Genomic DNA, 144,179 nt, shown 5'->3' on the forward strand with positions numbered 1-144,179 from the left:
GAGATGGAAATCTTTAATAAAAAGAAATGAGGAAAAAAAAGAGTCAACCAATAATGTGGTGCTAGATTCTCAATAGTTAAATTGTTTAGTTTTATTTCTTTTCAGATTTAATATTAGTTTCACTTAGTTTTCTCTTAAGATTTAGTTCGCAAAGCATATTCAGGCCCGAGCCTGACCTAGTGATCTAGTGGCCCTAGAAGTGTGGAGCGTGTGGTTTTGACAGCTGAGATTGTGCTCTCATATGCTGTATTCAGAGAAGGAATATTTTTCCAACAAAGTCACCCATATAGCTAACACCTACTGCTGAGTCATTTGCTTTGGAGACGGGGTATGCAGCTGTATGTGAAAGACTTTCACTCATTTATTCTGATGGACTAGGAGGCTAACTGAAGAGCCAAACTGGGGAAGGTGGCAGATAATTAAATAATGATATAAAGTAGGATATGCAAATAAGAATAAGCACATCATACAGGTATAGGATTTTCTATGGGCCGATCAGAAGAGTCCTCGGTGAAAAGCAACGTTAGAGTGAAAATATGAGGGGAAGAAGGAGAGACCTGAGGAGATACTTAAAGCAAGAGAGCTTTAAGCGCAAAGAATACCCAGTGTAAACTCTGTGTCTGGAGCAGATGTTTGAGTGGAAGGAAGGAAATCATTGATCACTGCTGATAGAGTGAGACCAAGAAAACAAATACAAGATCTTAGGTTAGACAAGTAGCAGGCCACGATCCATAAGATTTCGGAGGCTATCATTTTCCAGGAAAGTGTTAGCACACTGTTTGGTTTAATCAGTTAGCATTTTAAATGACACTTAAGAGGATGATTTAAGTGGATAAAGTGTAACAGAAGCATGAATACCTCAGTTTGAATTCCCAGCATCCACTTAAAAAGTCAGGCATCATGGTGTTATTGTATAATACTAAGGCTGCCCCATTAGAACAGGAGACTCCTAGTGACTCAAGTAGAGAACTAGACAAGTCTATTAGGAAGCCCCAGGTTTAGTTGGTGATGCCATCTTATAAAATTTGGTGAGGAACAATACAATAAGACTTCCATCTGTCTCTGGTATCCACCTGCATGGCAACATGCATACACATGTTGCCACAGATACATGTAACACACACACACACACATATACACATGTGCATGTACACTCACATTCATGTGGCCACAGATGCAGGTAACATAAACACACACAGACGCACACACATGCATGCATGCACACACACATATTAATCCTTAAAAGTGATTGCTTAAAGTGCCGTGCCTTGGCTTAGATTCACCCACATTTGGTTAACTGGTGATCAGCAGATTTAAGATTTAAGTGAGGTTCAGAAGAGCTCTGTTCCGAGATAACGATCAGATTCATTTCTGTTCTGCTTGTCCATTTTTCTGCTTTTCTCCAAAGCTACCAGGCTAAGCTTTTCACAGAGCAGTGCTATATATACAAGACAAGCAGGTCATGTCCACAAAGAAAGATGAGTTTTAAGGTAGTGTTTCACTAACATACTACTGTACAAAACCAAAGAGTAGGGCCTTGCCTTCTACTTCTGGTTAGGTGTTAGTCATATTTCAAAAAACCTGGTTCCAAGTACTAACTTGACTATGGTAGGCCATAACTAAATCCACCACAGAGAATTGAGCAGAGGAATTCGATGATTAGTCTTCTTTGTAATGGAATTAGTTTAGCAATTTTTAAAATAGACTACAGAGAAGAAGCAATATTTAAAGGCATGTAAAGAAGAAAAGAGGACAGCGGCTTTGGTCATAGTGAGAGCAGTGCTGGTGAACAGGGGTGGTGGCATTTGAGTTACATTTGGAAACTAAAGCATATTGATTGTCAGAGAAAACCTGCAAAGAATAGTTTATTCGGTACTATTGCAATATGAGAGACTGGATTGAATTGGTTTCTAACAAAAAGGGAATGGATTGCTTAATCTCAAGGTAAATTCTTTTTTTTTTTATTTTTATTAAAAATTTCTGCCTCCTCCCCGCCTCCCATTTACCCCCCTCCCCTCTCCACTCCCGCTCTCTCTCCTGTCCAAAGAGCAGTCAGGGTTCCCTGCCCTGTGGGAAGTCCAAGTTCCTCCCCCCTCCATCCAGGTCCAAGAAGGTGAGCATACAAACAGGCCACCCCCCGCCCCCAAAGCCAGTATGTGTAGTAGAATCCAAATCCAGTGCCATTGTCCTTGGCTTCTCAGCAGCCCTCATTTTCCACCATGTTCAGGGAGTACGGTTTTATCCCATGCTTTTTCAGTGCCAGTCCAGCTGGGCTTGGTAAGCTTCGAATAGATCAGCCCCACCATCTCAGTAGGTGGGAGCACTCCTCGCAGTCCAGACTTTTTTGCTCATGTTTTCCCTCCTTCTGCTTCTCATTTGGACCTTGGGAGCTCAGTCCGGTGCACCAATGTGTGGCTCTATCTCTATCTCCATCCATAGCCAGATGAAGGTGCCCTCACGGTCCTGACTTTCTTTCTCATGTTCTCCCTCCTTCTGCTCCTCGTCAGGATCTCAAGATAAATTCTATAAAAGTTCAGAAGACATGGGAGAAGGATGACAGCAGTGTATATTTGGTGTTTGATAGCTGGTTCTCATCCAAGTTCATCTCCTACCCTACTTTAAAAAAAATGATGGTGACAGAGTGCTGAACTCATGTGGACTCATTACTGCTCACAGGTAGTAAGTCCACGTGTGCTGCAGTCACACAGTAGGCAATCACAATATTTATTCTTAAAAAAATTGTGTGTGTGCGCGTGCGCATGTGCATGCACATGCATACTACAGCATATGTGTCAAGGTCAGAGGGTAAATTTGTAAAGTCCAGTCTCCTTCCATCTTTTTTATATATTATTTTATTTTTTATTTTTCCATTCAAAAATTTGCACTTCCTCCTTTTCTCCCATTTCCCTCCCGCTTTCCCACTCACTCTCCTCTCTCCCCCTCCCTGCTTGAGAGAGGGCAGGGAACTCTGCCCAGTGGGAAGTCCAAGGCCCTCCCCCTCTACAACCAGGCTTAGGAAGCTTTGCATCCATATAGACTAGGATTCCCTGAAAACCAGAACATGCTGTAAAAAACAAGTCCCAGTGCCTTTATCAGTGGATTCTCAGTCAGCCCCCCTGTGTCAGCCACATTCAGAGATTCCGGTTTGATCACATGCTTGTTTAGACCAGGTCCAGTTGAATTTGGTGAGCTCCCATTAGAACAGGCACACTGTCGCAGTGGGTGGGTCAACCCCTCGTGGTCCTGACTTCTTTATTCTTCTGCTCCACCCTTCTGCCCTTCAACTGGACCTTGGGAGCTCAGTCCATTGCTGTGATGAGGATCTCTTTCTCTATCTCCATCCCGCGCTGGAAGAAGATTCTATGGTGATATTCGAGATAATCATCAGTATGATAGTGGGGCAAGGACAGTTCAGGCACCCTCTACTCTGCTGCCCAGGGACCTAGCTGGGCACCTTGGATCCCCTCTAGAGCCAAGTCTCTTGCCAACCGTAAAATGGCTCCCTTAATGTAGATATCTTCTTCCTGCCCCTATATTTGCCCTTCCTCCATCTCCACCTTCCCATTCCCTCAAGCTCTCCCCAATCTTTCCCTTCTCCCTTCCCTCTCCCTCTCTCCCCTTTCCCCAAACCTCACCCCCACCCCTGCTCCCAACTTTTGCCCGGCAATCTTGTTTGCTTCCAATTTCCAGAAGGATCTACATATGTTTTTCTTTTTTCTTCCCATCTTTACACGAGTTCTGAGAACCAAACTCAGGGTGCCAGTCTGTGTGTCATCTTCACCACCTGTTCTGTCTCTCAAGCCTTTATTGCTATTATTTGTAAGGTCAACAGATCTCCTAAAGAGTCTGGGACCAACTCTAAGAAAAGGAGAGAAGTCAAGAATATCTTCCAAGATTTTAGTTTAAGCAACTGAAAGGAAGACCTGCTATTTACTGATTTGGGAATCCTGGGAAGTACTGTGATACAGGAACTGGTAAACCCAACAAAATCTTTAAAAGTTGTGAGAGTTCAGAAAAAGAATTAAATTAGGTAGTGCAATTTCCCTTCTTTTCTTACCAAAATACATATTGTATACCATAGTTTTAAAGCTTGTGGTAGTATATTATCAGACTTTAATTTTAATTCCTTCTGCTCAGTCCCAAATTAGATTGCAGCAGTTATAGGAACGGGTTCTGACGATATGTCAGGAAAACATATTAGTTGTTATAAAATTTAATCTGAGAGAACAAAATGCTATGAAGGAAAGCTCGGTTCTTATCTCTAATATGAATTCATTTATGTGCCACTAAGTGACCAATTCAGACGGCAAGATTTTGCCTGAAAAATATAGCTACAAAAGCTTGGATTGGTTTCCTAGAATATTCCTTGCTCTCAAAGTAAACCCCGACACATGGTAATATTAAGTATATGTGAATTATTTGACTTGTTACATGTGAATTCTGCTAACCTGTAGTTTGCCATCTGACAGATCAATGTATTAAAATTCTCACCCTGATGATTGCATTAGCACTTTCAGATGAAAACGTAGACATGAGGGCAAATTTCCCCTGCCCTTTGGTAATATTGTAACACAGTTACCATACTATTAATAATAGCATAAAATATTAGAAAATAACAATTGAGATTTTAACCTAATTAGTATCAAACTATTTATATCTGAACTATGGCAGATGGCTTTTTTGTTTGGTTGGTTTATTTTGGCCTAAGTCTTATATATAATATGCTTGAGAAAATATTGATTTTATTTAATGCCATGTCTAACAGTTAGTTAACTCTTCTTGCCCTTCCCTTTTCCCCCCCTTCCCTTCCTCCTTATCTCTTTTTCTCAAAGGTGAAATTTGGATCTATGAACTGAGAACCAGATACAGTAAAAAAAAAAGATTTAATGAAAGGTTTATAAAGTTAAAATTTTATTGGAAACAACAACTTATTTCCCAATCACCATAATTCACAATTTCTTAGAAGATACATGACTAAATATACTTGTTTTCAAAAATGAATAAGAATATCTGTGAGTCTGTTGCAAAGCTATATTTGGGAGTCATTGTGTTGTGCCAGAATCCTCAACTGCATGAGACTTTGTTAGACTAATTTCACTCATGAGAAGAAATAAATATAGAAAGAGAAATATAGGAAGTGCAAGTATATGCAATATAGGGTTGTTAGTCTCCAGTGTTGTTGAAATCTCCCCCAAATGCATACACTGTACTCCTCTTTCCTGCAGTGCTGGCTCTAGGAGCTGGGCTATTTGGCAAGAGTATTAGTTTGGACAGAGATCATCTCATAGAAAAAAAAAAAAGAGGTCAGAGATGGAAATTCTTCACCTTCCTTCTCCCTTAACATCACAATGCTGGTTCTTCAGGGCTGTGTTCTAAGTACCTCTATAAGCTGCTATCTCCCCAGTCCCCCACCTTTTGGTTTTTGAGAAAAGACTATATTAAAAATACATAGCCTAACTAAATATCCTAAATCACAATCTACTTATCTACTTATCTCCAGGTATTGGCCAACGTGGCTGGGAGAGAAATGGTTTAGAAAGTCAGGTATGAACTTCTGTTGTGCTACTTGTATAATTTGCAGCATATTTTCTTCTCAATGAATTGTTCGTGAAACATGTTCATACTCTACATTTTATTTTAATGACTACTTGGAGTCATTTTCTATTAATTTCTGACTTTTCTTTCTTTCACTCATGAGTCTTCCAATCCTTCAGCCTATTTGTTAAGTGGTTAATGATTTGTAAACAAACATTTAAAAGTTCATTAAAGAATCCAAAGTCCTTGTAATAAGTTATTCCCTAGGTTGCTCCAATTTTTGCAAATTAAATGTGCATAGGCTCCAGAATTATCATTCCATACCTTCAGCATTTGAACAATCCTCTTCCTAGTTCCTAATACAGACAGTTCTGAAATACAATCTACTTTAACTCTGTGGGCTTAAGTAGTTCATTACAGATCAAAGTCTGATTTGTGAACTGGGAAGGCTATGGAAAGTCTGTTTATTTAAAATTGTAAATTTAACTGAAGCCTAAAATTAATTGCCTGCAGAAATATTAGAATCTTATATAGTCCTTTTTATGACATATTTTAATATTATAGAACTTTCCTATATTTAAGAGTTTTGATAATGAAATACTATTGTGATAAGAAAGCAAATTCTTTTTGTAATTAAGACTATGTAGTAACTGAGACTAAGGATATAAAAATAATGTACATCAAATTTGCACCATAATTTAATTCTGTTGTTATGTTAATTGTTGGCCCACCCAGTTAGTGTGTGCTGATGGTTGCTCCATTGGGCAATATGTGCAGTGGGAAGTTCACTCTCTCCTCACAGGAAGCAGACACCGCTTCCATTGATGTTCATTTTGCTTATGGTCCCTCAACCTTCCAAAAAATAACTGCCATTTAGGAGCTAAGTATTCAAACATATAAACCTATGGAGGATATTTCACACATTGATCACAGAATTTGCTTTAAATATGTTTCTTCAATCAAATTAGGTCCTTTATGGAAAAAATGTATGTTAATATATAGTTCACGAATGCATCAAGACAATTTTTTAATTTCAGAGTTTGCTAGATGCTACCGATTTGTTTTAGTCAACAAAGAAAGACTAAAATGTCTTTCCAAGCAAATTTATTCACACCCCAAATAATATGCCACGATAGAAATAAGCATTGGCTTTCATGCTTCTTTTAGCACCAGAGAAAGCTTTAGCAGGGATGTTTTAGCTTTCATTAAATAACAAATTGGCCTTACCCCCAAAAGATGTTCCCTCTAAAAAGAAGAAAAGGGAGGTAAAATATAGCTCAGTTGGTCCAGTGATTGTCTTGCTTGAGTATTTGGTTCGGTTGCATGCCTGCCATTCCAACATTTGTGAAATGAAGGTAGGAGGATCAGAAGTTGGGTTCACTCTAAGCTTACCTACATAGTAAGTATGACACTAGACTAGTTTACATACTAACATCTCTCTCTCTCACTTTTTCTCTCTCTCATAGCATAAAAACACAAAAGAATAAGAGTTTAATGAGTGTAGACATGGTGGGAGTACACATATATGATCAAATTACATTAATATATAAGTTTTCTTCACATATTTCAGTAGCATTAGTTTTAAATTACATTGAAACTATACAAATTTATTGTGTACTTATGTGTTTATTTTTATGTTTTAAACATTTTACTTATTAATTAAATGGGAGGCCCAGTTTATATTAATTATGATATATTATATGAAATGTTAAAGTTTTATAATATATGTATTCTATTCTCAATATTATCTGACTGACATATAATCAATATACAAATGAGCACATCAAGTCAAGCTTTTCAGAATAGAAAAACCAATGAAAAACTCATCCAATAACCCTAAACTGATTTTACAACCTCTTTTTTTGTTTGTTTTTGAGACATGATTTCTTTGTGTACACCTGGCAGTCTTGGAACTCACTTTGTTGACCAGGTTGACCTTGAACTTACAGATCTTCCTATCTCTGCCTCCTTAGTTCTGGGATTAAAGGTAAGTGCCACCACCAACTGACTCTGTTTTTACAACTTTTAAACATACTTAAAAATTAAAATTGCATTGTGTATGTGATGTGATGTGTTTGTGTGTGTGTGAGAGAGAGACAGATAGACAGAGAGAGAGAGAGAGAGAGAGAGAGAGAGAGAGAGAGAGAGAGAGAGAGAGAGAGAGAGAGAGAGAGAGAGATCTGTTGGCACAGCTTAAGTGTCATGATCAGAAGAAAACTTTTGGCAATTTATTCTTTCCACTGTTTTGATCCTAGATATTGACTTCAGGTTATCAGGCTTGGTAACAAACACAGCTATCTGCCAAGTCTTCAGTCTGTCTCTAAAATGTTTTTTATTAGCTTTTTATATAGAGATAGTTAGAAACTGCCTGAAAAGAAATCATTTAAGTTTATACTTTATCAATAAAATTAAAAGACATGGTCAACAAGACAAAATGACAGCCTACAAAATGGGAAAAGATCTTCACTAACCCCACATCAGACAAGGTCTGATCTCTAAAATATACAAAGAACTCAAGAAATTGGTCATCAAAAGAACAAATAATCCAATTAAAAATGGAGTACAGACCTAAACAGAGAATTCTCAACAGAGGAGTCTAAAATGACTGAAAGACTCTTAAGAAAATGTTCAACATCCTTAGTTATCAGAGAAATACAAATCAAAACAACTCTGAGATTCCATCTTACACTTATAAGAATGGCCAAGATCAAAAACACTGTTAACAACTTATGCTGGAGAGGTTGTGGGGTAAAGGGAACACTCCTGCATTGCTAGTGGAAATGCAAGCTGGGACAATCCCTTTGGATGTCAGTGTGGCGATTTCTCAGAAAACTAAGAAACAACCTTGCTCAAGATCCAGTAATACCACTTTTGGGTATATATCCAAAGGATGCTCAATCATGCCACAAGGACATGTGCTCAACTACATTCATAGCAGCTTTGTTTGTCATAGCCAGAACCTGAAAACAATCTAAATGTCCTTTGACTGAAGAATGGATAAGGAAAATGTGGTACATATATACAGTGGAGTACTACACAGCAGAAAAAAATGACATCTTGAATTTTGTAGGAAAATGGATGGAGATACAAAGCATTATTTTGAGTGAGGTAACCCAAACCCAGAAAGACAATTATCATATGTACTCACTCATAAGTGGTTTTTAACATAAAGCAAAGAAGACCAGCTTACAAATCATAATCCCAGAGAACCTAGATAACAATGAGGACACTAAGAGAGACTTACATAGATCTAATCTACATGGGTAGTAGGAAAAGACAAGATCTCCTGAGTCAGTTGGGAGCCTGGGGACCTTGAGAGAGGGTTGAAGGGGAGGGGAGAGGCAGGGAGAGGAGCAGAGAAAAAATGTAGAGCTCAATAAAAACCAATAAAAAAAATCTATTTTTGCTTTTATATTCAGCACTGATGCAAAAAAAGTGATCAGGCAATTACTGAAACGTGACATGCACACATGAAAGCCTACAATATGTTACAGATGGAATTAGTTCATGTTTTGGGTCATTAAAGACTTTTCTATTGCTGTGTAGTTTGATGAATATTTAATATTTTTATACTATTTCCTAGGAACACTCCTTTTCAAACTCTTCTGTTTTGAAATTATATTATTTGTTTGCTAACTTCATTCACAATGTAATTTTTGCTATACTGAGTATATCATAAATTGCATAAGGGTTAAATAAATCAATTCTACTTATACAAATGTAGCTATGGGTGTATACCAATGCAATTTAGGAAATGTATTTCAAAGAAGGATAAACAAATATCATGTTGCTAACCAAGTGGAAATTGATATAAAGACACATAATAATTTTCTGTAGAGATCTCTTGTAAAGGGGTTCCAATTTGAGGGAACTATAACAATAGACAATAACGAATGTGACTAACTAGGGACATCAATAGATATTATCATTAATTAGGTGTCTTCTAATTTTGCTTTTAATTATTTTTATTGATTTTTGTTGAGATATACATTTTTCTCTGCTCCCCTCCCTGCCCATTCCTCACTGTCAACCCTCCACCAAAGTCCCCATGCTCTCAATTTACTCAGGAGATCTTGTCTTTTTCTACTTCCCATGTAGATTAGATCTATGTAAGTCTTTCTTAGTGTCCTCATTGTTGTCTAAATTCTCTGGGATTGGGATTTGTAGGCTGGTTTTCTTTGTGTTATGTTTAAAAACCACTTATGAGTGAGTATATGTGATAATTGTCTTTCTGTGTCTGTGTTACCTCACACAAAATAATGTTTTCTAGCTCCATCCATTTTCCTGCAAAATTTTAGATGTCATTTTTTTCTGCTGTGGTTTTAATTTTTATTGTTGACTTTTAATTTGATCGTGGAGGGCACCATCACACTGTTTATAATTAGAACTGACTGATAACTTTTAAGATGACCAAGAGTCGAGATCCAAGTAACTTTATTATTATGCAGTTTAGATGAGAATCAAACAGAAACTGAATGCAAATTCTATGACAAATAAATGCCTAGATGTCCTAACCTTCTATTTCAAAGAAATATCATTTCATCTCCATTTATAGGTTAGGAATCTTTTTCTATGGTAAAAATGTTAACAAATTTCAATGGCCTTAACTATTTAAATTTAAGGCCTGAAAAAATTAAGTTCTGTAATATAATCTATTTATGTAGAATAGCTAAATATTCGTCATTTATACTTATTCCTTTAGAAGTGACATTTGATTTTCTTCCATTGCTTTCCAGGAGAAGGACTCCTTCCACATTAGTGCAGTAAGACCACGTTTTAAAGGCCAACATGAGAGTCACATTGCTATCTTGGTAGCAATGTTGTTAGTGATTAGGTGTTTAGGGACCAATGTTGATCCATGAAGAGTTGTACATGGCCAAATCTTCACACTTTCTCTGAGAAACAGGAAAAGTTTTAATTTTTCTTAATTTCCAAATGCTAATTTTTCTCAGTTAAAAACATATAAAGTTGATTTCATTTTGCCAGAAAGTTTTTCTTTTAATTTTTATTTGTTAAATAGCAGAACTTTTCACAATAATATTAATAATAATGTGTGATTAGGATTGAACCTGCAGCCTGATACATGTTAGACAAGCACTTTCCAGTGAGCTACCTTACCAGCCCAAATACAAGCAATTTAAATACAATATTAACCTTTATTTTTCCCAGTAACTAGGAACTACAGCAGTAGATTTGAAGTTTAAATTAGAGTGGATTGAGACATTATGACTATTCTCTGGATTATAGGGTAGACCAATTGGGCCACTGACGAAAAAAGGGCTGAATCCCCTCTTTCCACTGAATGATTACAAACATAGAATAAATATAAGAAGCATTCTTTCTGATTCACCAAGGGCTCCTGGATCCGGAAATGGTCAGTGGCCCCAAACCACTGTTTGAGTTTACTGAGCCATGCATGCCATTTGCTATTGGCTTAAGAGCACTCTTGCCCAGAAAGAGCCTCATCCAAGTTTCCAAGTGTTTCTTTATTTAAAAAAAATTGACACTCTCGACATGAGGGTCTTTTGTTGAATTTTTGCCATCACTCAAGTATATTAGTTTTATAATTTTGTTTTCTTTCTTAAGAGAGGGTTATACTAAAATGGATAAAATAAATGGCAATTGTTATTGTCTTAGATTCTATGTTCAATAATTTCCATTTTTCCCCTAGAAAATACTGTTTTTATTTATTCAGAAATAAAGTGATTGTGCTGACTGGAAATTTTATTTTTGGTAATACTAGATATGTTTAACTTTTAAATAAATAAAAATAAAATTTTCTATTCATTAACAACAAATTTAGATGAGTGTTCCCTACACCATCTAAGCCAATGACTGTCTAGATATGAAAATTAAGATTTATTTTAAAGCTTGTGTAATGTAAATACCTGCCTCTTAACCCTTTCTCTCCTCTTAGCACTTCTGGTTAAAATGTTAAGCCTGATTTGCTATTATCAAGTTCTATGTTTGATTAACCTTTTACTAAAGAAAAAGGAAATTCATAATGTAACACGTTTCTTAATTTAAGAGAAGCCTACCAGATACCTCAATGAAGAAGCTGTGGGTCAGGAGACAGACTGGACTCTTTTGTGTGCCACCTCAAGTGTGGCCTCAAGTGTGGCCTCAAGCATGGTGATGTCACAGTGCTAAATGTCCAATCAGACCAATCAGATACCAGGGAATCAGGCTAACATGTTACACACACACACACACACACACACACACACACACACAAACAAAAAATCACCTCTGTCTCTCTCTCTCTCTGTGAGTGTGTGTGTGTGTGTGCGTGTGTGTGTATGTGTGTCTGTGTGTGTCTGTGAGTAGTGTGTTTTGGGAAAGGCTTCAGAAAAAAGTAAGCTAATAGTTTAATCTGAAAATGCATGCTGTTTTCATTCAGTGTACATTTTTGCTCACACTAGAAACATGGTTTTTATTTTTACAATATTCCTCACCTCATTCAACACTGTATGATGTTAACATCTTTGTTGTGTGTGTTCATAATATACTAATTACAGATGGTGGGAATTCAATACATTGAACAGTCTTGTCAACACAATGCTTAGTTTGAGTAAGGAATTATAGACTTTCCCCCACAACTTCATGTGAGAGTGTGAATGTAATGTGCATATGTGTATATGTGTAGTTCATATAATTTCTTTTTTATAGAGATTTCACCATATTGATTTTGACATTTCCTAAATAGAAAATTATATATGAAATTTGGACTTGCATTCATTCGTACCACAGGCATAATTATGAATAGACAAATATTTGAACTCTATTGAGCTATAAAAAGAGATACTGGAGAACTATTTCACTGGTAGAGCACTCGACTCATATTCATGAAGCTTTGAGATCAAATCATAGTACCAAGAAACAAAAAATAAGAAAAAAGGCATTTCCTTTGCATAATTAAATCAGAACTAAGAAAAGGCCATTTTTAAAATAATACATTTTCAGGTATAAAAAATTAGGAGAGTCCTAAGCCAAAAATCTACATTTATTTTGGAATAAAAGGTTATGCCTGTGTGTTTGAAGTAATATTTTTCAACAATTTCAGATGGTAGAACTGTTTCATAACCACTAGGAAAATCTAAAAGTTTAGTGAGTGTGCTGCTAATTTTAAAGTAATTTTTTAAAATTAAAAATGGTGAAGTAATACTAAGAAAACATTATTTTTATTATTATTATTTATTAACATTATTATTTAGAAGAATGTGTTTGTGTCCCAAAAGGTTTAAGTGTTGGCTTTATTTCAAAATGTTGTGTACTTTATATGCTGCAGGTGAGTAGATACAGCTCAATTGTGCAAAATGTATTCTTGTAAGAGTAAGAAAGTGAGTCCAAGCTAAGAGTGATAGCAGAAAAGCATTGATTAAAATATAGTTTTCATTAATTTTCTGTTGTTGCGGAAACATGTTACCTATTTGTCCAAACTCCAATACTACCAGTGTGTTATTTTAGACATGTAGTTTGGAAATTTTGTATAGGTCTTCAGAATTTGAACTTAAGATATGATTAGGACTTGGAAAAAAATCTGTTCCCTTGCCATGATGGTTTTTGAAGCCTTGTCCATGGCTGAGCCCATGACTCCTTCCTTTCATCTTGAAATTGGGAGAACAACGTCCATCTACCTCTACTTGAATCTTCAGATCTTTCTCTCTGACCAAGATGTGAAAGCTCCTCTGCTCGTGTGATTGGATTGAATTTATCTAGATATATCTTCATATCAAGGTCCATATTCTTCTTTGAATCAGCCAGGAACCTTCTGAAATGTCACAATTCTGAACATCAGAGGTTTTGTTATTTTTCCTACCGTATTCTACTTCAAAGGTGTTCATATGCTTTTTCCAGTTAATGTGAATTTCTTCTGCAGAATCAAAGAGACTAAAGTTGCTGTATGCCACACAGATTCATATATACATATTTTTATCACATATAAAGTGAACATAATAGCATAGGTTATCTTATGCTACAGATTGTGTTTTTGTTGTTATTGCTGCTGTTTTATTTTTTAAGACATTGCTTCTTTGTGTAACCCTGACCATCCTGGAACTTGTTATGGCCTCAGACTCACAGAGATCTGCCTGCCTCTTCCTCTAGAGTGCTGGAATTGAAGACATATGCCACCATTGCCCTGCAGATTGTGATATTTAACAGGAAGCATATATATATATGTATATATGTAATAAATATACATATATATCATATGTTTGTCTCTTATAAATATTTTGTCTCTGGCAGAGAAACTGGTGAGTGTGTGTGTGTGTGTGTGTGTGTGTGTGTGTGTGTATGTGTTCATGGGTATGAGTGTGGTGCTGTGGGTGTGTGGGTGTTGGTGATCAAAGGATCCAGAAGAGTATACCAGAAATTAGAACTAGAGATAGAGACTGTTGCAAGCCAAAAAATAAGAGTGCTGTGAACTGATCCCAAGCCACCTCAATGAATATCAATGACTCTTAACTACTAAACTATCTCTTCCACTCTGGGAAAAATAATACAACAGTATCTCAGACAATTATGGGCCTTGGCTATAGTATATACTTAAGAGGCAATTCAAAGACATATAAAAACTCAGTAGGCTATAGCCTGAAATATACCATTAGGATATGTGATCAGAATTAGAATAGTAGTATTCAGGCAAGGCCACGAAGTGGGAGGATGCACCTTTCCAGTACATATCTCTACTCATTACATCCTCAGCCTACTAAGCTCCAGAGTATATTAAACCACAATAATAAAATTCTAGAATGAAACAATTTCATTAACTGTATTTAAAGCAATAGAATGTGTATTTAGGCTATTAATAGCAATCACAAGATTATGTTTCTATCCAAATCTTGGTTAGGATATTGACACTCTGCTTATGAGAAAGTTACTAAAATGTTGATGTTCAATCCATTATTATCACTTAAAGAAGAATTAAATACATTTGAATCTATATTACAAATAAGCTCAGGAAAATGGTTATGAAATTCTTGTGAATAACACGTATCTTTCGCCCCTGAAAACAGATTCTTGACTCAAGCATATTGTTTCATTTTTGGTGAGGAAATGTTACTGAAGAGTACAGAAAAGGTCAGTTTTCTGCAAAATTACTTTCATTATGTTGTCCCTGAAGGTAAAAGACAAGTTAATTTAAAATCGCAATTATGTCTTCATACCAATTATATCTGGATTAAAATAACAAGGAGATTTTTTGTTAAATTTTAAGCATGTGAAATTAACTTAAATGTCATTAAGACTGTCTTTTATTTTAAGTAAATATTCAACAGGAGCTTGGTTATCCAAAATTAAAATGTTATAGTTTTGAAATAGCTCTAATCCTACATAACTGATTTTAATGGCAAATTAGAATCTTGCAGACTGTTTTCTTTTCTATTTTTAACTTGTAGATTAATTTCAGTGAATATATTATCTATTTATTTTTCATTAAGCAGACAATTATTTTTACTGTGGAAACAAAATTCTTGTTGATTGCTTAGGATAACCCCATGTTTCAATAAATACATAACTCACACAAAATCAAGTTCTCTGTGATATTACACAAATGCAGAAAGAGAAAAACACTTTGTAGTCTTTATTATGTAATCCTTTTCTTATCTGCCTTATTTCAGTTTGCAGAATAGAAACTAAGGCTCTTAGCCATGTTGAAAGTTGCAGGTGAATTGCAGATATATTTGTGCCTGAAAAAGATGTAGATCTAATGTATTATATGCTCTTAGTCTTATACCGTCTGGGAGCTTTTTGTCCCAAGTGATAAATGTTGATATTGGTCTCCAGGGCTGGTCTATATTGATAACACATTAAGGAATGAAAGGAAACCATCTTCCTCCTGGATAAATTTGGCTAAGAACAGACCTAAACTTGAATTCTCTACTTTTTCTGTGTCTTCTATTTCTTCCCAACAAAGACCTTTGCTCTATATTTTTGTTTTTTTAATTTTTAAAGAAATGTATTTTAACCATGATATTTACCCTACCCCAAATCCTCTAGTTATCTCTCATGCACCACTCAAAGCAACTAAATTTGTGTTCTTTATTTAAGACACAAAACTGAAAGAGAATAGAAGTTGTACACACGCACACGCATACACACACACACACACACACACACACACACACACACACACACAAAGATGGAGTCTGTTTTATGTTGGGCAGCTATTGCTGAGCATTGTGCCTGCCCTGGAATGTTATTTATGTGCTCAAAGACATGCCACTGAATAAAACTGATTTTCCTTTTTTCAGTAGTCATCAACTGCAAAACCTAGTTTCTTGGTTAGTAGTGTGAATTTTCTGCTTTTTCTTTTCCATGCTGGAATTTATCTGACTCAACTTTTGCAGGTCATGCATATCCTGTGACAGTCTCGGTGATTTCATATGTGTATTTTATATCTCATTTTTGCATGAGATATATGCTGCCACATAGACCAAAACTGTATAAAATCAGAGAATAAATGACTGGGGTTGTCCAGGCCTATTTAGTGTAACCACTTTGCCACCACTACATCAATTGCTCGGGAACCTTTGTGAACAAGGACAAATAAAGCTTTATGAGCCAGAGATCCAGAACAACAACTACATATAGTGTCTTTTGTATATGATAGGCAAACACTGTCTGTTTTAGGATGGCTGTTAATTAGTTCATTCATGGCTGCTGAGTCTCAAAATAATCACACAGAAACTGTATTATTTAAAACACTTCTTGGCCAATCACTTAAGTGTATTACTAGCTAGCTTGTGCATCTAGAATTAACCCATTTCCATTATTTTATATTTTATCATGAGGCTCGTGGCCTACTGACAAGTTTCAAGCTGGCAGCTCTGTATCTTTCCCCTCTGGTGGCTACGTGGCATCTCTGACTCTGCTTTCTTTCTCCCAGAATTTAGTTTAGTTTTCCCTGCCTACCTCTATTTTGCCCTGCCAGGCCAAAGCAGTTTCTTTATTGACCAATGGTATTCACAGAATATAGAGGGGAATCCTACATCACCTCCCCTTTTCTGTTTAAATAAAAAGGAAGGTTTTAACTTTAACGACATAGACCCACTGCATACTTAGAACTGGGGTGGTGTGCTCAGCTTGCAGAGGCAGAAAATATGCCTCTGCCATGCTGGACTAGGCAGGGCAGTGTTGGCCTTAGTAATGCTTGGCTAGCTCTGATGTACAATTCCCTTCTGTATGCTGTGAATACCATTGGTTAATAAGGTAACTGTCTTGGGCCTACACAGGGAATAGAGATAGGTGGGGAAACTAAACTGAATGATGGAAGAAAGAAGGGTGGAGTTAGAGAGAAGCCATGTAGCCCTACCAGCACCAGACAAAACTTTAGCTGGTATGCAACAGCCACGTGACAATACACAGATTAATAGAAATGGGTTAAAATTAATATGTAAGAGTTAGTCAATAAGAAGCTAGAGCTAACGGACCAAGCTGTGATTTAATTAATACAGTTTCTTGTAATTATTTTGGTTTGGAGCAACCAGGACAAGCAAGCAGCCCCCTTATAACATAGCTCAGTCAGTAGAGCATGAGTCTCTTAATCCCAGCATCATAGGTTTGTACCCCATATTGGGTGCCAGTTTGTTGTAGGAGGGCCACTTTTTTGTTCCCGGCTACCCAGAACCAAAATAATCTCTCAGAAACCATATTATTTGCAATATTGTTTGGCCAATATCTTAAGCATATTTTGGGCTAAATCATATCTTAAATGAACCCATCTCTATTAATCTGTGTATTTCCACAAGGTTGTTGCTTACTGGCAAGTTTCTGGCATCTGTCTCTGGTGGGGCTACATGGCTTCCCATGACTCTGACTTCTTTCTCCCAGCATTCAGTTTAGTTTTCCCCGCCTAGCTCTGTTCTGCCCTGCTATAGGTCCAAAGCAGTTTCTTTATTAACCAATAGTATTCACAGCATTCAGAGGGGAATCCCATGTTACCTGTCTATGAAACATCAACAAGATGGTAGATTAAACAAGACTTATACCATGGAACCGTGAATCAACATGCCAAAATAAATAGCTGAAAAATTAGAAGACCCCATTCCTAGATGAAGATTTGCAGGTAATCAATGACTGATAAGAAAGAGAAAAATCAGCCTTTCCCAGGGCAAAGATTAAAGAAAAAATAAGTGCTAGCCACCATCCTTGACCAGAACAATGTAAAAGGAAAGCATCCCTTTTCCACACCCTTCTCTAGGACAGCACTACTACTATTTGAGCTGTTATTATCAACATGCTATGATTTACGGCCCTCTTGATCAGACAATCAGTTTGCTCATTACAGGGAACCTCTCCAAAGACCCATCTATTCCACACTGAGCTTAGGAGCAGGTGTCAAAACACAGAAGGTTAATGTGAAGAAAAAGTCAAGTTCATTTAAAATTCTAATGTGATTTTGATGAGTAAAGTTCTTTGAATGTGTCCACAAGTTCTAAATGGTTCTGTCTTGATATGGAACTCAGGGCTAACAAAACATTCTTTCAAAAGGCTTGGCTTAAGTCTAATTTCAGATCAGTACTTCCTGTCCTATCCTGACATACTGCCCATGCTGTGCTCTCTGAACTCTGCAGGAATCAACAAAGTAAGCAATGTTTTCTCAACAGATTGTAGGGACTTTAAGATTCAATTTAGACAATTTCAAAGTCAGTCTTTTTTTTTTTAAAGATGCTTATATTATCAACTGAGGATAGTTTTTTTTTATTATGGCATAAATTTGTTTGTGTCAAATGTAAGATCAACCTCTCGGTAGTGTGTATCCACTAACTGTAAAAAGCAAAAGGTTTTTTTTTTTTTTAATTTTCTTTTTTTTTGAGAAAGAGTTTCTCTGTAGTTTTGAACCCTGTCCTGGCACTACCTCTTGTAGACCAGGCTGGTCTTGACTTCACAGAGATCCACCTGCCTCTGCCTCTTGAGTGCTGGAATTAAAGGTGTGCATCACCACTGCCCTGTTAAAGCAGTGCCTTGGTGGTTGTATGGGTACCTATATTATATTTCTTAAAGACTGACATTTTAAGCAAAATTCTTTGTGAGGAAAGTACCACGGGGCAAAAGAAAACTCTTTATTAGACAGTGCAACTTCTTGGTGCTAGAATTTTAGGTTTACCTTATTATAGTTTTGTGTTAGGCAAATATTTAGCTAATCTAATGACTACAACATAAGGTTTACTTTGAAATATACCCAATGATACATCTAGGTTTCCCAATTTGTTCTCTACCATGTAATTGAAAGACATAGATTGTAAAACAACAGCCAGGTCTTCCATATTATGATATGGAAGACAAAAGCATTATTTCTTTAACTATAGTCTATAGAATGGTCACGTTTGTTTAATATTATTAAACATTCAGATAAATAATGCAACATTATGTGTGTACTTGTGAAACTCACTTTGCTGATTTTAATATCAAAGAATCTGAGTCAGCCTGAATTATAAAATCAAAGAAAGCAAACAAAACAAATACTCATGAATTTTGTTTAATCTATTACTTCTTCATAATGTTTGAAATCATTGATTATGGACTTTTTTACTACTGCCATTTTAATGGTATGTATTGAAGTGTGTATCACGATAAGCATCTTGGGAACTGATTCTCTAATATGTAAATACAGCACTAACTGCACATACCACATATTTTTCTGAAGGTTATAATCTGATCATACTTCCCTAGATTAAAATACTTCTTGAAATATTTATTTTATCTAAGAAAAACACTCCCCTAATCAAACCGTAGTTACAATGTTTACTTCCCAACATTTAAGGATGAGTGTTTTGCAGTACCTTATTCTCTGCTCCTTATTCTCCTCCAGAGCTCAACAACAAGACTCTATTGTTGAAGACACCACATAAATGAATTACAGAATAAGATGACAATAAGATGATATTTCTTAAATTTCATCTCCACTAGATAGGTTTCTTAGTGCTGGAAAATGATTTGCACACTATAGAGAGTGAAATTAGTCATTTGTATTGCTTATCTATGAACCCTGAGAGGCAAAGTGATGCCTGAAGTGGCAAGCCATGGTTAGCTGTGGAATACTGGCATGAATAACACGGGAACAGTCAAGCACGTTCTGATATAAGTCCTGCTCTTCAAAGTGATGCCCAAACACTCTTTTTAACTCTAATCTCTTTCCTCATCTTAGCTTCTAAATGGATTTAACAAGTACAAGGAAGCTCTTTGTGTTTGTAGCTTGTAGAGTTCCTATAAAGACGAAAGATATGTTTACGTTTTGGTAATGATTGTGTTTATAGAGATAATCACTATTTTTCTGTTTGTTTCTTCCTTTGAGAAAAGCTCTTCCAACATAGTCCAGACTGTACCAAGGTTTATATCCTGCCATCCCCTGACCCCCAATACAGTCAATGATTAGAGTCTTGAATACCTGGCTGAACTTTTTTCTTTATTTATATAATAGATGATACTGATTTACTTTTATATGTTTGACTTAAACTACGTCTCCAAGAGAATAACCACTTGATCATTTTATGTAATCTTGTAAGTATGTGGTATTTCTCATTTTAGTTTGTTAATATTTTGCTAAGGTTTCTACTTGTATGTTCATAAGGTATTTCAGACTGTGCCATTTCTTTTTTTATGAAGTACTGATGGGCACCAATATTAGGGCATTAGTAGTCCCATAACTGTGAAGTAATTCCTCAATTCTTTATTTTCTTAAAGTTCTTGAGTAGTTATGGTAATACTTTTTCTTAAATGTTTGCGAATATTTACCATTGAAAACATCTAGGTTTGGAAATTCATTTGTGGATATATTTAATTATTAGTTTAGTTTCTTCAGACAGAATAAGTTTATTTTCTTTAGTACCTTTACACTTCTTGAAATTTATTCACTTTATATAGTCAGTTAGTTAGCACAGTACTCTCAGAACATTTGCCTTATGATATGTTTAAACGTCTATTATTATTGCTGAGAACACTTCTCTTATATCTTGATTTTAGTCATTTGTATTGTTTGTTTTCATAAACCTTACTTCATTTTTTTCTTATGAGGTTCATTGCTGTGGATGCGAATCAAACAATCTTATGCAGCATTTTTCACTCACATTTGTTTATTGTTCAAATAATTCATATGTATGTACATATGTTCATAAAGATGAATATATAAGTATATGTAGGTGCATGTGGAGGTCAGAGGACAACTGTCTTCCTATTTTCTAAGAAATAGTTTCTCAATTATCCACAGCTCTCCAATGTGGCCTGGATGTCCACTCAGGCCCAGCCCTAGTAATCCACCAGTCTCTGCCTCCCCAGTATTGACTACAAGCTTTAATCACCATGATATTTTCTTTTTATTAAATGTGTGTTCTGCGAATTGGATTTAGGTCTTTGAGCTTGTAAACCAAACACTTTACAAAATGATTCTTTAAAATAACAAAAACAACAAAAGGATTTTGCTATTTATTTGCTTATTTTTTCCAAGCATACATGCCTGTGTGTGCTATATATAGCAAGCACGTGGAGGTCAGAAGACAATTTGAAGGAGTTGTTTCTCTCTTTCTACCATGTATTATCAGATAACACAGATAACACACTTGAGTAGTTAGGCTTGGTGAGTCTTTTTACAGGTTGAACCATCTTGTTGGCCCCCAAATATGACTTTTTCTTGTTGGAAATACTCCTCTGAAAGGTCAGTTTCCAACCATTTCTGTATATATCCTCCCTTCTATTGATTGCTATTATGGATTCCCTGTTAATATTTCTACTTTGACTGATTTGTCCTCAGGTTTTAATTAATTGAACAGCATTTGAAGTTTTCTTCCATCCAGATATTCAATATCTGTATGCCCTTCTATTATAACTGTATCACTTTGAAGTCCATTCCACAATTGTTTTATTATGTTACAGTTCTTGAGGCCAAGCTAAAGACAATTTGTTTCCTATTGGATATATAGAAAAATATTGGAAGTTGCTTATCCAATATTATCCCCTGAGGCTTGAAACTAACGATTTGTAGTTGTATATATTAAATTCCTCTAGTTTACCCAGAACACAATTGTCTTGTGTTATAAAATAGCAAGTTGTATTCCTCCCCAAAGCAATAAGATCTAAACTCATCCAAACTCATTTATTATGACGCACTAACCTGCCTCATGAAGATCTGCGTTAGTGTTAATGTAAGGCTCGAGATGTGTTCAGCTTAGAAGGCTTCGGTTCTTAAGAAACTAACACTGTCTTTGAGAACCACAGATATTCTCTCAAATACAGGCCAGTGAGACATGGCCTCATACCTTTGAAATAAAGTGATCTCTTATGTGGCTTATAATCCAAGACTTATAATTTAACAATCACAAGAATGCAGCCATGATGCAGTACTGCAAGCCCCACCCATTCAAACTGGCCACATGCCCTTCCTTAATAGAGTTAAAGCTCTTCATCAAGGCTCTGCCACATACATTATTCTCAATATTTTTGTTTGATGTGTTTGTTTTATTTTTTTATTTTTTTTTTCCTCATGGTTTATTTTTTTTATATTTAAAAATTTCCATCTCCTTCCCTCCTCCTCCCCCCTCCCTCCCCTCCTTCTCCCCCTTCTCTCCCCTCCTTCTCCCCCTTCCCTCCCCTCCCCTCCACCCATACCTCCCCTCCCTCCCTCTCAAGGCCAAGGAGCCATCAGGGTTCCCCACTCTATGCTAAGACCAAGGTCCTCCCAACTCCCCCCAGGTCCAGGAAGGTGATCGACCAAGCTGAGGAGGCTCCCACAGAGCCCGTCCATGAAGAACAATCAGAGCCCAGAGCCATTGTCCTTTGCTTCTCAGTCAGCCCCCGCTGTTGGCCACACTCAGAGAGACGGGTTTGGTCGCATGATCCATCAGTCCCATTCCAACTGGAGTTGGTGATCTCCCATTAGTTCTGTCCCACCGTTTCCATGAGTGAACGCACCCCTCTCGTTCCTGACTTTCTCCCTCATGTTCTCGCTCCTTCTGCTCCTTGAACAGAGAATTCTCAACAGAAGAAGTTCGAATGGCCAAAAGACACTTAAGGTCATGCTCAACCTCCCTAGCTATCAGGGAAATGCAAATCAAAACAACTTTGAGATATCATCTTACACCTGTCAGATTGGCTAAAATCCAAAACACCAATAATAACCTTTGCTGGAGAGGTTGTGGGGTAAGGGGCACACTCATCCATTGCTGGTGGGAATGCAAACTTGTGCGGCCACTTTGGAAAGCAGTGTGGCGGTTTCTCAGGAAATTCGGGATCAACCTACCCCAGGACCCAGCAATTCCACTATTGGGAATCTACCCAAGAGATGCCCAATCATACAACAAAAGCATATGCTCATCTATGTTCATAGCAGCATTATTTGTAATAGCCAGATCCTGGAAACAGCCTAGATGCCCTTCAGTGGAAGAATGGATGAAGAAACTGTGGAATGTATACATGCTAGAATACTACTCAGCGGTAAAAAACAATGACATCTTGAATTTTGCAGGCAAGTGGATGGAAATAGAAAACACTATTCTGAGTGAGGTAACCCAGACCCATAAAGATGAACATGGGATGTACTCACTCATATTCGGTTTCTAGCCATGATTAAAGGACATCGAGCCTATAAGTTTGGGATCCTTGAGAAGATAATAAGAAGGTGAACTCCCAAAAAAGAGATAGTAATCCTCCTGGATATTGGAAGTAGACACGATCGCCAGGCAAAATTGGGAACTTGAGGGTTGGGCAAGACTGGGCCAAGGGAAGATGGGGAGAGAAAAGTGTGAAGGGGAGAGCGGGGGGAGCTCGGAGGAATGGGGTGCTTGGGATATAGGAAGGGTGGATATGAGAGCAGGGAAGCATATATCTTAATTTAAGGAGCTACCTGAGGGTTGTCAAGAGACTTGACCCTAGAGGGGTTCCCAGGTTTCCAGGGAGACGCCCCCAGTTAGTTCCTTGGGCAGCTGAGAAGAGGGAGCCTGAAAAGGCCAGTTCCTATAGCCATACTGATGAATTTCTTGTATATCACCATAGAACCTCCACCTGACGATAGATGAAGAAAATGACAGAGCCCCACACTGGAGCACCGGACTGAGCTCCCAAGGTCCTGATGAGGAGCAGAAGGAGGGAGAACATGAGAAAGAAAGTCAGGACCGTGAGGGAACCTCCAGCTGGCGACAGATGGGGAAGGTGACTGAGCCCCACATTGGAGCACTGGACTGAGCTCCCAAGGTCCCGATGTGTTTGTTTTAAAGCTTCAATTCTCAGTGCACCCAATCTTAGCATTTCCTTGATTTTAAACTACCACTCTCACAAACTTTAAACCAGTTTTCTAAAATGGAAAAAATATGCTCTTATAAGCTTTATGCCATAAAAAAGAAAAGAAGAATACAAGGTATCCCTTTAGGCAGGTAGCTACAGAGCTGCTCTCATAAATATAAATATATAAAAGACAAGGGGTTGAACAGAATTATTAATTTATCCCTTCCTCTTTGAAGAGGAGCAATTGAGCAAAAGGATGTAAGGAATGTTTTTTCTAGTGCAGCTTTCTCTATGTGGAAGGAGACACTAAGATAGGAAATAAGAAATCCATTCTGACACAACTCATGAGCCCGTAAGTTCTTGCACATTATTCTCTTGAAATGCTTTCATCTCCAGGTCTGGATAAATCCCTCTGTAAATATTCTCTACTTTGGTTTCAGCTTGAAAAGCTTTGCTAGAAGAAAAGTTCACATGGATTTACTAATTATTTTTACAATGTCTATTGTGTATGTGTATAATGTTATCTCAGATAATAACATTATCTGAGAGATGTCTAAATTGTGATTATCAGTAATTGGTAACTGCACTACATGTATGGTCAGCCTAGTCCTATTTTTGCCTGATGTCTTCTGTAGTACCCAGTGATCACAAGGGTCATTTTCCAATGTGATTTGTTGACAACAATTACTTGAAATATGCTTCATATATATCAGGTATGCACATACTGAAGTTTAAACCTCAGATGACTTTTTGCTATTTCCTTAGAAGTCCTTATGTTTGCAATTCTCAGAGAAGAGAGTAATTATGTTCTTTCAAGAATGAATCCTATGCATAATTATATGTATTAATTTTAAGTTATTTCAGTTGGGGTACTTCCCTTTATAGTAGTTTAGTTGTATTAATTTAAAAAAATACAGCCATTCAAAGTGCAGAATCATAGTTGTGTTTTGAATTTTTGGTATAATATATTCCAATGCACAGTCACTCTTTTCTTTGTTCTTTGCCTTTTAACACAGCTTGCTGTTGCTCATGATTTCTCCTGTTTCCTGAAAAGGAAGAAAAGCATGTTCAGAAGTGCCCTGCAGGTTTTCCTTTTGTTTTTTTTTTTTAATAACGCTATGTTAGAGTAAATTTTAATATGCCTGAAATCTTGTCATAAAGTAAGAATAATCTGAGACTTAGTTAGGATTCATAAAAGCAGAGCTTGTTAATGACTTAAGATGTAATAAAAACCCACAGGTTATTTATCTTTTCTTCTTTTCTGTTTCACTGTTGCATTGTTCGTGAGCCTGTAAATAAGCTCAGTGTTTTTGATAATCAGTTTCCACCATCATCTCCCTGCTGCAACGGTTTGTTAGAAAACATGCTTCTGGCAATCCGTAAACCTGAATATAATGCATTTCTTCTGCAAAAGAGAATGTTTGGAAATGATGCCAATACAGATGAGAAAAGAGCTAAGTTGTAGGGAGCGGATGAAAGGCAAAACAAGAGCTTGGCCAGGGGGAGACAAGGAGTTTCTGGCCAATGGGATTTGTTGGGCCTGAAGTCAGATTTCTTCAATTATCTTTCCGTTCCGTGAAGTTAATACATCGACTCATGACTAAAACTATTTCATGTTTCTCACACTTAAGTAGAATGTGATTTAAAAACAGGGAATATGGTGAAAAGAGGGAGTATTTGCAATAAAATGAGCCAACACATATTGAGTCAAAGAGAGAAGGACAAGAGGATGGGCTCCTATTTCTCCAACAATTTTGATTTCTCTGTTAATGAGAAGTAGCCTCAAATGTCAGTACTTTTGCCATTGCTGAAAACAGACTCATGGGTTAAGTAATATTAAGAATAAGAATGTATTCTCTAATACTTGAATCTATAATAAATTATCAGAGGTAAGTCATCACTTTGATCTCAAGTGGCCCAACTGAAAGAAAGAAGAGAATGGTATAGTTGTGGCAACTGATTTTTGGTGACTCTGAGTCCATGCTTGATGAATACATCTTTACCTCTGACAGGGAAGAGTGTGAGGAACCAATCTCTGGAGTGCCATTGGGAAATGGAGGGACTTGATCCCAGTTTCATGGGTAAATTTTCTTAACTGAGTTAATCGCCACTTTCTCTATGCCCATTGTGATGGTTAAAGTTAGGTGTGTGGTTGGCAGCATCTTCATTTACCAGGAAATAAACTTCTGGGCCAAGTCCATAAGGAAATTTCTAGGTTGGATTACTTGATATAGAAAAACTCACCCTGAATTTAGATGACACCATTCCATGGGCTAAGGTTCAAGATGGAATAAAAAGAAGAAATAAAGCTAAGAACAAGTATGCATTTCTCTATACTTACTGCATGCAGAACATATAAAACCAATCGTCTTGTGGTCTCACACCTATGCCATACCTACTACGATATACCCTCAAGCTATGAGCCCAAACCCTGTTCTATCCTTAATTTGCTTTTATCACGTGTTTGGTCACCTTATTATCAATAAGATAAAATGGTAATACAGAAAATTGATACCAGAAGTGGGTCTGCTATGATAAATATGATCATGTTCATGAGAAGAATTTGAAACTGGTTTGCAAGAGTAATGTGGCAGAGTTTAGAGATATGGGTTACAGAAGCTAGCATTGGAGCAAAGTTTAGTGATATATTCTGGTGCTGTTTAGGAGACTAAAATTTTAGGAGAAATATGGACAGAATATGTAAAATTCACGAGGCTTCAGAGAATAAAGACTCTATCAGGAACTGTTCTAAACATCATTCATAGTATGTTTCTGTGAAATAATTTGGCTCAATTCTGTTCCGAGGACTTGAGGGAAACTGAATCCAAAACTAATGGATTAATTTGCTTAGCAGAAGAAGTTTCATGGCAGTGTAACATTTAGGCTATGTCATGATTACTGGTAACTATGAATATCCAGCTCTTTATGGAAAATGAATGGAGAAAAGTACTACAAAGAAGTATCATTTTGTGGGGGAATGTGGGCATCTGAAGTTGGAGACAAGCAGGCAATGAGAAAGCATGAAAAATCAGTTGCGGTTGTTAGGGAGATTAACACTGTTAAAGAGTTTATTAAAGAAAATCTGTTCTGCAATGGAATAAGAAAATGGCCCTGAGGGCAAGACTTTACTCACCGGAAACCTCCATCTTGTGATAGTGCAGATTCCCTGGGAAGCAAAACACCTGAACAGAGACTCCTGCAGAACGGGTTCCTCACTTGAAAACAACTGTTTAGGAAAAAGTTTTCTTTTTTATTGAGATTTTATTAATTACAGTGTTTTTGTCTCAGTTTACATAGCTATCCCCATCCCTACTTTCTCTCCTCCTCCTACTGCACCCCTCCCTGTACTCTATTCCCCAATCCATTCTTCAGAAGGGCAAGGATTCCCATGTGAAGCCAACAAAGACTGACACTTCACTTCGAGGCAAAACTATGGCCCTCCTTCCTGTTTCTAGGCTGCTCAAGGTATCCCTCTAAAGACAATGTGATCCTAGATGCCAGTTTAAGACTAGGGTTAAATCTTGGTCCCCCTACCAGTGGTCCTACAGACTTCCCAAACTTCACAACTGTACTCCACATTCAGTGGGCCAAGTTTGGTCTTATGCAGGTTTCCCCACTATCAGTCCAGAGTCAGTGAGTTCTCACTAGCTCAGGTCAGCTGTTTCTGTGAGTAACACCATATTGGTCTTCACCTTTTTGCTTATATCATCGCTCTCCCTCTTTTGGACTGGTCTCTGGTAGCCTGGCCCAGTGCTTCTTAGTAGATCTCTGTATCAGTTACTGGTTGAAGTTTTACGATGACAATTAAGGTAATTATCAATTTAATTACAGGGGAAGGCCAGTTTAGGCATCCTCTCCACTGTTTCTTTGAGTCTTATCTGGGACCATTCTTGTGAATTCCTGGGAATTTCCCTAGTACCACATTTTTAGCTAGCCCTTTAATGGCTCTCTCAATCAAGATATCTCTTTCCTTTCTTTCCTCCACTGTCCCTTCTTCTTCCCTCCCTCTCCACTTCCACAATTCTTTCTCCTCACTCCTCCTAATTTTTCTCAGGCGGCCTTGTCTGTTTTCCCTTCCTAGGGGTATCCATGTATGTCTCTCTTAGGACCCTTTTTGTTACCCAGCTTCTCTGAGATCATGAACTATAGGCTGGTTATCCTTTGTTTTACATCTAATATCCACTTATGAGTGATTAATACCATTTTTGTTTATCTAAGATGGGTTACTTCATTCAGGAGGGTATCTTTTCTAGTTTTGTATGTAAATTTTCATTTGCATGTAAATTTCAAAATGTCATTTTTTTTACCACTGAGTAGTACTCCATTGTGTAAATGTATCATATTTTCCTTATTCAGTCTTCAGTTAAGAGACATCTAGGTTGTTTCTAGGTTCTGGCTATTATGAATAATGTGCCATGAACACAGTTGAGCAAATGTCCTTGTGGTATGGGTATGCATCCTTTAGGTATACACCCAAAAGTGGTACTTCTGGGTCCTGAGGTAGATTGACTCCCAATTTTCTGGGAAACTGCCACACTGATTTCCAAAGTGGCTGTATAAGTTTGCACTCCCACCAGCAATGTAGGAGTATTCCTCTTAGTCCATATCCTCTACAGCATAAGCTATCATTGGTGTTTTGGATCTAAGTCATTTTTTTTTGTTTGTTTGTTTTGTTTTTTTCGAGACAGGGTTTCTCTGCAGCTTTAGAGCCTGTCCTGGAACTAGCTCTTGTAGACCAGGCTGGTCTCGAACTCACAGAGATCCACCTGCCTCTGCCTCCCGAGAGCTGGGATTAAAGGCGTGCGCCACCACCGCCCGGCTAGGATCTTAGTCATTTTGATGGGTGTAAGATAGTACCTCAGAGTAGTTTTGATTTGCATTTCCCTTTTGGCTAAGGATGTTGAGGAATTCCATAAATGTCTTTCCTTTCGGCCATTTGAGATTCTTCTTTTGAGAATTCTCTGTTTAGATCTATACCACAATTTTTATTGTATTATTTGGTAATTTGATATCTAGTTTCTTGATTTCTTTATATATTTTGGAGATCAGTCCTCTTTCCAATGTGAGATTAGTAAAGATCTTTTCAAATGGGATTCAGTAGGCTGCCTTTTTTTTTTTCTCAGTGACTGTGTCCCCTGCCTTACAGAAAATTCTCAGTTTCAGGAAGTCCCATTTATTAAATGTTGCTGTTAGTGTCTATATTACTGATATTATATTTAGGAAGTAGTGTCCTATGCCCATACATTCAAGGCTACTTCCCACTTTCTCTTCAATGAGGTTTAGTGTGGCTGGATTTAGGTTGAGGTCTTTGATCCATTTGCACTTAAATTTTGTTCATGGGGACAGCTCTGGATCTATTTGCATTCTTTGACATGCTGACTTCAGTTATGTCAGCACCATTTGATATGACTCTCCTGCCATCAAAGTCTTCACTCTCAACCTGGGAACTATAATAAATCATTTTAATGTTTTTATCTTCATGTATTTGGTCTTAGTATTCTAATACTAATACCTTCACACATGATAACTTTGAATCTTTGTAGCTGTTAGTCACTCATGGGTGGTGCCACCCTCAAATTAGTGTCTTGAGTGCTAGTAAATATACCAAGCCTTCTTTACTTCACAGCTACCAGGAGATGACTGTGAAATACTGTATCTTTTCTTCTTTGACTCCTTGTCTGTGGAATACTTTGGGGCATATACTTAATAAATGAATTTAGGATCACTTCAGAACCCAAAACTTCTCTCACATTAAAGCATGTCTTCTTTTAAATAATGAATGCTTGTCTTCCTTTTGAAGGGAAAAATATTTACATACCAGAAAAACAAATTGGTGTGCTTTAAACCTATCAGCAAACCTACATAATTGGGCAGCCCCACTTTCTTTTTTTTTTTTATCAATACTTACTTTAAATATAACATTTGACCAAAATGACATTCACTCATAGTAACTGACAATCATTAATTACTTAATGTTGTCATGCTTTTTATGGATATGTTAAATATAGTTCAGTATACTTATGAATTCACTCATACATACACAAAAATTTAGGATCAATAGAGGCTCCAAAGAAACATATCTTAAACAATATGTTTAAAATTCCTAAAGAAAGGTAATAATGTTCTTTCCAAAAATAAAAACGCTTTTAATCATTTTTGCATTTTATCTCTGTATTTGTTATTTGTACATACTTTTAGAAACATTTTGGTATACACTTTAGTCATAAAATATTTTTAGTTAACCTTTTATGATTATATTAATCCATTTCTTCTGGTTCTTTACATTTTTAAGATGCTTTAAGGTCTCCCTTTTTCCTTTGATTTAGAGCAAATGAACTAAATAAAAAAAGAATGACAGAATTTCTCTTTTCTTCCTGAATGTTCATTAATAGCAGAAGGTCAGCATTGTGAATTGACTTGTGCTTTTCTGTAAATTGTATGAATATATTCTCTGGAATAGTCCACTGCTAATGGACAACTTCCTTCTATGAGTCAATTTTACTCCATTGCTAACTATATTATAGATTTCCTCCCAAAGCACAGAGTGTTCAAATATGCCTGAATATAATTGTTTGTTCCTTCATTCATCCTATTTATGTAGCTCAGGTGGAAGTTGATATTCTGGGTTACTGGATGTTCCTCTAGTGTGTTCTGAGTAAAAATCATGATGACTGGTGTCTAATAATTTCTTGCTCATTAGAATCTCTGGAAAAAGATGAGATCATAAGCCTTCCTTTAACTTTAAACCTGCAACATAAACCTTATCCTGCTAAGCCATTTATGACTAATACACCACATAGCCATTCTGCTCACATACACATTCATGACAATTTGAATGAATTGCTTTTCTTTTTAGCAGATCAACATTATGGTTTATAAAAGATAATAAGAAATATGGAACGTTTTCTTCCCAGTCTCGCCTATTATACAAACTCTTTTTTTTTCTCATTTTTTTATTAAAGATTTCCATCTCCTCCCCCTTCCCTCCCCTCCCTTCCACCCATACCCCCACTCCACGCCTCTCCAAGACAAAGAGCCATCAGGGTTCCCTTCACTATGTTAAGTCCAAGGTTCTCCCAGCTCCCCCTAAGTCCAGGAAGGTGAGCAACCAAACTGACAAGGCTCACAGTGAGCCCGTCCATGCTGTAGAGTTCATGTTCATTGCCGTTGTCCTTGGTTTCTCAGTCCTCCTCCACCGTCAGCCACATTCAGAGAGTCCGGTTTGGTCCCCTGTTCCATCAGTCCCATTCCAACTGGACTTGGTGGTCTCCCGTTAGATCTGTCCCACCGTCTCAATGGGTAAACGCACTCCTCACGGTCCTGACTTCCTTGCTCATGATCTCCCTCCTTTTGCTCCTCATCGGGACCTTGGGATCTCAGTCCGGTGCTCCTATGTGGGGCTCTGTCATTTTCTCCATCCAATGCCAGGTGAAGGTTCTCCCTTGCTCTTGGATTGGGAGGATCAACATAGTAAAAATGGCAATACTACCAAAGGCAATCTATAGATTTAATGCAATCCCCTTAAAGATCCCATCAAAATTCTTCACAGATCTTGAGAGGACAATAATCAACTTTATATGGAAGAACAAGAAACCCAGGATAGCCAAAACAATCTTATACAATAAAGGAACTTCTGGAGGCATTACCATCCCTGACTTCAAACTCTATTACAGAGCTACAGTATTGAAAACAGCTTGGTATTGGCATAAAAATAGAGAAGTCGACCAATGGAATCGAATAGAAGACCCAGATCTTATACAAACTCTTGATTGTGGTTTCTGTACCACCTGGTCCCACAGTCGTTCAGTCCCAAAGAAATACAAAGAGGTCTACATTAATCATAAACTGATTGGCCTATTAGCTCAGACTTCTTATTAACTCTTATAACTTATATTAGCCCATAATTCTTGTCTGTGTTAGGCATGAGGCTTTACACCTTTTTTGATGAGACAGTCACATCTTGCTTGCTCTGTGTCTGGCTTCCTCTGTGTCCCAGTGATGACTGTAGACTGAAACTTCAGTCTTCCCAGAATTCTATTTGCCCTGCCTCTACTTCCTACCTGGCTACTGGCCAATCAGTAATTTATTAAAAATAATAAAAATGACAGGATAAAAGTCCATTGTCCCACAGCACTCCCCCCACCTTTTTAAACAAGAACTCTCAATCTAATATCCTTTGTTTAGCTTTTTACCTCACCATTATCCATAACAACTTGTAACTAACATATTAAACAAAGGAAAATATCCATAGTCCATTTTTTGGATATGTGGGCATACTTTTCTAGGCTAATTCCTGCTGATTGGGTATACTGGTAATCTTAGTGGAACCAAAGACAATTTAGAATTATGATAAAGTCGTGACTGTAAGGACATGAAAAATTTTAAGAAACTTTGCTTGATCAGGAGCTGGTTAAGGTACTGGGTTTAAGAAACTTTGCAACATCAAGAGCTAGGTGAAAACATGAACATCTGCAAAAAAAAAAAAAAAACCCAAAATGTTCCTAGCAGCTTGACCCCTGTAGACACCCAGCGTTGTGATCTAGACAGAAGCAGGAGTAACTGGCCTGCACAGAGGGAGGGCAGGGGGGATGCACAGATGCAGAAGTAGCTACTTACATGGTGAAGAGGATATGCAGAAGTAGTCCACCCCCTGTATCTAGCAAAACCAACCCCCTTGACCCTAAGTAAACCTGGCTTCTGTTTTTTGCTTATATATGTCAACCCCAAATGAGGAATGAGAGCTCTTCCCATTTTGAGCTCCCAGCTAGCTGGACTATATGTGCATAGAAAGAAACCTTGCTTTTGCATTCTGGACTTGACTGGATTCCGGTGGTCTCTCTTGTGGTCTCAACTTGGGCACAACAGTGAGTGAAGTATCCTGTGAGTGCTGTGGGACAATGGTCTTTTATCTTGTCACTTGTTAATAAGAAGCCTGAGCTAACAGGCCAATCAGTTTATAATTAATGGAGACCTTTGTGTATTTCTTTGGGACTGAACTACTGTGGAACCAGGCAGGACACAAACCCAAGTCAACAACAAACCAGAGTTAGATGGGTAATAAATACTATAGAATGCAATAATATTTACAAAGGAAATGGTGGTTAAAATTAAATTAGTATGCTATGATCGGTCCAAAGGGAAAGCTTCTTAAAATGGAGCAATGAGGTTATGGATAGAAATGATGTTGTGTTGCCTGACAATCTATTTCATAAAACTTTATTTCATCCTTTTGTTCTCTTAGGCAACTTCTCTTTTACGATGAGTAATTTTTAATTACCTCCTACTTTTACATGGAGAAAACATCTAAGAATGTGCTTTCAAAAATTCAATGCAAGTCTTACTTCTTCTCAACAGATAAACATGTATAAGTATATGTCCAAAATATTAAGGATTTCTATATAATGCCTATCCAAAGACTTTATGGGATGTTTGAAACATTAACTTTCTCCATTCTAAAAAAAATAAGAGAAATAGAGAAGATTACGATTTCATTCAGTGACAGCAAAACAAAAATTTTATGTCTTAGAATTAATTGTCTTTTATAACTTAGTGGTTGTATCAGGTTGCACCCCACCAGCAATGGAAGAATGTTCCTTTTACCTCTCCCGTACTATACAGTGAAAAAAAAATAATGACATCTTGAAATTTTCAGGCAAATGGATGGATCTAGAAAACATCATAGTGACTGAGGTAACCCAGACCCAGAAAGACAAATATAATATGTAATCACTCATGCATAAGTGAGTTTTAGACATAAAGCAAAGAAAAACCAGCCTTCTGTTCAGAACACCAGAGAACCTAGAAAATGAAGATGACCCCAAGAGAGACATACATGAACCTAATCTACATGGGGAGTAGAAAAAGACAAAATCTCATGAGTAAACTGGGAGTATGGGAATCATGGGAGAGTGGTGTAGGTGGTCCTTCTGTTTGTGTGTTGCTTTCATTGGATAATGAATAAAGAAACTGCCTTGGCCTAGTTGATAGGGCAGAACTTAGACAGGTGGAGAAGACAGACTGAATTCTGGGAGAAAAATGGCAGAGTAAGAGAACTGCCATGGAGCCACCAGTATCAGACATACTGAATCTTTCCTGGTTATATACAGATTAATAAAAATGGATTAAATCAAGATATGAGAGTTAGCCAATAAGAGGCTAGAGCTAACAGGCAAAGCAACAATTTAATTAATACAGTTTCTGTGTGGTTGTTTTGGGTATAAGCTAGCTGGGCAGCTGGGATGGAACAAAGGGCCCCACTCTTCTGCAACAGGAGAAGGAAAAAGGGGAGTGGGGAGGAAGTGATGGGAGTGGAGAAAAATATAGCTTAATAAAAACAATAAGAATATATTTTTTGAAAATTACACAAAATATTTCTGAAAAGAAAAACTCTATTTTTCAAAAAATACAAATTCTAAATTATATAACAAAAACTGGGAGAAAAAGAAACATGTGAAAATACCCAAGTTTTAAATTTAATTTTATAATTTTGAGATTATATATGAACACTATATTTATGCTATGTTTACCCTTCCCTATCCTCCTATCTCCATCTGTGCCTTTTCAACTTCCTCCCCCATTCATAATTTATTCTTTACTTATATGTGTATATAAACATAAAAACTAGGGAATTGGTTTAGCATGACTAGTATGCATTTGCGTTTATGGCTAACTTTTGGGGTTTAATGAGTTTCAAGGGTTTATTTCTGCAAAAATGCTGATTCCCCCTCTCTTAGCAGTTATTGATCATTGCTCTTCAACTAAAGGTAGGACCTTGTGAACTTTCCCCTTTTCACTTGACTTGTCAACTGATACTGACATTGTACAGGTCTTGCTTTGGCAACTGTATTGCTGAGATTTCATTGGAGCAGCTTCCCTGTCCTGTCTTTCTATAAGACACCCTCACGACTGTCACTCTAGTCATTTGGCTCTTGTAATCTTTACCCCTCCCCCTCTGCAATGTTACCTGAGTCTGAGGTACAGGGATTTTGTTGTAGATGTACCACCTGGGAATAGACACAACATGATTACGTATTCTCTGCATTTGAACACTTGTGAATTTTCCTAATAGTCTCCATCTACTACAAAAAGAAGCTTCTTTGATGAAGAACAATACACACACTTACATGTGGAAAAAAAGATAACTATGTATAAATACAGTTAGTAATTACATTGGTTTATGGAAATGCCTATAGTAGGTTCTTAGCATGGGTCTAGGACCTTTCTCAACTGGGTTTGGGAAGCTTGCATTACTAGTCGTGAATTTCTTCTTGTTGAGTAAGATTTTGGTTCAATAGACAACTCTTGGTTACATACATGACAAAAGTGTCACTATTGCACAATTGGCCATATCTTTCCAAGCTAGATATTATTGCAAGTTGTAGGTTTTACTCCTGGGTAGATTTATTCATTGGTTTTTCTCCTAGGGCAACTTGCATAGCTCCTTTGGGTATTATTAAAGGTAATTCTGTTTGACATTTGTGGTATGTTCAGTAATAGGGTCATGCATTCAATTTCTGAGTGCCAAACAAGGACAGTAGATAGAAATAGCCTATATTGTTTTATAGAGTCTCTTGGATCCTTCTGATGTACAATACTAAGCCAGGTTTTCCATGTCTGGCATTGGGTGTTTTGTTAGTCTGTGGCACTTTGATCTTTGAGGAAGTATTATCACACAAGTTTCATAACACACACACATATATGTACACATATACACATATGCACACTTATACAAACATATCTGTCATCTATCTATCTGTGTGTATGTCTATCTATCTATCTCTATCAATCACCTAACTTTTAATATGTATTCAAGTGAGTTTATAAAATGTTATGTTCCTACTCCTGCAATGCTGGTGGAATGCAAACTGGTACAGCCCCTTTGGATGTCAGTGTGGCAATTTCTCAGAAAAATAGGAAACAACCTTCCTCAAGACCAAGTAATACCACTCTTGGGTATATAGTCAGAAGATGTTGAATCTGAAACTGCTCACCAGCAGTCACACCCTACTAAGACTAGCTAGCTCTCCCTTACCATGTTATATAGAATAATAATAAATAAGCTGAAGTATGGGTTGTTTTGGTCGTTTGTTACACTCCATCAGATTATGCCCCATCCACCTGACCTAAGCTTTTCTTTGTATGTGTCCATCATTCCTCCTTCATTCCCTCACTGCCCTAGTCTGGTTTCCAGATTCAAGGCCCTCATGACTTAATTAGTTACTACAGCGTGGTCTTTGAAACACACCATTACAAGGGACATCACGATTTCTTGTATTGGAGATATTTGTATCAGCTCAACTTGATAGGGATGTGTCTTTTTGCTTGGTGTAGTCTTCAGTGGGTGACACCAAACAGACTTTTAACATTGCTTGCAGAGTGAGGATGAACTAATTGTTGAAGAGGTGTGTGTGTGTGTGTGTGTGTTTGTGTGTGTGTGTTATTAAGCATTTTGTCCATTACATTTTTATGGAGAATCTAGTTATTTATAGTAAAATATCTTCTGTTCTGTTAATGAATATGACTGGAAATATTAAGACAATAGCTTTTCATGTAGAACTGAGCATGCTAGAAATGAAATAGCTTAAAATTCTCTCAAAGTGAATAGATCCTATATACAACTCTAACATGCTACAAGGTTATCTCTTGTTCTCTGAGAACACATTCCTAGTCAGTCTAAATTAGCTCTTCCAATCAGGCAACTGATGAGGCAGTTTTTATCTCACTTAAATTTTCTTCACAGCTCTAAAGAAGGAATGAAACATAATTAGAAAGCCCGAGAGGAAATTTGCAGACATCCCTACTTTCCTTTTATGTTTTTCTCTCTTCACTTAATTGTGGAAGATAATAGTTTGATGATCAATTTATGGATTCCTCATTTAAAATATATGTGAGTCTCTATAAATAATTTTAATTTTTATGTAGATATCTTTGATATTAAGCTATTTTAATCACTAGCCTTGCTTTCCTGCAAAAATCTGTTTTAGAATCTGAGGTAATTTCTTATCCTTTTTGCCTATGCAACAACTGATTACAAATAGCCTATCAGAAATTCTGATTAGCAATTATAAATATATTTGGTTAATAAAAGTGATAAATCATTATTAAACAAATATAGTTTATTTCATAGGAAAAGATAGTCTTCAAATGCTTGAGTTATAGATAACAGGGTCTCTGTCCTTTGGATGATGAAAAGTTTCGTGCTCGGTGATCTTGAGCTATTACGTGTATCAGTAGCCTTTGATAAACTGTAATATTAGGTAATTAATTTGTCTTTTTTTCTACAAGGTTTTGAAATGCCTAGCTTGATCTTTGGTCCATCTGATTAGCCAGTTAATTCAATTTTTAAGTCAGTCCTCTGACCTAGTTAACTCCCCAGAAGTATATATTAACGAGACTTCTCCTGGTCCATTTTTACTAATTCCTATCTGATGGAGGAGGTTCATCTGTCTATGTGTTACTTTCATTGGTTAATAAAGAAACTGCCTTGGCCCTTTAATAGGACAGAAAGTTCGGAAGGCAGAGTAGACAGAACATAATTGCAAGAGAAAGAAAGCAGAGTGAGGCAGACGCCTCAGTCAGTCGCCATAGCTCTATCGACACAGGTTAAGAATCTTCCTGGTAGGCCACCACCTCGTGGTGCTACAAAGATTATTAGAAATGGGTAAGTCAAGATGTGAGAGTTAGCCAATGAGAGGCTACAGATAACGGGCCAGGCAGTGAGTGTTTAAACGAATACAGTTCCCATGTAATTTTTTCGGGTAAAGCTAGCCGGGTGACGGGAAGCAGTCGGCCGTTCCTTCTACAACTGTCCCTCACCTACCTCTACAAAAAGACATTCCTGCCTTTCTGGGCATTCTAACCACAGTGGAAGAAAACAAATAAAAATAAATACCAACAGGGTGACTCTGGCAAACGTAGGAAGATACTCTGACTGAACTGCCATGATAGAATGCTGTGGAGACAAATCACTTAAATGTTACCAAAAGGCAATGAACTGAATGACCCGATAAGTAGCTTCTGGGTTATGTCATCTTGTATTCTTGGTGTTTTCCTCTGTGTGAGAATCCAGTTTGATCATTTTCCTTAAAATTATACTATTATTTTATAGGCACTGATATTTATGCTTTGCATGCCTGTTTTAAATTACATGTTCTGTATGGTTTAGAGATTAAAATCTGACACAGGCATTGTACTTCATTAATCAGAACAAGAGAGACACTTGGATACCTGATAAAGTGGTCAAAACAGAAAAGAGGTATGGGTAGAAATGCAGGTGGATCTCTGTGAGTTCAAGGCCAGCCTGGTCTACAGAGCGAGTTCCAGGACAGCCAGGGCTATTGCACAGAGAAATCCTGTTTTGAAAAAAAAAAAAAAAAAAACGATTTTAATGCCAGGCCAGCATTTCAGAAGAGATGATTCATGCACCTTTAAACCTATCTTTCAACTCCCTTTCCCCTCATGCCTTCCTCTTCTTTTGCTTTTCTCCTGTTTCTACTACTTAAACATTGAGACTTTTATTTCCCAAGCTGCAAACTCAGACAAAAATTACTTATTCTAAACTTCAGATATATCACAGCCGAATATAGCTCAGGGACTTCAGGCTCTAATCATAACAGTTTCCTTGGGAAATGTTGCTTAGTTACAACCTTTTTCTTTTTAGCACCATCATCAACAAAAATCCTTAAGTTGAGGATGCTTGAATTTCACAGACCTCTGGACTACCTTCTGCTCTATTTTTCTCCTCATTCAAATAAAAATTGAATTACTCTACTAAATTTCCCTTGCTTATTAGCCCAGTGATAGCTGTACTCTCAAATACCTGTGGAGAAAATTAATGAGATTTTGCAGAATATTAAAACTATGTACATCCTTGGAAACAAATACGCTTAGCCTTAGGCATGACAGATTGATCAAGTGTACTGTTACTCTTTGCCATTTCAGAAAAAAATACTAGAGGAAAACCGGGCATCATTTATTTGTGATTTATGGATTTTGATCTTTAATCCTTAATTTTTATACCATTAGCTGTAAGAGGGAGATATTATGAGACAGGTGCATTTAGACTTCCAGTATTTTCATGTGTATAATTCTGTTTATTAGCTATATTTTGAGCATGGGTTTGATGACGGAGCCTATAATCATGATGGAGGACAGGATCCTGAATCCTAATACTGCTTCTCAAATCATTGTATTTGCCAAATTGCAAAAGTTATTCAAATGGATACATATTTAGGATTGTGAAAATAAATTTAAGTATAAGTGAAGATTGAAATGGAGAAATCACTTATTCAATGGACTTTGATTATTCTATACAAACATTGCACATACAAAACAAATCCCTTTTAATATACGGTGTTACTTGTTTCATCAAATGGAAGGATTTTAAAGATTTATTGACCTAAGTTGGAGTGAATTGACTTTCTCTTGGCCAGGCCCCAATTAAATAAATAAATAGAATTTTTCTTCTATTATTATTATTATTATTATTATTATTATTATTATTATTATTATTACAAATTTTCCCCTCCTCTCCTCCTCCTTTTTCCCTCCCCCTCCACCCATTCCCACTTCCCCTCCCTCTCCAGTCCAAAGAACAGTCAGGGTTCCCTGCCCTGTGGGAAGTCCAAGGTCCTCCCCCTCCATCCAGGTCTAGGAAGGTGAGCATCCATACAGACTAGGTTCCCACAAAGCCAGTAAATGGAGTAGGATCAAAACCCAGTGCCATTGTCCTTGACTTCTCAGTCAGCCCTCTACGTAAGCCATGTTCAGAGAGTCCGGGTGATCACATGATCCATCAGACCCAGTCCAGCTGGCCTTGGTGAGTTCCCATTAGATCGGCCCCACCGTCACAGTGGGTAGGTGCACCCCTCATGGCCCTGACTTCCTTGCTCATGTTCTCTCTCCTTCTGCTCCTCATTTGGACCTTGAGAGCCCAGTACAGTGCTCCATTGTGGGTCTCTGTCTCTATCTCCATCCATCGCCAGATGAAGATTCTATGGTGGTATACAAGATATTCATCAGAGTGGCTATAGTATAGGGCCAGTTCAGGCGCCCTCTCCTCAACTGCTCAAGGAACAAGCTGGGGACATCTCCTTGGACACCTGGGAACCCCTCTGGAGTCTGGTCTCTTGCCAACCCTCAAATGGCTCCCTTAATTAAGATATATACTTCCCTTCTCCCATATTCACTCCTCCCCCATCCCAATATATGCATTAGAGTACTACTCAGAGGTAAAAAACAATGACATCTTGAATTTTGCATGCAAATGGATGGAAATAGAGAACACAATCCTGAGTGAGGTAACTCAGACCCAAAAAGAATAATATGGTATGTACTCACTCATTAGTGGAGTCGAGCCATAAATGAAGGACATTGAGTCTATAATTCATGATCCTAGAGAAGCTAAATTGGAAGGTGAATCCCCCCCACCCCCCCCAAAAAAAAAACCAAACATGTAGTTATCCTCCTGGATATTGGAAGTAGACAAGATTTCCAGGCAAAAATGGAGAGCTTGGGGTTGGGGATAGGATGGGTGTAAGGGGAGATGGGGAGAGAGAAGTGAGAAGGGGAGGATGGGGAGAACTTGGGGGAATAAATAGAATTTTCATGAATGAAAGAAGAGCGGTGCAGAATTCCATAGAGACATCACTCAGAATGACTTTTCTAAAATTTCCATATTTTACCTCAAGACAGTATAAAAAATTGTGAAATATTACCTCGACAATTTTAGTGCCCTTACGTGCTGTTTCTCTTTTAATAGTTTTGAAGGTTACAGTTTATCTTGTATTTCTAGGGGCTAGAAAGAGCTCGTTTTATGATGAGGTTCATGGAAAGTACTTGCATATTGTCTTGCTTTGTGAGCTGACTCATTTTTCATTCCATAGTCAAGGGGTTACAACATCAAGGGTTCAACCCAAGAAATGAAGCTAGAAGGAGGCAGATATAAAAGGACAACACTAGAAAGTGTCTTTATTCCCTGTGGGAACTGGCCAGGTAGTCTGGGACAGGCTGGAAAATCTGGGCTTGGTATACATGGTTACCAGTTCATAACATACATTCAGATTTAAATGTAAGGTAATAGTTTGCCAGCAAAGAGAGAAGATATTTTTTTGGTGTAGACCATCTGAAAATATTTTGGCAAATAAATCAGTGTGAAATAATTTTGTAAGTGGGCACTCTCATCATGTTTTGGGAATCCATTTTAAAATTATCCATATGCTATTGTGTCATCCAATAATTTTTTTTCCTTTTTAAAGTCGCACAATGTGTAAATGCTAGATAACTATTCAAACTGTCCAATTAGTCTCTATCTAGTACAATCTGGCTGACTTCTCATTCTTAGACTATTTTATAGTAGAAGAGATACATATACATACCTAACTACTGTTGATTAAATAATTTGTTGATTAATAACAGAGGCTGCATAGAAGACTTCTAATGAACCCTTAGTACATTGCATTAATAAATTATGACAATACTATTAATGTTGACCTAGCTCTGCTTCTTGGGTATGCTTTCACACACATCAAAAGTCCTTTGTTAGTTGTAATTCCAATGCTGTACAAACATAATTAACCATAAGATTATATCTTAGAAATAACAAAACTATTTTAGCATATGACTAGAATTTATATATGTACACATGTTTTTGTACAAGCTTCAAAAATTGTTTTGATAGCACTCACGCATGACATATTGGAATATAATTAATATTTTTAAGCTGGTGAGAATAGCTTCTGTAAACAAGGTAACCTATTCATCACAACCAAGGTAGGTGTGACTAGCAGAGGTGCTTTTCTTAAAGCAGTTTTTTGTTTCCTAATTGGCCATCAATTTTTGCATCATTTTTGATTTCTTTTCCTTTGGAATAGATAAAAGTCAAACCAGAGAAAATAAGTTTTTTGAGCCCTCACTAATTTCACTTTAAAACCTAAAATAGAGTTGCTGTAATTTTTTTGTATGACCATTATTTTGAATCTTTAAATCTTGTTGATGATTGAAGTGGTAATTTTGGGGATAAAAGTGAGTGTGAACTGCTATTTTGTGCTTGAAAATTTTTCTGAAAATCTTGCTCAGGATGTGATGTATGTGCTGAAACCTGGTCATAGATCTTCCCTCTGTTCTTGTGGCTGTGTTCTGGAAGCAGTGGTAGCTTAGCACTAGTGAAACTAAGAAGATCAGCAGAACAGGGCATCTGAAATCCACAGATTCTTGGTTAGTTATACTTACTGCATTCCTTTCTCATGCCTTACAAAGCAGCTAGGGAATATGTGCTTTTGATAATTACAAGCTTGTGAAATGCAGACACTGAAGAAAGAACTTAAAAAGCAAAGCAAAACAACATTAGAAACACTGGTAGATATGCCAAGCTATCATTAGGTTGCAATGAGAACAATAGAGGAGAATCAGTAACAGTGAGCCTGTATCTTGATTTTAAGTTTTAGTTTTAAATGTGAGAAGAATCAGCAAAGGGACCTGGGAGAACATCAATGACAAATCAGAAAAAAAAAAAGAAAAAACTGTTTCATGGAGGAAAGGTAAATAAGAACATTGTGTTTTCAGAGGAAACACGTTGGCCATTCACAAAAGCAGTGCTTAAAGATCAGGAATAATAAGAATCGTAGCAGTCTATCACTTTGTAAACAAATTCATTGTCAGTGCTATGTGCTGCCATTGACTGAGATTGGAGGCTAGGTGTGCTTGAATGGAGACTACTTGGTCTTCAGAAAGTTGACAGTTGCTTGAGTATTTCCAGCATAGTGTCTTGAGTCCAGAATGATTCCTGGTAGTAGAATTCAGTGTCCCACTTAGAGGTTTTCCCTGAGTTGTTCTGGCTTTGTCTGAGACCCCAATTGCTGCTGAGGCCAGTCCAGGAGATCTCTTATCTTCTGTGATACTGTGGATAGTTGAGAAAGGCCCAGCATGCCACTTTGACCTTTATACTTCTGAAAGATGTGTTTGTTCATTTCAAAAACTTCCACAATGGCAATTATGGTACTATCTTCTAATATTGATTTTTTTTCTATCTCTCATTCCCTTCCTTCTTCCCTCATTTTCATTTTTTGGCATTGCTGAGAACTGACATGCCCCAGTCTTAATAATGGATCTTTCTCTTTCCCACTTCACTCATGGTGGCTTCTTGAAATGACCAGATAAACATGAGCTTATTTGAGGCTCTTCTTTTAGGCAAGATCAATTGATTTATGAGTTTCAAATGTTTTACTCAAACTATTTTACATTACAATAAATAAAAACATGCAATCTTTCCAACCAGAAAGAACCAAAAGTGAATATAGAATTGAATGAAATATAACACATGTATATTTCCTCATAGGTAGAAAATAAACACACCAAGACTTCTTAATCACTGTACAGAAGGACACATATACACACCTCCTCCTCCTCCTTGCTCAAGTTCTGTTTTGTAGATTTTGATCTTTTCTATATTTATCTACTCAGTCTGTGCCTACTGAATGCTAATTGTGCTAATTAGTTAACCTAGAAAATAAGATAGCAACTATTCTCTAGGGAAACTTAACAGTCCTCAGGTAAAATAGTCCATGTGGTCAAGGTACATCCTGATTTTAAGGTACAGAGTATCAAGTAGAAAAGTTCCTTACCATAACTCATAGAAGTATGAAGTCTACTCAGAACAATTAACTTTGAGGAAGAGATGATATGGTAACTGAGACATTCAGAATTGGTAGATTTGTGTGTGTGTGTGTGTGTGTGTGTGTGTGTGTGCGCGCGTGTGTGTAAAAGATGGGCACTATCTCTCAAGGAGAGGAAGAGAAGATAGAAGATCTATAAAATTATCAGTACATCTGGGTCACAAACAGTGATCTATACTGTTCCATAAGTTATAGAAAAGTGAGAGGATATTTGGGGGAATAGAACTCAATGTGTTGTGTTTTCAGCTTTGAATTTTATCTGAAATACACTAGAAAAGCACCATGTTTAAGCAATCATTACATTTTGAATATTAACTATCTACCACAGGCTGATGCATGAAAGCTAGATCTATTCATGGTGGTATGTTTTAGGTGGAGACTGCTCATTCGTTTGCTGGCTGCCTAGACACAAATAATCACACAGAAACTATATTCATTACAATACTGTTCAGCCAGTGACTTAGACATATTTCTAGCTATCCCTTACATCATGAATTAACCCATCTCTATTAATTTGTGTATTGTCATGAGGCCGTGGCTTAAAGAAAAGGTTCTGGGTTCTTCTGCAGCTACATGGTGTCTCCTAGACTCTGCCCCCCTCTCTCTCACTCCTCTCTCACTCCTCTCTCTCTCTCTCTCTCTCTCTCTCTCTCTCTCTCTCTTTCTCTCTCTCTTTATTCTGCTAAGCCTTTGGCACAAACACCTTTATTCATCAATGAATAAAAGCAACTCGTATATAGAAGAACATCCCATATCATTTCCCCTTTTCTGTTTATTTAAAAAGGAAGGTTTTAGCTTTAACATAGTAACATTACATACACAAAACAGTCATTAAGCAAGAATTATAGTTATACTATTTCTTTGCTAGTCTAAAGTTTCATATATAATTTATCTTTTTTCATAACTATGGAAGACTTTAACTTAACTCTTTAAAGACCCAAGAAGGATGTAATATTGGGTAAGTAATCAGGAAGTGTATTGTAAACAACTTCCAAAACTTTAGAACTGACAGAGACATCTTCTTTCCTGGACAGTCACCCAAAGTTCTTTTATAACATTGGCACTTCCATCTTTAACCTACAGGACAATAGTATCTAGTAAACTTTTTTTTTTTTTTATGGAGCAGGAAATTTGAAAGGCTGTTTTGCCTGTCTTGGCAGTTTGTCAGTCACTTTTTTTCTGTATTCTACAGAATGTCTGGTGTTTCTTCTGTGAAGCAGAAATGCTGAAAGACCATCCTGTCTTTTGCAGTGTTCAACAGTCACTTTTTTATGCCTTCTGCATGTTCAGTTCATACAGCACACCATAAGGTGGTTCTGGCAAAAGAAGTTTCTTGCCCAAATGGCTAGCCTTGTCACATTGAAGTCAAATTCCATAACAAGTTTCTTCAATGCCCATCAACCTCTCAGAAGTAGCTGGTGCTGCCAGAAGCAGACATGTCTCACTTTCAAGAAAAGTCTAAGTTCTTAAACCATTTTAATTGCCATGTTCTGTAGGTCTTTAAAGGTCTGAAGAATTTTTATCCATCTGAAATATATCTCTGTACATCTAGTAACCTAACATTAGTAGTTTTATTATAGATGACTTAATCTATAATCCTAAATATAACTTACAATGTTAAATGGGCTGCACAAACACAATACTTTAAAAAAGAACAGAAATACATATACACAGTATAGCAAAGTCAACCTTAAATATGTATCCATAAACTAAGATACACACAACTACAAAGTATTCATCTCTATATCATATCAACCTTATTTTTAAATTGATTGTGACCATTAATCAACCCCCTTTAAATTAAAATAAACATATATAAACAATCATTTTGGGAATTTGGGCATAGTTTTCTCCAAACTGCTTCCTACTCTGTGTTGAATGAAATATTTTTAGGGTTCAGAAAGACCTTTCAGGGAGTCTTGTTCCATAAAACCATATTAGCCTGGAAGAAGTTCACAGGTTCTCACCTTCTGTGGAAACCAAAACAGAATCTCTTTTCCAAAGTAACATATACTTAGACCCAAATTTTGAGACAAGATACCTTCATGTTGATTTGACTTAGTAGCCCCCAGAATCAAATGCTTTTTGTTGGTCAAACTATTCAAAGAAAACACAACAGTATGAATAATCCAGACTGTCTGTGTATTTTCCATGATGTGTCTTAATTTTCTTTACTTCTTTTTTATTTTTTATTGATTTATTTTTTAATTTATTAAAAATTTTATTAAAAATTTCCACCTCCTCCCCTCTTCCTTCTCTTTACTTCTTTAATCTATGACTGTCTACTCTTTTATCTGACTTTCCTTGTCTTTTTAAAGACTTTGCTTCTTTTTATAAATGTCTATACTGTTTTTTTCTCTCTGTCCATGTCTATGTACTTTTAGTCAATGCTGTCACCCATTCAGAGGTTTTTTTTTTTTCATCTGAACTTGTCTTTACTATGTGTCTGTAATCATTTTTTTAAAATATGTTAAGCTGGCATGGCTAGGACCAACTCTGCAACCCTGCCTGTTTGCTCCACTCAGTCCAGTATAGCAAAGGGATGTTCACTACCTCTATGAGCCATGCTCACCACCCCAGCTCCAGAAACCCAGCAGGTCTATGTCACAAGTAAGCAATTTGTAACATGCTGCCCACAAACTCCATTTCAGTGCATGACCTCTGGAAAGAGCCAGAGGTCATTCTGCCAGCATGAACCAGGAAGCCATCTCTTAATAAAGTCACAGATTTTGCTGCTAATGTTGAGCCAGGAAGTCTTCTCTTAAAGAAGCCACATTTTTGCTTGCTGCCAGCAAGCAGAGCTTATATGATAAAAATGTGTCTACCAAGAAGCTGTGCTTAACTCTATTCTCTTGTGTCTAGAATTCCTCCCAAACTCTCTCAGATTTTATGTGGATGTATTTGCCCTACTCTGGGGAGATTTTGTAGGTGGAGGCTGCTTGTTTGTTTCCCAGCTGCATAGACTAGAATAATCACACAGAAACTATATTAAGTACAACACTGTTCAGCCAATGACTCAGGCATAGTTCTAGCTAGCTCTTACATCTTTAATTAACACAATTCTACTAATCTGTGTATTGCCACAAGGCTGCTGCTTACCGGAAAGGTTCCTGATCCTTTCCTTCTGCAGCTACATGGTGTCTCCTTGACTCTGCCTACTCTCTCTCTCTCTCTCTCTCTCTCTCTCTCTCTCTCTCTCTTTCTCTTTCTCTCTCTCCTCATATCCCACCTGGCTTTACTTTGCTCAGTGTTTGGCCCAAACAGTTTTATTCATCAACTAATAAAAGCAACACATATACCAAAGGGTATCCCACATCAATATTTATGGATTTTGAAACGTGTGTTACCTTTAGCAGCTAGAACTCTGCTAGAAAAGGTATGTCTTTGACAGGTAGGTCTGAAGATTTTAGATCCTGATAGGGTTTTGTTAATGCACTGCTTCCTGGTCTATGGGGGTGTGAGCAAGCAGCTTCACACTCCTTCCACATGACTTTCTCTCTGTGGTGAATTTCACCCAATAAACAAGTAGCTCTAATACTTCCCCTTCCATGAGTTTCTTCATCTTGGATATTTGGTCTCAGCAATAAATAAGTTACCAGTACAGTGAGGAAATAATGAAATCTATATAAAATTGTTGAAGATTATTACTGCAAAATTGTAAGTAGTTTAAAGATTAGAAAGACACAAAAGAGAGCTAAGTAGTTGGGACAGTGTATTCTAGTTTGTTTATGATTATTCAGAATAGAAACTGTATTGCACGTAGAGATACATATGTGTCTATATAAATAAAATTCAACGAAAAATCCTTAAAAATCTGCACAACTTTTTCTTTTTAACTTTGATATATTATAATAGTCTCTGTGTGAATATTTGTATGTGTGTGCTAGAACGCATATGTGTGTGTGTCTGGAGGGTGCAATCCACCTTGGCATATGCTTAGAGGCCAGAAAACAACCTGACTTTTTGTGGTTTCCAGAAATTGAACTTGGGTTACCAGGATTGCACAGAACAAACTTTTACTTTTTGAGTCATCTTGCCTTCCTCCCATGTACTTTGTTACTCTGCTATAATTTATTCATTTGCATTTTTCTTTTACATAATTTATTGTGTTGTTTTTTTTTCATTAAAAAATACTGATCCATAAATTGATGCCGTAAATTATCAAGAGAACTAGGCAATGGTTTCATTTATGAACATAAATCTAATATATTTGGATGTTAATACTGGAGCAGGCAAGTGGCCAGATTGAGGATTCATTTTAAGTTAGAATCAACAGGTATTTGCATTAAATGATTATAGAGCTTCATGCAAATTATACCCTGCAAATTTCTCATTTATTCAACTGTGCAGATGACTATGTAACCTATAGCCTAAAGGACACCAGAGAACTGGCTTGTCTGACATGATTTCAGACTGTCTGTCAGTTTTGGAGCTGTGTAAGAGACATCTAATAAACCTCTTGTGTAGGTATTTACACATATACATAATAGACCAGGAAAGTCAGGAATGGAATTAGGGAATTTACATCCTGATAACAGATGTTGAGCTCATGGAGACAGATACCACAATCTATTTAGTTGTATTTTGTAAGTGAAGAGTATATTGCAATATACTTTTATTCTACCATTTCTATACACACTTTTCTCTGTTTAGCAATAATCTTCTGATTGCAACCTGCTTTGTTTATTAATTTTTCCTGACCATTACCAATAACATTTTGCAGCCAACCCCACCAAATGATGAAATATATTTATAACCCACAAAATGACCAAAAGCCACCAACTCCACCTCTTGAAAATGTGGGTATTTTTGTTGTCTAGACTGTTTCCACTATTTGGAGGGGTGACAGCATCTTTAGGAGTTGCTGAGAAAATGTGGTAATGGTCAAGTCCTGGGAGAACTATCTCTATTATTTTGTGGTTCAGTCTCTGTGTGATGTGAAAGTGTAGAATGATGACTGTCTTATTCATAAAAATATGGTATGTATTACTATACCTTTGATTATTTTTCTATTGTTTTTATTGAGCTATATGTTTTTCTCTGGTCCCTCTTCTCCTCCCTCTTCTACCTTTACTCTCTCTTATGTTCTCTATGCTCCCAATTTAATTAGGAGATATTGTCTTTTTCTACTTCCCATGTGGATTACATCAATGTATGTCTCTCTTAGGGTTCTCTTTGTTGTCTAGGTTCTCTGGGGTTATTAACTATAGGCTGATTTTTCTTTTTGTGTGTCTAAAAGCCACTTATGAGTGAGTACCTATTATATTTGTCTTTGTGTGTATGGGTTACCTCACTCAATATGGTGTTTTTTTAGATCCATCTATTGGCCTTCAAATTTCAAGATATTATTTTTTTCTGCTGTGTATTACTCCATTGTGTAGATGTAGCTCATCTTCTTTATCCATTCTTCAGTTGAGGAGCTTTTAGGTTGTTTCCAGTTTCTGGATATTACAAGTAATGCTACTATGAACTTAGTTGAGCACACATCCTGGTGGTATGATTGAGCATCTTTTGTGTATATACCCAAAATGCCCCACATTGGAGCACCGGACTGAGCTCCCAAGGTCCTGATGAGGAGCAGAAGGAGAGAGAACATGAGAAAGAAAGTCAGGACCGTGAGGGAACCTCCAGCTGGCGACAGATGGGGAAGGTGACTGAGCCCCACATTGGAGCACTGGACTGAGCTCCCAAGGTCCTGATGAGGAGCAGAAGGAGCGAGAACATGAGGGAGAAAGTCAAGAACGAGAGGGGTGCGTTCACTCATGGAGACGGCGGGACAGAACTAATGGGAGATCACCAACTCCAGTTGGAATGGGACTGATGGATCATGCGACCAAACCCGTCTCTCTGAGTGTGGCCAACAGCGGGGGCTGACTGAGAAGCAAAGGACAATGGCTCTGGGCTCTGATTCTTCTGCATGGACGGGCTCTGTGGGAGCCTTCTCAGCTTGGTCGATCACCTTCCTGGACCTGGGGGGAGTTGGGAGGACCTTGGTCTTAGCATAGAGTGGGGAACCCTGATGGCTCCTTGGCCTTGAGAGGGAGGGAGGGGAGGTATGGGTGGAGGGGAGGGGAGGGAAGGGGGAGAAAGAGGGGAGGGAAGGGGGAGGAGGAGGGGAGGGAGGGGGGAGGAGGAGGGAAGGAGATGGAAATTTTTAAATATAAAAAAAATAAACCATGAGAAAAAAAAAGATAGGAGGATATCAAAATAACTATATGACATTAACTGTAAGTGATATACAAACAAATGTTATTTCCAAGACCTACTTGTTAACACTGACCTTGGTTCAATAGGTATATGAATAATATTAATATGTTATCAAACTTCAGCATCTTGAAAACCATTTTAGGAACTCTTGTATTATAAGCAATGTCTGGCATGTAATGATCTATCAAGAGAGTCAGGATGTAGACCATGTGAACCTTTAAAGGTTATACTGAGTCCCTGGACAGATCCCTTCCTTCTGTGCTTTTCGTCTGATATGAGGCAAGCCACCTTGCTCTGTCACATGCTCCCTGTCATGGGACTCCACCTCATCCCACTCAAACCCAGAAACAGCCAAGTCAAGTGACCAAGGACTGAAATCCTTGACACTGGGAGCCTTCTTTTGTAAACTGTCTCAGGTAATTTGTTACAGTTGTAGTGTAACATGAGCTGGGGGCCAAGGCCTGCTTGTTTGGGTTTCTGTCCCATCCAGTACCCCACAGCCAGCAAGCCCCAAAGGAAAAAAAAATGGTATTGCTGGGTTTTCAGGTAGAGTGTTTCCTAAATTTCTCCTGAAACTGAGTAGCTTCTGTAAAGCAAAGGACATGGTCAAAGGACAAAACAGCAGCTTGCAGAATAGGAAAATATTTTCACCAACCCCCACACGGACAGAGCATTGATCTTCAACATATATAAAGATCTTAAGAAACTGGTCATCAAAAGAACAAATAAGCCAATAAAAATATGGGGTACAAACCTAAGCAGAGAACTCTTGACAGATGAATCTAAAATATCTGAAAGACATTTAGGGAAATGTTCAACATCTTTAACCATTAAAGAAATGCAAATCAAAACAACTCTAAATCTTAATGAAATGTGAATTAAAAAGTGGTGTTCTTAACTAAACAGACAATTCTCAACAGAAGAATTTCAAATGGCCAAAAGATACTTAAGGACGTGTTCAACTTCCTTGGCTATCAGGGAAATGCAAATCAAAACAACTCTGAGATACCATCTTACTCCTGTCAGAAGGGCTAAGATCAAAAACACTAATGATAGCTTATGCTGGATAGGATGTGGCGCAAGGGTAACACTCATCCATTGCTGGTGGGAATGCAAACTTATGCAACTTGGAAATCAGGTGGCAGTTTCTAAAAAGAAAATGGGAATCTGGCAATACCACTCTTGGGAATATACCCAAAAGATGCTCAATCATTCTATGAAAGCAATTGTTCAACTATGTTCATAGCAGCATTATTTGTAATAGCCAGAACCTGGAAACAACCTAGATGTCCCTCAATGGAAGAATGGATAAAGAAAACGTGGCACATCTACACATTAGAGTAGTACTCAGCGGTAAAAGATAATAAACATCTTTCATTTTGCATGCAAATGTATGGAATTAGGAAACACTATCCTGAGTAATGTAACCCACACCCCCCCCCCCAAAATGAAAATTGTATGTACTCACTCATCAGTGGATACTAGGCATAAACAAAGGACATTGAACCTATGATCCTAGAGAATCTAAGTAATAAGGTGAAGCCAAAGAAAAACATATATAAACCCTCCTGGAAATTGGAAACAGACAAAAGTTTGGGAGCATGGGGGCAGGGGTAGAAGGAAGAGGAGAAGTGGGGGTTGAGGAAAATTTGAGGGTATGGGGTAGTCAAGATGGAGGAAGGACAGATACGAGAGCACAGAAAGAGATATCTTGATTGAGGGAGCCATTAGGAAGGTAGCAAGAAACCTGGCTCTAGGAACCCACAGGGATGACCCCAGCTAAGAACCTAAGCAATAGAGGAAAGGGTGTCTGAACTGGCTTTACCCTGTAGTCATACTGATGATTATTTTAAATATCGCCATAGAACCTTCGTCTAACAACAGATGGGAACAGAGGCAATTACCTACATCAGAGCACTGGACTGTGCTCCCAAATCCAGTTAAAGAGTGGAAGGAGTGAGAGTATGAGCAAGAAATTCAGGACCATGAGTTGTTCATCCACTGAGACAGTTTGCTTGAGCTCACCAACTCCAACTGGACTGGTAGTCAACTCTGAAGGGGTTTGACAGCTGGGGCAGACTGAGGGGCCACTGATAGTGACACTGGGATTTATCTCTACTGTATGTACAGGCTTCTTGGGATCCTATTCTCTTCGAATGTATACCTTGCTCAACCTAGATATAGTAGGGAGGGCCTTGGACTTTCCACAGGGCAGGGTGCATGGCTCTCTCTTAAGATTGGAGGGGGAGTGGGATGGGAGGGTTTGTGGAGGGAGTGGGACGGGAGTGTGGAGGGGAGGGAGTGGGAATTTGGATTGGTATTTGTAAATTAATAAAATAATAATAATAAATAAAAAGAAAACAACTCTGAGATTTCGTTTTACACCTCTCAGAATGGCCAAGATCACAGACACTGATGACCACTTATGCTGGAGAGGATGTGAATAAAGGGGATGTTCCTCCCTTGCTGGTGACAGTGTAAACTGGCACAGCCTCTGTGAAATCAGTATGACTGTCTCCTTTTGAAAGACATTTTTAAAAAGTTTCTCTGACTGAATTAAAGGAAAACAGAGGTCACAAAAAGTTCTGGACCCACCCAAAACTGTCAGTATCCCTAGTGAAGCTGTACCACTGAAGACTTAGTGACTGTAACTTGTGCTTGTTACTTCTTTCCAGAAGCCCAGTTGTTCTTTTGTGGTTTAACTGCCAGTTACTTTTTCTTTCTTGCTTGCTTGCCTCTAACAAGTCTATCGTCTTTGCAGAAAAGGAGGCTGGAACAAATTCAGTGTCTAAGGATCATAATTATTAAGATTCCATTGCATATAAAAAATAAAACAAAAACAAAATTTAACGAATAAGAAAATACATGGCAGTAGACACGTTGGCTGTATATTATAACTGCACATTTTGTGGTGTGCCTTTGTGTTTAAGCATCACACAATAGAAGAAATATTACTTAGGAAGGTTAATGATTTAGCTATTATTTTAGAATACATGAAAGGCAACAAAAATCAAATGAACAGGCTAAGTTGAATAGTACTTCTTTGGAAAGTAATATTTAATTATTTTATTTAAGTATTTCAATCTTTATTTTATGGTCATATGTATAATTTATAGGAGTTGCTTGAAATAACATTTTGAGGCACTACTTTGACTTGATTCAGACATCAAAAAGACACTGTTCAAAAGACACCAATCACTAAATTAAAATATTATAAGAGTATGAGAAGTTAAATTGGACATGAAATGACCAGTCTTGTCTTCAGCTTCACAAGGATGTCTTAGCACTGCATCCTTTAATGTGGACTTATTTCACTTTGGTCTCCAGAGTTCTCAGTTTAGGCAGCCGACCACATCTAAATGTGACAATCAATCCAGAGACGATCTCCTAAAGAAAATGAATGTTCCCAAATTCCATAAAGATTGATGATGTCTCTCAAAGGACAGCATACATTCTGTGACAGACCAAGATTTCTTATCCATCCTGGGAGCCATTGACTGCAGTCACATTGCTATTCAAGTAGTGGTAGTTAACTATTTAATCTTTATTAATAGGAGAAAAGATTCCATTTGTTTAATATGCAGGTTATTTGTGATGCTAAATGCAAAGTAATTGATGTAATTTAAAAGTTCCAGGGATAATGTCATGATTAATTCATCTGTAAACAATCTGGCACCTTTCATTTATTGAGGCAGCCAAAATTTCTTACTAACTGAAACATGGGAAAGAACATTTATGACAACAATTATCATTTAAAAATATAATGCAGAATGAAAGATGAGTGTCCTTTAGGGCATTTTGCATTTGCTGGAAGGTCTTCCGCAGTGTAATTCAGAATGATTCATTGTCTCTGTATGAAAGAAACACCAGGGCCGCCTAAGTAGCTTTGTGTCATTGGGCTGAATATGTTTTAGAATTTCATGAAGGCAGGTTCTCAGTATATTGCAAGGGTCAATTTCTTGAGAGCATTTCTGCCCTTATGCAGCTATTCATTCATTGAAACATTTGTTCACCCATTCAGTAAATACCATGGAGTGCCTTTTAAAGGACGAATGCCTCAGCAGTAAGTGGAATATGTATGGTGACACGTTTTTATGTATCAAAAAAAGGAAAGCATGCAAAGTATTAAGGAATATTTTAGATAAAGTGGAGTTAAATGCCATGACATATTTAAAAAAGAGATACTTGAAACAATAGAGGGGGTGACATTTGAGCTTGGTGATAAATTTAGGACCAAAAGAGGAACTATTGTAGTTTGCCAGCATTATTTGCTCAGATGTCCTCTTGATTGGGTTTTAATAAATGATTGGGAATTCACTGAGCTCCTGTTGTGCAGCGAGCTTTGACAAAACTGTGGTGCAGAGTACTCTAACTGTGGTGCAGAGTATTCTCTAACTGTGGTGCAGAGTATTCTCTAACTGTGGTGCAGAGTATTCTCTAACTGCGGTGGAGAGTACTCTCTAACCGTGGTGCAGAGTACTCTAACTGCGGTGCAGAGTACTCTCTAACTGCGGTGCAGAGTACTCTCTAACTGTGGTGCAGAGTATTCTCTAACTGTGGTGCAGGGTACTCTCTAACTGTGGTGCAGAGTACTCTAACTGCGGTGCAGAGTACTCTCTAACTGTGGTGCAGAGTACTCTCTAACTGTGGTGCAGAGTACTCTCTAACTGTGGTGCAGAGTACTCTCTAACTGTGGTGCAGGGTACTCTCTAACTGTGGTGCAGGGTATTCTCTAACTGTGGTGCAGAGTACTCTCTAACTGTGGTGCAGGGTATTCTCTAACTGTGGTGCAGGGTACTCTCTAACTGCGGTGCAGAGTACTCTAACTGCGGTGCAGAGTACTCTAACTGCGGTGCAGAATACTCTAACTGCGGTGCAGAGTACTCTCTAACTGTGGTGCAGAGTACTCTAACTGCGGTGTAGAGTACTCTCTAACTGCGGTGCAGTGTACTCTAACTGCGGTGCAGAGTACTCTCTAACTGTGGTGCAGAGTACTCTAACTGCGGTGCAGAGTACTCTAACTGGTGCAGAGTACTCTGTGGTACAGAGTACACTAACATAGCTAATGTTTTCATCAAATGAGATAGCAAACATTTCAAGTGTAGGTTTTCTTGTAAAACCAGTGGGGTCAGAGAATGGTGAAAGCATTGCTTTTGTGGCTGCTTTTATGAAGAAATATTGAAAGTGGAATGATATCATATGGAGTAGGCATGACAGTTGGGCTTTCTATTTTTTTGGGGGGGGGACTATATCATGGGATGTTTAGATAAAAAATAGTTTTTTAGTTGTTTACAATGATGAATGTTATCTGAAAAAAATTTTATTTTCTAGGAAGAGTGACTCAGGCCATAAACTCAACACTTAGGGAGGATGCTGAGGCACAAGGATTACTCTCATCTTTATATCAGCATGGGCTACAGCATGAGTTCTAAGCCAACCTGATCTGTAGTGTGAGCTATTACCTCAACACAAACAAACAAAACAAACAAAAATATTTTATAAAAGAGTAACTAAAATTCAAATGTAACCAGATTTCCAAAGATAATACAACTGTGGTTGAAGTGTCAGATTTTGGACTCAAGCTATTGATCTTCAGAGTCCCTGAAAGTTTATACTGACCGTCCACTATATTGTAGTTTCCCAGGTTTGCCAAAAAAGCTCATAGAGTAATGAAATAACAAAAATACTTGGGATCTATTGGCTACAACACTGCTTAATAATATCTAACATCCTTTAATTAAACACTTTTGAAGCAGGAATAGTTGAATTTCAAAACAATGAACACACGTCTTACAAGTTTTCATGTATAATTTACTTCTAATGTTAACTGCTCACATGACTTATTTTCCTATGTTGTCCTTAGCTGTGAGTTTCCAAAGTGGACAGCCTGCATTCAAGAATAAGAAATCCAACAGTCAAAGAGAATGCAAACATTTTAAAATTAGAATTTAGGAAAAAATGAGTTTTGATGGATACTCAGCTAGAGAACAATAAAGGACATGTCAACTGTGTCTGACAAGCGGGCATAGGCTTTGGGCCAACTGATATGACTTCATGTCTAGACTTTCAGTAGTATCTATTAACAGCACAAGAATCTCTCCCTTTCATTTTTTATCTTCCCCTGTGGGGTGTGTGTGTGTGTGTATGTGAGTGTGTGCATTTGGATATCAGGAGATGAGAAAGCAAATGAGCCAGTCTCCTCAGGGTTACTGAAAGGAAAAAACTGTAAAGCAGATGGATAATGAAGCAATTGGAATTTTAGGAATACATATTTACATAGTTTTGTACAGTTCAGTAATAATCCAGATAAATTGCCAGGCCAGATGGTTGGTTTATCCAGCCATGCGGTGTGCCTTTTTGTATGCAAATGAAATGTCTACATATCATGAGAGCTTTGGGAAGAATCCAAATAGACGAAACAGCCAGTTTGACCTAAAAGGTGATAAATTTGGGAGCCAGAGACATAATATCAGTGGCTGAAAATACTGTTGTAGAGATTTAATTTTAATAAATGGATATGAGCTTACTGGTCATCTATGTACTTTATCATACATGCTGTTTTGTTTATTACTCTTGTGCAAACTTAATTTGTAGATATGGTCAATAAAACTGAAGTTTCTTTCAAATTTTATGATATTCAAACCATTTCAACCCTAATTTCTCAAAATTTCATCACTGAGGGAAGTTAAGGAGGCCTTGCTCACTTCCCGAAGCAGCCTCAGAGAAATTCTCAACCACAAAAGGTAATGAAGAGAGCAGAGCTGGCCACCAAGAAGCCAAAGCATCTTAGAGGTTAGGTTCTGTCAACACCCTGGCTATCACAGAGCGAGAGGTCAAGTATTGCTCCTGACAGCTCAGGACTGGGAAAGTGGGTTACCAAGGCAACTGTGATTAGGGTCTAAGCAACATTTGAAAGACCATGCGAACGAAATAATCAAGTGGCATAAATTACAGGTAAGGGGAAAATCCCATCAAGGAATGGCTGCAGCCAAAGTCCCATGAATGAGACTCTAGCTTTCCTGGACAAGATGAGTGATCTAAGTGGTTGAGAGCAATTGTCCACTGATTTTGTTTAATGCTTTCATTCTCTTCCAATATAACCCTGAATCAAACATATAATCTACACTGGTTTATATAATTTCATCTGCAGCAATTAAGAGAACAAGGTGCAGGTATGTGACCCAAACACAGTCACTAGATTCTTTTCTGTGGGTTGTCATTTGGACATAGACAGGGAGAAGTTTGTTTTGTCCTGGGTGTTGATAAACAGAAGCATTGTGTTACTAGTTGTCTTCCCTAGTCTTATAGAGGAAGGACAAAACATCTCTTCCTAAAAGAAATGTGAAAAGAAGAAGAAATCAGAAATAAGTAGCAGGCCTTAATCTGATCCAGCCAGTTTGGTTTACCTGACCTAGGTATGTTTATAAAAAACAGAAACAAAACCCTACAAACCAACCAACCAACAAAAACTAATTCCCTTGCATAACATTTTTCCCCCACCAGAGATTCCATAGAATGTTTGTGGTATATGGGAATGTGCGTCTATATGGGCAAGTATGTGTTTGGTGGGGTGTGGGAGTGTGTTTGTGTTTATGGGCATTAGTGTGTGTTTGTGTGTGTTTATGTATGTATGTATATGCATGTGTGTATATATGGGCAAGCCTGTGTTTGAGAGGGGTGTGGGAGTATGTTTGTATTTATGGGCATGGGTGTGCGTGTTTGTGTGTGTGTGTGCGTGATAGAAGAAGAATATTAATAAGAAAAGAGAGTCTTATTTTGGCATGGTATCATTTGCTAGCTTGTGTTCTGTTGCTATGATAAACACCATGACCAAATCAATTTAAGGAAGGGAAGACTATATTTTGGCTTATACTTTCAGCTAACAGTCCATAGCCAAAGGAAATCAGGATGGGAATTTAAGGCAGAAGTTACAGAGAGGGAAATATGCCTACTAGCTTGCTGTCTGGATTGTTCAGAAGGCTCGGTCCTTCTACAGCCTAGGGCCAACTCCATAGAGATGGTGTTGCCCACAGTGGACTGGGCCCTCCTGTAATGATTAGCACTGAAGAAAGTATTTAACAAACATGGCCACAGGCAATTCTGATCAAGCAGTTCTTTAGTGGATATTCCCTCTTTCCAGGTGATGTGAAATTTTGTCAGTTTGACAACAAATCTTACTGATGAGGGAGGGTCTTCTGTTTGAGTTGATTTCATTGGTTAATAAAGAAACTGCCTGGCTCATTTGATAGGCTGGCCCTTAGTTGGGTGGAGTAGACAGAACAGAATACTGGGAAGTTAGTCAGACCACCGTGCCTCTCCTCAGGGAGACAGACGCGATGAAGCTCTGGCCCAAGATAGACATATGCTAAAATCTTCCCGGTAAGGCACCAATTCATGGTGCTACACAGATTATTAGATATGGGTTAGTCAAGATGTGAGTAAGAGGCTGGAACTAATGGGCCAGGCAGTGTTTAAATAAATGCAGTTTGTGTGTTGTTATTTCGGGACATAAGCTAGCCAGGCAGCCAAGAGCCGGGAGGTGGGAAGCGGCCCGCAGCTCTCACTACATCTTACCAGGATGAAGCATGGTATTTCTGTAATCTCAGCACTTGAGAGTGAAGGGCAGGTGGACCTGAAGTCAGAGTCCCCAATAATGGGCTGCATGAGACCCTTTCAAAACCCCTTTCCTCTCCACTGCAATAAAAATAAAAATGATCCTTGATAATCTTTGTCATAGAAAGCTGATGCAAAAAGGGAACTCTGAATTCAAAGATTTCAGAATGCATTATTTCTGAAAGATGGTGAGTAGTGACCAAGAAAAAACTGGTGACACCAGGATGTCCATTTCAGTGCATGCTTTACAGAGAACTTGAGAACAATGTGGCAGAGATACAAATACAGAGTGATGTGGGATTCCCCTCTGTATGCTGTGATTACCACTGATAAATAAAGGCCCTCTTAGTTAGGCAGAAAAAGCTAGGTTGAATGCTTGGAGAAAGAAGGGCAGAGTCAGAGCAAAGCCATGTAGCCCCACTAGAGTGGTACGGAACTTTCCCTGGTTTACCACAGACACATAGTGATACACAGATTAATAGAAATGGGTTAAATTAATATGTAAGAATTAGCCAATAAAAAGCTAGAGCTAATAGGCCAAGCAATGATTTAATTAATAGTTTCTATGTGATTATTTTGGGGCAAAGCAGCTGGGAACAAACTAGTGGCTTCCTTGCAATAACAGAGAGCCTTGCAATTTTGTTCAGAAAACTACATCAGGAGAAAGGAGAACAGGGGTCAGTGGGTCCTAGCAATAAAAACATTCAGACTGGGGTATATGTACAAAGTAAACTCAGAAAGAAAATCACAGAGCGGCAAGGGTCAGGGAACAAAGCAGTATATAAGTCAGAAGTACTATAATGAAAACTACTTAATTCACTGGGTATCAAGCTTATGTAGAATGTAGATTACACCTATTTTAGTATTTATGGTTCTAATAGAAAATTGGTTTGTTCTTAATTTTGCTGTTTGGGGTTAGTAAATAAATAAGAATATCAAAAAATACTCCAATTAGAATAGAGATACAAGAAATAATGCACTTTATGTCTAGGGAGATCTTTGTAGGAATTGCAGACTTAATGAGATATGTTACCATGTTGGCTATCACTTTGATATCTATAGGAGCTGAAAAGTACATTGCAGTGTCACAGGCATGGCTCTTATAAAGCAAAACACGCATTAATTCATGTCCAATAGGGGGCAGCATGTTGTGGCTTTGTCAAAAAAATGTATATTTAATTGTAAATGAAAAATTTAAAATTTGGTATGGAAATAGATTTTCTCAACATTTAAGTTCCTTTTTTCCATTTTAATGAATGAATTTATATCACAAACATCATGATAGTGAATCCTATTCAGGAGGTCTTGACCACTGCACATGCTTGCAATTTTCAGAGAAAGGATATATTTTTATATTGATATTTCAAAATAATATTCATGACATTCTTTTTATGGTATTCACAAGCTGACCAACATCTTCCACCTTTTTTTTAATCTTAGATGGAGTTAAAATGCTAGACAGTAATTTTCTACACTGCTGTGCTTCCTCAAATGTCTCACTTTTGCCTTAAGGTCATTTGGTATTTGATTGATAACTGTCTCCCACATTGATCATTCATCACATAATGTCAGGGGCCACATGTGTTCTATTCCAATTGCATAAATTGTAATTACGACAGGTCCTGACAAGTCACAGGTCCTGTATCAACACTTTTAAGTGAATGCAGGAACACAAATTACCTTGAGTAGCTGCATAGCCAGAAATCATACAGGCAAACAGGATGTTCTTTTATCACTGAACTTTAAGAAAATGTCAGCAAACATATAACAAAAAGAGGAATCTTAAGCATACCCAAAATGAAAGATACAAGAATTTCATCTCAATAGAAGTTGGGCTAAGTTGTTTCCAAAGAAGATAAGACCCTGCACTAGGAACACATTCTATCTTAGAGGGTAAAGCAGTAGCTTCATGTCTCTATCTTCCTAACTACAAATGCAATTTGCATTTCAATGGTGGTACACTCCAAAGAATACTTCTATTAAGTTTGTTAGATAAGCCACAAGTGCTCCTACTCAAATCACACTGTAATAAAAGTGATCTAGTTCTTCACTGGATTTGCATAATTCTCCAACTGGACAACCAGTGATTCCCCTTAAGAAAAGTGCACTGATTGTTTATGAAAAATAGTCTCTCTCAACTCTATCCTCCTATGTGGATTGTGTTATTATTTTATAAGAGAACAATTTCTAGCTGCTTCCTGTTGATCCCAGGAGTCTTGCAATTCCTTTATATTCCTATCCTAGAATGTTCAATTTTCTCAAGCCCCTAAAATCATTCACACTTCCCTACTCATTTTCACCCGTTAATCTTGACCTAGTTTTCTCATGCTCTCATTTTTACCATTCTACTTACATTCCATCTCTCCTCCTGCTACAACGTTTTAAAATAAATTGTGTTTTTAGCTCTTCATAGCTCTATTTATTTTTTTAACCAAACAGCTTTTCCAGGAAGCCTGGGTAGTGCACTATCAGATGGTAAAAAGCATTTATTTTTCTTAAGATACAGTCCACATTATTTTCCATATGATATGAAATAACTGACTCATTGTACCTTTATTAGTATCGTTCAGGACACGATTGCTAACCTTGAGACGGATGAATTGTCAGTTTCGCTGGCTTATTAACCCCTTCAACTTTCTAAGTATGCCAGGTAGGCTATCCATCTCCTTTTTATATCCCTGGTTTTCTTCCTAGTGGGTCTGTAGCATCTGTCTATAAATGTGGTTATAAGACCAGTGTTGCTATGAATGTGAATGAGGGAAACCTAAGAATATTACAGTAGGCAAAGTGTAAAAGATTTCCTCTAGAATCTCTCATCAAAATCAGGTGTCTGGGCTGTTTCTGCTACTGCTTGGTAGTGGCCATCTGAGAGAAGATATTGACACTAAGTGTTGACTGAGAGGGTTTCACTTGCTTGTGCCACAGAGGCTGGATGGAAGATGCTTCACAGAGGCAGAGGTCCACATGGGCATAAATAAAAACTAAACTAGATGATGACCATATTACTGAAGGCTTCTCTGTGCATGAAACATTTCTCACAGCTAAATTACACTAAGAGAAACAAAGTCATTCAGCAAGGATCAAGTGAAATAGAGGTTGTTTTGCAACTTTCAGAGTGACTCCTCTCTGACCACAGTGTTATGCTGTAGGTTCCAAAAGGCAGGTCACCAAATTCTGAAAGCTTGGGAACCATTATCTGTGGCAACTAAGTTTTAAATCAAACCATTCTCTTAAATTTCAGGTCTCATTGGAGAAGATGGAGGGCTCTGTGTGGGAGAGGGTAGAGGAGTCTCAGAAAAGGCGGAATCAGTTTCCCCGAAGGCTGGATCTGACTCAGTTTTGACAAAGTAAAGTTCCTATGTGAGTATATTTGTTTCTGCAAACATTCTATCACAGTGGTATAAGACATTTTCCTACTGTGAGTACTGATTTACACTTCCATATGTATATTGAATGGAGTCAGATAAGTGATCCTAAAATTCTTTTCCAAGTGAGTGTCCAAGTCTACAGAGAATCTCTCCTTTATGTATAGACAACACTGGTATCCTGTGGATTTAATTACTATCTCTGACAAAATTTAACTGAGGTATTGTGCTGGTGAACAAAAGCATCAGTTTTTAATACATTTATTTAATTTTTAAGTTTTTAATTTTCCACATATGCCTATCTGTATTTGTTGTGTATGTATATATACACATGTATATATGTGTTAATATGTACACATGTATATATATGTGCATAAACATATGTACATATGTATGCATATGTGCATACAAGTGCATGTATATATGCATATGTACATGTGTATATGTACTTATGTGTTTATGTATACATTGGCATATGTTTATGTGCATATGTATATAGCTATCCATAGACCACAAATGCTAGACATGATATGGTACTAAGAACTCAACTCAGGCTTGCTTAAGAATACTAAACTCTCTTAACAGCTGGGTCATCTCTCCAGGCCCCAAGAGATGCCTCCTTTTCTGTCTTCTCTTTCTCCATGATTCTGAGCCTTAGGTGGGAGAGTTAATTTATAGATATATCCATTGGGAGTAGGCTCCACAGTTCTGCATTTAAAGTAGTAATCAAATCAAATAATGTTGATTTAAACCTGTAAGGCACAACCATGATTATTAGCCCACCAAAAGAAGTCTACTACCTCAAGCTGTTGACCAGTACAGAGCTCATACTGCCCATGCTACTTCCTGACTCATCTCTCCATGGTGCCCACCTTGGATGGCTCAGAAGAGACTGCGACCTCCATGTGCTACTTATCTGGTTAAATCACTATCTTTGTACCCATTGCATAACAAATTTATTTTGATTACCTCCAATGGCCTTTTTACTCAGTTCAATCTAAATTCTGATAAATTAAAAATCCTCCTTCTGAATTTATCTTGAAACTGTCATTATATATTGTTTTAAGTGCTAAAGGTCAAGGAGACGAAAATCTTGGATCACCAGGGAAATGAAACTCAAAGCACGCTTTTGGGGTACATGTTTCCTGATTCTGTGAATGGAAGTGGAAGGATGCCCTATTGGCTGGGATCTGAGAATATGCAAATGGTGAAAAGACAGAGAAGACACATGTGTTCACTGCTTATTTTGACACTAGATTCCAGGTGACCAGATGCTACAGGTTTATGCTGCCTAGACTTCCCTATCAAATAGACTTTCCCCCTGCAAGTTGCTGTTTCATTTAGATGTTACATCACAGAAACTAAGATAATGACTTTGATAGATTCTTCTGACCTGTATCGATAGCTAAGATTCCTACTGAGATTACGTGGCCTCGGGGTTCATATTCTTTTGCAGCATAAATGGTGTAAATACTAGTGATTTCTTCACTATCTTAAAACCTGGGCATCCTGAACCATGATGCATCAGTCTATTGTGTTTTTACCAGAGTGAGTGCTGTCATCAGTTCTGACTGCAAACACAAACACCACTGTATGTTTCTTTAGGCCACTCTGTTTCCTTGTACATTTATATGTCAACTGACCTTCCTGGCTCCTCACAGCATAGACTGAAGTAAAACAGCCAGATTGTATTCACTCAATGCTGAGACTTCCTGTTGCTAATTTTTGTCTTATTTGTTCTTCTTTCATGACAGCTCTGTTTTCTTTAATTTATCTCTGTGTCGCTCTAGTTCTGCTCATTTACTTTCCAACATTCTTGTGGTTATGAGTAGATTTGGGGGCAGTTTTCAAACTTGGGCAATTATATGGGTCAACATTTTATAATTATAAATTGATGTTGGCAAATTATATCTTTAATTATCCTGCCACCAAGTTTATATTTTTAAATTTTTAGAGATATCTAAAGATATGTATTCAAAACAGCAATATTTAAACATTGTATCATGTTCATATGTCTGGTGTGCTGAAACTTTAAATTGAAATAGCAATGAATGAGCAGAAAGATACACAAATCTCATGTGTGAAAAACTTTCCTCTCTAACTGAACCAGCCATAGAACATAAGTCAGTTTTATTCCTCACCTGGGAAAGCTAATATAACTTTCTCTGAATCCACTTTTGTTGCATTCAGTAGAATAAATAATAAGAAAGTGACTCTATTTGTAAAGGAGAATGGTCTAGAAAACCTTGAAGAGAAATTCCAAATAACATGGTAGTTACAAGCTGACTGACTTATTTGTCATGGAATCAATAAAGCTCTGTGTGAGGGTTGAGGGCAGAAAACTATACAAAAATTGTATAAGACTACAAAAGAAATGCACCTGGAAATGCTGAGAAATGAATTTGAAACCTATTTCACTGCTTGAATGGAGTCTGTGCTCTGAATGATAAGAGAACCCACTGTGAGTTTTCTATCTGAATGATCTTTTGCAACTTCAGTCATAAGAACATCATATGGAGCTACCTGGTAGAAATTAGTCTTGTTCTCTGTGTATTCTGAAATAGGCCTTGGGCTTAGAGGGAGTGGAGTACTTGATAATTATAAAGTTTCAGCATAACAAGTAATTTAATTTTCAAATGTTGAAACAGGAAGCCAGTACCTCAGAAGTGTGGCATTCCATTAACCAACATCCCTTCTTACACTGAAGTGCAATTGGGGACAGGTGATTATTTTCTTTCACATTAAATAACTTCCTGATCCTGTTTCCTGAAACAAGCTGGTTCCTGACAAAGTCACTTTGTGAGTGGCCACTTTAGAGACAGGCATTGCGATTGTGTCTCGAATCCTGTAGACAGATGATTTCCTTTCCAATTTATTTAGAGCAAAAGTTTGTATTCATCCTTGGTTCTGCAGTTTAGATTTTTATGTGTAAAGAGCCAGGAATCTTGTAATGAGTAAAGACACTGGAAATTTGTGACAAGTCAGATAGGTCAGGGGTCACCCCTTTATATTATAACTTCCCAAGCTAACTCTTATCAGATGAAAATAAGAAAACTTGTCTCTATCCACACTATCTTCTTATGTTGTTTCAGGAATAAGAACTCTGACAGCCTAATATTTTTCTATAGTCCACCTGACTAGGAGAATGGTGGTCTTTTTTTCTGTGTAAAACAAACAGACATATATATATAATCTATATATTTTCCAAACTTGAAGTGCAATCATAAAAACAAAAGTTAATATTTGCATAAAAAAGAAAACACAAACCCATTATTAAATATACTGCCTCTTTTGTAATTTCTATAGACTAAAGAAGTCAAGATACCTTAGGCAATGAACATAAAATACATTGAAGCCAGCCATGATCAGCCAACATGAGTCCAGTAATACTATCTATAAATCATTTACGTTCCCTGATTAATATAATTGATTACATTGAAAAATAGGAGAAGGTGGAGAGGAAAACAAAAAGGGGACAATGAATATGAGGAAAGGTACTAGGAAAGGAAGGAGAGACTCATCATGCTAACAAATTGTAGAAGAATGTGTAAATATAAATACCTTCTTCTTATGTTTTTAAAAGCGGTGTTAGTTAGCAAAATTGAGATGTATCTTATCTTATGAAAAGGCAGTAGGAAGAATGTGCCCTCATGGGACCCTTCTTCTGTAGCATAATTTATGCTGCTGATTCTACATCATAGTCATCTTGATTTCTGAAAACAGTGAACGTCTTCACCCTCTGAAACTGTTTACACCAATTAATTATCTCATTTCATATCATTACATAGACCATGACTATCACAAAAATTCATAGGCTCATGTATTTGAAAACTAAGTGATGCTCTCCGATGAAGGTACCTGGTGAAATCTAGCTAGAGAAAGTATTTTGCTAGGAGAGAGTGTTGAGAATTTATAGACTCAGCCCTCTTCCACTGACAGTCTGCTTTTTGTCTGTTGTAGAACATGGGATCTCTCAATTTCCAGTTCCATATGCTTGCTGCCATGCTTTCCCTAGTGTTATGGAGTCTACTTCTGGAATCATAAGCCTGAATATGTTCTTCCTTCTTTAAGTTATCTTGTTCAACACAACTTCCTATTTATTTTCTGTCTTTTCTTATTCATTTGTGTCTTACTAAGAGAATAATCTTTTTAAAATGCAAAAATATTTTTAGATGTGGTGTCCTTAATCTTCCATAGAATAGTTTATTAGTTGACATTGACAAAAAAAAATACTATCCTAATAGCATTCCAAACTAGGCAATACAAATATTTTATCTTTTCTGTCATCATCAAAGGCTCCTATTTGTGTATTCCATGGTATTGTTATTAAAGACAATATTTTCCAAATGGTCTTTGGAAGAAAACATCAGTGATATTGGTAATTTATTTTATGTCTTATTTCTACAGTCAACAAGTAAATAATTATATTGTAAGAGACTGTGAAGAGTTTTAGATTTTATCATTCAATGCTAATAAATGAATTTTCTAAAAGGTCCACAGAACACATGAGACTCCATGATCACTACAGAGATTTTCCCTCCTTTTACAGTAGGCAGAATGGACTTCAGAGGCACATCTGCTTTCTCTGTCTCCTCATTGTCTTGTGTGAAGTTGAGAAAACAAACAAAAAAACCATTTCATGGATCCTACAAAGTTAGAGAATGTATTTCATATCTGAAGAATAGTAGTTTTAGAAATTTTAATTTTTTAAAATAAATATGCAAAAGAAAAATTACCAAAACTGCTTTGAAGGGAGGTATTATATTTGCCTTACAAAGTATTTGGAGATAAAATACATACATAAAATATACAGTCAGATAAAGTTATTATCTCTCACTTACATCATGTAAGATTGTGGAAAACTCAACTTCTAACTCATCTTTTATGTTCTATCAACTCTCCCTCATATCTTCTTAATGGTATAAACACAACCAGTTTCCTTAAGTTGTGAAATAATTTTCATGTGTATCAATACATAGCACCCCAAATATATGGTTATTATGAGGTTTGAGTATGTTTATTGCATGCAGGAATGTGTGTATGTATGTGTGTGTGTGTGTGTGTGTGTGTGTGTGTGTGTGTGTGTCTGGAGTAACACTGGGTAGCTTCCTCAATATTCCACAATCTTATCTTTTGATGTAAGGTCTCTTGTTGAGCCTGGATCTCACTGATTCAGTAGGACTGGCTGGCCAACAAACACCTTCTGTCTCTGCCTTTCCACTGCTGAGGTTATAGATATACAGAATGTAATTCCAACAAGTATACTTCTGTCCCTTAGTCACAAGTTTCTTCCTTTTTACCTTTACCTGTAAATTAAACTGACAATGCTTTTTTTTTAAAAAAAATAAAAACTATCTTTTTGCATTATACATACCAATCCAAGTTCCCACTTCCTCCCCTCCTCCCATTCCCTCAACACACACTCCCACCCCAGCCCCATCTAATCCCCAGAGAGGGTGAGGCACATTGCTTTGGTGAAGGTCCAAGGCCCTCGTTACTTTACATAGGCTGAGGGTTTCTTGCTAGTCCTATAATGGCTCCCTCAATCAAGATATCTCTTTCCTTACTTTCAACTCTGTCCTTCTTTCTTCTCGACTATCCCATTCCCTCAAGTTCTCCTCAACCCTCCCATTCTCCCCTCATCTTCTTCTTCGACTCTCTCTTCTCCTCCCACCCCCATGCTCCCAATTTTTTCAGGTGATCTTGTCTGGTTTTATTTTTCAGGTGGGTCTATATAAGTTTTTCTTAGGGTTCACCTTATTACTTAGCTTATCTATGATCATGAACTATAAGCTCAATGTCCTTTGTTTACAGCTAGTATCCACTTATGAGTGATTATATACCATATTCATCCTTTTGGGTCTGAGTTACCTCACTCATGATAGTGTTTTCTAATTTCATCCATTTGCATCCAAAATTCAAGATGTCATTGTTTTTTTACTACTGAGTAGTACTCTACTGTATAATGTGCCACATTTTTTATTCATTCTTTGGTTGAGGGGCATCTACATTGTTTCCAGGTTCTGGCTATTACAAATAATGCTGCTATGGAAAAAGTTTTCTCAATAGAAGAATTGCAGATGGCCCACAGATACTTAAGGAAATGTTCAACATTCTTAGCCCTCAGGGAAATACAAATCAAAACAACTCTGATACCATAGAATGATACCAAGAATACCATATACCTGTCAGAATGGCTAAGATCAAAAACACCAATAATAACTAATGCTGGAGAGGATGTGGAACGAGGGGAATACTCATCCATTGACAGTGGGAATGCAAACTTGTACAACCACTTTGGAAATTAGTATGGCGGTTTCTCAGAAAATTGGGAATCAACCTACCTCAGGACCCAGCAATATCACTCTTGGGCATATACCCAAATAATGCTCTATCATACTAAAAAGGCATTTGTTCAACTGACAATGCTTCTTCTTTTTTTTTTTTTTTTTTTTTTATTTTTGGTTTTTCGAGACAGGGTTTCTCTGCAGCTTTTAGAGCCTGTCCTGGAGCTAGCTCTTGTAGACCAGGCTGGTCTCAAACTCACAGAGATCCGCTTGCCTCTGCCTCCCGAGTGCAGGGATTAAAGGTGTGCGCCACCACTGCCTGGCGACAATGCTTCTTTTAACATGTTTTGTAAACCCACACTATATATTGCTTATTCAATGTTCATATTTATAGCTGTATGATGCTAATGTTGACTATTCATTCTTGTCTTTATCATCCTTTTACTTTAAATTTATTTACCGATCTTCATATTCTAGTATCTCTTTTCATACTTATGAATTGAAAGCTCATTTTCCTTACTAAAATAGCTCTACCTGCTTTCTTCTTGGGTCCATTGCTTGAAATACTTGCATCCTCTTATCATAAGGTGATGTCTGTCTTGGATGGTGAGTTATGTTTCTTGATTGTAGCAGAAAGACTCTTGTTTTCTAATCCAATCTGTTAGTCTATATATTTTTATTGGTGATTTGAGATTATTAATTTTGCAAGTTATCAATAAACAATGTTTATTGATACCTGTTATTTTGTTTTTTGTGGTGTGTCTTGTTGTTGCTCCACTGTTTTGACTAAATATTCTGAGATGATTTATTCCTTGTATCCTTCTTGGTTATACTTAACCTTCTCTTTAGAATAAAGTTTTCCTTCTACCACCTTCTGTAAAGCTGAAATGGAGGACAGAGATTGTTTAAATTTGTATTTACCATAAAATATTTTCTCTTTTCCAGTTATGGTGAATGATAATTTTGCTGAATATAGTAGTATTTGACTTAGAGTTTATAGAATATCTATCCAGATACTTCTGCCTTTCAGAATCTCCATTAGAAAAACAGGTGTTGAATGTATCCCCTACCTCAAGGATTAGCTTTCATGGTATCATGACACTATGCAAGCTTCCAAAAGGAGGAAGCAACCAATAGTCTCACCCAACTATGAACCTCATCAATGGCCAGCATACTATAATAACCTTATGGATACAGTAACATATTTACACCTTGGCAGTAATCAACTGCTCTCTTATTGGTCTTAATATCTATCTACTCAGTAAAAATTTTTTACCATACATGTACTAGAAACCTAGTTAACTAATCAGTGTCAGTGATATCATGGTTATCAGAGGAGTGTTACAGGAGGTGGCTTGTTGGTTCCCGACTGCTCAGCCCTGAAATAACAACACAGAAACTATATTATTTAAAACACGGTTTGGCTCATTAGCTGTAGCTTCTTATTTGCTAACTCTTATGTCTTAATTTAACCCATCTCCATTAATCTGTGCATCACCACGAGGTCGCGGCCTATCACCAAAGTCTCATCACACCTGTCTCAGGTGGCTCCATGGCTTCTCTCTGACTTTGCTTCCTTTCTCCCAGCCTTCCATTTACTTTTCCCCACCCAGCTCTGTTTCCCTATAGTTTTGCTATAGTCCCAAAGCAGTTCCTTTATTGACCAATGATAGTCACAGCATACAGAGGGGAATCCCACATCAGAGAATAATGTACAACAGCTAATTTACTAAACCAACATAATCTCTAACAACAATATATAGACAGTTAACAGTGGTCCTCACCCCACATCAAAGCAACTTCTCTTTGAGACAGATAGAAACAACTACAGAAAACCACAATCAAAAAATATGCAGAGTTGTGGAGCCCGTTTCCAATAGATACATCTACAAAATACTCCCACATCTAAGATGCAGGGAACATTAAAGAAGAGGGGACAGAAAGATTGTAAGAGCAAAAGTCTTAAAAATATTTATTTGAAATTTCATCTCCTAGTAACACCAGAAGTTATACTTTTAAAATATTATCAACATGACCACCAAAATATGAGTCTGAATTAAACAAGGAGTATACCAAAGAAGATGCCAAACTGCATATGGTAAATTCTATGAGGCCTCGATCCTAAACAAAGAACTAGAGGCAACTGAATAAAGCTGGGATCTCAAAAGGCATCCCTTCCCAGGAACCAATACATCAACTGATTCGTCAGTGTCACATTATCAGTCCTGAAAACCTAGTAACATTCTATAATTCAACAGGTTATATTTGGGATTATATACACAAATATACATTTGCAAGCAATAACAACTGATGAAAGGAGAGCCCATGAGTTGAAGGATGATAGGAAGAGCATATGTGAATGTTTGGAGTGAAGAAAGGGAAGGGAGAAATGTGGTAGTTATAATTCAATCACACACACACATACAAGCACTCGAAACATAAACACTATGGTTTTATTCTATTGGTCCTACATTTATATGTGACTTTTCCTTTGTAGTCTTGAATATCTTTTTGTTTTGTATGTTTAGTGTTTTCATTATTATGTGTTATGGGGATCTTCTTTTCAGATCCTGTCTATGCCTCTTGTACCTTGATAAGCATCTCTCTTTAAGAAGGAGAACAATTGTTTTATGATTTTAATCACAAATGTTTAAAATATTTTCTTTATCTTTTGCCTGAGTTTATTTCCTCTATACCTATTATTTGTACATTTGTTCTTTTCATACTGTTTCATATTTCCTGGATGTTTTGTGCCTGAATTTTTTTCTACTTAACATTTTCCTTGACTGGGTTATTGATGCTATCTCTCTTCATTTGAGACCTGAAAGTTTGTCTTCCATAGCTTTGAATCTATTGTTGAAGTTTACATCTGATGCTTTTGTTTAACATCCTGAATTTTTATTTCAAATTGTATTGCATTTTGGTTTTCTTCACTGAATCTCTTGTATGTTAAATTCTACTTTCATGGCTTAAACTGCTTTTATTACTTTATCCAGCTGTCTGTGTGCTCATGGTCTTTGGAATTATATATAAAATACATATATACATGCAATAGCAATTGATATTTTTATTTCTATCATATTATGGTCCTTGAAAATATTCATGATTGCAGTTTTAAGGTCATTGTCTTGTGTTTCAGCTAAACAACTTTTTCTCATTACCCAAAATAATGTCTAGCTTCTGGACAAGGCATATTGTCTTGATCTTGATTATTCAGCTTTTTGTTTTTTTATGTTGTCTTATTGGTTTGATTTATATATATATACATATTCTTACTCATACAATATATCCTGGTAATAGTTCCCCTACCTTTACTCCTCTCGGTTCTATACCACCTCTCCTCCTCTCTTGATTCATGCTTTTTATATCTCTCATTAGAAATAACAGGTTTTTAAGTGATAACAACCAAATATGACAAAATAAATAAAATAAAATAGAACAAAAACATCACTTTGAGACTGAACCAGGCAAAGCAACAGAAGAAAAAGAGTCCCAAGAGCAGGAACAAGAATCAGAGACCCACTCATTCATATACTCCAGGGTTTCATAAAATATTAAGCTGAAATCTCTAATATATAGACAAAGGGCCTGGTGCACATCTGTGTTGTCTTCATGCTTCCTGCTTCAGTCTATGTGAATTCCAATGAGCTTTGCTCAGTTGATTCAGAAGACTTTGTTCTCCTGATGTCCTCCATCCACTCTGGCTCTTATATTCTTTCTAGTTTCTCTTCTGCACATTTATCTGAGCTCTGAGGGAAGGAATTTAATGGTCTGAACTTTAAGTGTGTTTTCTATTCTTTGACAGCTGTTGTCCACTCTAGGTCCTATTCAAGAGCACTAGTTGTGGGATTCCTTAGTCCCACCAAGTGTGGTGCTTGTGGAGTTCCTGGTTGAGAACTGGTCTGTGGGTCATTATGTAGAAATGACTGATTATGTCTTAAACCAATATAATTCAGATATTTAACTCTCAGATGAAAAAGTTTGCATCTTAACCTAAAAACAGAAATCCAAATGTCATTAATTCTTTAATAGAAACAGTCTTTTTTTTTTCCTCTGTGTCATTATTCTGAGTAATGGCATGAACTTTCTTAAGAGAGAAACTATTTTTCACATTGTGTTTGTTTTTATTGGAAGTTTTATTTTAAAATCACTGGATACTGTAAAAATGAAATCTAGAAGGTGATACACTATCCAGACTTCCATTACTATAAGGATTATGAGCAAAAAAAAATAAATAAATAAAATAAAAAGTATTGTGTAGTTCTTGACTAAAGGTTTTTTTTTTTCCCAGTATTTAAAGTTCCTGCTGTATTTAAAACTCTGTAAAAGATGAAGAAAAGGCTTGGTTCCAAGGTGTAGGTATTCAATGATATACGTTGAACATTCTGTTTATGGCTTGCGTGAACTGTGAAGCACAGAAAAACGACCACACTTTCTGAGACCTACAGTGCATAGTGATTTGAGCCTGAGACAAATGATTATGCAAACTGCTATTTAATGACAATTATAATAAGCGCAGCATGCTTTGTCAGAAAGCACATGGACTCCATGCTGATCTACGAATTTTGGAAATTCCCAGGGAAATGGACATTTAACCTAAGCTGAAACTTGAGTAGAACTAACCAAACATGCTGGTGACCAGACCAATTGGTGTTAAATTAGGACTGATTTCAGGTTATTGATCATACATGTTTGTAAAGAAAGGTTTGAAAATTAGCCACCTTCAAACATCTGAAAAACAGAATGTCACATAAACAAAGACCAAGTTGGTGGATCTGTCTGGTGAGGGGAGCTAAAATAATAAAAATCTGTGTCAAAACCAAAGTAGTAGTATATCTGGGATATACAGAATAAGAAGAGCATCCTATCTCTGCATACACTTAAATCTCAACAGTATTTATGGTACACTAACTGAATTCTTAAATTTAGTAATCTAATGCACAAGTATTGTTTCCTTGCCCCTATAAATATTCATTGTTATTATATTCACATATATATATAATTTATTTCATATGTTCTCATATATCTTTCATATATATAAATATGAAAATATAGTAAAATTTTGACATATATGATTATTGTTCTTAATGACTGATTACATATGATATTTAAAAATCATTCTAATAACCAAATTTTAAACTAAGTGCATTGTATGCATTCATATTTTCAGAGCTTAATAATTAGATCATATAACTTTCCTGTGAACTTTCAAGTAGAGAGATTACTGAGTACTGTCAAAAACTCTGAGGCACTCAGAAACAAAGGATCTTCAAAACAAGGTTACATCAACCTTTTATGGTTTGTCAAGAGTCATATACAAGGCTTTTGATTAATGCTTCATTTGACTAAAAAACTATACTCGACCAGAAGACTGAATATTTAACATGGTGATATTTACAAGCAGAACAAAACAGAACACATTTTGTTGGCAGCCTCAACAACTTAGAAAGTGTAGGTTCCATCTTCCAGAGATCAACGAGTTCCAGGATCTAGCTCTTAGCTCTTTCTGTATGGCTTGAAATTTGGCATTATTTATCCACAATAAGATACCTTATTTAGAAATGAACAAATACTAGCTGATTACATTAGACTTATTTAGACTGTGATATTTAAGCACATTTAAGAAGAATTTTTGACATCATGTAAAATGAAATTTGAATGTTACCCCTATCACCCTGAAACTGCTTGACTTTGCCAAGATTCCTAATGATTCTTTTTCTTTACACATAAAATGAAAACATTAATAATGCACAAGATTTCTGTGGTATATGTCTCTCTCTGTCTCTCTGTCTCTCTGTCTCTGTCTCTCCCTCCCTCCCACCCCGTGTGTGTGTGTGTGCGTGCGTGAGTGTGTGTAAAGCATGTGGAAAAGGTGCCTTGGGCATAGTGAGAAACTCCTAATCACAATTTTAGTGACATGTGGTAAAACTGTTGGAAATTGTAGGTAATGAATGGCCACTGTTAGTCTGTAGGTTCCATGGGCTTATAACTATTATAAACTTAGTTTTTCAAGTGAGAAAACAGATATTTGTTATTAGTGCCATGCCTTTAGCACTGATTCACTTCTTCATTTATGTGTGTGAATCCTTGCGGTGCTGCAGGAATTCCTACAGCCAGTAGTCTTTAAGTTACCCGCCCATCTCAGCATGGCATCTTATGCTGATGAAAAGCATTCGAACAGCCTCTCTTCCGGCTGCAGGATTTGGTTGCTGTTCCCCGTTCCAGCAGAGGACTGTAATCTCTGAGTCTACCCCTAAATAAATAACCCTCTATTAAACTCAATTCTGAGCTAGTGTGGGATTTCTTTTAAGCGTCCATCTTCCGTATGGCCCAGTGACAGCTTGATGGAATGGGGAGCTGGCCTGGATCATGCATATGACTTGTCTTCTCTTATTTGTTTTGTTCTGTGTTTGACTGTTACTTCAGTTTTCATATTTGCTCACATGTCGGTGAAGAATTTTTATCTCCAAGGTCTTAATTGTTGGTGGTTAGTGCTACAATCACCTGGTTATGTAGGAAACATAGTAGCAGATGACAAAACATGCTAAATTTGAAAACTGACTTTGTAACAAGAACTGGTCAGTTTTTCTTGACACTTGGTATCAAATACTGAAGAATCACGTGCCATCTTACCAAAAGAGAGTATTCAGTCCTGAATCTACAGTTACAAGTTCTTCAGTGGTGTAACCCCAGATAGATGTTCCATTGTTTTAGTAAGCAGTTTCCCACCCAGGTTCACTCATGGGACTCTACTTAAACTTAGTGACTCACATGGAACAAACATTAATGTATGAGCTGGATTTGGAAAAAGAAATACTTCTATACCAGAGAGTGGAATGAGGGAGAAACTTGGGGGTGAGCATGAATAAAATCATACAAGTCAAAAATTAACATTGAAAAGTAAAATGCAAAAGTCTGAGGGAAGCTAAGTGGGAAGAAAAAAGGATGAGCAGGTAAGGAGGAGATGAGGAATGAAATGACAACATACGTGTGTGTGTGTGTGTGTGTGTGTGTGTATACATACATACACACATGAACTTGTTAAAAGAGTAAAGAGAATTTTTTTAAAAAACGAAATTTTAGTGCATGGTAAAGGTAGCTTTAATGTCATTAATTTTGAGACTAGGAGTATTGTATTTTGAGTTACAAAAATAGGCTCTCAAACGAGTTTGAACTTGATGGTACTTCACTTCTGTTTGTAATGCAAATAATCAAATATTACATTCTGTGTTAATTCTTATTTTTTAAAACTTATGGGTAGTACTTTATAAAAAGTTGATGCGCTATTCTCATTTATGAAAAAGATTATTTAGTGAATTAAAAATCCCCCAAATTGCCTAATAATTGATAAATATGCTTGTAGAGTTAAGTCCTGTAGAAAAGTCCTGGAAAAGTTGTAAAAAGTCCTTCATTTACTCATGATAGCTGATTTCAGGACTGGGTCATCCGAAACAATCTGCTACATCTGCGCAAGCACATTCAATCCCAATTTGCATAATATTTGAAGTACTCTTTTGTACACAATAAAATGGAGAATTCTGCATGAAAGTTTTTATTATTCAAAACTGCCTTCCTTGCAGAATATGTCATCTGGATGTTTACATAAAGACTTGAAATTTCTATTTTATTTCTTCATCTTGGGTTCAGTATGAACTGATGGAGGAACAACCAGGTCAGCAGTTTTGCACCATAGAGCTGCATAAGAACATTCAGACTGCACTTAGCCCCTCCATGATGATGCTGATGGTTGTAAAGAGGAGGCTTCTCACTTAAAAACTGGATGCAATTAAACAGCTATGGATTTTATCACATCAGCAAATCTTATATTTGACTCACTGACACAAACTCTTGGCTAGGAAACAAGAATTCATCTCGGTATATCAAAAGGTACACACTGTTGCTATTCAAGTTGGAGAAACTAACACAGATTAAATAAGCTTCTAATAAATTAATTGGTGTTATTTCTCTAAGAAAGAGCTTTAAGTTTACATCAACCGCAGGAGCAGTAAAAAGATATTTTCTTTAAACTCACTAGATTTGTATCAACACTTTTGTTATATATACATATATACAGATGGATGGATAAATAGATGGATACTGTGCCTATATTTCACTTATTAAATTTGCAGAGAAGATTCACTTCATTTGAGTGAATTGGCCTTTTAGTTATTGTGTATTTCCCATTGTTTTTACCTTGTTTGTTTACAGAGTAACAGTGTAGGAATGGATTTCACTTATGTGTGAACATATATGTAAACATGTAAAACATGTTAGCAGGTAGTCTTTAAGACAGCGGCTTATTTTTCGAAACTCCAGTTTCTCCAAGAGCACCATAGTGATGAGAGAAGCTACCACATGACATTGTGCAGCTAAATAAAGGTTGAGCGCTTAAAGGCACGGAATAGTAATTAGTGCCAAGCACACATGAGTGCTCACTGCACCTCTAAGTGCTTCACTTCTGAAAAGTTTTGTAATCCTCACCATAGCTGTGCTAGGCAGAGCCCTAATTATCTAGTTAGAAAGCATTACACTTAAAAACCTTCACTTTAGTCCCATTCCAACTGGTCTTGGTGATCTCCTGTTAATTCTGTCCCACCGGTCTCAGTGGGTGAACGCACCCCTCACGGTACTGACTTTCTTTCTCATGTTCTCCCTCTTTCTGCTCCTCATCAGGATCTTGGGAGCTCAGTCCAGTGCTCCAATGTGGGGCTCTGTCTCTATCTCCATCCATCGCCAGGTGAAGGTTCTATAGTGATATGCAAGATATTCATGAGTATGGTTATAGGATCTGGCCTTTTCCGGCTCCCTCTCCTCAGCTGCCCAAGGAACTAGCTGGGGGCATCTCCGTGGATACATGGGAACCCCTCTAGGGACTGATGGAACATGCGACCAAACGGGACTCTCTGAATGTGGCTGACAGTGGAGGCTGACTGAGAAACCAAGGACAATGGCGATGGGCTTGGACTCTACGACATGGATGGGCTCTGTGTGAGCCTTGTCAGTTTGGTTGATCACCTTCCTGGACCTGGGGGAAGTTGGGAGGACCTTGGACTTAACATAGTGTAGGGAACCCTGATGGCTCTTTGGCCTGGAGAGGGAGGGAGTGGGGGTATGGGTGGAAGGGAGGGGAGGGAAGGGGGAAGAAGGAGGGGAGGAGATGGAAATTTTTAAAATATTAAATAAATAAAAAAATTAAAAAACCTTCATTTCTCCCGGATTTATAAATAAATTCTTAATGTTTTATTGTATTTCCAAAATGTTCTACCCCACCGATTTTCCATGTCTGTAAAATACTTTATGAAACCTGAATAGATTCTGATAATTTCTTCTGGAACCAGTTTGCTCACTCAAGACTCATTGTCATTTCTGATTTATAGACTGAACTCATCCCTTTACAATGTGTTTGATATATGTACTGTCTCAGCTGGGAAGCAAACAGCAGTTTTGGCTCTTGCTATCAGGTTGCTTAGATTCTGGTGTGGTGACATAGAAAAGTCTTAAATAGGCAGAAAAATACAAGAATTTGCAAGAATTTGCAAGAATTTTCAGGGGTCGATAAGAAGGATTTGAAAAATCTAAAACTGATTGCCAAAAAACACAATATAACAGCACATGTGGTGGCTGTCACTGTTCTTGATTCTCTGCCTCAGATAGGTATCTATAGGTACCTATTGCTCACTTATTATTCCAAAGTAATTGATAATGCAGCCTCAACTAATATTAATTCTGGCCAAATATAACTGAACATCTAATACAGTGTAGTTTCTGTCAAGGGACATTAACACACATATGTCAAGGAGTTGAGTGATACTGAATTTAATTTTGATTAGTTAAATGACCTGATAGAGTCATTCAGGTGTCAGATTCTTTTCATTCCTTTGATCTGTGTTTCTGACCCAGTGTCTCAAGATAATGCCTCTCTCATCTGCAAGGATTTCCCAAATCTCCAGGCTTTACTTAATCTATGAGAATAAAGGGTTAAATGCATTTTAATACCAATAATTAAAGGCAGAGGTCTTGACCATCCCACATTAGATATGGGAGTTGTGGTGGACCCCTGCTGAGTGTATTTTATGCACCACAGCTTCTAATCATCACAGAAATCCTGACCGTTAGAAATTCTATTATTTCACGCATCAGATAGGAATAAGAGGCACTATGACACTGAATAGTTTGCTCTTTAACATAAATTCCAGGGCCAAGAAGTTCTGAAAATTGTGCTCTTCTTACCGATCCACACTGCCTTTCCCTTCAAATGCGCCTGGCATTCTGAGAAGGAGAGGAACAGGCTTGACATGAAGCATGTGTTTGGACTTGAAAGCTTGCCTTACCATGTACACGTGGAAATAATAAAATCATCGCCACCAGTTTGGAATTTCATAATCCTGAGTGAGGTCTAATTGATAGCAAACACATTCTGTTTTTCTATAAATGAAACAAAACAAATATACTCAATTACCTTATTTTAAATTGCTTTCCAAATAACTATTTATGTATACCCTTAGTGTCTTGGCAGAACTTCTCATAAAAAGAAGACTGCTTCTTTCATACAAACTCTTGCAACAGAATTTTAAGTGGATCTATTTTACCATTTCAGTGGTTCAAACACTAAGTTCAGAGTACTCTATAGAGCTTTGTTCCGATTCCTTCTACCATTGCTACTGAAAAGTTTCTCTATGAAGTGTAAGGCCAGGATAACTCATTGAAAGCTCATGTTTTATTTTAGATCCTCAATGACCCTTTAATCATGCCATCCTGAAATACAGTGGAGATAATTAGTATATAGTTCCTATACTTCTCATATTTTTAAATTTAAAATTTTATTCTTTGAAAATATATCCCCATTGGACACCAAATACCAGTAAATGAAAAGCCAAATTCAGGGAATGGGTTAATTTTTTTTTTTTTTTGAGTTGTTGGCCAGTTGGTCTCAATGATGCCCAAACATCATAGGCTATTGAAAATACTCCGTTTTTTTTTTTCCTTTAAAACTTTTTGGTAGGACCTTATTGCAGCAAATACCACATACTTCACATACTATACTTGAGTCATAGCACATGGCTAAATAAAATTTATATTAACCTTAAAACTTCACACCTACTGGTTAGCTTTCATATTGTTTGAAGATGCCGTGAACACTACTAGAGGAGAAAAATCCAGGTATGAATACGAACCCTGTGAGCTACAATAACAACTGGGCTCGGAAGACACCCGCTGGTGAAATAATGGTAGAGACGTTGTGGGAATAACCAAGCATTTTTAGATTGCATTTATTTCACTCAATAGGATAAAACCCATACTGTTAACAGGTCAAGAGCAAATGGATAGGTAGATCACAGACCTAGGAGAGAAGCTACCCCAAACGAACATTCAATTAAACCAGTTAATAATGCCCTATCATTATTATACCAGTAAGTTAAGGCATCTCTCAATCTTCATCACAGAAGTTTCTACTTGTAGTAGATGATGACCAACAAAAGAGGCCCACAATTTGCCTAAGTGCAAAGACAAAGAGACGGTAGCATATCCATTCTAAAATAGAAAATATATACCACACCCTCTCCTCCAAAGACTCAGGGATCATTGCAGAAGAGAGGACAGAAAGAGCCACATGTAGTAGGAAAGCTACACATCTGACCTCAACTGTTGTGACAGTATGCACAAAAACATTGCAGGCCACAGCCAGACCAACACCAGCATAAAGAAGTGAGTTGTGCACACAATCCCAATTAGCTGCTGGGAAAGATAGGGTATGTATTGTCTAAACTTTTACAGCTCTAATGTGTTGACTATTTTCCAGGGAAAGGACAAACATCCAAGTATATTTGCACTGTATAGACTGACTTTTTTTTGTCGGGGGAGGAACCAATGTTGGGAGGGAAGGGAGTTACATTTGAGAAGTTTTTACAGGGGAATGGATATGATTAGAACACATGGTAGGAATGATTGTCTTGTGTTCAAAGAACTAATAAAATACAACAGAAAAAATATAAAATACACTCTTGGCTAGTCTCCCTCTCCTTTCTTATCTTTCACCCATCCTTGTCAGCATCATTCTTCCTTAAAAATAGCTTTTTCTTACTCATGACTTTTTTTTTTTTAATTTTGTAAACCACATAGTTTAACCAGGGTCCTTGGTGTGATGATCATAGGATGACCTATGAGAGCCTGGTGAGCTTAGCAGTAGGGGTATAACTGCATACTAAGACTACACCTCTCCCAGAATCTGTTAGCTATCAATAGTTCATGAATAATTGCTAGGGCCTCCTGAGCATGCTCCCCTTCCACAGAAGGCTGTTGAGTAGGCCTGACTTAAATAGATTCAATGCCTATAGCCACAACTGAGGGAAACTCATGATTTCACTTTCCAGTGAAAGCAAACATATCCAAGCATACTTGGTCAGTATAAATTGACTTTGTTAGGAAAACAAAGACAAAATCACATATTGTGGGTAGAAGATGGCATTTTATAAACCCTTCTTCTTTTTTTATTTCTTAATTCTTACATCCATTGTTGTTTCCAGCACCATAAAGGGCTACTATTGATGTCTTATGAGGTGTGACAATTTCCCTGCCATCCTTTATGATTACTGGCTTTTACTACCATACATCTATTGCATTTGCCTGTGTTAGCTGCATAGGATAACTTCTCATATTAAGGCTGAGAGTAGCCTTTGTCTATTAGACTAAGCATAAATATTCAGAATGTAATTTTTGGGAATGTTAATTAAGCAAAGCAGCTGTAGCAAGTTTTCCCTGGGACCTATACCTTTCTCAGTCTTTTCCTGTTTTTACAGTAATAGGTATGGATTCCCTCTTCTAGCAAAAGTTTCAAATCTAATTAGTTATGGTTACCCCATATCTATTGTGCTACAATAGTATCAGTGAACACATCTTGTCTGACAGGTAGCATGGTAGTTGCAGAGGAGGGGGAGGAAGACTCAGGGGAATCAGAGAGGCCAGTGAAACCAGGAGAATAGGGTCCACAGAATCAACTGATTGGGACTCATGGAGGCTTTCAGAAATCAGGGAGCCTGTATGGGACTGACTAGGTCCTCTGCATATATGTTATGGCTGAGTATTTTGGTGTTCTTGACTGGTTCCTAACAGTGGAAGCCGAGACTGTCTCTGACTCTTTTGTCTACTTGTGGGACCCTTCTCCTTTATCCAGCCATGATGCGATGGTATGTTCATTGGGACTTGTTATGCTATGTTTGGTGGATGTCCCTTCAAGGTCCACTTTTTTCTGAGTGGAGATGGAGAAAGGTGGATCTCAGGTAGAGGATAGTATGGGAATAGATTGAGGAGAGGAAGGGAGAAAGCACAGTCAGGATGAAATATATAAGAATTAAAAAAATAAGAAGGGTACTAATTTATGTGTATTAATTTTGTATTCTGACACTTCAGTGAAATTATTACCTCTGAGATTTCTGGTGAGTTTTTAGTGTATCTTATGCTCAGAACCATGCTTTCTTTTCCTATTTGTACTCATTTTTTCCTTCTCCTGCTTAATAGTACTAGCTAAGACTTCAAGCACTATTTCAAATAGGGATAGAGAAAATAGATACAATTGTCATGTTATTGATCTTTATGAGAACATTTTGATTTTTTTCCCAGCTTAGTATGATGTTGTTACAGGCTTACTTATATATAAAACCTGTATTATTTTGAGGTATGCTCCATCCATCTTTAGGTTGTCTGTGCTTTTTTCATAAGGGAATATTGAGCTCTGTCAACATCCCTTTCTACATGTATTGTTATGCTCATATGATTTGTTGATTAGTATTTAAATTTATGATAAATTATATCTATTGATTTTTATGGCTTACTCATCCCTGATTCATTGGAATTTATCCAATATGGATATGGTCAACTATCTTTTATTGTGATCTTGAATTCAATTTACTCTTTATATCTTTGTTGGGGAGACCTATATCAAAAATTTCCTATAGAATGTATTACTGATACTATTCCAATTTTTACAAAAATATGACCATATTTCCTGAGAGGAATTAGTGAATTTTATGATAGAACAATATCTTTGGCACATTTGTTTGCAGTAGAGTGAAATTATAAAAGGTAAACTAACCAGACAGCAACTTTTGGCCATATTCATATATGAGATATTTCTTCCCAAAACCTCATTATAAGAGAGAATAAAGCCATTAGCTTAGCATTTAGGCTAAAAAGTGACTATTAGTAATGTGGCATCCCTCCTCAATTGGTCTACCTACAACAAGACTCTTGTCCATAAGGCTAAGAGATCATAGCAGAGTTACATATATTTTGACCATACAAACTATGTTTCCATATAAAATTTCATCTCCTAGAAATGTTAAAGCATCTATATCCATGAAGTCCAATCAACATGAATGCCTAAACCAGACCTGAACAGGAAGAGGGGAATTTCAACGATCCTCAACGTTATACAAAGAACTATAAGCTGCTAATAATTCTGAGAGCCAGAGATATAGACTGGCACAGGGGAAAGGTCCCAAATTAATTATCCAATATCAAGTAGAGAGGTCCCAAATTGATTATCCAATATCAAGTAACCCACCCTTAAATTATATATATATGTATATATATATATATGTGTGTGTGTGTGTGTGTGTGTGTGTGTGTGTGTATCAACAACATTAATCATACTGAGCAGGTTTTGCTTGTCTCTGTGTGTTAACAACATACAAAAATTAAGAGGGAATAAATTTGAGAGAGAAAGTAGAGGTACTTAAAAAGATTTGGCTGGAAAAAGGAAAAGATAGTGTAATTACACTTTAATTTCAAAAAAATCTTGTAAAAACAAACAAAATAGCTAAAAAATATTTCATAATGTTGTTTCCCAAGAAAATAAAGTTATTTTGTGCATATTGTTTATTTTGGAAAACTTTAAATAACAAAAAACATGAAACAGAAAGAATTTTATTAAAGTTCTAGATTTTTTTATATACATTGCACAATTTTAACTCATTACACCTTTCTGTCCTTCTGGAGCAGATATGTTTATCATTATGTTACAGTATCCTTAATAAATACAGTATTACCATCAGGTTGATGGTGACCAATAACTTTGGCAATAGCCTTCTTTGTTTGGGAGACTCTAAGAAATTTCTTTAGACAATGACTCAAAAAGATGTAACCCTTTTTTGTCACTAGAAGTCCAATGCGCTATCCATTGTGCAACAGAGCCTTTCAAGGACTGATTATTTTATTTGGGGGTATATACTATCTATTAGGTTATTGTTTTGCCCATTATATTGTAATTCATTTTAAACTCCTTATACATATATATGAATTTTAGAACTTTTCTATAGCAGTAGGTTTCAATATGGTCTTTAGATTGTTATCCACCCCCCATTTCCCCTCCTCTACCTCATCCTCATATCCTTACTCACATTTAATCATTATATATTGAGGCATCACAATCCCTGACTTCAAACACTACTACAGAGCTACAGTTCTGAAAAAAGCCTGGTATTGGCATAAGAACAGACAGGAGGACCAATGGAACTGAATCAAAGACCCAGATATTAATCCACACAACTACAAACACCTTATTTTTGACAAAGAAGCAAAAATATATAACATGGAAAAAAGAAAGCATATTTAATCATTCTACATTCTAGTGTCCCCCTTTTTTAACACAATAATCTGTTTCCTCTTCCTTGAAAATTTTCCTCCTCTCTTCTGGTCCCTTATTAGTCTTCTAGGCTTTGTAGACTGAAGAACATACATCTAAAGCTTAAAAGAAATAAATCTACCTATAAAATAAAACATGCAGAAAAAAAAAAATAAAACATGCAACCTTTATCTTTCTAGATCTGGGTCACCTCACTTAGGGTGGTGGTTTCTTGCTCCATCTATGTATCTGGAAATTTTATAATTTAGTTTTAGACAATTGAATAATATTCCATTGTGTAAATGTATTACAGTTTTATTATCTGCTCCTCAGTTGATGAATATCTAGGTTATACTTTAATTTTGAAGAGTCCATGGGGAATATGCCCAAGAGTGATATAGTTGGATGTTGTTGTTGATTTATTTTCAGTTTTGAGGAACATCCATTTTGATATCTACAGTTCTATACCAGTTTTTCCCTAATGCCAGCAGTAAACAAATGATTCCCTGCAGCATGAATAAAAACCCAGAGACAGAAATTGGGGTTCAACCCAAAAACCAGCAAAGCAAAGCAAACAAACAAGCCACCAGAGAAGTCTAACCTCCATGAAGGCTAGGTGACCACAAACTAAGCAGACATTCTCTCTCTCTCTCTCTCTCTCTCTCTCTCTCTCTCTCTCTCTCTCTCTCTCTCTCTCTCTCTCTCTCTCTCTCCCATCATTTTATATTTGTTTTTTAGTGCTGGTATTAAAGGTGTATGACTCCCTAGTACTGAATTAAAGGTATAGGCCACCACCCCTTGGATTTATTTCTGCATTGATCTTGTGTAGCCTTGAATTCACAAAGATGCATCGAACTCTGTCTCCCAATCCTAGGATTAAAAGTGTGTGTTACCATTGCCTAACCTCTAGTTACTTTAGATTTGCCTCTGGACTTCAGACAAGATTTATTTATCAAAATATAAATAATATACCACTATAATTCCATTTCTCAACATCCTTGCTAGTACGTGTTGTCATTTGTTTTATTAATATTGAGCATTCTGACCGAGGTAAGATAAAATCTCAATGTAGTTTTAATTTGCATTTCCCTAATTGCTAAAAAGAAGTTGAATCATTGTTCAAGCAGCAACTTCATCCTTAATGACTAGCATACATTTTGCTGGAAGGTACTATGCATGGTACCAGAAGGTAAAACTCGTCATCAGTATTGGCCAGCTACAAACACTGTGATATACAGTAATGACTTGCCTACAAGATGTACTACCTTGTTAGTAGTGGCACAGATGTCGTAGTAGTAACCAACACTTGTTTAATTAGATTTAAGGTCTGCTACATGAGATAGAACCCATACCTACACTGTTAATGAAGCTAAGAATCTGAGACTTAATAAGTCACAGTCCCTAGAAGAAAACATACCTACAGCTATTATTCTTCTACATGACCATAGGAATAAAATAACACCTAATTATATGTTGCTATACTCATAAGTCAGTAAACAGCTTATATAAAAATCTTATTGTAGTAGATGGTAATTAACAGAGACCCACAGCTATATAACGTGCAGAGAATGAGGAACTTTAGAGCATGTAGCTCTAGATGGGATGCCATTATTATAATGTCTTCCCCTTAAAGCTCTGTGAGGAAGAGGAAATAGGAAGATTTTAAGAGCCAGAGGTGGTGGTTGACACTAATGAAGGAGAATCTTCCAGACACAATATGTCTGATAAATATATGAAATCACAGACACTGTGACAGCGTTTACACATTCCATACAAGTTGAAGTCAAACAAATTCTATCATGGGTAAGGGAAAATGAGCAGAAAATACTATGCTGATCCAGAAAGATATTTGCAATGAGTAGGTTCTAGGTCGGAGAAAATCAGTTTTCTTCAATAAAGACACACTGCCATCATCAGTCATACTCTAGGGTAAGCCTTGTGCAACAGAGTAGTGAGCTAACAAAAAATGGGGTCCATGTTGTTAGGTTTTTTAAAAAGTTTTATTTGTGCATGTGTTTGCGTCTTCTCCTCCTCCTCTTCTTCCTTCTTCTTTTTTTCTTTTTTCCTTTCCTCCTCCTCCTCCTCCTCCTCCTCCTCCTCCTTCTTCTTCTTCTTTGTATTATTAGTATTATTATTCAATTTATTTTTTTTTTATTTTTCTCTCATACAGTACAACCTGCCATAATAGAGGGAGAAGGATGTTTCTTTTATCTGAAAAGAAAGGACATAAAGTTGTGGAATCCAAGGAGGAGAATGGGAGGGGTAAGGAAGATGATCAGTATCCACTGTATGAAATGTTATAGAATTAAATAACATTTAAATTTAAACATTTAAAATTTCTTAAAACATTGCATTTATAGTTTCCAGATTCATGAAAAGTGTCTAAAATGCCTTCAGGAGAAATACTCAAATTATGTAAAAAGAAAAAATTACAGAACACAAAAAATTAAGCTCATATTTAAGATATTTTTCTTTTTCTTTTATTTTTAGATAGTCTCATAAAGCACAGGCTTACCTAAAGTTTTCTGTATAGCTGAAGGTAACCTTGAATGTTTTATGCTCACATGTCCATATCTTAAGTGCTAGGATTACTGGCATGTACCGTATCTTCTGTTTTTATGTGACATTGGGTATGTTAACACAGGGATTCACTAGAAGACATACATTTTTAGACACTAATAATTTTAAAATCTTTATATTCCTTTAGTTTATTTAGTGTTCAGAATATTATTTAATGTATAGGAAAATGACATGTATCTCGAAAGAAATTTTCTTTATTGTATCATATTTCTCAGTTCTACTGTGATACTGTCCTTTAACCCTTCCTGTGACTGTTGAAGTTGGAACCCTTATTAGTTTTTGAATAGGCAGGGTTCTCTTGAGGAATGGAACCAATGAATATTGTTATATACATTGTAAAATGAGTTTTATTGTGTTGGCTCATGTCACTGGGCTTGATTTATCCAGTAAAGGGCTTCTGCACCCTGGAGAGAGAAAGGAGCAGGTGTCTGCATATTAAGTAATCCTAATGTCTTAGCATTCCAAGCATGCAAACAACACCTCACAGCTTCAGGTGAGTTACTAGAATTGAATTCACACAGAAAAATCAAATAAACTAAAATTCCATATTATTGCATACTGAATAGTGACAGAGCAATGCTGATAGGTTTCCTCCTTGACAACTGTAGATATGTTCTCATTTTTCCTCAAGTCCTTTGGAAGGTGTAACCCAAATTCAGGTCTGGTCTCTCCTGTCATGAATCCCATGTATGAATCCTCTATTAATATACATTTACAGACACCAATGTGCTAATTATTCATTCTTGATAATTCCTTTTATAAATATTTTAATTAAATTTATTTTACATACCATTTTCCCCTCCCTCCTCTCCTCTCATTCTCTCCACCCACTTTCCTTCTACTACTCATCCACTCCTCCTTCATCTCCATCCAGAGAGGATAAGACCTCCCATGGGAGTCAACAAAGTATGGCATATCAAACTGAGGCAGGACCAAAATCATCCCCTGCATCAAGACTGAGTGAGGCATCTCACCACTGGGAATAGGTTCCAAAAAGCCATCTCATGCACCAGAACTGTGTAGAAGTGATTCTCTCCATGTTAGTATATGCATTATGTGTGTATCTGGTGGCCAAAGTAGTTTTTCTTAATGGTTTTTTTTGGATGGTTGTTAGATATCATGTGTGTACTGAGAATAGAATCCTGGTCCTCAACAAGAACAGCCACTTCTCTTAATCTTGAGCTATTTTTTCAGCTCTGCTTAAATAAAGCACAAGAATCTATATTTTGCAATCCAATAGTTCCTAGGAAATTGCATTTAAATTGAAGAAAAATTCACTGAGAATCTACATATCTACATCTACTGCCAAAGCTTACCAGAGCAACTCCTCTCAACGGTTCTCTAAATGCAGCTTCAAATTCAGTACCTCTGAGAATACTGTCATGTCTGACTTATTGTTGGTGGGAATGTAAATTGCTATGGCTACTATGGAAAATAAAATGAAAGGGCAAAACTGCACACACACACACACACACACACACACACACACACACACATATATATATAATTCAGAAATCCCTCTTCTGAGATAAGCCAACAAAGAAAATGAAATCAGCATCACAAAGACATATATGACTGCCTTTATTCATTGAAGCATTAGTCATGGTGCTAAGATATGGAATCAAATCATCCAGTATAATATTGGTAAATACAGCAATGGTGGTACAAACTGTCATATATGCACAGGGAGACATTATTTGATCTTAGAAAGTGCATGAAATTTTGAAATGCATATTAAAAAAGCCAACCAAAGGCAAATGTTACATAATCTATCTCACTTATAAGTGGGACTTAAAAATCAAGTCACATTAAGGATAAAATAGAATAGATGCAACTCTGAGGTACCATCTTACACCTGTCACAATGATCAAACTACTAATGATAGCTTATGCTGAAGAGGATGTGGAGTAAGGGGAACACTCATACATTGCTGGTGGAAATGCAAACTTGTACAACCACTTCGGAAATAAGTATGGCACTTTCTCACAAAATTGAGAATCAACCTAACTCAGGATCAAGCAATACCATGATTGGGCATATACCCAAGAGATGCTCAATCATACTACAAAAATATTTGTTCAACTACGTTCATAGCAGCATTATTTGTAATAGGAAGAACCTGAAAACAACCTAGATGTCCCTCAGCTGAAGAATGGATAAAGAAAATGTGGCACATTTACACATTAGAGTACTACTCAGTGGTTAAAAAAAACGAGATCTTGAATTTTTCATGCAAATGAATGGAATTGGAAAACACTATCCTGAATGACATAACCCAGACCCAAAAAGATGAATATGATATATACTTACTTATAAGTGGATACTAGCTATAAATAAAGAACATTGAGCCTATAGTTCATGATCCTAGAGAAGCTAAGTAATAAGGTGAACCCAAAGAAAAACATAAATAGACAAACCTGGAAAGTGAAAACAAACAAGATCACCTGACAAAATTGGGAGCAAGGGGGTGGAGAGAAGGAAGAGTAGAAGCGGAAGAGGAGAGAAGAAAGAGAGGGTTGAGGAGAACTTGAGGGAATGGGATAGTCAAGATGGAGGAAGGACAGATATAAGAGCAAGAAAGAGGTATCTTGATTGAGGGAGCCATTATACGATTAGCAAGAAAACTGGCTCTAGAGAAATTCCCAGAAATCCATGGGGATGACCCTGCCTAAAACCCTAAGCAATAGAGGAGAGGGTGTCAGATCTTGAATTGCCCTGTAGTCTGACTGATGAATATCTTTAATATCAGCATTGAATCTTCATCCAACAACAGATGGAAAATAGGCAGCCATTCACTGAACTGAGCTCCCAAGGTCCTTTTGAAGAGTGGAAGGAATGAGAATATGAATAAGGATTTCAAGACCATGATGGGTATACCTACCTAAATAGTCTACCTGAGCTAATAGGAGCTCACCAACTCCAGCCAAATTGGCAAGGAATAAGCATAGGACCAAACTAGTCCTTCTGAATGTGGTTGACAGTTGCATGGCTGGGGCAGACTGAGAGGCCACTGTCAGTGGCACTGGGATTTATCTCTACTGCATGTACTGACTCTTTGGGATCATATTCTCTTTGGATGTATACATTGCTCAGCCTAGATGCAGTAGGGAGGGCCTTGTACCTTCCACAGATCAATGGGCCTTACCCTCTCTTAGATGAGGATAGGGTGTGAGGGTGTGTGGAGGGAATGGAAGGAGGGAAGGGAGTGGAAATTTGGATTGGTATTTTTTTTTAAATCTAATAAATAAAACAGTTAAAAAAGAAAAAAGAAGAAGTCACACATGATGAAACCCAGTGTTTGATTCTATTACTGTGAAATGTCCAGAATGGGTGAATCTATAGAAACGGACAAGACTGTTATTTCCCAGAACTGAGAGGAGAGATGGGAACCCTTCTGTATAGTATGAATATGTTTTACTACAACTAGTTAATTAAGAAGTTGGTCAATAGCCAGGCAGAAGAGAGCCAGGCAGGAAATCCAAGCAAAGATACAGGGAAAAAGAAGGCAGAGTCAGGGAGACACAAGGAACCACTCACTGTTGAAGCAAGATGGGAGGTGATGCCATGCCATGGTAATATGGTGATTTATATATAAATAGTAATGGATTAATTTAAGATGTAAAAGCTAGTTAACAATAAGCCTGAACTAAAATGCCTAACAGTTTGTAATTAATATATATATATATATATATATATATATATATATATATATATGCCTCATAGTGTTTATTTGGGAACTGGAGAGAAACCTTCTGTTACAGAGACATTTGGGAGAGTGCAGAGGAATTAAAGAACTATTGTTTTCTTTTGGGAGTAATGAAAACTCTAAAGAGAAGTTAAGTTTTAAAGAATAGATAAGTTCACAGTTCCATGAATGTCTAACAAATTATTGAATTTTTAGAATTAAAATTCTGTTTTGTTGAGTATGAAAATGACATCATCTATAGCTGTTTCCAGAATGGTGGTTAAGCAAATAGTTCTTAAATGGTTTTGATTCAATTGTCTCTTGAAACAAATTCAAAATTTCATTGTCAATGTTTCTAAGAAAACATATTACAGGTTTGAACACTTGCATCATGTTCTTTGTCTAACAAACTGTTATCTTCCAAGCAGCATTCAAAGTTCAAGCAATCCATCAGGACAACAGGTAGAAAGCAACTCCTTGAACTGTTTATTATCTGGGGATGGAGCATGGACAGGCCTGCATTCAATGGTGCTAAATGAATCAGAGAATGGAAAGATAGGGTTTGCATTTTTAATTGGGTGAGTACTTTTAATTTCTTTTACTTACATTTTTGCCTATTTGTTATTTTGTGGAGTGGACTTGGGGACCAGTGTTGAGCATACCTAAGCAAGGATGGGAAATTTAGAGAAGAACATGCAGAATTTGATTCTCTTCTTCCATCATTTGGGTCTTGGGGATGAAACTTTGGTCCTCAGTTTTGAAAACTGGCAACTTTGCTTTTTGAGCCTTCTCCCTGTTTTCATAGTTTCTAATGAAAATGCTAATAAAGGCATTGTGGAAGAATACAATGGTTAATAAAATTGGCATTCACGCAAACTTGTGCAACCACTTTGGAAAGCAGTGTGGCGGTTTCTCAGGAAATTCGGGATCAACCTACCCCAGGACCCAGCAATTCCACTATTGGGAATCTACCCAAGAGATGCCCAATCATACAACAAAAGCATATGCTCATCTATGTTCATAGCAGCATTATTTGTAATAGCCAGATCCTGGAAACAACCTAGATGCCCTTCAGTGGAAGAATGGATGAAGAAACTGTGGAATATATACATGCTAGAATACTACTCAGCGGTAAAAAACAATGACATCTTGAATTTTGCAGGCAAATGGATGGAAATAGAAAACACTATTCTGAGTGAGGTAACCCAGACCCAAAATGATGAACATGGGATGTACTCACTCATAATCGGTTTCTAGCCATAATTAAAGGACATCGAGCCTATAAATTTGGGATCCTTGAGAAGATAATAAGAAGGTGAACTCCCAAAAAAAGATATAGTAATCCTCCTGGATATTGGAAGTAGACACGATCGCCAGGCAAAATTGGGAACTTGAGGGTTGGGCAAGACTGGGCCAAGGGAAGATGGGGAGAGAAAAGTGTGAAGGGGAGAACGGGGGGAGCTCGGAGGAATGGGGTGCTTGGGATATAGGAAGGGTGGATATGGGAGCAGGGAAGCATATATCTTAATTTAAGGAGCTACCTGAGGGTTGTCAAGAGACTTGACCCTAGAGGGGTTCCCAGGTTTCCAGGGAGACGCCCCCAGTTAGTTCCTTGGGCAGCTGAGGAGAGGGAGCCTGAAAAGGCCAGTTCCTATAGCCATACTGATGAATTTCTTGCATATCACCATAGAACCTCCACCTGGCGATAGATGAAGAAAATGACAGAGCCCCACATTGGAGCACCGGACTGAGCTCCCAAGGTTCTGATGAGGAGCAGAAGGAGAGAGAACATGAGAAAGAAAGTCAGGAACGAGAGGGGTGCGTTCACTCATGGAGACGGTGGGACAGAACTAATGGGAGATCACCAACTCCAGTTGGAATGGGACTGATGGATCATGTGACCAAACCCGTCTCTCTGAATGTGGCCAACAGCGGGGGCTGACTGAGAAGCAAAGGACAATGGCTCTGGGCTCTGATTCTTCTGCATGGACGGGCTCTGTGGGAGCCTTCTCAGCTTGGTCGATCACCTTCCTGGACCTGGGGGGAGTTGGGAGGACCTTGGTCTTAGCATAGAGTGGGGAACCCTGATGGCTCCTTGGCCTTGAGAGGGAGGGGAGGTATGGGTGGAGGGGAGGGGAGGGAAGGGGGAGAAGGAGAGGAGGAAAGGAGGAGGAGGAGGGGAGGGAGGGAGGAGGAGGAGGGAAGGAGATGGAAATTTTTAAATATAAAAAAAATAAACCAGGTCCTGATGAGGAGCAGAAGGAGAGAGAACATGAGAAAGAAAGTCAGGACCGTGAGGGAACCTCCAGCTGGCGATAGATGGGGAAGGTGACTGAGCCCCACATTGGAGCACTGGACTGAGCTCCCAAGGTCCCGATGAGGAGCAGAAGGAGCGAGAACATGAGGGAGAAAGTCAGGAACGAGAGGGGTGCGTTCACTCATGGAGACGGTGGGACAGAACTAATGGGAGATCACCAACTCCAGTTGGAATGGGACTGATGGATCATGCGACCAAACCCGTCTCTCTGAGTGTGGCCAACAGCAGGGGCTGACTGAGAAGCAAAGGACAATGGCTCTGGGCTCTGATTCTTCTTCATGGACGGGCTCTGTGGGAGCCTTCTCAGCTTGGTCGATCACCTTCCTGGACCTGGGGGGAGTTGGGAGGACCTTGGTCTTAGCATAGAGTGGGGAACCCTGATGGCTCCTTGGCCTTGAGAGGGAGGGAGGGGAGGTATGGGTGGAGGGGAGGGGAGGGAAGGGGGAGAAGGAGGGGAGAGAAAGGGGAGAAGGAGGGGAGGGAGGGGGGAGGAGGAGGGAAGGAGATGGAAATTTTTAAATATAAAAAAAAATAAACCATGAGAAAAAAAAAATAAATGTAAAAAAAAAAAAAAAAAATAAACCATGAGAGGAAAAAAAAAGAAAAAAAAATAAAATTGGCATTCACTAAAATATCTGGACAATTACTGGAGAGGCAAAGAGTAAAGCTCAAAAGAAAATTTTAAGCCAAGGACAATTTTTTTTATGTAAAAGAAAAGTAAAGCCATTTGATAATACATTATAGAATAAGATTCATTGCCCTGGCAGAACTGTACAAATTGACAGAAGCAAGTGTAAATATGTCAAAGCCTGATACTGTTAGACAGAAACATTCACAGGGAAATTCATCCCATCTCTCTTTCCTAAGGGATCCACAAGGCCCTGCCAAGAGCCCAATCCTTTAATGACAGTATCACACTAAGTAAGGACACCCTGAATCTTTTAGATGTGAAACACTAAAATAACAATAAAGCAAAACTATGGTTTCAGGAGAACACACACCTCCTCCAGTAACATTAAGATGTATAAAGAGCCAAAGGTGTGCCAAGTTATTATCAAAAGCACCTAGACATCAGAACTGCTCTGTTAAGGAAGGTGTTAGCTTTCTGATTGGTCAGAGCTTTGGCTTAGAAAAATGAGTTTAAATGTGGATGATTTACTGCAGGAATCTCAGAGGGGGAACCTCTGTTTGAGTGGCCCTAGAGATGGCTCACTGGTGTCAGCAGTCTCCAAACTTGCATTTGACACTGTTTCCACTGTTCCCTACCTTTAATCTGGCTACTTTCGAACACTCTCAACTGTGTAATACATCTTAACTTCTTAAACTACTAAAATAAATACACATATATGCACACAAATTCCGTTCTTTATTATTTTAGTAGGTTCCACTATAGCACTGCTATTAAAACTGTGTTTAATTTTTATTGAAAATACTCTAGGGGAAAATTTGTCAGTTATATCTGTTAATTTATTACATTAAAACCCTATTCTATATTTTTCCTCTTTAAGTTTGCACTATATGATATCATTAGCAAACATCAGTTATTTTAAGATCACTTCTTTGGAGGGTAAATGCATTCAAAATTCACATTTTGAAAATCTAAGCAATAATACCTATAATTTGGATATTTTAATTATATGCCAGTATGATAATCAATCCTATTTTATACTGTAGAATATTAGTGGCATTTAGAGATTTTGAAAGCAAACTTAAAGGATTTTAAATCCCAGAAAATTGTCTTTAAATTTGTCTACACAATTCCTTTTGTTTTGTGTCACCTCTGCTAAATTGAAGGATACCCTGCATTAGGTTTGAAAGTGTCTAAAAATGTGCTTGAAAGTGTGTTTCTAAAAGAGATAGCTGTTTAAATCACCAGGGTGAGAAAAATGATCACCCTCATGAAAATGGGAAGTGATCACTCAGCAGGCTGAGGAAGCTCCCTCCAACAGAACAAAAGTGGAAGAAAATACAGTTTCTTTTCAAATGAAATACCATCTTGTCCTGCTATTGAGCAAAGCCTCAGTTCTCCTGGGTCTGGGCATTTGGACATGGTGGTGATCCACTATATCAGCTGCTACCATGTGAGGTTGTAAGGTCAATGAAGCATAACAGTGGTTTTCCTAGTTCTCTATCATGTAAGCGTCTGATTGTGTGATTTTTATAGTCATTCTTATAGTAGTTCCTTACCAATATATGAAATCACTTTTTATAAATGATCTCAGAAGCATACTTGTAACATGAAGGTCCGGCTTGTTGGGTTTTCTGTCCTTCCCAGTTCCTACAGCTGCTTAGGCCCCCCAATCACACAGAGATTGTTATAAGTTATAAAGCTGATTGGCCCATTAATTCAGGCTATTTATTAGCTCTTGTAGCTTATATTAACCCATTATTCTGATCTATTTTGGCATATGGCTTTATGCCATTACCTTTCTCAGAGGGGTAGCTCACGTGTTGCTTCTTCTGTGGTCTGGGCTGGAATGGGAGGAATCAGCTTCCTCCTTCCCAGAATTCTCCTGTTCTCCTTGCATCATTTCTACTTCCTGTCTGGATTTCCTGCCTACCTATACTTCCTGCCTGTCAAAACAGCATTTATTTAAGACATGATTGACAGAATACAGACAATTCTCCCACACCACTTCCCCCCCCCAAAAGGAAACTATCCATAGTCCATTTTTGGGGGGAATGTGGGTGTAGTATTTCAGGTTACTTCCAGCTGTTTGGGGGTGCTGATAATCTTATGGGGACCTAAAGAAAATTTAGAGTTATGATTAAGTCCTGACTGAAGTATTCTGTGAGTCTTGATCATCTCAGGTAGCAGTCTTAAACTTGTTCTGGATGAAGAACTCAGACATCTGGGCCATCTATTCCTGTTGGAGATTTTTCAGGTGGTCTTTCTTAATCAAAGATGATTTTTCTTAACTCTGAATAAATCCAGAGCCTCTCATTTTTTGTGGAAACAAAAGCAAAATCTTTTCTCCAAAGTAACATACCTTTTGACTTTAATTTTGAAGTCAAGGTATTTTCAAAATACCTATCTTGGATTAATTCTGCAGCATTTATCAGTAAATATAGTTTAGCAGCTGTTGCTCATTCCTCAGCATTTAAACAATTTAAAGAGAGCATAATAGCATACAGTAACAAGATTCTCTGTGTATTTTTCATCTTTACGTAGCTTTATTTTAAACTCTACTTTTTTATTTTTACTTTTACTTTTTGAGACAGGTTCTCTGTATATCATTGTCCTGGAATTTCCTCTGTAAACCAGGCTATCCTTGAATTCACAGAGATCCATCTGTCTCTGCCTCCCAGGCAAATCCTACTGGCCTGTACCACCACAACTGGCTACTCTCTCTCTCTCTCTCTCTCTCTCTCTCTCTCTCTCTCTCTCTCTCTCTCTCTCTTATTTTGAGAACTTTAACCTTTAGCCTGTAGATATATTTAACACACTGTAAACCATTTAGAGGATTTTTTTTCCTCTTTGAATCTCTTCATGGAGGGGCCTGCTTGTTGGGATATCTGTCCCACCTGGTACCCCACAGCCAGCAAGCCCCAAAAGAAAATCACACAGAGACCTCTATAAGTTATAAGCTGATTGGCCAATTAGCTCTAGCCTCTTACTGGCTAACTCTTACATTTTGATTAACCCATTTTTAAAATCTATTTTTACCATATGGTTCAGTACTTTTCCAGTGGGGCAGGTCACATCCTGCTTTTTTGGTGTCTGGACAGAAGTGGGAGGAATCAGCTTCCTCTTTTCCAGAATTTTCTTGTTCTCATTGTACCACCTTTACTTTTTGTCTGGTTTGTCCACCTATACTTTCTGCCTGGCCAATCAGCGTTTATTTAAAACATGATTGACAGATTACAGACAATTTTCTGGCACCACATACTTACCAGAGCATGACGGTATACCAGAGATATGATGTCATCTTCAAATCACCAAATTCTAAAATCATATAAAACACCTTAGAAGAAAAACAAGTCAAGAAACAGCATTATTGGCATGTGAGATAGCATGTACAGAAGGGAAGTAAGAAATAGGAATTAAAGTGTAGAACCAAAACTCACAGTTTTGTAATGAAAGAACTTAGAAAGACCTTTATTAGAACAAGCCTTTATTATACTTTAAAACTTCTTCCCACATTTTTTTGTATGTTGGTGCTTTTGAGAAAAACTAAACAAAGTTTAAAACTTGGGGACTGTGTGCAGTATACATAATCAGTGCAGGAGAGCCTCTAGTATACCATACTATGACAGTTTCCTGAGACTCACACAATTAATAACTGAATAGAAGGCAATCAGTTCTTAGAACTCCTTTCCTTTTACCAGGAAGATTAAGTGTCAATGGTTTTGAAGGATTTCTTTCTTCCTAGAGTTCAAATTACAACTATAAACAGAGATGAAGCAATTCCTCCTGGAATGAAAAAGGAATTTGAATTCAATGTAAAGTAACAGATAACAGGACTCTCTGTTCTAAGTTTGAAGTTTTATTTTACCAGAGTGAATCATGAACAACAATAGACAGGCCATAGGCAATGAGGCTAGGATTTACCATTAATATTACTAACAGGAACAAATAAATAAACATACAACTGAAAAGCAAGCCAAAATGGAGCTGTAAGAGGAGTAAGAAGTCAAGGGTTATTGAAGCTAAATTCATTGTCAAAATGTTTCTCTTATCTTCAAGATGTACAGAAAAAACAAAAAGTTTCATTTTTGTTCCCAACAATAAATTTGAATGACTGATGATAACATGTAGCAATCTTATCTAGATTCGATGCTATAAATATTACCTGTAATGTTAAAGATTTTCAATTTTATTTCTCATTGGAGACCTCTATTTCTCATGAATTCCAGGCTTGTCTTTTTTATATCTACTGAAACTGTCAATTTACTATCTGAAAAAGATTAAGATAGTATTCTCAAACAGAATCTCTGATTTTCTATCCATCCAAATTTACCTGTACCAAAGTTCTCCTTATCTCTGCAGATAAGAACCACATTTTTCCAGTTATATAGAATCAAATTCTTGGAACTTCTTGATTTGTGTCTTTCTCACATCCTATAGAGTTAGATAACTCACTTTTTAATACTTCCATTGTTACTACCCTGATTCAAGACCCTGTTATTTAACAATGAGGTTATTATAACAGCTGTCTAATAGACTTTACAATTTTACCATTCATATTTCAACATTCTCTCTCAATGAATATTCAGATTGTATTATTGCATGAACCAGGTAATAATTGCCATTTCTTTACTCAGAACTCTTTCTGTAGCTCTCTCTTTGTCTTTGTTTCTCTCTCTCCTCTGATAGGTATTCCATAGCCTTCAAGGACCAGGTCTGGCTTATTTATGACTTATTTGAACTGGTCTATTTTCTATAAAGCTCTTCACTCAATTACCTTTAAAATGATTTTCTAACCTCCTTCATTTTTTTAAACATTACCTCTTCAATCAAATTTCTTCTAACCACTATACTTAGAATATATTAGAATCTGTGCTGGGAACATCATTAGCTAATCAAGAAAAGAAAAAGAGAACAAAAATATTCAGAAAATTAGCATATAGAAAATAGCTAAGGAGCATAACAATCTATGAAATCATGTATAAAGAGGGAACAAATACTAATGAGGTAGCTTAGCTTTATCTACTTTCAATGTACCATATTTGCTACTCAGACACCTATCTGTAGAACTAAAGTTGGTCATTGACAAAACTTGCATTTTTACATATGTTCTTCCTTCACCCAAGGTACCAGTCTTTGTGATTTACAAATCTATTACTTTGTTGTGGGTATGTGCATGTGGCTGTGGATACTAGTTGAAGCTATTGCCTAAGTCAAAGCTAGAATACCAGGCAAAAGGCAGTTCTAAGCCACTGGACATAGGTGCTAAGAAACAAATTTGGGACATCTGAAAAAGCAATACATGCTGTTAAATTCTGATCCATGCCCCACTTCCTTGAATTGTAATATAGTTTTTTACTAATTCTGTATATTTGAAAACTAGTGGTTGAATGAATAAATTTTTCTGAAATTAATTTTCTGAATATTTCATTCGTATTTGTTTTTATACAAAAGAAGCTAACCAGGACCTAATAAGATTGTCCCAGTAGGTATATGCTAACTTTCATAATACATATGATTTTAGACATATCAACATTTAGCATTATATTACTAAAATATTTCATCTCTCATTGCAGTTTGTTGTTTTAAGCATGTTTGATGGCGTCTATGTTCCATGTTTTAGAGATACACCTGCCTATAGTGTGAGTTCTATTCGTATTGTATTGTTTTGAGAAGTGCTATTTCTACTTAGCTCTCTTTTTTTCACACACTATCTACCTCTGTTATATCCCCAGGAGTACTAGTTTTATAATTCATCAGAAATTCAATGCATTCTGCAATCTAAGCTAGTGCCACAGCCTTAATCACTTCTGATTGATTGCCTTAGGTCCATTCTGTTGTCTGTTCTTCCAAAGGAGTTTCCCAAAACCTCCCAGAAAAATGTTAAGATTTTTATACCACCCACACACCTTTACTCCTGTAGAATCGGCCCCAACATCCTGTCACATCCATATATGATTTACAGTTCCCAGGAACTTGGCTTGAGATTGATTGGATAGGAAAAAGCAAAACTGTGGCTTAGCTTCTAGACATATCTACTTGAAATCTGTAAAGCAATTTTCAGGTCAAATGGTATAATGTTTGTTCCTTTTTTAGTTACTACACATTGTTTACACTATAAATCAGTTATATCGTTTCCTAGGAAATTTATTGAGAGTGCAAAATAACCTATTTACAAATGACCTTTGGAATATAACCTGTTTACGAGTTGAGGATACTGGATGGTGCATCACAGAGCTAAATGCAAATAGTTTTTCATTAACTGCTGTTATGGATCATCTGCCTCTTTGCTTCTCTTCATTAGCACAGATAATAGATACCTAACAGAATTACTGCTTTCAAGCATGCCCACTAAGTTTTTGGTTTTCTGTGCTACACGTTTCCTTGGATCTCTAAACATCAACTTCAGTTTGATATTAAATTCTTGTCTTTGAATTTTTTAAAAAGAGCTTAACGAAACTAGGAACCTCTATAATATTCCAGCTAACAGAGAAACTAGGTCAAATTTGCTCTTTTGTTGAGGAAATATGTAATAAAATTCAAGGGTGTTATCAGGTACTGGAGAGTAGAAATAGAGTATGGTTTTAAGAAGTTTATTAAATATATTAATTTTAAATATATTTTATTATATTAAATTTTAAATATATTAATATTAAATATATTGTATTAAATATAAAGCCTATCACATAGAAAGCATTCTTGTAGATATAGGAGATACCTACATGAGTGGTGCAATGGAGCTTAAATCCTGTAAAGAATGTCAGCAATAAATATTTTAGAGAGCAGAACATACAAGGTAGTGTATAAAATGGTTCATGTCATAGTGAAGGGATATAAATTACTAGCAGAAGTTCTTTTAGTCATGACTTGGGATGTCTTTGGTGGGAAAAAGGTACTTGGAATGCGATGACACAAGCCCTGGGGAGAGTTGAATAAAGGTTCTCCCCACAGAAAAATAAAAAGCATGAAGGACTCAGAAGCAGATTTTCTGTGCTTGAAGAAAAATCGAGGGCAACAGGGACTATAACTGAGAAAGTTCCTTTTTCTTTTGTCCTCCATGTTGAGCTGGATATAAATAATGATAATAATTTACAAAATGATGTGTAGAAATTTCCTCTGAGGTTAAAATTTTCACCTTGTAAAGTAGCTCATTGAAACACAGCATGTTTTCAGAGAGGAAAACCAAGATGTTCTAAGGGGAGGTAACCATTCTGTCTATGGGAAGCTCATTGACACAGGAAGTAAACACAACACAGCTTCAGGAATTACTCGATACTGGCAAGATACAATAATTTCCTCTCTCCTTCATAACCTACAAGTAGTAAGGACTACTAAAGGACCCTCAAACAAACAGAGACATCTAGAAGACTCAAACAACCCCAGCAGCATGCAACAGGGAAGTCTCCCAGTCAAGTTAAGTTGCCTAGAGGAGGTTCAGACCAAATGAGATGACTGGAAAAGACAGTCTATAACTTGTTGAGTTACTTACAAGTTGTGCAGCATACTCTAGGTTGTTTGATCCACCGTTCATGTGGGTTTTGGTGTTACAACTGTCTTTGAGTCATTTTTGCTCTTGTAGATAACACCTCACTCATATTCTTATTTGTAACCCCAATAAAACTATTTGCTCAACAAGGAGAATTTGGATGACATCATTACTTTGGTCTGTCATCAGTTCCCCATCAGTGATGAACACATATTTATTTATGCCACCATAGGAATGGCATCACACAACAAATGAATCTGAACATTTTTAAGGTGGTGAGGAAATGTAAAGATCCAGTGTTGTGTTTACATAGTAGCAACAGACTCTGTGAACTGGATAATGTATTTTTCCATTAAAGTTGACACAAATTGTTAGTTTTATTGGTCATATAATAATCATAAACTTGTTATGCCAAAAATCCTTCAACTAATTATTTAAAATTGCATTTGATCTTTATGCATTTCCTACAGGGAGATATTATAAAAATATATTTTGATTAATTAGGTAATCAACACAGAAAGATATAGGAGCTGGTCAAGGTCAAGTGTGCAATGTAACATGATACTAACATCCAAATCAAGGCAATCTGGTCCCTGTAGTTCATGATGCGGAATACAAGTTGCAGTAAATGGTGTAATGGCCAGTCGATTTTCATGTTTTTAAGGAGATTTTTTTTTTTAGTATTTTAGTGCTAATCCCATTAATATATAGTAAAATTTGTTCTCTTTTTCAAAAAAATCACTATTTTACCATGTGATTTGCTTTGACAAATTATACATTGTAAAAATGACACAGGGACAGTTCAGAACAGTGTTTTGCAATGGGAATGGTCCTCACTTGTTGCCTATGAGTACACTGCTATCAGTTTAGACTAAAGGCTCTAATGAGTGGGATATTTCCACTTCAATCTCTTATCTGTGGTAACAATCACTCCTCCACAGGACATATTAGCAATAGAAAAGCCTATCTTTTTCTTCTGTTGGTATCTGACCACAATATGAGAGTGAATGGAGCCAGCACAGAATAGAACCCAGTAGTCATTCCAATTGAGATAGGCCAAATAGCTGATTCACAGAAGTGAGAGCAAATCAATGTTGCCATAGCACAGCATTATGTTTGAATAGTTTGCTTGTTACATGATGAAAATTAACTGACAAGCAGATCACAATGTAAAATACCTCCTTGTGTTTGAAGGCATGGATGAAGCATTCTACAGTTCTTGTTTTCTCTAAAGTGTGTATGTTTTCCTATGTCCAAGCTAAAGAAGGAAACTGACTTGTGTGTTTTTCTTAGCATTACAATTCTATAGGTTAATCTTCATTGGAAGAAACTTACTTCCTAAAGACCATGGAGCAGGATAAATCATAGTTAATAAGCATAGATTTTTGTTTTCCGATCGAATCAGCTAATTTCTTCCAAAATTTAAATTACAATGTATAGCAAACAGAACAATAAAAATAGCAATAACATGACTATTGACATTAGCATTAAAATTTGGTTCATTTTATGAGTACGTTTGAATGTAAGATTTATTTTGGCATCTTTTAACCAAAAAATATGTTATTTATAATGTCCAAGAAAATATGGTTGCCAGTAAAAACATGCCAGCACTCTCTGACAGAAAGATAAAGAAGAAATATATAACCTGTTAGTCATAGTATGAAATAAGAAAGTGTGTTTTGGTGAGTTCAAAAAAATAAGCTATTGAATTCTTTAGAACGTTCATCTATCAACTTCTTTTTGACCTTGAACAGTTATATAAAAGTTTTCTTTACAGATTTAAGGACATAACTAACATGCAGGATAGATAATGTCTGTATTATTAGAATGAAGTTCATATTCATTATTTTTGCATACCTCCTTATGTTATAATGTATAAGTGATTATGTGGCATAGTTCTATAACCCATGGAGAAAAAGATAGTAGATTTTGCATTGCATAATCCATCAGAAATTGTGAATAATTACTAAAGGATAATGCATGTGCACTATCATCAGAATATATGTCTGTTTCTACTTTTGTTTGAGATATTTTTTATATTGATACAAATTAAGGATATTTTGTCTTATTGCATTATGCATTTCTACCTCTGATGAAAATATTTTGTATAATGCTACAAATTCTAGGTCACTGTCCTTACACTATACATCTTTTTACAGATTATTTTTATATGTGAAGCCTTATTCTTTAAGCTCTTTAGGTTGTTATGAACTATAGGCTAATACTCACTCATGATTATCATTCTTATAACCATGTTAGTTAGGCTTTCTAAGAATACAGAAATATATGTCAGATGAATAGGTAATTTTCAAACACTTCATAAACATAGAGAATATGACATTTAAATATTTAAAAAAAATTAAATTTCTGTTGATGTGAGATGCAACTGCTCCTGGCATTACTGATCTACTACCAAGAGAATGATGGGCACAAAAAAAAACACTCCATATGGAGCTTGTTTTCTTCTTGATGAATATGAAATACTGGGCAAAGAACTGCCCTTGCTTCAGCTGCTGACAGTAAACATGCTGTCCAATCTGGACAAACAGGATACAAGGATAAGTGACAGCATAGGACAGTCTTTTGAATATTCCTGCTTCTGAAAATGATCTGTCAAATGTTCTAAGCCTGTAGCCAAAACTGGTTGGACAATGTTGTAGAGAGACTTTTGGTGACTCTGCAGGTAACAATCTGTTTCTGTCCTTTCTTGCATCTTTTGTAAATCACTTGCTTGAACTTCCTGCCTACTCAGGTAATATTACTTTCCTTCTCAGGTCTTTAATGGGGTTAAAGACAAAAAAGTCACAGTCACTATCCTCTTATATCTTAGCTAAGGGATATTAGGTGCCAGTCTTAGACCCTTTTTTGTTTCTTTGTTTTTTGCTTGTCGAGACAGAGTTTCTCTCTAGCTTTGAAGCCTTTCCCAGAACTAGCTCTTGTAGACCAGGCTGGTCTCCAACTCACAGAGATCCACCTGCCTCTGCCTACCAAGTGCTGGGATTAAAGGCATGTGCCACCACTGCCCAGCAAGACTTAAACTCTTGAAGATAGGACAGCTATTGGAATAATTTCGATTATTTGTCTCTTATCCATAGCCTGGACATTTAGTATGTGTTTCTTGCTTGATGTTTTTCTTGCTGGTTGTAGTTCCATGTTGCTTATGTTATTACCCTTTATTTCTCCTGGACAATACTTAATAATTGTTCTTATTGTAAATAGGGATTTTTGTTGTTTGTTTCTTTGTTTTGTTTGTTTGCTTTTTGAGACAGGGTTTCTTTGTAGCTTTGGAGCCAGTCCTGGAGCTAGCTCTTGTAGACCAGACTAGCCTCGAACTCATAGAGATTTGCCTGCATCTGCCTCCAGAGTGCTAGGATTAAAGTTGTGTGCCACCACCATCTAGCATTGTAAATACTTTTGTTAGGATTAGAATCTTCTTATTTAGACATAAAGGGGAAGTATTGTGGAAAGTCATTCTGCCAATAGCTTTGAGTTACTGGCTTTAAGGCATGGCTTCTTATCTGTGAAGGTGATCTCTTAAAAGAAGAGAGAGAGGTCTTCATAATCTTTTGGATTGTGAATATGCCTTCCTGTTTGCAAATATGATCTCTTATGTAGATGGAGTGGCTGTGCTGAGTCCTGCCACCCGGCTAGCTTTACCCCAAAGAATTACATAGAAATTGTATTCTTTTAAACACTGCCTGGCCCATTAGCTCTAACCTCTTACTGGCTAACTCTCTTTTGCTTTAACCCATATTTAGTAATCTGTATAGCACCACAAGGTGGTGGCTTACCAGGAAAGATTCAGCATGTCTGACCTGGTGGCTGGCTTCATGGTGACTGTCCAGAGAGGAGAGGCATGATGATTGACTAACTTCCCTCCTTCCCAGCATTCTGTTCTGTCTACTCCACCCACTTAAGGGCTGGCCTATCAAATGGGCCAAGGTAGTTTCTTTATTAACCAATGAAATCAACTCACACTGAAGACCCTCCCACATCACTCTTAAAAGGAGGAGAGGGAGAAATTACGTGCGCTCTTTGGGCTGTAAACACACAATGAGGGAGCCTGAGGCAACAGGTGGCCAGTTCTCAGCTCCCTTGATATGTACCCTACCCCTTAATATACATATATACACATATACACACAAACACACAAATGTACATATCTTTTTGGTTCTCACTACAGAGCATTGCAAAAAAAAAAAAAAGTCTATTTCATCAGATGTGAGAAAACACTGATGTGAAGTTGGAGGGAAGCATTTTTTAGACTATCCATTGGCATAAAAGGCATATGAGCATGGACAATGAAAAGTCCAATATCCCACTGAGGTGGAATGTAGAAGTTAAATCATAGCAAGGTAGTCAAATCCTGACCAATGGCTAAGAACTACTGATAGATTATTAAAAATTTAGCATGTATTATATTCAAATGGTTTTGGATAGTCAAGAACTAAGAATCTTTTATTATATGACATATTGTCCCATTGCTCATGTTAATAAACTTTCTAAATACTTCTGGGGCATTATTTATGAAGACTCATATAGGCTACAGCAGAATGCTTTGACAATATTCTATTGAGTGAGAAGGCTATAATGACATGTTGCTCCCATCTGTGCAGTGAAAGCTCCTCTATTTTCTTCATAAAGTATTTCTACAGGAGACACAAGTACAGAGGAGAAACTCCAAGATGAAACTGCTTATTATTTCAAGGACTAAGTATTCAGAGCAATATCAGCAATAGTGGTCCAGATTTTTCTTTTTCAGTCATATTACCAGAATAGTGACTTCATCAAAATTTTTTCTATTTTCTCTGAAGAAATAATTTATTTAGAAAATAAAAGATTCCTTATGTTCCATATGTTCTTTTAGTCTTTGCATAATTATACTTGCTTACTTAATTTTTATCATTTTAGGGTTATCTAAAACAAACACATTTCTAAATTGATACATAAAGCAATATCTTTTCATAGATCTATACAGACAAGTCTTATAAAGTTGGTTTTAGATGTATGTAGGTGTCCTCATTGAAGTAGCAGTCAGTTTCTCTGCTACATTTTAATAATTTAACAAGGTCATCAAAAATATTTTTTTTTGTTGCTATGATTCACTAAAATTTAAATGTAGCAATACAAATGATCTGGTTTAGAAACATATCTTCATCAAGTTGCCTAGTAGACGTATGTGTTACCCTTGTTTACTTTAATGCTTGTGGACTCAGGAGGTCCAGCGGGCACAGCCAGCACCATTTTTCTCATCTTATCACCTGTCCTCTCAGCTTTTCCTATCTTATCTACTGTGTGACCAAGGAGGAACCTAAGGCCTAAGGCACGCTAAACAAGGGCTATATCACTGAACTGCTCCCAAGCCCATAAAATATCACCTTACCTTTGGACACCAGAGAGAATATTTGAATCCATTGAAGATCCCAGTATATTGATTGCAGCAGAAGCTGCACAAACCAGAATTTCAGGATGGAGAGGTCGAATGCATAGATTTAGAAGTCGCTCCATTTAAAAACGTTATTTCCATGTATTTTGCATATTCAAACTTATATGATTGTATCATGTTGATAAAAAATGTTTCCTGAAGACGGTCCTCAGGGTCCCGCGACACGCTTCCTAGTTCTAACTGCGCACGTGCAGCCACTGCTCAGTGCAGCCTGCTAGCGCGGGCCGGCAAACATGTCGCACTTACAGATGAAACTCCTGCGCAAGAAGATTGAGAAGCGGAACATCAAGCTGAGGCAGCGAAACCTGAAGCTGCAAGAAGCATCAAACACAGCCGGGCGGTGGTGGCGCACTCCTTTAATCCCAGCACTCGGGAGGCAGAGGCAGGCGGATCTCTGTGAGTTCAAGACCAGCCTGATCTACAAGAGCTAGCTCCAGAACAGGCTCTAAAGCTGCAGAGAAACCCTGACTCGAAAAACCAAAAAATAAAAATAAAATAAAAAAAAGAAGCATCAAACACGAGCCTATCACAACCTTCCAATGAAGATGTGCCCAAAGAAGAGGTAAAGGTCCGAAAAGTTAAGAAAGACTTAAAGCACGCTGCGAGGGTGGGCTCAGCAGAAGCACAAAGTGGAGGCGTGCCTGAAGAGACAGCGGAAAACTCGACGAAAGTTGAAAAGTTACCCCAGAAACCTACCGCTTTAACCAATGGAGAAACAGCAGTGCCATCTCCTGATTCAAAATCAAAAAAGAAAAGGAAGAAAAAGAGGAAAATGGCAAATGACGCAGAGCCTGACACCAAAAAAGCAAAAACTGAAGAAAGCAATGTGGCTCTTGAGGAAGCAGAAGATGCTGCTGTGGAGAAACCAGATGACAAGGAAGTGCCCAGCCTGCCCCTAGGGCTGACAGGGGCCTTTGAGGACACTTCGTTTGCTTCCTTGTCTAACCTCGTCAATGAAAACACTCTGAAGGCTATAGAAGAAATAGGCTTCAAGCGCATGACTGAGATCCAACATAAAAGTATCAGGCCACTTCTGGAAGGCAGGGATTTTCTAGCAGCTGCTAAAACCGGCAGTGGCAAAACTCTGGCTTTCCTCATCCCTGTGATCGAGCTCATTGTGAAGTTAAAGTTTATGCCCAGGAATGGAACAGGAGTCCTGATTCTCTCTCCTACCAGAGAACTGGCCATGCAGACCTTTGGTATTCTTAAGGAACTGATGACGCACCACGTTCACACGTACGGGCTGATCATGGGTGGCAGTAACAGGTCTGCCGAAGAGCAGAAGCTCACCAATGGCATCAACATTGTCGTGGCCACCCCTGGCCGGCTTCTAGACCACATGCAGAATACTTCAGGGTTCATGTACAAGAACCTCCAGTGTCTTGTTATTGATGAGGCTGATCGTATCTTGGATGTTGGATTTGAAGAAGAATTAAAGCAAATTATTAAACTTTTGCCAGTACGCAGGCAAACTATGCTTTTTTCTGCCACACAAACTCGAAAAGTTGAAGACTTGGCAAGAATTTCTCTGAAAAAAGAGCCATTGTATGTGGGTGTTGATGACGATAAAGAGGTTGCCACAGTGGACGGACTTGAGCAGGGATATGTTGTGTGTCCCTCTGAGAAGAGGTTCCTTCTGCTCTTCACATTCCTTAAGAAGAACCGGAAGAAGAAAGTAATGGTCTTCTTTTCGTCGTGTATGTCTGTGAAGTACCACTACGAGCTACTGAACTACACTGACCTGCCTGTCTTGGCCATCCATGGAAGGCAAAAGCAAAATAAGCGAACAACCACATTCTTCCAATTCTGCAATGCAGATTCAGGGATACTGCTGTGCACAGATGTGGCAGCCAGAGGGCTGGACATCCCTGAAGTCGACTGGATTGTTCAGTATGACCCTCCTGATGACCCCAAGGAATACATTCATCGTGTGGGTAGAACGGCTCGGGGCCTGAAAAGAAGAGGGCATGCCCTGCTCATCCTGCGCCCTGAAGAGTTGGGTTTCCTTCGTTACTTGAAGCAATCCAAGGTTCCACTGAATCAGTTCGACTTTTCCTGGTCTAAAGTTTCTGATATTCAGTCTCAGCTGGAAAAGCTGATTGAAAAGAACTATTTTCTCCATAAGTCCGCGCAGGAAGCATACAAGTCCTACATACGAGCCTACGACTCCCACTCTCTCAAGCAGATCTTCGATGTGAACAACTTAAACTTGCCTCAGGTGGCTCTGTCCTTTGGCTTTAAGGTTCCTCCCTTCGTTGATCTGAACGTGAGCAGCCATGATGGCAAGCTTAAGAAGAGAGGAGGTGGCGGTGGATTTGGCTACCAGAAAACAAAGAAAGTGGAGAAGTCCAAGATCTTTAAACACATCAGCAAGAAGACAGCGGACCGCAGGCAGTTTTCTCACTGACGGGAATGGCTTTCCACCTGGACTTTGCCCTAATTTCCCCTTTCTCTTTAAGAAGGAACTTTTTAAAATCACCTTTAGGATCTTTTTGTCTTAACTATGAATGATAATTTTTATTTTTAAATACTCCCATAAAAAATAATGTCATTGTTTTAATGTCATTTATACTTTTCCTTTTTGGTATAAGGAGGGACACAGTGATGGACAAAATAGGCTGGATTTTTATTTTTTGAACGTTAGCAATAACCTGGAGCCCCTGAAAATGCCACACGTATGTAAGGGCAAAGACTGTTGGGAGTAATTAGTGCACATCTTCAGTGGTGCCATTGCAGCTGAGATGACTCGGTGGGTAATCAAGTGCTGCTGCACAGATCCTGAGTTCAGCATCCACGAAAAATGCTGAGCGTGGCAGCGCATGTAACTCGAATGCTTTGGAGCCAGAGACAGGCAGGTCCTGGAGCTTCCTGGCCAGCTGGTCTAGCCAAATACCATTCCATGTTCAAAGAGAGACCCTGTTTCAGCAGTGAAGGTGGAACGCAACTGAGGAAGCTATAGGTAACTTCTGGCCTCTACATGTGCACATAGAACGTGGACATAAAAGTAGTACCACTTCTGTTGTATGTTCCTGACTTTTTGTTTTTCAAGACAGGGCTTCTCTAACTATGGAGCCTGTCTTGGAACTCATTCTGTAGGCCAGCCTGGCCTTAAACTCTCAAAAATCTGCCTATTTCTGCCTCCCTGGAGTACTGGAATTAAAGGCGTGTGCTTTTAATAACCAAAAAAAAAATGTTTCCTGAAATAATATACAAAAATAATGAAGTTACTCAATGCTACAATATAGTATATCCTGCTCCTACTACGATTTAATATTTTATTCCTGGTGATAATCATTTTAATGCAGATGAAAATGAGACATAGAAACACAAATGAATATTTTTCATGTTTCAGGTTGATCTAACTGAAATTAAACTTGACTTCCCACAGGGCAGGGAACCCTTACTGCTCTTCGAAGAGGAGAGGGAGGGAGAGTAAGGGGGAGAGGGAAGTAAATGGGAGGTGGGGAGGAGGCGGAAATTATTAATAATAAATAAATAAAGAAAAGAAAAAAAATATTAAAATGAATTCTGATATAATAAACTAGTATATCAATAATAAATAACATGTGTTTATTACTTGATTACATTTTTAAGGAAAAGTTGGAACTGCCCATTCCAGGAACTTGTACAAAATGAAAACTAAAGGGGATATTTTCTGATTTTGATAGTCATTAAAATATATGTATTTTTATTAATAGCCAACTTTTAAGTGTGCATATAGTACATCTGAATTATATTCTATATTCTATTACAGTAAAATAAGATAAACGGTTATACATCTGAGAATTGGCTGAGACATGAGAACCTATAAAACCTGTAAAATGGTATTATGGTGTTAGAATAGACTATTTTGTTTGCATTCTTTCTTTGGTTTAACTTGTGGAGGTCTATGTCACCTATATTTGCTTCTGACTCTGGTTATCCTCACTAATTGGAACTCGCAGCGTGATTGGTTTGCTCCAATTCTCTCTTGTCTTTTGTCAGACAGAAAGCAAAATGTCTATGCACCTTATTCTGGCCATAGGAGCCAAATCCCTCCCCGGTAGCTGCTACTGTGAAATGTTACTTACATATGAGCAATTCCACATTTGATCTTGGCCACCCCTTGTGTACACTCTGTTGTGTCAATCACTTGCATATGTTTTCACAGGAGGAAGAATCAAAGCAATAACCAGCCACCATATGCGACTCTGACAGATTTGCCATTTCCTTCCTCTAGAATGAATGTATGTGATGAATTCTAATCACACATTTTGTTTCACTTGTAAGATTATACGCAAGTGATTCTAGTCCATAAATTTTAACTACCATCAGGGTGTTGGGTTTCAGGATGAAATGCTAACACGCTGTCAATAGAATTCCAACAGTTAGGTCATTATTCTGCTACTCACTGTTCACACTTGTCCTTATCTTCATCATAATGAGGTGTCACGCTTCGGCAATTCAATCTGCATGTATTTGCAATGTGAATTTTTCAGAGAGGTAGATGAGATGGCAAAAGTCTCAGTGAAAATCTCCTGAAATACAGTTACTGACAAAGCTGTGGACAAAATGACTCTTGAGCAATGCTTGTGTTATTGAGCTAGGTTTCTTGGTTGGCACATGTTATGGTAAAAGGAAGGAAAAACAGTTGTGCTGTTTGAGGGTAATGCCTGAAACCAATGATTTTCAGAATGCTCCTATCCTGCAAATTTGCTAAATGGGCTTAACAGAAAGATTAAGTTCAGCTTTGTTAGTCTCTGTTTGCTCATATCATTCTAAGTTCTGGAAATATTTGTTAAAGAAATAATTTGCTATTATCAACTATCTGGCAAACTTATATAACTGCAAATTTTGGTCTTAGAAACTTGCTATTATTTTGCTGAATGACTAGACAAACATTCAAAGCTGTAATCAGCATATTAGGAACCATGTGCGGAGAGAGACTATTTGCAACACATGCATGTGTGCACATGCCACAGACACACAGACAAACATGAACACACACACATGAACACACAGACACACTCAAAACAAGTAATGCAGAAATATCTTACAGTGCCTTAAAATGAGCTATTTTCTGTGTTGGTAATGCCTTTTGAATCTACAAAAAAGTATATTATTGACAGAAGTTATCTAGTGAGAAGAATGGAACCAAAGGTTTCCATTTTTGAATTTTATTTTCTTCTTTATTTAGCTCATTCTTCCCCTAAAAATCCAAAAGTTATTTTAGAGTAGTTTATTTACATTTGCTTGCTTCTAAAACTCTTTAAACATGATTTTAATTTGTCATTAATTGACAAAATCATAAGTTTAATTTGAGTTTCTTGCCTGACCCCAGATGGGAGATTTTACTTGTGTAAATAAAGAACACTAATCAGTGGCCACAACACTGAATAAAATGATACTTTCTTTTCCAACAACCAATAACTTAATAGTCGCTTCAATGACACTTCATGAAGTCATCCCTAATCCAGGAATAAATGCTGATGGGTCCAGTGTTGCGTAGATCTTCTACTGAGAACCAACAGAGTTGCAGTGACGTTATGAGTTACAGCATTTCTGTCTTGTCCAGCAGACATCTTCCTAAGCACTGGCTCCTCCTCTTTCCACTCCCCTTTCTTTGGCATTCTTTAAGTCTTGGATTGGGTGATTTATCTATCCATTTACAGTCAGACATGCCACCACTTTTTCTCTAGTTTAACTTCCAAGACAGTTAATATACTTACACACTTACCATCTTTGACCATTTTGTTAGCTTGTTCAGAAGGTTGCTAAATTTATCCACTTCTTTTCAATCACTATAGAGACTTCGCGTATTTAACAATAAAAATTATTTTACATCATCAATTAATAACCATTTTTCTTCTTCAATAAATGAAATAGTTTAGCTGTTTTTGATTCTGTGCCAAGTGCCAAGTTCAGTAGTGTAGATATTAGACTATGTGATTCTGAATATTTAGTGACAAGGTGGTAGAAGTGACTTTTTGGGTTATTTTCTGTATTTGAATATAATGCACTCCTTTTTCATGGTTGCTTACTGTAATATTTCATATCACCTTATATCTATTTAGTGCAATTGCTAATTTTTGTTACAATTTGAATTTTATATAGAATTTGTTAACTTTGATTTTATAGTTTGTATTAATTGCAGATAAAACAGGATCAAATAATAAATTCCTAATAGATTTTATAAGAACTATCAACCAATTTCTAAAAGATTAAAATATAATTGTATATGTTTTATATTAATTGTACCTCATAAATATATAATATTTTATCTTATGAAGACATTGTTTTTAAGAAGTTATAAGATATCCCTACAGTCATTTTCAAAAACACTTAAATCTTTCATCAATCTTATTCTCCTGACTACATTGACCAAAACTGTGCTCTACACATTCCACTCACTCACTGAGCTATAATAATAGTAAAATCAATAACTTAGAAAAATGTATTTCTCTAGCATCTCTTTAATAACCACGGAATAACAACCTACAGGGAAATAGTTTTCCTGTTCTCCACAGGATGTACTGAATCAAAGTATATTCATTAAAATTAATAAGAAATGACAGAAAGTAGAGAAGAAGAGATGATTCCTTGTTTATTTTACTTTTTTGCCACATATGACATATTGATAAAGCAATTCTAAGAGGCATATGTGTAATCTAATTCAGTGAAACTGGCATTTCTTCTTTTTAACCACATGCACATTCTTACATCTGTAGCAATATTCTCTTTGAATAGCTACCTCAGGTTAATTTGAAGTTCCTATTGATCTTAGTGGCCCAGATACGTTACAATGATGATAAAGCAGATGCCCTGAGTTATCAGCGTACAACATAGGATATGAAAACACAGTCATGCACAGGCATTCATTTCTGAAAATGTGTATTGGCAGACACCAAATTTAATACACACTGACGTTTTAAGCCAGAGCAACCCAAAATGTGACAAAAAATAGTTTCCTTTTTATAAGGTTATATTTATTTTTTAACATGAAAAATGTTAGGAAGATGCCTGATAAAATTGATGACATATCAAAACTTCATGTACACTACTGACACATTTCTGAAACTTTGTTTTTTACTGTAGTAGAGTCTCAAGACTCCGAGCAAACATGTAGAGAGAAAAGTACATACATACATACACACACAAATACACACACATATAAATAATTCAATATGAATCCAAGATATTGATAAATTCTACAGGGGATTTCTGAAAGAGTATTAGTTAGGCAAACAGATGTATGAAACTGGCTCATGTTCGAAGGATAAATATCTTGTTTCATCTTCTTTCACAACAAATAAAGATAACAAGATACTCTGTGAAAACTGGAAATCAGTTCCAGATAGCGAATTTCTTTGCTGTTTTGTGTGTGGGCAGTGGGAGGTGGTTGAGAGGGTTTTTGTCAAGAAACCTTCTCTGCCACCATTCTAAAGAAATGTAACTGAAATCCCTCTCAGGCTTGCGTTCCACAAATTTTCAAGTAGCAGACTGGCTTACAGCATTATTATTGACAAACAGAAAAGCACCAACTTAAAACTCTTTAAAGGTTAAAGAGCAATAAAATATGAAAGCTACTTTATGTGGATAAGCAAGTTTTAAGGTGAAAGGGAAAACTCCGAAGTTACTGGTACTCAGATCCATACTAAAATTATGGGGGAAAAGGTAGCTTATGAAAGTAGGGTAGGATGCTCTTTATTTTTTCAAAGTAGATCAGGCAAAAATAAAAATGCCTCCTTCTGAAATGCTCAATCATTTGTCCTGGTTTTGCCATGCATCGTGGCTTGCTTCTTGAAAGTTTGGCAGGCTCATTTCTTGTTCATTCTTTAGCTATCCTCAAGCAGTATCATTATTTTTTTGAGAGTGATAATGTCTTTGTTTTCTCTTTGTCCTACTTCATGGCAAAGAGGGGACTTTGCTCTGCTGTTCATTTTCACACAGGAATATCACATACTTTGCTCATGGCCCCTTTACCCGCATTGCATTTTATTGAAACCGTACCTTGAATTGGTTTTCCAAAACAAAGTTAAGCAGCTCTCTTAAACTCAGCATTGCATGAATGCAAAGGTAAAAACTTGAAATCAATAATATTCAAAGTGTGAATAGCAATTCAGATAGTATTGCCAACATTTTTAAAAACAACATATTTCCCCCAGAATATCAACATATAACACTGTTCACATGTTGTCGCTTTTTATGCCTCTGGTGTAACCAGTAAAATATATTGATTAATGTATGGGGCTATGTAAACATTCACACAGTTAAATTAACTGATAGTTAATATAGCACTTTTTGTTTTGTTTTTATGGATGTAACACACTTAGTTATTTTATTCTTAATTCAGCATGTATAATATTTGTAAATACAACTCAACTTTTAGTGTGGAAGTAAACTAAATTATGTTAATTAATAGCTTAATTTTGAACTATAGTTGAGTATTACATATATAATTGAAATGATTTCATATGGGTTTATATAAATAATCCATAAATTATCTTGAAACTAGTAAATTTTAGTCATTATGGAAAGTAGCATTGCAGAACTTAAGGTCTGTAGATAATGTTTTAGCTCTCATATCAAGGAATTCTCTATCTTTGAAGTTTGATCTCCCATTTACCATTTTAAACGTTGTGATTAAAGTATATACAGTAGATTACCCCCATCCCAACTATTGGACCCTTGCAAGCTACAAATCCTCCTCTGCCCCCCCAACTCACCAACCCCCCACAACCTCATTATAACTTTGAAACACAACCTGTTACTACACAGAGAGGACCAAGAGATGAGTGATCAGCCACCCAGTGGAAAACCCACTCTCTATGCCCTCTATACTGAGGCAAAACCCTGGGCCCCTCCCCATTTGCCTCGGCTTCTCTAGCTAGTCATCAGGAGAGTTTCCTGCTCCATTACCCCCAGCTGGACCATTAGAAACTGCAAGCTACAAATCCCATCCCACCCTTAAACCCTCCTATCCTCCTGCAACCTCAGTGGAACTCTGAAACATAGCCTGCTCCTACATAGAAAGGAACAAGAGGTGAGTGATCAGCCACCTGGCAGGAGACCCCTCTCTCTAGGCCCTCCATACTGGGACAAACCCAGGGCCCCTCTCCTACCTGCCTCAGCTTCTATAGCTAGTTATCAGGTGAGTTTCCTGAAGGTAGGCTGCTCCAAAACCCCTGAGACACTACAATAACAGTACCGAGTAGTCCAAGAACAGTTCCCAAGACATAGACAGCCACTGTGAGGATTGGACCAAGATGCAAAAACAGTACCAGTATCAATTGGAGGAAAAGATGGGTAGGTGCAAAAGCAAGAATTCATCCAACAACCTAAAAAGCAACAGGGTAATACCAGAATTCAGTGGTAATACAAAGGGAAGACTTGATCATCCTAACCCAGAAGAAGCAGAAGAAAACAACTTTAAACATAACTTTATGAAAATGATGGAGACCTTTAAAAAGGAAGTGAAAAACCATTGGTCATTAACATCACTTAATACCAATGGATTCAATTCACCCATAAAAAGACACAGGCTAAGAGAATGGATATAAAAACAGGATCCAGCATTCTGCTGTATACAAGAAACACACCTCAACCTCAAAGACAGACATTACCTCAGTAAAAGGTTGGCAAAGGTTTTCTAATCAAATGGACCTAAGAAACAAGCAGGTATAGATATCCTAATATCTAACAAAATAGATGTCAAACTAAAATCAATCAGAAGAGTTGGAGAAGGACACATTATACTCATAACAGGAACAGTCCATCAAGATGAAGTCTCAATCCTGAACATTTATGCCCCTAATACAAGAGAACCCACATATGTAAAAGAAACATTGCTAAAGCTTAAATCACACCAAACACCACATACTAACAGTAAGAGAATTCAACACTCCACTCTTGCCAATGGACAGGTTAACCAGACAGAAACATAACAGAGAAATAAGATGTCATAAATCAAATGGACTTAATAAACATCTATAGAACATTCCACCCAAACACAAAAGAATATACCTTCTCAGAATGTCCTGGAACCTTCTCTAAAATTGACTACATACTTGGTAACAAAGTAAACCTCCACAGATACAAAAAATGGAGTAACTCCTGTATCTTAATGGGTTACCACCATGGTTTAAAGTTAGAATTTAACAACAACACTACTCTCTGAAAGCCTACAAACTCATGGAAATTGAACAGGATGGTAGAGATGGAGGAGGGACAGACATGAGAGAGAGAAAAAAAGATAATTTGATTGAGAGAGCCATTATGGGGCTGAAACCTGGCACTAGGAAAATTGGTCATTGATATCTCTCATTTTAATGCTCTTAATTCCCCCAAAGACACACTAAGAGAATAGATAAGAAAATAGGATTCATCCTTCTTTTGCATACAAGAAACACCTTACTGTCAAGGATAGACATTTCCACAAGGTAAAAATTTGGGAAAAGATATTCCAAGAAAGTGTACCTAAAGGAAGCTTGTGTAATTATTTTATTGTTTGTTTGTTTGTTTTTTGTTTTTTGTTTTTCGAGACAGAGTTTCTCTGTGGCTTTGGAGCCTGTCCTGGAACTAGCTCTTGTAGACCAGACTGGCCTCGAACTCACAGAGATCCGTCTGCCCCTGTCTCCCGAGTGCTGGGATTAAAGGCGTGCGCCACCACCGCCCGGCTTGTGTAATTATTTTAATATCTAACAAAATGCACTTCAAACAAAAACTAATGTAAAGAGTTATGGAAGTGAACTATATACTCATCAAAGGAAAAAATCCATCAACATGACATTATAATTCTTAACACTTACTATAGTAGGAAGTTGCTTGTTTGTTTTTGCAACCACCTGGACTCCCGAAATAATCACACAGAAACTATATTATTTAAATTACTGCTTGGACAATCACTTAAGTGTATTGCTAGCTAGCTCTTACATCTAGTAATAACCCATTTCCAGTATTTTATATTTTACCATAAGAGTCATGGTCTACCAGCAAGATTCCAACATGTCTGTCTCTGGCAGCAGCTCCATGGTTTCTCCCTGACTCCACCTTATTCCTCCCAGCATTCAGTTTAGTTTTCAACACTTAGCTAAGTTCTGCTCTGTTGTAGGTCCAAAGCAATTTCTTTATTTGTTAATGGTAATCACAGCATACAGAGCAGAATCCCATGTCACCTTCCATTTTCTGTTTAAATAAAAGGAAGGTTTTAACTTTAACATAGTAAAATTACATAAAACTAAACAGTCATCAAGTAAGAATTATAGTTACATCTTTTTATATCTATTTTATCTTTAATAATAACTAAGAGAAACTATAGCTATAACTACATATTCTTCAACTCTATCAAAGACTCCAAAAGGATATGTTATCTGTAAGTAAACAGAAAGCACGTTGTTAGCAACTTCCTAAACTCTAGAAATGACAGAGACATCCTATTGCCCAGTCATCCAAAGTTCTTCTGTGTTGTTGGGGTATTCAGTCTGCAGCCCACAGGCCCATAGTGTCTAGCAGACTTTTCCATGAAGCAGGAAATTTGAAGATCTGTTCTTCATTACAATTGCAAAATCTATCAGTTGTTTCTTCTGTGTCCTGCAAAATGTCTGGCAGACTCTTTCATGAAGCAGGAACCCCAAAGGATTATCTCATCTTTAGGCAAGTTAAGCAGTCATTTCTCTGTGGGTACTGCATGTCCAGTTCATCAAGCAGTCCAGGCAAGAGCAGTTTCTTTCCCAAATGACTAACAACCTCCATAAAAAGTCTCTTCAATGTCCATTTTACTCTTAAAGTAATTGGTGTTGCCAGGAACAGATATGTCTCATTGTCATAAAAAGTCCTAAGTTCTTAAATATTTTAAATGCCATATTTTGTAGTCTTTCAAAGGTTTGTGAATGTCTATCATGAGAAATATATCCCTGTACATCTAGAAAATTTAAATAACTTGACTATAAGCTTGACTATTATAGATGATTATCTATTAACCTATATTTCTTAATTATGCATTACATTTTTAAATGAGCTGCATAAACACAATAACTTAATCAAGAGCAGAAATATACATATAACAAAGTTGACCTTAAATTTGTATCAATAAACTAGGATCCATACTAGTGCAAATCTCTATAGCTTATTTTTCTTTAAATGTCAATAAACTTTCATAAACAATGTTTGGGTATATGAGTGTAGTTTTCTCCAAACTGTTTATATGTAATACTTTTCTGACCAGGATCACTTCTTTAAATGCTAAACACTTCTTAAGAACATAAGTGACAGCCTTGCTAGAAAAAAAAATACAGCCCTGTCTGCTTTTTATGCCCTGTTATAAATGGCAGGGTGAGGTCTGTTTAGTGTGAGCCATGTTCACAGCCCTATTTTCAAACACACAGCAGGTCTATTTCACCATTAAGCAAGTTGTAGCAATCTGCCAACAAAACCTGTTTAAATACTCTAAAGCCAAACCTTCAGAGTTCATGCTGGCAACATGGGCCAGGAAGGTACACTTTCAAAACAACTTGGCTTTTTTTTCTACTACAGTGAATCAGGAAAATCTCTCTTAAAGGAGCCATGCCTCTGCTTGCTTCTAGCAAACAGAGTTCACTCAAGAAAATGCCGCTACCAAACCATGCTTCACTCTGTTCTTTTGTGTCTAAAATTCCTTTTAAAAGCATTCTCAGGTTTTACATGGATTTAGTCGACCATGTTGGAGTAAGAAGTCACCTGTTTGTTTTCTCAGCTGACCTGACTCCTGAAATAATCACACAAAAGCTATATTATTTAAATCACTGCTTGACCAATCACTCAAGTGTATTTCTAGCTAGCTCTTATATGTAGTATTAACTCATTTCCAGTATTTTATATTTTACCATGAGGTTCATGGCCTACTGGCAAGGTTCTAGCATATCTGTCTCTGGCAGCGGCTCCATGGCTTCTCCCTGACTCTGCCTTCTTCCTCCCAGCATTCAGTTAGGTTATCTCCACCTTGCTAAGTTCTGCTCTGCTATAGGTCCAAAGCAGTTTAACATTATAAACCAAAAGAACCTAACAGTGACACAGAGCATTTCACCCAAACACACAGAAACACCTCTTCTTTGCACCTCATGACACTTTCTCCAAAATTTTTCCTATCCTTGGTAATAACAAAAGAGAATCAATCATGAGGACATACTTTAAGAAATTGTACTCCACCAAACTGTAAAATCTAAAAGAAAAGAATAGTTTTATCAATAGATACCATTCACCGTGTCAAATCAAAACAAGATAAGCAATTTGAATATACTTATAGCTCTTAGTGAATTAAAAGCAATAATTAAAAGACTTCCAAGAAAAGCCTAGGGCTATGAAGATTTAGCATAGAATTCTCCCAGACTTGCATAGAAGAGTTAATGCCAGTTATCCTCAATCATTCCATAAAATAGAAACAGAGGAAGATTGCCTAATTTGTTTTAGGAAGACACAGTTAATCTAATGCTCAAACTATATAAAAACTCAATAAAGAAAGATAATTACAGACAAATTTCCCTTAGTAATGTAAATGCAAAAATATTCAATAAAATATTTGCAACCAATTCCCAAAAAAACACATCAAGTAGATCATCCACCAAGTTCAATTAGACTTTATCCCATAGGTACAGTGATGGATCAATAGATGAAAATTTGTAAATGTAATCCACCACATAAATAACCTGAAAGAAAAAGACACACACATATTATTTTCTCATTAGATTAAAAAAAAAAAGTTTGAAAAAAATCTTACTTCTCTTCATTACATAAGTCCTGAAGAGACTAGGGATATAAGGTACATACTTACATATAATATATAAAGATGAATTATTGCAAGCCTATCGCCAATATCAAATTAAATGAAGAGAAACTCAAGGTACTTCTACTAAAATCAGGAATAAGACAAGGCTTTCTGCCTTCTCCATATCAATTCAATATAATATTTGAAAATTTAGCTAGAGTAATAACTGTGCAAGATCAAAGGGATACAAGTTAAAAAGGAGAAGTAAAAGTATTGTTATTTGTAGATGATAACATGGTATACATAAGTGACCCTAAAAATAGAACCAACAAACTGCTTCAGCTGATAAACACTTTCAGTCAAATGGCATGATATGAGATCAACTCATAAAAATAAAAAAGTCACTAGTCCTTCTACATACAAGTGACAATGATAAATGAACTGAGAAAGAAATCTGGGATCTAACACATTTCACAATTGCCTTAAGTAATATAAAATGTTATGGGAGTAATCCTAACCAAGAAAGTAAAATGCTTGTATGAAAAATTTTCACATCTTTGATCATAATCAAGAAGAAACCAGAAGGCAGAAAGATCTCCCATGCTCATGAATCAGTAGGATTAACATAATAAAAATGGTTAGCCTATCAGAGTTAATCAACAGATTCAATGCAGCCCTACTAAAATTTCAACACAATTATTTTATTTGTTTATTTTACATTCCAACCAGTTTCCCCTCCCTTTTCTCCTCCTGTTCCCTTCCCACATCTTCCTTCTACCCCATCCACCCACCTCCTTCTCCATACTTTCCAAAGAGAATGGGTTCCAAAAAGCCTGTACAAACAGTAGGGATAAACTGGTCTTACTGTCAGTGGCCCCACAGACTAACCCAGCCATACAATTATCACCCACGTTCAGAAGGCCTAGTTTGGCCCTATGCTGGTTCCTTCTCTGTCAGGCCTGAGTTGGTGAACTCCCATTAGATCAGGTAAACTGTTTTAGTGGGTATCGTCATCATGATCTTGATCTCTTTGCTAATATTCTCACTTCTCCCACTCTTTGACTGGACTTGGGGCTCAGCTTAGTGCTTTACTGTGGAAATTTGCCCCTTTTTTAAAAAGTCATTATTTTTGAACCAATATTGAAGCCTCTAACAAATGTTCATTTTTGGAAAAATTTAAAAACTGCTCAGCAATCAAAAAAGTAAACACATTTTCCTTCTACATTTATCCTCACATATAAATATATGGTATTTTTGTGTCTTGAATATTATGTACTGTTTAGCTTGTGAACAGTAACTATCCCAGGAGAAAAGCATAAAGATTATAATGTTCATGGTTTTTACATTTTGTACTGTTCATTTCATCTCACATATTCAAAAAAGAGAAATGGAAGCTTTACAAGAAGCTGTACTTGAAAACTGATCCTTCAAACTTCACTAATAGCAGAATGTATTTCCATGCTTCTTTCACAGTTAGGCTTCTGAAGAAGACAGACAGTAAAACAAAGCATGGCTTTCACAGCATCAACATCAGCACCAAACAAGAGACATCTTAAGTATTTTAAAGTTTTCATGCAACTGAAATGTGGTGTTAATCAGGGCCAGACTTTCTTTGTAAAAAAAAAAAAAAAAAAAAAAAAAAAAACTCTTAGAAAAAAAGCTACGAAAACACATGCAATTATGTTACACAGCCAAACTGAAAATATTTTTTACAAGAAATAGCAATATATATATAATTTAATGATTTAACCATTAATTTAAGGATCACTCTAAAGATATTCTAAGGTACATTTAATGATAATCAGATAAAAATAGTAGTTTGTACAATATTAGAACATGCAACCATCCAACAAAAAAATAAGACAAGGTAGGATTAAAAAATTGTTTACTTATAGGAAAAAAATTAAAATTCATTCTTAAACAAAGTCTAAAATTTCATCAGTGGTAGATAAATAGGAAATGGAGAAATCAGTGCTGACTGCACAAAAGTAAAGTTGACTATTAAGAATATTTTGCATTTTTTGTTTATTCATTTAGTTTGTTTTGAAACAGAGTCTCTCTCTGTAGCTGAGTTGTCTTTGAATTACAGACACTACCGCCTCAGCCTGCCAGCTGCTGGGATTACAAGTATCAGGTAATATGCCTCACTGATAATAAAAAAAAATAATGAAACATCACAACTTGGAGGTGAGATAGCATAGGTATTCAGTAGATGAGCCACAAAGTGCTCACAAACTCAACAAACTCCAAAGAAATGGGCAAATCAACACATAAAATAACCACAGGGGTCAATATATCAGTCATGGTTTATGAAGATTATCTTAAAGTCGCTGACAGTGTTTGGATGGATCCTATTTTGTACAAAAATGGAAGAAGGCTAATTACATAAAAGAATCCAGCTTTACTTGAAGCAGTAATTAATACACATCACACTAGGAGCATCGTGAGGACAACAGCACTGAAATAGTAAAGTGAAACAAAATGCAGAACCATTACACAGTAATTAAAAGAAGACACCAAGTTGAACGGAATAGACTGATGAAGTTCCATGGCAGGTAATCAAATAAAACTGGATGGACTAAAAGGAATTAGTAAGAAGATGACAGACATGGAGACACAGATTATGTCTGAAGGATCATTAGTGTATCAAGTAACAAACTCAGTGGCTATAAAAGTCTATATTATGCAAATGCAGTCTAGGATGAAATGTTTAAATGAATGGGCTGATTTAATCTATTAACCTATTTGTCAATAAATGGCAAAATACACACCAAAGTGAATTGACTGCCTGGAGTATTTGAAATGGAATGATGACTTGTGATAGATTTTCATTAAGGCAATTCATATGGAGAACGAAGAGAAGGATCCCATGTCTATGTGGAATGTGGACGCTGATACTGAAGAAATTGAGAGTACGATTGTAGAGAGTATGACCAGAAAGAAGCTTGAGTAAATAGGTGGGGAGAGCAAACGGATGGAAAGAGTTTGATCAGCCGACACTGTAATATATTTGTGAGAGGAATCCCACTGGATGTTGTATAAAAGGGAGAGTATAGATGGTATCATTTGGTATATTTCAAAACAAAAGAAAGGATTTGCTATGCTTTCATTGTAAATAAATGACGATCCTGTCAAGAAATAAATGTGTTTACCCTGATTGGAACATTAAACATCATATGAATGTGTAATACTCTCATATGAAATGTTATCAATACTAATGTTCTATGACAATGAAAATTAAAAATGACAAGCATTTTTAAATAAATGACACAAGAAAGAAGGCAAGAATTATTTTCATGCAGAAAAAAATCAGACTAGGCAGGTATCTTATTCCATCATAGTAGCAGACAGTGCTGCTACAGCTATCATATTGTAAAATAAAAATGTAATTACAGAGCTCTTATGTACTCAAATGTGCCCTCATTTTAAAGAAACTGGAAATATATATATTTTTTTACTATTTTATGTTTTAGAAAGATGTTGTGATTTGGGAAGTGTTCTTAAGCTGTTCTGCTAAACACTTAAACGATTAATCCAAATAAAGTAGGAGAATGAGACATAGTTTGTCATATGGGCAATCACTGATATCATGCAAGTGAAAAGGCAAACTGCCAACCCAAAGTGTAAATACTATAAACTGTGGGAAAATAAATAGATTTGTGATTCCTTCTTGCTAATTTGGCATATGTGTTGGAGGCACAATGCGTGCCATATCGTGTGTGTCTGGAAGTCAAAGGAAGAACTCACAGGAGTCTGCACTTTTCTTCCACCATGGGTTGGGGATGGAATGGATGTCACTAGCCTGGCAGCAGTGTCTGTCCACTGAGCCATCTGCCTGTCCCTGCATCACAGTTCATGCATCAGTCTGTCGTCATGAGATGTTTTCTGTCTTTGAAATATTTCTATTCCCTTTTTCAGAGACAGAGACGTAAAGCATGCATATTTCTGTGGATTCCTGTATTGAATAAGAACTGTACCTTTACCTTTAATTTAGTATTTATTTGTCTTTTCTCCAACTTATTCAATTATGGGACATAGCCCATTTTTAAATAATAAAGTCACTACTTTGCAAATATATATGATATATCTATGTCCCTCCCTCACTCCACACCTCCCACACTCTTCCTTCCTTCCTTCCTTTTTCCCTCTCTCCCTCCCTCCTTGCTACCTTCCTTTCCTCCTTTCTTTTTTTTTTTTTGTTTTTGGTTTTTCAAGACAGGGTTTCTCTGCAGCTTTTTTAGAGCCTGTCCTGGACCTAGCTCTTGTAGACCAGGCTAGCCTCGAACTCACAGAGATCCGCCTGCCTCTGCCTCCCGAGTGTTGGGATTAAAGGCATGCGCCACCACCTCCCGGCTCCTTTCCTCCTTTCTTACATGGTCTCTTAAGATACCATGTTGACCTGAACTCCTGATTTATTGGTTCCACCTCCCAAACACTGGGAACACACCACAAGTTTGTGCCACTCTATGTGGCTCAGTTTCTGTGTTATTTTTACATTTTTAATTGATATTTATTGAGCTCTACATTTTTCTCTGCTCTCCTCCCTCCTTCTCCCCTCCCCCTTTCACCCCCCCCCCCAGGTTCCATGCTCCCAATTTACTCAGAAGATCTTGTCTTTTTCTACTTTCTACTTATCATGTAGATTAGATCTATGTAAGTCTCTCTTAGTGTCCTTGTTGTTGTCTGAGTACTCTGGGATTGGGGTTTGTAGGCTGGCTTTCTTTGCTTTATGTTTAAAAACAAGGAGGGGAGGAGGTAAAATTTGTATAATTATATAATTTAATAAAAGAAAAAAAAGAAGACAAATGCAATGCTTTATGGTTATAATTTTACAATGAAAGAAAAAACCACCTATGAGTGATTACATGTGATAATTGTCTTTCTGAGTCTAGGTTACCTCACTCAAAATAATATTTTCTAGCTCCTTCAATTTTCCTGCAAAATTCAAGCTGTCATCAGTTTCTGTTTTTAAACTGAGTTTTGAAAACTCACATTGGTATTTATTTCAGTAGGAAATATTCTCTGTGATAGAAAAGTTGTCCATTGTTACATTGTTACAGTTGAGAAGTTTCTTTGGAGTGTGTTAACAAGTGCCTTAAAATATGGTTTAAAAGAAACTGATCATCTTATTTGAATATTTGATATTATTTTAATGGTTTATTTTATGTTGTACTGACTGAAAAATATCATTAATAATCAATACACTCTTCTTTTGTGTAAAATAAATAAATGTTAAAGATCAGTTAATAATTCTAATGCAGAATTTTATATTATTTTATCTCAATAGCTATTCATTAGCAGATAAAATATGAAAGTATAAGTAAATATAATAATATTCAATATTTCATAGTTCTAGATTTTTTCACATACAGTATAATTGATTAGAATTACTATTTAATTTTTCAGTTGAGTATCCTTTAGTTTACAAAGCTTGCTAATATTTAATAAAACTGTATATGACATGACTAAGGAAAATTTAAGATTATAGAAGATAAGATGTTGAATTCTTTTCTGCATTTTCAAATGAATTATATTATCCAACAAAACATTAAATAAGAAAAGTTATTCAAGTAGTCGTCCTCCCAATATCAAGACCTAGCATTGAGCTATATTAATCAAGAAATTGTAAAAAATTCATAAACATATTGGCTTTGGAATAAACCGCTTAGAAATCAATCCACAGAAATTAACTCAGTGATATTGATAATCCTGCACAAAGAAGGTACACTTCTCATCTAAACAAATAATCCTGGAAAGCTAACTATTAATATGCAAAATGGCTAGATATTCACTTCTTATAATATTAATATATTGCTTCCGAGTTTCTTATATATGAGGAAGGAGGATGAGAAGCATAATTTGTAGGTAAAAATACAGGTGATGATCTGATGAGTGGCACTTCACAGTGAGTTTTCAGATACAAAAAAGTACAATCTGTGAAGAAAATAACAAACCCAATTCTATCAAAATTATAAATACTACCTCTGGAATATACATTGCTAACAAAATAAAAGGGAGACACAGAGTGATATAATATGTTTTCAATGGATATTTATAAAAGATTTATATCTAAAACATAAAAGTTTCTTCATCTTGAACAATTGAATTCATATTATCCAACTTAAATGGTCAAGACACCTGTAGGACACTTTCTCAAAGAATATTAGAAATAAGCACTTCAAAGAAGGTTCAGTGTAATATGTTACTTAAGTAAATATTAATGGAACAAGAATGATGGCTCAGTGATTATTAGGCTCAATGAATCCTAGGCTATATTGCTCTTTAGAGGACCTGGGTTTGATTCCCAGCATTCACCTAGTGGGCTCATAGCTACCTGTAATTCTAGATGCAGGAGGGTCCATGCCTCTGCTGAGCAGACACTCACATATACATACAGAAACACATAAACACAGTTTTAAAAGTGTAAAAAGTAAGTAAATAAGCATAAAAACACTCTGTATTAGTGAAGATTGGTGGACTAGTCACAAATTATGAGAAAGTATGTGACTTCAGGATGTTCTGGTAAAAAACATAAGGTAAATGTTTAAGGTCTTGTTAGGTTTACTAGCCTAAGGCAATGGGATAGTTTACATTTGCTTTTTGTATAACAGTGCATGTGAGCTCATGGTGGTGCAGATTTCCATTACTATGTGTTCAAATCAAATTAATTTAAAGAAAAGGAGCAAGACAGTTTTCTCCATTTATATAATAAATGAAACTTCAAAAGACATTGCTCGATATGTATATGTAAAGAGGATGCCCTGTTTTATACAGTTATGCAGTCTCGGAGTTTTAAACTTTGCCTAGGGAACAGCAGACACAGCTTTATGTGCATTTTTCATTTTATAGTCTTTAAGAGAAAATAAGCTATGTCTAAAAAGGTCCAAGTGGGATGTTCTGAGGCACTTCTCATCACTGGGAGAACCATTCTGCCTGAAATGATAGCAATATATTTTTTACTTAACTTTACAAACTTGCAAGTTTTATTATTAAAGATGACAAAAAATTGAATAACACAGACTTGTGCTGGGATAATTTTGCCTTGTGTGGTGTCAAAGCAATCGTTTTGTGGTGTATAATTCATTTCTTTGTAACATAATCAGAATATTGTATTCATGTCTGGATTGTTCTTCTGAATTTGACTTCAGCTGTAATCATCATTTTTCTCACTCAAACAATATAACACTTCACATGAGGAAAAACAGACCGTGATTATCTAGATGTTGGTTCACATCCTTGATTTGCTAATTGATTGTTATTTCACGTCTTCTAAACTTTTCTTTTTGTTATCTTAAATAAGGAAAGGATACATCATCCTATGAAAACAATGAAATGATCAAAATATCAATTTTGTCCTGTGAATTCCATGTAGACCAGTAACTATGTGCATGTCATCTTAGCTGATTAGATTTTGTCAACATGCACAAACAGCATCATCTGAGAAGAGGAAATTTTAGTTGAGAGAATATCTCTACCAGATATGCATTTAGGCATATGTGTGAAGCATTTTTTTTTTTTTTGATTAGTGATGGTGTGTGAAGGCTCGGTTCACCATTACCAGTCATATTACTGGGCAAGTGACCTAAGCTATGGGGATCAAGTCAGTAAACAGATTTTTACATATTCTCTGCGTTGGTTCCAAAGCCTTGTTTCCTGCTGTGAGTTTCTGCTCTGACTTTCCCCAATTATTACTGTGATCAGGCCATGTAAGCCAAATCATCTCTTTCTTCCCCTACTTGATTTTAGTGATTGTCTTTATCACAGGAACAGTTGCAAATTAAGAAAATATTAGAGTGAGGTATAAACAGGGCATAGAATCTTTCTGTTCTGACCAGGCTTTTTTTTTTTTCTCATTTTTTTATTCAAGATTTCTATCTCCTCCCCTCCTCTTCCCCCTTCCCTCCCCTCCCTTCCACCCATACCCCCACTCCACCCCTCTCCAAAGACAAAGAGCCATCCGGGTTCCCAGGCTTTTAAAGAATTATTTAAAATAGCTAGGAAAAAATTTGAAGCACTTTAAGGAGGGAAGGTCAGACATTTTGCAGAATGAAAGTGGTACACAGAATGACTTGAAAGAAGTCTGATGAATATATTACAGGAAACTGAGGAATTTTTTCAAAGTGGACAGCTGAATTACTAAGTTTGAGAAATGGCAATAAAGATGAAGAAAATTTAGTATGGAGAATAGCAGAAATTGAAATGAGAGGTTATTGTATGGATATCCTCAGTGGGTATAGAGTATGTATTCATGGTATTGAGCAGGAGAATTCTATTGTATCACAATTTTAAAAAAAATTACAGTACCGAAACACCAGGTATGACAGTTTGGTTTGATATAGTTTGTCTTCAAAGACACAAGGACTGGAAGCTCTGTTGCCAGTAGAGGAATGTTGACTTGGTAAGTCTTTAAAGAGGAGGGGTTCTGTCTCTATCTCCATCCATCGCCAGATGAAGGTTCTATGGTGATATGCAATATATTCATCACTGTGGCTATGGGTGAAGGCCAGTTCAGGCTCCCTCTCCTCTGCTACTCAAGGACCTAGCTGGGGAAATCCCCTTCGACACCCGGGAACCCCTCTAGAGCCAAGTCTCTTGCCAACCCTAAAATGGCTCCCTTAATTAAGATACCTTCTTCCCTGTTCCCATATCCATCTTTCCTCCATCTCAACCATTCCATTTCCCCAAGCTCTCCCCAATCCTCCCCTTCTCCCTTCTCTCTCCCCATCTTCCCTTCACCCCAACCCACCCACCCCCACCTCTGTGCTCCCAACTTTTGCCCGGCGATCTTGTTTCCTTCCAATATCCAGGAGGATAAATACATGTTTTTCTTTGGTGTCAACTTCTTTGGAGCACTGGACTGAGCTCCCTAAGCCCAGATGAAGAGCAGAAGGAGGGAGAACATGAGCAAGGAAGTCAGGATCGCTAGGTTTGCGTCCACCCACTGAGATGGTGAAACTGATCTAATGGGAGCTCACCAAGGCCAGCTGGACCGGGACTGAACGAGCATGTGATCATACCGTACTCTCTGAGTGTGCCTGACAATGTGGGCTGACTGAGAAGCCAATGATAATGGCACCGGGTGTTAATTCTACTGCATGTACTGGCTTCTGGGGAGTCTAGTCTTTTTGGATGCATACTTTCCTAGATCTAGATGGAGGGGGGAGGGCCTTGGACTTCCCACAGGGCAGGGCACCCTGACTTCTCTTAGGACTGGAGAGGGAGGTGGAGGTGGAATGAGGGGAGGGGGAGGAAAATGGGAGGAGAGGAGGAGGTGGAAATTTTTAATAGATAGATAGATAGATAGATAGATAGATAGATAGATAGATAGATAGATAGATAAGAGGAGGGGCTTATTTGGATGTTTCTATCTCAGAATGAACTGAATCTTGTAGGAGTGTGTTGGTACCAAAAGAGGGATTTTATGAGTCAAGCCAATTTAAGTCACTATTTCACATGTGGCTGTTTTTCTTTCCTTCCTCTTCTCTGCCATGCTGTTGAAATCAAGACCTATAATTGGATAGTAAATCTGATCCATTTAGAGCTTCTATTCATGAGTACTGTGAGAAAAATTAAAATGAAACAAATCTCTTTACTTACAGGATCTCCAGTCATTCATTATTATAGTTCAGATACCAAGAGAAAAAGGTAGATGCAGACAAAGTCCAATTACTCTGAGTCAGAGAAAAGGTTTAGATCTCTATCTATGCAATATCCCTAATAGAGTATAGAGAATATAGCAGAAATAGACAAGCAGAAGGCATCTCTGAGGGCTAGATGGGGAGTTTGAGTCTTGGGCTTATTATTACCCACTATTTTCTTTGGGATATTTTTCTACCTTTCTTTCCTTCTTAATTTACTAATATGTCTTAGCTTTTTTGTGTCTTGTCTCTTTACAATTAGGTCTATTTTACTTCTTCCACAGCTTCATTTCCTTTTCAATTGAATTAGCTGTCTTAAGATTAGTTTGAGTAATTAATTATATATCAACCTGATAGACTTGATCACCATGAAAATGACGTTATAATGTATAGAGAAAGTACAGTGATGGATTCTTCTAAATGACTGCTGAGTAATCAGACTCCAGAAATTTATCATCATACATATTAAAATACATTTTAAATCAGTTTTTAAAATTTTCATTTCACCAATGTCAATATTGTAATAATTCTCAAAACACATGGTACCGTTTTAATGAAAGTATATAAATTTATTATGCATATTCAGGTAACATAATAGTAAAAATAAAAATTTTACTGATGGTTTTAGAAATTAATAGCAAAGTTTAAGTAATTTAATAAATATTTAGCAATTGTTTTAGTAAATTAAAAATTAGTAATAAAATAATCATGAATTATAGGAATTTTGTATATTCTTGATGTTGGTAATTTATTAGGCATACACTTTGCAAATATTTGCTTTCTTATATGGACTGTCTTGCTGATACACTGAGTGTACCTTTGATGCATCAAAACTTTTGTTGTTAAGGTATTTATCAACTGTTTCTTCTTTTGTTTGTTCTCTTTTTATAACCAAGATAAAATTTCCAAATCCAACATCATGAAACTTTAAAATTATATTTTGTTCTAATAGTCTTTCAGCTTACATCTTAACTTTAGGTTTTGATCTAGTCATATTAATTCTTATTATTATTTAAGCGTCATCCCTAAGAGTCTCTGAGATATGGCAGCAAACAGATTCTCATTGTTTATACATTACTCAAGCTAGAAAAACAATTTATCTTCAATTAAGAGTTTTTTACATAAATGATTGATGACTTAAAAATAAAAGTCTTGTTAATTAAAAAAGCAATTTATTGTTGCTGACACTATTCTAAATACTTTAGAAGTCTTTAACTGATAACATCTGCAAATGGAAAACCTCTAATACTGAAGAAATGCAAGATGTGACTGATATTACATAAATACTGTCTTTAAAAGTTTAAAATTAATAAGAATAATATATTAAATAATAGAACAATAAGATTTTATATAATAAATTAAATTGAAGCATCTGGGTATTAGTGGAGGGTCTCATCATTGTCTAACATCAGAAGTTCTTGAAAGACCTAACAAAACAGGTTCTTGAAGTATACCCCAGACTTCCATGTTTAAATCATCTTTGGTGATTTGAGCAGTTGCCTAGCATCTGCCTGAGCACAGCTGCCGAGGAATCACTGAACACTACCAGAACACAGAAATATCTCATTTGTGTGGCTATGGGAAATGAGCAGTAACACTGGAAATGTGTTTTTGTTGCTGTTGTTATCTATTCAAACTGCCAGTTGCCAATGAGCGTTGTTAGCAGTTGTCTAGGAAAGCATCCTTTCGGGATTTGTTAGGTTCAGTTTTCTGATAATGGAATACATGTTATTATTGTTGTTAGAAGAAAAATGATGTTGAAATACTGTAACCATAAAATCGTGCAGTAAGACTTTAGGTAGATGACGGCTAAAAGCAATCTGTGAATACCATAAAGAAAAGGCAACTGAAGGAGTGAAGGAAGACACTTTCCTCCAAGTCACTCACTTATAGACGAACACATTATGGAGTGTAATTTCACTTGTGATTAGTCATATGAAGAGATTAATTAAATCATCAATTTAAGAATAAATCAGCCCCACATATTTGTGCAATGCCACTGAAATGGCTGACAGTAAAGTCTATCAAGTATTATTTTGTTGTATCAAACTTAGCAAAGCTTCTCAAAATTGTAGAAATGGGAACTTTCTGCTTCCTCTTCCACAAATATGTGAGATTTACAGTTAAATGCAGTCCTTACCCCCGTCAAAGAACTTTACTGCAACATATGGAGACCATTATAGAAAAACACCTAATCCAAATGCATTTGTGGATCTTAGTCCCAGTTGGTACATCTACAATACATTTCTAGCATTTGAGGCTTAGGGATCATTTTAGAAGAAAGGAAAGAAATATTGCAAGAGCCAGAGAATCAGGAAGTTTGTTGTCAGACTTTTTTTCCTAGGTCTTGTTATTAAGTATTCCCATAAAATCAACTGGTTTGTCTAAATAGGAGATGAAGATCAATAGACTGCGAAAGTGAGCTAGGAAAACCCCTATGAAATATCAGTCCTACACAAAGAATAATAAAGACCTAAGGAATCCTGAGAGTGAGAGAAACAGTTCTCGCTAGGAAAAAGCACAGCTATTGGTGATTCAATACCAAAAAGCCCAGAAAATATAAATACTATTAATATTATACAGGTTGGCACATTTTAGTTACGTTTTTAGCACTATGTATTTCAAGCAGTTAAAAACAGGGAAATCAAGATTTTGAAGAGAGCAAGGAGGGATATATGGAAGGGTTGGAATGGAGGAAATAAAAGAAGGAAATTATTCAATTATATTATAACCTCAAGAAATTGAGAAAAAATTGAAAGAAATCTACTTTTATTTCCCTGCTGTTACTCAGATATGAGGAGTGGACTATAGGATGAGAACATGTGATATGAGGTGGGATCAGACTGTATTTCCAAAACAAGTAAAGCCTGGACAATCAGAAAAAAAAAGTGTTGGAGACAGTAGATCTCAGAATAGGAAATCAGACTTGAGCATCAAGAGTACTCCAAGAGACCTCATTTGTGATACATGCAATACTTTTTCAGTTTCCTTCATTGTGGGACACGCTTTCATGTGAGTTCCTTCATTCCTTGCTTCATAGGTTGTGACATATTTTCATCCATTTGTATGTCTTGTATAAATGCAGAACATAATTCAGTGAACAATGCCCAAGTCATGCCAGAAACTTTAGTCACAAGTAAGGTAAAACATAAAAAGTTATGTTCTTATTTTTATCTCAGTACACATGTAAATAAATCTCTGAACTAGGTATCACTGTATTTTGCACACAATTCCAATGTTTATAATATTAAAGGTAATATACATATTGGAATAAATGTTTATTTTATATCAATGAATTAATCTTATAAAATATCATTGGTATGTTAAAGAAAAGATGGTTTTCTACTATATATATATAAATATTTTCTCATCATCAAATATTAATATAAGGACAGAGAATATGCAGAAAGCATTTTTAGTCCTTCAAAAATTCCAAGATTGTATTCTTCTCCACTATGAAAGAACAGAATGTTTGTACCCCTCAAAATAAACCTAACAACCTAAAATAGAGCCATTTATATTTCTATTTCTCTTAAAATTCACCTTTAAGTTTTACAAGTTTGGTCAATCTTTTTCGATAATAAAGATGCAAACTCTGCCTTAGAAACAGGCTTGATGAGAGAACAATTCACCAAACTGATTTGCTTTGACATATTTCATCTTTCTTGGAGCCTGATATGCATCTGTTGTCATTTCCATGAAAATGCATCTGATTACTAATCAACTCTTTTTATTAATAACAATTTAAAAGCTCTCCTAATGATTTAACATTTTAATAAAAACGCTTGCTGCATGAATTTTTGTGCTTTCTGCGAGTAGCATGTTTGCTGAGATGAACTGCTGAAATAGTAAAACTAAAGACAGTGTTACTTCTGATGTTTACTTGGAGAAAGTAATAGTTCTTTGTCTTTAAGTAATCCTGCATTTTTTTAAAGATTCAGTTGGCATTACTGCATTGCCGAATCGCTTTACCACAAGTAGGAAGAAATGTTTTTAACTGGGTGTTAAGCCAATGAACCTGGCACAATTCACAGATCTACATATAGAACTGTTACCTCTACTTGACTTCTAGCTTTTACTTCTAGCTATCTCCATATTTTTAGAAACTATTTCAGTCTTATTCTTTACACATTGATTATCCAATGGATAGTAGCGTTCTTCATAGGAAAGACTATATAAAGAGACTTTATCTCAAAACAACAACAACAAAAACATCAAAAAAAAAAAAAACCCAACATGTAGAACTGTTTAGGAACTAGGGGTGATGGCTTCACCCTGAAAACACAGTGGTGCATTTTTTCAAGTATGAAAAATTCTTGTTGTTAATCCTTTTAAGTGAAACAGGGGTATCAATGCCTTTTCTGCCTTCAGGTCCAAAGGATTTGCAAGTGAGAAGTAGTAAAAAGCTTTCCTGCTGTGATAGTTTGCACCCTGATCTCTTATATTACTGGATGAAGCCTAGGAAACTCAAAGGGATAATTCTTCAAATAGAAAGGATGTCATTGTAGTGTTTGGGACCTCATCCATGAAATGATCTAGTATTTTGTCAGTTTAATTTTCAGAAATTCTCTATAATTAAGAGGTAATTTATTAGACATTGCTTTTCTTGATAAGCAAACAAACAAAACTAGCTCTTTAGAAAGCTTGTTTGAGAGTTACAGTTTATTGTCCTTTCTAGTCCCCTTTTCTATAGAATATTCATTTCAAAGTTATCTTTTACTATCCTGTGATATACCATTAACAGCCAAAGTTATTTTCTTGGACAAAACCAAACATCACATTGTTATTTCTTTTTGACTATCTCAAAAATGAATCCTTTAACTCAACAGGTCCAAATCTGGTGCTATCACATTCATCCCATCCTTTTATGCCCCTGATAACATTATTTCCCAGTGTTTCGTGTACCCGAGAATGGAATTACCAAACTTTTATCTAAACTAGAAGTAAACCAAATTAAGATTAGAAATCATAGCCATTCTTTCCATCATCTCTCCCATAGCTTCTGAAATTCTGAAATCAATCCTACATTGATATCTCTTGAATTTGAGCATTACTAACTGTCCACACATCCTTGACAAATTTACTGTCTTGGAAATAGTTAATCTGCTTATCTCCACCTACTACTTTTCTTTTCTGTTTAGTTCTTGCAGTTTTACCCAAAAATAATCCACCATTTTATATTAGAAACTTGCCTTATCATTTAGCAGTAGTTACAGTTTCCTGCCAATCTTGATGCAACAGAAAGTTCTCAATCATATTATCCCGTTGTTTTTGAATTAAGGACCCAACCAATCATTTACACCACTAGTTTGTGTTGAGATTTTATATATGTGCCTCACATCTCTTCAGACAGCCCATATTTATCTTATCAGGGAACTCTAAATGGAAAGTCCTTACCTGGTAGATGAATCCTGGCTTGGTGGTGGTCTATAACATTCTAGGAGTTCAGATAGAACAGAGTGTGGCTGTATTTCTGCATAAATCGAGTTGCTTTCCTTGAGGGCATTTACCTTTATGCATAGTAATCCCTTTTGTCTTCCATTTTCTTTCTGTGGGAAGTCATTCTTAAATAGAGTTTTATTAACGTACACTTAATTTAATCTTTTATATCATAGATATTGTAGATGACAGCATTAACTGCTTGGGAACTTTCTGAGAATGGCACGTGAAACACTGGAAAATAATGAAGCTATTGATAGGAATGGAAGGGATGCATACTATGACAACAGTTTAAACCCATTGAGATAATGGGTTAATTTTCTGATGTATTTAAATTGAAACAAAATACAGTGGTCACTCAAAGAGTGTTCTATATAAACTTCAAAACTAGATAGAGAGATTTTATTAACACCTTTACTTAAAAAAGTCAATCACTATATGACTAACTGTTAGTCTAAGCATTAAACATGGCTTCAAACAAAGTGATATTGCAGGTGGCAACATTGGCCCTGAATGGGAAGAAAACAGTGTTTTCTGAATATTTATAGAAACCAGATTTTGCAACTATTTCCAGTGACCAGACATTGAAGACATACTATAATAATTGCGTTACAACACAATTCATTTTCATCTAGGACCACTTTGCTTTGCTATCAACATGTATATACTCACAAACATAAACATGCCCTACTTGAAACGCACTAGCTTTCTGATCTTTGAATTAGATCTGTTCTAGAAAAGAGAAGAAATTTCTAGTATCGATTCTTATAATGTGAATAATCAAATGTAATTGTTCTGTCATACCGAGAAATAAATTTGTTAAAAATATTTTTCCTAGGTGTATCTACTCATTATTCATACTTAAGAATTAATTCCTAGCTCAGGAAACACTTATGATTTAAGATGGTAAGATTTTTTGAATAACACTAATAAGTAAAGTCACTTCAAACTACCTAGTATTCTTTGTTTTGCAACTTTGAAGTTAAAATAATAATTTATCTTGCAGTTTCTTTCAAGATACTCTGAGTTCTGTATTCTAAGAAAATTTCATCATCAATTTAGATGAATTAACTCCAGGTTTTCTTATCATATGGTTATCAAATACCCACATAGTGGATTATGCTTAAAGATTTCAGAGATGCAAAGACAGCTCAGTTGGTAAAATGCTTGTGAAGAAATAATGAGAACATTAATTTGGATTTCTGGAACTTATACAAAGGCAGAACAATAACAAGTGCTTCACAGTCATGAAGGCCTTAGTTAGATCTCCCCAGTCCATGCAAAATCAGGGAATAATTGTAACATCAGGCCTAGAGGATGGATGATTATCAATGTCAGGGGTTTGGGCGATAGCCAGTCTAACTAAATCAATTATCTCCATTGTTCAGTTAGAGACCCTTTCTAAAACAAACAAATAGAGAGTGATTGAGGAAGATGCCAGTATTGACCGTTGCCTATTCATAAATATTTGTGTGTACTGGCATACACACATATACGAACCCATATGAAGATAAACATATCACACACACACACACTCTCTCTCTCTCACACACACACACATGCACCAAAATCAAATAATAGAAATAAAACTCAGTTGACACAGGTACAAACATACTTGTAAAACTCAAATTTATTTCATTGCTAAATAGTTTTCACTCAGCTCCAGACTCGAAACTTTCTAGTCTTTGTGTTAATAGATTTGAACCTTACATACATTCTTCCTTTGCATATTTGTTGCTGAACTGTTATTATACAAAGAGGGTTGAAGGGGAGGAGAGTAACAAAGAGGGGAGCAGGGAAAAATGTAGAACTCTTCAAAAATCAATAAAAATATAAAAAAGCAACCAATCAACCCCCCCCAAAAAAAACCCCACAAAACAAAGAGGAAACCCAGTAGACTGCTAAATAGTCAGGTTTTCCATTTGTCTTAAACTAACCACTATGCCTAGCAATATTAGTCTACTGGTGACCATGACTCTATCATTTCAGCCGCTGCCACTGTTTCATCTCTGACAGTTTGCACGTTACCTGGAAATGTGCTCATTGTGATTGTGAGTCTTGGAATAAACTAGCACTATAAATATATTGTCTGTCTTGGTATTCCAATAAGATAAAGGCATATAACTCTCAAATTAATTGAGAATTGATAATAAGGCCAAATAGAAAACCAATTCAAATCAATGTAGAGGTTTAAACCTGTTAAAAAATCATCAGAACATATTAGTAAAGAAATTAATCAAGAACTGGGCCAGCTCTCTGCCAAGATAATGCTGTTGCAGTTAAGTTTACTAGAAAGAAAATCTGAAGTACTGAGGGTAGAGAGGCTAGAGGTGGGGCTCAGTGGGACAGTACTTGCCTAGGATTCTTAAGGCCTTGAGTTTATCCCTAACACAATACAAAAAAATCAATGAAAGGGAAGGGAGAAATAAGACTACTAAATCCTGCAGTAAATCATGAAATATAATAACTATAGAGTATCTCCAAATTAGTATACAAAGTAGTAAAATTCAATCAAATCAATCATACATTTTTACTTAAGAAAATACAAGCACAAATTCTGAAATCCTAATTTAAAGCATATAAAATGCTAAAACGGGGTGGAAGCAATGGATATTTTAAGAGCATTTGTAGCTCTTACAGAAGACCCAGGTGCAATTCCCAATATTCTTTTGGCAGGTTACAACTGTCTGCAACTCCAGTTCCTGGATTCTGACACCCCTTCTGGCCACCACAGGCACCAGAACTGTATGTGGTATACAGACATACCTGCAGACAAAATTCCCATACACATTAAATAAATAAATAAATAAATAACATTAAAGTAATTTTTGAAATAGGAAAAAAATTCTGTGAAATGCATTAATATGCAATATTTAAAATAACTATCATTTTTGCTTGAAAGTATGACAATTCAGTAGTCCAAAATATATGATCTAGGAGGATGTCTGCTCATACATATAATAATCAATATTTTTGTTTGTGAATATGCATCTGTGTGTATGTATTCATGTGTGTGCAGGTGTGAATAAGTGTGTGTGTGTCTGTGTGTGTGTGTGTCTGTGTGTGTAGTTTAGAGTACAACCTTGTATGTCCTTTCTAAGGTGTCACTCCCTTGATTTTTGAGACAGGGGCTCTCATTTGTTAAGAAGTCACTGATGTGGCTAGGATGACAGCCCAAGAAGCCTCACAGATCTGCCTGATCCTCCTTCCTAGCATTGGCAGTGCAAGTGTACACCAAAATGCATGGCTTTTTAATGTAGGTCCTGGGAATCTAATTCATTTCTTTAAGCTTACATGGCAATAACTTTACCAGCTTTTCTACCTTCTGAACCCAGTGAAGTAATTCATTATTTAAATAAAAAATTAAAACTTAGTTTTACCAAACAATATTTCAAATATTCATTTGGAAAGCAAAGCAAAGAAACATCAGAAGAAAGTCTCTAACAAGAAGAAATCACATTTCCTATGAAGAAAACAAGGAGAGAATCAATCTCATTCACTGGCAAAATTTTAACAAAAGAACTGATGACTTTATTTTCCTTCTTGACAATGTCATGATTTTACTTTCTTTAAATGGGAAATAAAGATGTCATATTTGTTTCACATATAGATTCTATATGTGAGACTTTGCACATGCTTATAACTGTGTGTTGTGTTTGTGTTTGTATATATAGGACTGGAGAGTAGAGGAACATGAGAGGAGGAGGGCTATCCAGAGCTGGAGAAGGAGGAAATCAGAGAGAGTAATGGAATCTTCATGACGTGAAAGCAGCAAGTGAAATTACTAGGAGGGAAGAAGGTGATCAGCTTGTGAGTAGCAGAAGAGAAAGGAGGGGACAGTAGAGGAGAGAAATAAATTGATAATAAAGTGTAATTATGTATATGCATGAAAACGCCATGAGGAAACCTGTTACTTTTTATGTTAATTTGAAAAAAAATATTTTTTCAGGTTTTTTTTTTAAGTTTAAAGACAGAAAAAAAAAATAACCTCCTGGTTTCCCTGCCTGATACTCAACCCTGAGAGGAGTGGAGGCTGCTCTCCATCTTCCACCTCTTTCCCTCACTTGAGCATATGCAGTGGAAATCTCAGTACTGTCTTTAGTACTCACTGGGGGATCAAACAAGTCAGCTATTCCCATTTCAGGAACTAATAACATGATATAGTTCTCAGCTACCATAAAGATTCCAAGAAGGTCCTTCTCCCTAATTCTTGGAGATGTTCTCAAACTGCCCAGGAACTGCTTTATACTCCTTACAAGTAGCCATGAATTTTATCTTCTTGTGTGACAGAAGTGGTTTATCTTCACACCTGATCCAGATTATTTTTTAATCTTGCACTTTTACTGATAAATTAGTTCCACATGCAAATTACTAAGCATAGGGGAAAAGTTCACAACTTCCATCTTATACACTAGGAAAATAAATTGTAGTAATAGTTACTTAGATCTGCCTCCTGGCATCAGAGAGATTAGGTACATCATATACATATTTTAAATTTGTTTTTAATCTTTACATAGAAAATCAGATGTTATTTTTACTTCAAATTCTTACTGAGTTGGTATGGTATATCATGAGCTCATATGGTAACCTAACACACAAGAAAATGTTAGCCATTGAATATGTTCTTATGAATCTGCCACTCAGTGATTTACATGGCACAGTTTCTACCTTCAATTTTTGACCCCATAGGCTCAAAATAGCCCAATCCTCTCTGCCACAATGTATCCTATTGTCTTCTTTTTCTCTTCATTGTTCCTTTTTCATAACCTGTGTACTTAGTACTAGGAAATTCTTGTTCTTCTCTTTTATTACCATTTTCCAAGTTGCCCACATAAACGGAACCCACAACACTTATGCATACCTTCTCTTCCAACAGGGGAGAAAGAGGCTCTGTTTCTGACAAGAGATTGTCTCCTGGTACCATCATTTCTCTCAAGTTCTCCAGGTTATTCTTCACATTTAGATTTCTCTATGTGTGTTTATAAAGTATGTAAAAGATTTTTTTTTTGTATCTGAGAGATCTGTAGTGAACTAAATATACAAAAATTTATGACCTAAAGAAAATGACAAACTTAATTTATTTAAGGAATTTAAATTTAGTGGAATGACTACATAATAGCAAAATAAGCCAATGACTATATAAGGTTTTATGAAATAAATATTATAAAATGTATAAGGGTATGGATAATAATAGATAATGAGATTGGGTTAGTCAAAATAGTCTGTGGGCTTCCTTCTACTAAAGAATGGATAAAGAAAATGTAGTACATTTGCACAGTGGAGTAATACTCAACTGTAAAAAGCAATGACATCATGAAATTTGCAGGCGAATGGCTGAAACAAAAAAACAAAACAAAAAAACCCCCACAAAACCCAAATACATAGTGAGGTAACGCAGACTCAGAAAGACAACTAAAGTTATGTACTCACTCTTAAGTCGATATTAGATGTTAATCAAAGGATAACCAGACTACAATTCACAGTTCCAGAGAAGCTAAGTAACAAGGAAAACCCTTAGAGGGACACATAGATCACCCAGTGAAGGAAGATTAGATGAGATCTCCTGGGTAAACTGGGGATGAGGTGGAAATAAAGGGGAGGAGATAGGAATAAGAACATGAGGGAACAGGATGGTGGGGAGGAGAGGGATAGAGTGGGAGAGCAATGAAAGAGATATCTTGATAGAGAGAGCCACTATGGAGTTAGGGTAGGAATAAACCTGGTGCTAGGGAAATTCTCAAGAAACCACAAGGATGACCCTAGCTAAGACTCTGAGCTACAGTAGAGAGGAAGTCCCAACTGGCCTTTCCTTTAATCAGATTGTTGAATACCCCAACTATCATTATAGAGCCTTTATCCAATAACGAATGGAACCAGATGAAGATCCACAACCAAACACCAGACCAGGCCCTGGGAATCCAATCGAAGAGAGAGAGGAGATACTATATGAGAAAGAAAGGTCAAGAACATGATAGAGAAATCTACAGAGACAGCTGAACCAAACTCTTATAAAATCATGAACTCTAGACTCACAGATGTGGATTCTCCATGGGAACATGGCACAAAACTAGGCCCTCCATATGCAGGAGGCAATGGTGAAACTTGGATTTTTTGTGAAGAGCCTGAGTAGGACCAGGATATATCTGTGGTGCATGAGCTAGCTTATTAGAGCCCATTCCCTATGGTGAGATGCCATGCTCAGTTTAATGCAGAGGGAAGGGGCTTGGTCCTGTCCCAACTTAATGTGCTTGACTTTGTTGACTTCCCATGGAAGCACTTACATTTTGGAAATATTAGATGGGAGTGTTCAGAGGAAGGAGTTGGTGGGGGCATGAGGAGGAATGAGGCAGAGAACTGTGGATGAAATGTAATATGAAATAAAAAAATAAATTAATTAAGGCCAGGCTGTGGTGATGCACTCCTTTCTTTAATCTTAGTACTCCAGAGGCAGAGGTAGGTGGATCTCTGTGAGTCCAAGGCCAGACTGGTCTACAAGAGCTAGTTCCAGGACTACTATGGCTGTTACACAGTGAAACCCTGTCTTGAAAAAACTAAATAAATAAATAAATGATAGATAGTTAGATAAATTAAATTAATTAATTAAAATAAAAATACAAATGATTACAAAGACTACATGTTATCTACTAATGTTTGAAAAAAGAAACTAGCAATTAATTATCAGTCAATTAGTGACAAGCTAAAGCTCTTACTATATTAAGTACCCAAGTAAGAGCTGGAGCTGTCACTCAGTATTAGGACATGTACATGTCACATAAAAGGCTCTGGGTTTTATCCTCAGCAACATAAGTACAATAGAAAAGATAATTAAGGAGGGGAGAGGGAAAAGCTATCTAAATTCCAGAAAAGAGAACAGAAGCAGTCAGTCATCATGGAACATTTAGAATTAGCATCTAAATACAAAATTCTCAATCAAAGCAGCCTAGCAACTTGAATAACTGAAATGATTCTAAGTCTTTGCTAATTTTAATGCATTAAAAACAAAACAAAAAGCAATAAGGTCACTAGATTTAGAGCTCTTTAAATAATTACTTTTAGTTAATATCAAGTCTTTTTCTTTCTTTTTCTTTCTATTCCACTTTTCTCCCTCAACAGTTTCTGTCTATAGAGCCCAGGATAGTCTTGAGTTTGTCTCATCCTTTAGCTTAACAAGTACATAGATTATAGGTCTGTGGCATCGTGCCTGATAAAGCAAGAGATATTTTTTCCTTGAAACTGAGATCATTATAGCTAAGGGTACAACTCAAGCATGTCATTTGGGAGAAAGATGAGTATCTCTGGACTTCTGAATATGCTACTACTGATTTTACCAACATGATTTTTATTTTTGAAATGTGTGGTACACAGTTCCACTTGGTAACTACTAGTTAAAATATAATTCTAAATCTATGACTGACAACTAATCAGCACAATGACTTTCAGATGTGTGAGTGGCTATAGCATTTATATTAATGACTATCATAGGAAGTCTCAAGACACACATCAGCTGTGTTGCTCAGCTAAGGTTATCTTCACTGCTACAGGATTAATATTGCAAGTGCTTCCTAGTCTCCAAAGAATTATCTCTTCAAAGGCATTCATCACTACCATTCAAATTACTTATGTATATTTTATTACTAATGGGAAAGGAAATTTAATATCCCAAATGAAATTTCTATCATTTTAAGGATTTAAGTCTTCAAACAAGGGCATTCAGAGCAAGAACTGCGTTTACAGTCAAAAGTTCCTGCTTTGCATATGTGTGGTCCAGAATTTCAATCATAAAATACTCAATATTTTAGATGACTTTACTTTAGTTTTCTGTCATTCAACATCAGAATTCACTATATGTATTATAAGAGAAGGGGCATTATTCTTAATATATAGAAAATTTTAATTAGTAATTTCATATTTTAAGAATGATACATTTGGATATGACTGTTATTTGAAGAAAGATGCTAATGTTCATTTTGAATCTCTGAACAATTAAATCACCTTGATTTTTGAAAGATAATAAAAGAATACAAAAAAATTCCAACAACATTTGAACACTATTAAGGGAATATTTCCATGCCAGTGTTGAATATTCCTATATATTCTTCAGATAACATGGCAGTTATGAACTCTGATTTTTTTTAACTTTGTCTTTAGGTCCCTTCATGGACTATCTCAAACTACAGCTCCTCTTGAGTCTTGTACACCCATGACTTCTCACCTTCACTTTGTAACAGTGCACTCATGGGACATAGGGATTTTTAACTAAATTTTATTCTTTGTCATAATTTTATACTCCAAATTAGAAAGAAATATGAATGTGGGTATGGGTATCTCCGTGATAGCAGATGTTATTCATTATTATTATTATTATTATTATTATTATTATCAGAAAGTTGATTGTTGACTACTGGTGCTGGTGGTGTGAAAGGGAGCATAGTGTCTGAAGTGACCTACCTAAAATATCCATGCATAGTGTATTTGTTGAATCTTTCTTCATCCTAGTCAAACTTTTCATAGTAAATCCAAAATGAAGTGACTGCCCAGCCATGGTGTTTACTAACACAAAGTATTTGTTTCTCTATTTGGAAGTCAAGCATCTACCTTAACTCAATATCTGATTATGAATATTTAATTGTTTATTCCACAGTTTATGAAGGAAATTTGAAAGGTCTTTCATACAAATAGTAAATCTAGAGAAATAAAAGTCATCACCAGATCCTTTTACCATTATCATGCTCATTGTCAAAGGTTGGTTTTTGTTTGTATTTGGCAATATAGAATTATTCTAGTCTCATTTCTACACCTTTCTCCCTAAACCCTTAAACTTATGGTAAACAAATAATTCCCAGAAGAGTAAATAAAGTGAGTAAGAATTAGTTACATCCCAAGAGGGCATCATGGTCTAAAAGTGTAGCTAAACTAACAGAATTTGCCTAGCTTGTATGGAGCCCCAGTGTGAGTCTCCAGTACCACATAACCCAGGCGTAGTGGTGCAATTCTGCAAGCACAGAACCTGAGAGGTAGGTGTTGGAAGATGGGCAAATTCCCCAGTATCTGTGGATAAATAGTAAGGTAAAACCAGCATGAGATATCCTGAGATATTGCCAAACAACTACAACAACAGAATCCTCGTACATTGAGATACACTGATGATACCAATTAAACAAGTTTTTTTTTAATATTTATTTATTTATTATGTATACAATATTCCTTCTATGTGTATGCCTGCAGGCCAGAAGAGGGCACCAGACCCCATTACAGATGGTTGTGAGCCACCATGTGGTTGCTGGGAATTGAACTCAGGACCTTTGGAAGAGCAGGCAATGCTCTTAACCTCTGAGCCATCTCTCCAGCCCCCCAATTAAACAAGTTTGTGCCATTGAGTTTCTCAACTTGTAGAATTCCTGACTTATGGACAAGGGGACAGAGCAGACATTGAATGATGAATCAAGGCTTTTATGTTCTTTTTTATCGAAATAACTTTATTATAATCTTAAATATATATTTTTCCACTGAGTTTAATATTTCCTTAGTAAAAAGTATAATATTCTAAAAGCATATTCTATACAGATTCAGGATATATTCTGTCTTTCCATACCTATATACATATTTCATTAGAAAATTATGAATGATTGTGTTAAGGACAATAAAATTAGCCATGTTTATATTAAATATGCTATTTTACTACATACAATTTCCCGTTAAGTTTTATGATTGGTAAATATCTCTGAAGAAATAAT

General features: G+C 36.6%; 1 protein-coding gene across 1 annotated transcript; it reads left to right on the plus strand.

Annotated features, from left to right (window-relative positions):
* Positions 1 to 105,830: 105,830 nt before the first annotated feature.
* On the plus strand, positions 105,831 to 108,126 carry LOC119827909 (ATP-dependent RNA helicase DDX18-like). The gene is made up of 2 exons (XM_038349856.1): positions 105,831 to 105,991; positions 106,174 to 108,126. The coding sequence occupies exons 1-2, from the start codon at positions 105,885 to 105,887 to the stop codon at positions 108,056 to 108,058; spliced, it is 1,992 nt and encodes a 663-aa protein (XP_038205784.1). The 5' UTR covers positions 105,831 to 105,884; the 3' UTR covers positions 108,059 to 108,126.
* Positions 108,127 to 144,179: the final 36,053 nt, after the last annotated feature.

Source organism: Arvicola amphibius, chromosome 12 (assembly GCF_903992535.2).
Source record: "Arvicola amphibius chromosome 12, mArvAmp1.2, whole genome shotgun sequence".
Lineage (NCBI taxonomy): Eukaryota > Metazoa > Chordata > Mammalia > Rodentia > Cricetidae > Arvicola > Arvicola amphibius.

Excerpts from the sequence above, each read along its gene's own strand:
- LOC119827909 (XM_038349856.1), top strand. The coding sequence starts at position 105,885 with ATGTCGCACTTACAGATGAAACTCCTGCGCAAGAAGATTGAGAAGCGG. Across the intron at positions 105,992-106,173 it reads GCATCAAACACAGCCGGGCG|CCTATCACAACCTTCCAATG; the intron begins GTGGTGGCGCAC and ends ATCAAACACGAG.